Below are 135,000 nucleotides of genomic sequence, written 5' to 3'. Positions count from 1 at the left end.
AGAATGGGCATTTGTGGAACTTCATTTCCTGGTAAATGTAGGTTAATACTAACACTTGGCGACGGAAGAGGAAATGTAAATATCTCTTACGACCTCTCTCTGCCTGTGCTGGCTTTCTGTGGGTTTAGACTTGAGTAACTATTTATTGCTTTGTGACAAATGTTTTTGATTAAAAAAAAAATGTATTTGTGCCATACAAATAAAATGTGATGATGGTCAGTGGAGGCTGATGGAGGTAGAAACACGTGTTTGATACCATTCCTGATTCTGTTCCATACATTTCAATGAGCCTGTCCTCCGATTTCTACCTCCACCAGCCTTCCCTGTTGATGATGTACTGTAGATGTAGGAGCCACACACACATACAGAGGTCCTTGTATGAGAGCTTTATTCCTTTCTGGAGCATGTTTACATCCTCAATACACACAGTTCAACTGAACCTTTCAGCAGTGACTGAGACACATGCAAGACTTGACTTGGCCCGAACCAGGGATGCACTTAACAAAAAGGAACACAAGAGGGCGAAGGAGAGCTCTGTGCTGGCCTGGAACAGATTAATTCTCTCCCCATTCTTCTTCACCGGGATCTCTACACACATATGTGTGTAGTCCCCCAGGAATGTCCCCAAAGGTTTACTTTATGGTTTATCAGCTGCACATTCAAGCTTTATTCATTCAACAAAAAAACCCAATAACAACCAATAGTAACAACACCTAAACATTCACTCAGGGGGGGGGTGGGCAGTGCAAAGACAGGTTGATCATGGGGGGGGGGGGGGGGCACATTCACAGTTTACAGGCAACAGAGCGAGAGCAGAGTTTGGGGGGGTGTGTAGGTGGAGAGGAGGTGGGGCGGGCCGTTTAGAAGCATTTGCGGTGGACAATGGACGGACCGGCCTCGTCGTACTCCTGCTTGCTGATCCACATCTGCTGGAAGGTGGAGAGGGAGGCCAGGATGGAGCCGCCGATCCAGACGGAGTACTTCCTCTCTGGTGGGGCGATGATCTGGCAACGACGTGAGATTTCATTTTAATAAACCATTTTAGCCGTTACACCATACAGTACAGTGAATTGATTGATTCTGGATACTGATTTTCTATTGATTTTATCTGACACTTAATCAATGTCAAATGATAGCCATTGCGTGAGCCTGACAAATGTGATGTTTTTTTCGAATCCTTCAGTAAAACCTTTCAAGCCTCTGACAAAGATTTTTCTATTCATAGGAACGAGGCCAAGAGGAAGGGATGAGTGTTCCAAAACGGGCCAGTTTCATGAGACTACTATTAAAATAGTACATGACGTTTCAGTAGGCTCACCTCACTATGTTGAACAAGTTCAGATCACACAGAACTTTACAGTAAACACACTAGTGAACACATAACACACACATACTGTATCTACAGGGCATGTGTAGGTGGTGAGAAAGTATGTAAAGAGTCGACAGTATGGACCAGTGGAGGTTGGTGGAGGTAGAAGGAACGGTGTCAAACAATCAACTCATTCCATTCCATGCATTACAATGAGCCCGTCCTCCGATTTCTACCTCCACGAGCCTCCCCTGGTGTAGGCCGTTAGTATCGCTAGTACACACCTTGATCTTCATGGTGCTGGGGGCCAGGGCTGTGATCTCCTTCTGCATCCTGTCGGCGATGCCGGGGTACATGGTGGTACCACCTGACAGGACGTTGTTGGCATACAGGTCCTTACGGATGTCAATGTCGCACTTCATGATGCTGTTGTAAGTGGTTTCATGGATACCAGCGGACTCCATGCCTGGGGAGACACCAAGAGGTTAACCATGCAACTGATATAGAAACAGTTTACAACCACAGAGAGAGAGAAGGAAAAGATGTGCAGGGGGGGAGAAAAGAGAGTGAGAGGTGTGTGTGTGTGTGTGGGAGGGGGGGGGGGTGATGGGAAAGAGGGAGTGGGAAAGGCAAATTGAGAGAGGTAGAGGGAGAAATTGAGAGAGGTAGAGAGAGAGATTGAGAGAGAGAGATTGAGAGAGGTAGAGAGAGAGATTGAGAGAGGTAGAGGGAGAGAGATTGAGAGAGGTAGAGAGAGAGATTGAGAGAGGTAGAGGGAGAGATTGAGAGAGGTAGAGAGAGAGAGATTGAGAGAGGTAGAGAGAGAGATTGAGAGAGGTAGAGAGAGAGATTGAGAGAGGTAGAGATTGAGAGAGAGAGATTGAGAGCGGTTGAGAGAGAGAGATTGAGAGTGTTAGAGAGATTGAGAGAGAGAGAGAGATTGAGAGCGGTAGAGATTGAGAGAGAGAGAGAGATTGAGAGCGGTAGAGAGAGTTTACCGATGAAGGAAGGCTGGAAGAGGGTCTCTGGGCAGCGGAACCTCTCATTGCCGATGGTGATGACCTGTCCATCAGGCAGCTCGTAGCTCTTCTCCAGGGAGGAGGAGGTGGCGGCTGTGCTCATCTCATTCTCGAAGTCCAGCGCCACGTAGCACAGCTTCTCCTTGATGTCACGCACAATTTCTCTCTCAGCTACGGACAGGATGTGAAGAGGGTGAGATCAGAACAAGGACTGAAGAGTTAGCACAACAATGATGTTCAGGCATGGTGGTTTACTGTACTAACAGATTGTTCAAGAGAACGTACACTACAGTAGGAATGTAAGTCACATTGTGTTTTGCATTCAGAAGTCTATAGAAGTCTCTTTTTTTGCATGGCATCCTGTAGGGGAACTTTACCAGTCCCATAGTTCTCATTCACCAGACCCATATGGAGCATACACAAACACACATACACACACACACACACACACACACACACACACACACACATATGTAAATAACACTTTGTCACCCCGACCATTCACCAGGGGTGATGAATGCGTGGCCCCTCTCATGACCGCGCAAGCACGCACAGAAACACACACATGCACACACACACACACACACACTGTATATGTATGTAAATGGCATATCTTGAGCCCTCCCACTCACCAGTGGTGACGAATGAGTAGCCCCTCTCAGTCAGGATCTTCATGAGGTAGTCAGTGAGATCGCGGCCAGCCAGGTCCAGACGCATGATGGCGTGGGGCAGGGCATAGCCCTCGTAGATGGGCACGTTGTGGGTGACACCATCACCAGAGTCCAGCACGATACCTGGTAGAGGTGGGGGACCAGGGTTAGAGGTGTGTGTGGCGTCCTGTTTGGTCGGTTTAGAATGAGGCTGATTTGGATTGGTTGTGACAAGCTAACCTGTTGTGCGGCCTGAGGCGTAGAGGGACAGTACTGCTTGGATAGCGACGTACATGGCTGGAACGTTGAAGGTCTCAAACATAATCTAGAACACAGACATTTGGTTCGTGAATACTGATGTTTTTAAATCATTGTTTGGACAGCATGGATGGTGTTTCATAGTCAGACAATGAACAAGTAATAATTAAGTATTCACACACTTTTATCATGCGCTTGCTCTCTACTTGTCAAGTTCATAACACTGACTTGCTTGCTAAGCTTATGAAGTATACTGTACATTACATCATGTCATAACATGAGTGTATGAAGGTTTAGGCCCGACACTCTTAAAAAAAAAAAAAAGGTTGAGTTCGTACCACAAAAAGGGTTCTTCATTTGTCTCTGTAGGGGAACCCTTTTTGGGTTCCATGTTGAACCCTTTCAATAAGGGTTCTTCAAGAGGCGCCCCTACAGGGACAAATAAAGAACCCCTACAAGTGTACTGGTCCTATACCTGGGTCATCTTCTCCCTGTTGGCTTTGGGGTTCAGGGGGGCCTCTGTCAGCAGGGTGGGGTGTTCCTCGGGGGCCACACGCAGCTCATTGTAGAAGGAATGATGCCAGATCTGCCAATCAAATCACACCACAGACCCCACCACCAATCAAAACAAGCTTTAATAAAGCTACCTAAACAATGGGACTCCATTAGTGGCCTTGGAATCAAACAACAACAACATTGAGGTCGATGTGCTGTAGAGAGAGATGCTGATGGAGTTATTATACTGTAGCTAAGTGAATAATGATGCCATCTGCTGCCTGCATCTGTTCAGGGATGACAGCGTGTGTCCTGATCTAATTGCCTAACATGATATGTTTGTCTCTTAGTCACCAGAGATGAGTCATATAGTAGGGTACAGTAGCAGGGGAGGAGTAATGCATGGAATGGAATGAGGAATGGTATCAAACACACATGTTTGATACCATTCCTCATTCCGTTCCTTGCATGACAATGTGCCCGTCCTCCGATTTCTACCTCCACCAGCCTCCACTGGGTGAGTCATATAGGACGGTACGCTACAGTACATGACCAGGACATTGTGTAGGAGGAGGAGGAGGAGGAGGAGGAGGAGGAGGAGGAGGTGGAGTAGGTCCTTAGTGAACCTATCTAAACATGCCAGGCCCGGGGGCCTCCATGTTTATCTAACAAAATAATTTGTTATCATGTTGAAGGTCTCTGATGAGAATAGCTCCAAATGCTATTGGATTTCTCCAAGGGTCACAGAGGGAGCTGTGCTATGTTCGCTTGGAGCTATTTTCGGTGTCGTGATGGAAAAAACATGCATTTGTTTGATCCCATTTGTTTGATGTTTGATCCCATTCAGTGAGATCAGATTCCTTGTTATAGTGTGTCATTTTCCAGAGGAAGCATTTATCTGAGTCACTCATGTTTATGACTGTCTTAGGTATGTGGTTCCTATGTCGGGTTGTTTTTTGGGCTTACTTTTTCCATGTCATCCCAGTTTGTGATGATGCCGTGTTCGATGGGGTATTTCAGGGTCAGGATACCCCTTTTGCTCTGAGCCTCATCGCCCACATAACTGTCCTTCTGGCCCATGCCCACCATCACACCCTGGGGAGAGGAGAGGAGAAGGCTGCCGGTGAGACACACTCAAACATCCAGTGTTCAGGATTGCGGATGCCACTGAGACTCAACACATACTGTACAGAAATGGAATAGCAAACTTCAAACAAATACATATAAAGAGCTGTTTAGTTGTGTATACACCTTAGTGAATACAGTGTTATGATACAGTGATACAAGTGTAAAAGGTTTTGAAATCAAGGACCAGGAAAGAGTAGGGTCAAAAAAAGGCCAACATTGCCATCGACCAATCAGAATGCAGTTGCATCAGGCTTCCCTTGTCAAGGACGAATGGGGTCTGACCTGGTGTCTGGGACGGCCCACGATGGAGGGGAACACGGCTCTGGGGGCGTCGTCCCCGGCGAAGCCTGCCTTGCACAGACCCGAGCCGTTGTCGCACACAAGGGCGGTGCTCTCTTCATCGTCACACATGGTCAATACGCTCTGCCTTCCTCACTCCAACTGGAGACAATCACTGCCAGGGCACAAACACATGGTGTTTACAGTTCAGTCCATTACTGAGCTGCAGATTGTTATCAACTTACTGTACACTGTAGAGGCTACCCTGTTGGGAATTGAGAGAACTTGTCAAAATGTTCCAGTGTGTGTGTGTGCGTGTGTGTGCGTGTGTGTGTGTGTGTGTGTGTGTGTGTGTGTGTGTGTGTGTGTGTGTGTGTGTCTGTGTCTGTGTGTGTGTCTGTGTCTGTGTCTTTGTCTGTGTGTGTGTCTGTGTGTGTGTGTCTGTCGGTGACCACACCCTTCTTAGGTGAATGAATAGCATTTGCTATTATACCGTAAACAAAAATGGAAATCTGGTGTCATAATTCATAGCCAATTCAATAATGCATTGCTCAGGTAAATCCAGCAAAATATAAAAAATGCAACAAAATATGTACTCCCACTGAAAGAATCTAAGTCTGTTTTGAAAAACTGACCTGTGCTGGAAATAGAACAAAACCCTACTATCGTTCTGAAACACGAATTCTGTTTCAATATGTTAGACTAATAGAAAAGCATGTAAGCAAAAGACAAAATGTCTTCATAAGAGTCACCCTGCAACCTTCCATCCGTCCTGAGTTTGTACTACAGTCCCTAATGAATGAATGCTGCACCCTGGGAAAACTTCCTAATTAGGAAATGATGGGGAGTCATGTCTGTCTTTGGACTGTGCAAATGCTCCCTCTCTCTCTCCCTCTCTCTCTCTCTCTCTCTCTCTCTCTCCCCCCCCCTCTCTCTCTCCCCTCTCTCTCTTTGGCCCTGCCCGTCTACAATCGTTTACAAAAAAAAGAGAAAGGAGAGAAAAAAGGGGATGGGAGGAGGAGGAGGGCAGAATCCAGGAGAACCATATTTAGTCATAAACCTTCGGAATAAACGTTTTCCAAAGCTTTCCAGCAGAGGGGTCCTTGAGCAGCTGTGATGTGGAGTTCAGTGCTGAGAGTTGGCCAGAGTTGGCCAGAGTTAACAAGATTCTCATCCACTGCATAACATAACAGAGGCCTTAGCACAAGCATCACTCTCCTCTCACAGAGAAAGACAACTATTGACAGTGATTTCCAAACAAGCAGGCATCAAATAGACCTTACAATCTGAGAAAGAATTTATGAAACCTAATGAGTTCCAAAGAGACCAATACCTGTGACAGCAAATAAATCAGGACTTGTTTACAAGAGTACTTTGCAAGATTGTATTTACAACTGTGTCACTCCACTCCATAATCCTCTTTCAAACAGGCTCAAGCATGAACAACAACACGACTGTTCTGTACTTCAACCACAAATCCAAGATGAGACACAACATGAGGCTTAAGATCTATATGCTAAGAGCTTTGTCAATGCATAAACAACACAACCAGCTCTGAGACTTAGCACTGAGAGTCCTAAACCCCTGTCTTGTATTAACAGGCACCTGCTGCAGTAGATTAGCTAAAGCTAATCATGGCTAATGAGTTAGTGTTACATTGAGCAGCAGCCTGTGTTGTAAGGTGCTGACCTCTGCAGTTGACTCAGACTGGCGGATTAGCAACAAGATGGATTAGCAACAAGATGGATTAGCAGGTGTGAAACAGTCAGGTAGGCGACAGGGAAGAAGGGAATGAGAGGAGAGGAGGTGGGAGAGTGGAGGTAAGGAGATATGGAGGATGGGAGAGGTAAGGAGAGGAGGTGGAGGGAGCGGAGGTAAGGAGAGATGGAGGATGGGAGAAGTAGGGAGAAGGAGAGGAGAGGAGAGATGGAGGAAGAGGAGGAGGAAAGGGGGTGTCCCACTTACCCTGACAGTGCTAGGCCGGGGTATGCCGCTCAGGGGATGGTGTGCCCCTTGCCGGCCCAGTGAGAGTTTATGTAGCTCCCAGCCCCCCCCCTGTCCTTCCCCCTCCCACATCCCAAACATGGAGCCGGGGCTGCTCTCTCCCTTTCTGCCTCACTCAGCCACAGCCTTATAGGGATGGCCGGGGAACGGCAGGCCAATCCAGGGGCTTCTGTCGAGGCCTCCAGTCCCATCATTCAGGGCATTCCAGGATTCTTTTTTCTGTGAAAGGCAAGAGATCTCACCCTCCTGGAGCATAAACACACAGCAGCACAGAGCTAGCTAACAGCGCTAGCAGCTGCAACAGAGCTGGCCTCAGTGACAAGCATGGGTGCCGCAATCACACATGAACGCGCAAACACACACACACATACCCACACACGCACACACACACACACACACACACACACACACACGCACAACACACACTCACACTCACACAGAGTGGCAGTAGCATCCACATGCAACAATGTGTGCTCTGAAATGAAATGACATGGTCTAAATGACCTAAAACCCCATTCAAAGCAACAAGAAAAGTGTTGTGTGTCGGTGGGTGGCGACTCAGTGGTTGGTGAGTGCAGAAACAGTGGTGGAGAAAAGTCAAGTTGAGGCTTTACTGAAGGTGCTGAGCGAACCTTTCATCGACTGCCCATTGTCACACTGTTGAGATCTGAGAGTCGCTGCTTGCACAGTAACAACCAGTGATTTATTTTCTTTTGGGTTCATTCTAACAAGCACCAATGGGTAGCTCTTTGCACTTTGTATCTTGTTGTTACCAATTGTGTGGAATTCTAAGATGTATAGTGTACAACAGAGGAGGCTGGTGGAGGTAGAAATCAGAGGACGGGCTCATTGTAATGAATGGAATGGAATGAAGAATGGTATCAAACACACATGTTTACAGTTAGAATTTGAAAATACCCATTGTTGCTACTGTACTATAGCGACATCATTACTTAGAAACAATGTACAGTAAAGTGAAATAAAGCTGCTACCCATTTCATGCTCCAGTGACGTCCCATTTGAACTTTAATAAGTGCAGCTGGCCCTACGGTGACATAGGGACGGGGCTGTGATCTACTCCTCTGGGGCTGGTGGGGATCACTTTCACGTAAACCCATGAGCTCATCTCCCGGCTCGTCTCTGGGTGTTGTCTCAGGTCTCAGGATCTCTGGTGAGGTATGCTACGCTAGGACACTACGAGGCACTGGCAACGCCATATCAGGATGAGAGAAAAGAGACAGAGAGAGAGAGGAGGGGGGAGAGAGAGGAGGGGGAGAGAGAGAGAGAGAGAGAGGAGGGGGAGAGAGAGAGAGGAGGGGGGAGAGAGAGGAGGGGGAGAGAGAGAGAGAGAGGAGGGGGAGAGAGAGAGAGAGAGAGAGAGGAGGGGGGAGAGAGAGAGGGGGAGAGAGAGAGAGAGAGAGAGGAAGGGGAGAGAGAGAGAGAGAGAGAGAGAGGAGGGGGGAGAGAGAGAGAGGAGGGGGGAGAGAGAGAGAGAGAGAGAAGGAAGTGAGATGTAATATTGGTAACGTGACCAGGCTAGATGTTCAGGGACTATTAAGGTGAGACAACTGGATTATGTTAAATTGAAGTTGAAATCATAATGATATAAACTTCTGGTATTGTCAAAAGATATGAATGATCGTCAGATGCGTTGTACACATCTGTAATCAGTTGAAGAATTTTAAAATCATCAGAATGTGCGCAAGAATGTTAACCAACATAGCTGTGGTTGATTTATGATGATTAACAGCTTTTCCAGCCTCAGAAAAAACTGAAGCCGAGTCATTTTGCTCTGTTATTTTCCTTTTCTGACATAAATGATGAAACACAATGTGTCATTCCCATCCATGTCCTGCAAAGTCACAGGGACTTATTGACTGTTTAGTCTGGAGGGAATCTCAGTAATATAGTAGTAGTTGTATCAAATCAAGTGTTTTGCCATGTCCAGTTACACAGGGGAGGCTGGTGGAGGTAGAAATCGGAGGACGGCTCATTGTAATGCATGGAATAAAAGGAAAAATGGTATCAAATGAGCCCATCCTCCGATTTCTACCTCCATCAGCCTCCACTGCCAGCTACACAGAAAACTGTTTCTTGGAAACAATGCTTGGAATGTAGATCTGCTATCAAGGAATAAATGTACCCTGTTGTTGCCTAGACTACGGCCTAGACTGATGCTAGGCTAACTGATTGCCTTTGATCTCTTTCTCAAGGCACAGGACAAACCACACAGATCTAAGCACTAGAAGATGATTTCATGTTATTTTACTTTTCATTCATTGTAACACGCAATCTCAACAGTTCACCAACACACAGGTCTCCCTCCACCAGTTGTCTAACTAGCTGGACACTACAGCACAGCACATAAGCCATGGTGAGAGCCGTCCAACAGTTTAATCACCTTGAAAACACATGCATGGCTTCTGTTTATCGCAGCCTTTTTAGAGTGAAATCACTCAAAGTGGAGGTCAGCTTTACACATTCAAGGGAAGTCAGCAGCGAACTTCCTAACTCCCTCCCTCCCTCCCTCCCTCCCTCCCTCCCACCCGGCTGGCTGGCTGGCTGGCTGGCTGGCCGCAGCAGCAACAGCGTGCAGAGACTTTAATGCAGCACCAAAAAAGGAGCTGTTCGGTAAATAAGGAGAGACTTGGCAGGGCGCTCTCCCCAAAGGCATGTAAGGGAAGAAATAATCCCGCCGAAGGTGTGGTCTGGGAAAATGTGTGTGTGTGTGTGTGTGTGTGTGTGTGTGTGTGTGTGTGTGTGTGTGTGTGTGTGTGTGTGTGTGCGTGTGCGTGTGCATGCGCACCTCCACGTTTGTATGACTGCCAGTAAAAATGCATCCTGCATACTCAACTGACAATACACACCCAGTTTGCACACCCAGTCAGACAATCAGTGTTTCAATCTGCCATGTCCATGTTTAGTTGCACTGTGTGCTTCCTCCCCTGCAGTGACGTCTCTAGCATTTAGAGGCCTCCTCTCATGGGTGGATGTGAATTACAGTCATAACCGTAACTAATACAATCTGCCTTGTAAGAGGACCGTGGCAGCACATTATTGTGTTTGTAAATGGCTTGTGCAATAAAACTTCCTCTTTAGGGATCAATGAAGATCTCCTCCTCCTCCTCTCCTCTCCTCTCCTCTCCTCTCCTCTCCTCTCCTCTCCTCTCCTCTCCTCTCCTCTCCTCTCCTCTCCTCTCCTCTCTTCTCTTCTCTTCTCCTCTCTTCTCTTCTCTTCTCCTCTCTTCTCTTCTCTTCTCTTCTCTTCTCTTCCTTTCTCTTCTCTTCTATATTCTATCTCCTCTCGGCTTATTAACGATTGGTAGGTCCACGTTACTCACGATTGCTAGGTCCATGTTACGATTGCTAGGTCCACGTTAATCGAGTTAACCAGATTAACATAAAGAACTGACAAAGATGCCACAGTAATTCAGATTTGGGTTAGCATCCCAAACACCCGGGGAACAGGTATAAAACTAAATGTCTTTTATGCTTTTTTATTTTAATCTATTTTAAAGCATGTAAAGCACTTTGAATTGCTTCTGTGTATGAAATGTGCTATATAAATAAACTTGCCTTGCCTTGCCTTCTCTTCTTCTCTCCTCTCCTTAGAACTTTGGAAACATAGCCAGATAGGATTATATCACACAACAATACATTTAGATTCAGTCAATAATCTGATTATCACAATCAACCCTGAAAAATCTCCTTCTGTAGCACTCAATAATCATGTCAGTAGCCCCATACCCTCCACCCATACCAGACTTTTACATTGATGACAGGCTCTGCAACATGTCTGTTCCAGATCAGTACTTCTCCCCTCTCAATACAACTCCTTCGGCTTCTGCTTCACCAGGGGAGGCTAGTGGAGGTAGAAATCGGAGGACAGTCCTCCGGTATCTACCTTCACCAGCCTCCCCTGTGCTGCACCTATCAGCAATAAGACAATGCTAATGCTGTTATGCGAACATTATATGAAACCCTATCTGACATCAGTCTGTCTTAAACATGAACAGGCCTGTACAGTGGAGTGCTGTGGTGCAGTAGAGCGTTAGACAGACAGAGTACTCCTCTATTGGCATGTGCCTTTGACCGAAAATGGCAAAGCAGCTATGTTCTTAAAGGGACGCTCCCTGCTGCCGTCCCATTGGACGTCTAGCATCAACAGGCATCTGCACACAACCAGCTCTGGAATGTCATATGGCGACTCCTCCGATGCGATGCCTGTGTGTGTGTGTGTGTGTGTGTGTGTGTGTGTGTGTGTGTGTGTGTGTGTGTGTGTGTGTGTGTGTGTGTGTGTGTGATTGAGAAAGGGGGGGGGGGAAGGAATGAGAGGGTCTACTCTAGTAAGCTACTGCATTTAAGCCTTACCCTTTTGACTAATGTTAATGTAATTTACTGTTTTCATAACTTCTGTCACCATTCAGTGATTATCATGAGGGAATGACATATGAACAGGTAGTTTACCGTGTAAGAAAGTACATTGAACATTGACTCATAGTGAAATGCATCAACCAACTCACCCTCCACAGGAAGTCGCAGACACATTCTGTGTCCCAATACTCTCATCTGTCTCATACTCTCACGCTTCATGTCTTGTTTTACCTCACTTTTCTCCATTTGTTTCCTCCCCGTTTACTGTTCTATGTGGCCTCAGCTCACCTCCGACCTACTGACCTGTCTATCAGTGGTGTGAAAGCACTGGTGCTCACTGAGCTGTGCCTTCCCCTCTCTCGCCCTCTAGTGGTACTGTCCACCCATAGCACTAGGACAAATTGATAGTGAATGATCTTAAAACGTATTTTTGTATTTCATCCCATTAGAATCTGTATAAGTTATTGTTTTCTAGCAAAATACAACATTTTGGTATGGGTTTTCATGGTTAGAATAAGCCTGAGGAAAATGTTCAAGCTTTAAGTGCTTCAATAAATTCAATATGTATCATGAATAAAGACAACTAGTATCACACCACTGACCATCATTCAGAGCATAAAGAAACTACAAAAAAAAAAGAAAGAAAGAAACATCTACCGAAAAAAATAATTATCATAACACAGATATTTTATGGTATTGTTTATGTTATCAGACAGTATTATCAGACAGTGGAGTAGGTGGAGTGGATGAAGGCGCGAAGGTTTCTAAAGTTAACAATGTGGGAAGAGTTGTTGGTAAACCGACACACCATTATCTGAATCCACAATGAGAGAGTTGGTCGCATGATCGATGACTCATGTCTGTGCAATGAGAGCTGCAGGGTTATTGGTGTTGTTCAAAGGGCCTGTGAGAACAGCAGGTGGCGCTGTTCACCATTTTTGTTTCCATTTCTTCTCTTCAACTGAGGAATGTGCTAGAGTAAGGAAAGAAAACATGTTGGGTTGTGCTAGGATTTTGCCCTATTGCCCAATATACTCTAATGCTTCTTCTTACCATTCTACTTCAATTCTTTATTAGTCACCGTCTCATGGATGATCAAATTACATTTCCAGTCATGTTACTGATTACTCATTTGGCACTTTCTCAGGGCACAGCTGGAGAGATACAATTTAATGAAATATTATCATATGCTGGCAGTTGAGTAAAGTCTATTGCTCCATTAACCTGGTGTTGATAGAGAATGAAAGCATCGTCGGCCATGACTGATGGGGTCGTACAGTATCTCTAACCCTAACCCTAACCCTAACCCTTGGTTTGATAAGAATCTGTTAAAGGAACCTCTGCAAAGGTCACACTGACAGATGGGCGAGGAATGTCTATACAGCAATTTCTCCCAAAATTCTCCCATGTCACCCCCCTCCTTTGCACCCTTCACTAACTCCCAGTAGCAGCTCGCATCAGATTCAAGACCCTGGTGGCTCGCCTACCGGGCGGCAAAGGGAACAGCCCCTCCCTACTTGCAAGCAATGGTCAGCCCCCAAACCCCTGCCCGATCCCTCCGCTCTTCCACCTCAGCTGTCCGCCTGGCACCGCCGCCTCTACGTGGATGCAGCAGCCGCGCTACTCGGTCATGGCTTTTCACTGTCCTGGTGCCCAGCTGGTGGAACGAGCTTCCCACTGCTGTCAGGACTGCAGAGTCACTACCTATCTTCTACCGTAGATTGAAGATCCATCTCTTCAGGCTACATCTTAACTGTCCCTCCTAAAGACCTCTTCGTCCCCACTACCCTCCTAACCCAAATAAAATTTGGGTTAGAGTCCCAAATAAAGATTTGGGTGAGAGTCCCAAACACCCGGGGAACAGGTAAAGAAAACTAAATTGCTGCTAATAATTGCACTCTGACCCTAAAATGCACTGTGACTTTTATGCTTTTTTTATGCTTAAAAAAAAAAAAAAAAAAAAAGTATGCTATTTTATGTAAAACACTTTGACTCTGTGTATAAAATGTGCTACATAAATAAAATTGCCTTGCCTTGTACAGTTGCTCTACTGTAAATAAAAAATGTAAAAAAGGAATTCTTCCTTCTTCTAGCATTGTGACTGCCAATAGCCCTTGGTCCTAGCATAGATTATTTTTTCTTATGATGACAACAAATGTATTTGTTGTAAGTTGTGTTGGATAAAGGCGTCTGCTAAATGCCATAAATGTAAATGTAAATGTAACAGCAGCCTACCGTGTGACACATATCATTGTAAGGGGCTTTTAAAGTAGTGAAGCTTATCCTCATTTCATCATCAAATATTTCTATATGATCCATGAATCAGATAGTAGTAAAACATTTGATTGAAGCATGCTGGCTTCAGGTCTTAATCTTCAAGCGTGACTGACTCAAAGAGTGCGTCACACACAATGACTCTCCCTTTTCCTGTAACGATAAGCTGAGAAAATGCTAGTCTTGACTGGCCCCAGTATACACAGCCCCATCTCATTCTTGGAATTTCCCGGAACTTTCCCTATGACACAATAGTTGACACAATAACCCTGCTAATCCATGCAATAAGTTTCCATACAGTACAGCTGTGACAGAAACTGTGGGCTCATTTGGATCGGTGCGACACCCGGTCCATCATATGCTGTCACCTTCTACTCTACACATTCTTTAGGCAAACAGCTGTTTACATCAGACATTTACAGATGTGACAGTAGAGGCTGGTGGAGGTAGAAATCGGAGGATGGACTCATTGTAATGCATGTTACAAACACGTGTTTGATTCCATATTCTGTTCCATGCATTACAATGAGCCCGTCCTCTGATTTCTGCCTCCACCAGCCTCCCCTGATAGGTATTGATCTGATGTATGAAGACATGAATGATGACTGATATGATCTTCTTCCTTCATGCCCACTCACATCTTCACTGATGTGTAAGGAGGAGAGACTTTAACCTTTTATCATTTTGTATGTTAAAGGTACCCCACAACTGAGACTCAAGGTACCCCACAACTGAGACTCAAGGTACCCCACAACTGAGACTCAAGGTACCCCACAACTGAGACTCAAGGTACCCCACAACTGAGACTCAAGGTACCCCACAACTGAGACTCAAGGTACCCCACAACTGAGACTCAAGGTACCTCACAACTGAGACTCAAGGTACCCCACAACTGAGACTCAAGGTACCCCACAACTGAGACTCAAGGTCCCACAACTGACTATTCTAACTGCCTGACCAAAGTTATGTGGAGCCAGACTCATATAGAACAGGAACTGAAATACTGAGAAAATGCTATGACAAGCTGGGGTTTTTGGAAGTGGACTGTAAACACAGACTCAAGGTACCCCACAACTGAGACTCAAGGTACCCCACAACTGAGACTCAAGGTACCTCACAACTGAGACTCAAGGTACCCCACAACTGAGACTCAAGGTACCCCACAACTGAGACTCAAGGTCCCACAACTGACTATTCTAACTGCCTGACCAAAGTTATGTGGAGCCAGACTCATATAGAACAGGAACTGAAATACTGAGAAAATGCTATGACAAGCTGGGGTTTTTGGAAGTGGACTGTAAACATTCCAATATGTTGTAATGGTCAGCTTCATACCATTTCACAATGTTTGCAGAAGAACTTGTCAAGAACTGGTGTCTCAGATCTCTTCAACATTTTTCCAGCCATAATCAAACATGCCTCACACAGTCTATCCTCTCTTAGAATTCAGAAGACTTAGACTTAGTAAAGAGTTTTATTCCATCAGAAAATTCCTTGTGGGGGTCTGTCGGGGCATGTCTTGCTGGATGCTTATGAAATACTGACAGAGAGCGAGAGAGAGAAGAGAGAGAAGAGAGAGAGAGAGAGAGAGAGAGAGACAGAGAGACAGAGAGACAGAGAGGTACAGTATTATTGTGCAATGTCAAAGTGGTCATGCAATTCTGCATCTCTTTGCTGGGTTTTGCACAGGAGATGGGTCGAGGCAAGCTTATCAGTATGGCCTCTGATGTGCCTCAGGGTGAATAATGTTCCTGTGAGAAAGAAATGGGTGAAAAGTCTTTGAAGTGGAATTGGCAGCAAGGACTGTCTAATTTTCAGTTTGCACATGCATAATTGCACTGTTTACATTTGCACTATTTTATTATTATTATTGTTGCTTTTTTATTATCACATGCTGCCTTAAATGTTGTTATCTTGTACATTTTGTTTAGTATATATTGTATATTTTTTAGTATTGTACATTTTACATTGGTTGGCATTCTGCGGACAGCAAAGCAAGAATTTCATTGTACAGGGAAACATGTTTTCTACTGTGCATATGATAATAAACACTTTGAATCTTTGAATCTTGAAGGATATACAGTAGTTTAATGGTGATTCGTGAAAGGCAAAGGCAAAGGAACATGGTGGTCCTATTGCACATCACCATGAAATGTGAATGTGAAACCACAGTTTTATTTATTTTTAAATGAACCACAGCACATCACACCTATCAAGAGAGAGTATATACATTTTTTAAGTGAAAATAGGAAAAGTCATTATAATACAATATGACGGGTATTATGTGACAAACATGTTTAGCCTTTTTCCGTGACAGTCAGAGTCCATGTTGTCACTGTGGTAATTCCCACTGATCTAGATACTAGATCATTGGTGAGTAGATTGCACATTGCCACCTACAACGACCTCTTGACCTCTGAGGGTCAATATCTCTTCTCATTACCAGCTTCCAGAAGGAATGACATCGCTTTTGGTGCCCTAAAATACGGGGAATATGTCTAAAATATTGAAATGTCTGAATGTGAAACCAATACAGTATGTACACAAATACCATCAAAGAAAAGCTGAAAACCTCTAATTTAATCTCATAGTAATTGTTTGATTTCAAATCCAAACTTTTGGAGCGTAGAGCCAAAAGAAGAAAAAATGCTTTACTTACGCAGGACACTGTATTTGCCTTTAACTATGATGTTTCTGTATCACAATGACGATAATAAATGATGATGAAAAGATATGCAATATTGCTGACAGAGCCTGTCTATCACTGCTTCTGTTTGTATTGTCCAGGGGTTCATTTCTGCAATTAAACTATAATAGATTTCATCATTATCTTCACTAAGAAATTGGTATCTTCAGTGTTTGTGTTTGGAAGAATCAGCAGAAGCGGTGTATTTGATTTCAAAGACATTACTTACAAAGTGTACAATAACAGTGTAGAAAACATTATGAAAAAAACGAATCCCTATTCAGTTTGATAATTGCAATGTTGGCTAAAAAGTGTATTTGCATAGTAGTTTCATGGATATTATTAGCAACATACTGTGGCGCCCGCCCCGTGCCTAAGCCCATGCGCGAGTGTGGGACGGTGGTAAGTGGAGTGTATATCTCGCCTCGCTTTGTCTCTGCTGTTTCTGCTGTCCCTCTCTTGCCCCGTGTTGTCTTTGGCAGGACCATGTATGGAGTTCCTGCGCCCCAAGGGGCCACAGCTGCAACCCGTGGAGATAATCACCATATGCCCATACATGGAGTTCCTGCCCATCAAGGCACAGGTGAAGGGCATCAGCAGGAGCAGCAGAGACCCAATCAGCAAAAATGGTTGTGACCTGTACTGTAAGCTGGGTATTTAATGAGTTTACTGTTCTCTCAGGACACAGTGTTCCCAGAAATTCAAGAGATGTTGCATAACTCAACGACAGTAGCATCAGTTTCAAGTTATAACAATACCAGTGCAGGCTGATGGAGGTACAAACTGCAAGGCTTATTGTAATGCATGAAATGGAATACTATGATACCATTCCTCATTCCATTCCATGCATTACAGTGAGCTGTCCTCCGATTTCTACCTCCACTAGCCTCCCCTGAACAACACCCAATGGCTGTAGATGTGCTCTGCCAAATTAACATATGTCTGTTTTCAAGGGATATAATATAATATATAAATACAATGAGCAAAGGCTAACACTAACCTTTTATTCCCTGTTATTACACTGTTAAGACTGCTATAACATAGTTATTCTCCCCAATGAGAGAAATCATACTGTTTGTTGCAACTAACTACAGTACAGTATGTATCACTGAGTTGATATACAAATCAAATGAACTATACCTTACTCTCAAAATCAAATATCATTTTTAGAATGGGTTTAAATGTGGACAACACTGCGGACACAGTGGATCATGTCACAACTAATGATTTACTTTGGCGAATATAGCCACCATCTGTTTCTCATCTGAGTGTTTGGATGGAGTATATCCGCTCAATAGGGAAAGACACATTTTTATTCTAAATTTCTTGAGCTTAAGGAAATAAGATGAATCCTTGAACCCTTGAACCATATGAACCCTTTAAAGAACCCAAACCCATTTTGATGCCATGTAGAACCTTTTGCGTTTCATGTAGAACCTTTTTGGGTTTCTATAGAAAGGGTTCTACATGGAATCCAAAAGGGATGTTCAGCGAGCTAAGCTACAGCTTCATGACCCATGAATTCATGACTAAGATACCACTAAGATACCATGACCATGACAGCCTCTTGGTGGAATGTCACTCAGTTCCAGCTAAACTGGTTTCTGGACAAAGTACTGAGCCTGGGACCTATCTACAACACAGTAAAGAACTGTAGAGTGCTGGTTTCTGGACAAAGTACTGAGCCTGGGACCTATCTACAACACAGTAAAGCGCTAGACTCTGACATATCCTAATAGTAAAGCACTGCACTATGGTCCAATAGTGGTAGACAACAGCAGTGTTCTATTCAGAAGAGTGGTGCCAATGAAGTGGTTCATTTTCTATTGGCCAATAGTTCCTTTATATTATACCAACTGAACTTGTTGCCAGTCAACCGGTTGATAGTCCAATAAAAAATCTACATTTGTAACGTTTTGGTATAATAAGCAGACCCAGGTGCGGTGCATATTAAGGGAGGCAGACAAATAGGTAGCGATATCAAACAAAAGGTTCTTTACTTGAAGTAGAGTAGGCAAAACAGGATACAAACACAGACTTCATCTGGAAAACAAAAGGGAGAACATAGTCTCCAAAAACAGTACTTGTGTATTCAAAGGCTTATGTATGTCAAGCGACCAACAAGCGGTGAACACACTGTGAAGACTAAGCGGGGAGTGAAGGGAAGTGAGGGTACATAAAGCATCAGTGACAATTAAACACAGGTGCAGGTGATACGTCCATGAGTGAGGCGGCACAGTGGGCGGCCAGAGGGAGACACTTAGAGTGCGCCCCCATCCATAACAATATTAAGTTAATCAGGAAGTTTAACCAGGGAGCTACGTATATGGAAATATGGCTGGCCTATCCTTCATCCTTTGATTGCTGCTTTTATGATATGGTTACATATAGTATATTTGTTTTGCTTCTTTTTTTTTCATGTTTCTATTTTATCTTTTATTTTATGCACTTTGAGATCATTATTTTTAATTAAAAGCGCTTCATAAATACACTAAATTATTATTAGTATTATTATCATTATTATTTTCATTATTATTATTATTATTATTATTATTATTATTATTATTATTATTATTAACTTTTTGAAGCTACTTAGCAGCTACCATAAGTGTTAGGGTTAGGGTTAGGCTGGGGAGGCTGGTGGAGGTAGAAATATAGATGATTCACTTACTTAGACAAATGTACTTGTTGTAAGTTGCTTTGGATAAAGGTGTCTGCTAAATGTCTGAAATGTAAATGTAAACATGATAACTGATATTGTAGACGGATTTTGGTGGCGCCAGCCTTGATTTAATTGTGTATTCCTATTAACAGTTGAATGAGCATGCTTGGCAGGCATCCTGAAGAAATTGCAGCCACGCCTTTTGTCAATTCCTTTGCAATTGTAATGTGTCTCACACCTTGTGCTCTGTTGGGAATGATACTGAGAGAGAGGGACAGAAATATCTCCTTTGAGTTACCCGGGTTAGGCCCATAGCCACCAGTCTCCTGTGTTGTCCTTGACACATGTTAACGTATGGTTAAAACTTACAGTCATATGTTGCTTTGAAACTGTTAAATTGGTTATTTTCTTGATACTCTATTCTCATCCTTCCTATGTGCATTAATGTGAGGTTGTGCGCTAGATAAAGGTTCTGTTAATACAGCACGATATAATCGTGACCAGGTTCTCCCATTTAATGTCTAATGTTCACATGCATCGTTAATGAGAGAGTCATCAGCTTCAGCTATTGGCCTGAGCATAAAATCCTCGCAAGCCGATTTATCTTAACTTGAGGGCATGGTAAAATAGCATTTTGGGTATTCTTAATTATGTTCGATTGTCTGTCACACAGGGATGAGCAAAGCATTGTCAATCATTATTAACCATGAAATATCTTTTGGAGTCAGATATAACATAATGTTAACTTGTGTTAGTTGGTCATGTTCATAACCGTTAGAAGTAATTATTGGGAATAAATGTCTGTCTCATTTTTGACCCATCCTCCATTCTTCAGTGTTTTATTTCACATTCTTCAATATAATCGTCTGCCCTCATAATGGAGGCAAATAAACACCGGATCAGAGGTGTCATATGCTCTCAATTTTAGTTTATGAAAGAATCACTTATGTACTCTGTCAAATGGAGCCATTACTGTCAATCATAATGTCTAAATTGCTCCCCACTTCTGACCTTTTCTGTGATTTATCAAATCCATTCTTCCAGACCTGCCTTCTGGGGAAATGCTACAATATCTAAATGCTACAATATTTTCTACAGGGAGATCTGTATTTATATTAAATCATAACATCCTCTACAGTGAGGAACCTGTGGTCAGGTCATCAGTAGATTAGTCTGGGTGAGTTTCCCCAAATGCTTTGTAGCTAAACCAGCAAAGTTATCAATTTTACAAATGTTAGTTCATGCACAAATAACTGACCTGCAACAATGCTTTAACAATTGTTACTCTCTTGCATATTATACTATGCTATGGCTGTGTTAGTGGGAGAAGTCCAAGTACGACTTACTGTAAGCTACAGAGCTTTCGGAAAACTGACAACTGTTTTGTCTCTAGAGTGGTCTGCTCCTGTTCGGGAATTCTCCAACACCTTCTGGGAAACTCTCCATTGTCAATCTCAGGATGTGTCCCTTTCCCTTTTTAGACAAGGTTTTGGCAAGGTCATAATTGCTTTGATGTTTAGAGCGAGTGAGTGAACTTCATGGTCAGGAAATGTCTGTTTCCTGGCTGCCATACTGTAGGCCAGAATTGCTTTCTGGAAAAAACCTTGGTTCAATGTCTTGCTTCCACTGAGAGTATCAACCTATTTTTGCCACAATGATATTACACCTGTTTACGAGTAAGAATGGAGCTGCAGGGCCAGGGTCCCTTGGGAGTGGGACTTTCTAATCCACCTACAGAGGGGAAGACCAGGGGAGGTACAGAAAAGTCCCTTTCTTTCACACTAAATTATTCCCCAGTCTCAGAAAAATTAGGGCTGATGAAAAATTGACCTCTAGAAACCTGCTCCTATCTCAACTTCACTGGTTGAGTTGACACTGACTCGTGGATTTGCTCTGTGGTGTACACAAATCAACGTGTTGATGTCATATCATATCATCTACTGTAGTACCTCTATTGATTAGAAGCGCTGTTGTAAATGATACTAGGAACATGATTAATGAATTAAATCTGCTTAATAGCTGTTCTACATACAACGTTGCCGTTAAATAGCCCTGAGAAGAGGGATATCAAATAACTTGTCATCTCTATCCATCCACAACATATGCTACCTGATACCTCATGACAACATAAAGACGTAAAATGTAAATGTAAGACGTGATGCACAGAATACAGTAGGATTATGAAAGCCACAAACACAAAGATTTTGGACATATCCATTTTATTATTTCTCGTTATGTGAAAACATGTAATCTTTTTAATACTGCATACAGCTTGGAAGAGCTGAACATTCTCTGTGAGACTCACAGTGGCACTGAGAAGTCAAATACTTCTCTTTTAACTCATGTGAGCACAAGCATACACATTCACATACTGCAGCATTCATATTCAGTCATTCTAAAAAATCTCAGTCAAATTCATTCTGGTAGTTCAGTAAACTGGCCTAATTGTTCTAAACTCAATACTCGAGTATTCTTTATCGTTCAGAAGCAATGCCCTTCAAATATCCACATCAATGTCATCTTTGAAAAAAATACTTCATCCATTCTTAAAAGGTGCAAGTCATTTCCAACAAGAAACATATTCAAGATTCCAGTAATAAATAATAAATAATATATAATATATAAAAAAATGTAGCACGTTTAATAAAGTGCCTGCACTTTGTCTTCCAGACTTTTAATAAAAAAGATAATGTTCATAATGTTCATTTGTACTTTCCTCCATGTGTACAATACAGAGTTCAGTCAGAATGCTTGTGCAAGGTCCCAAAGAGTCTATCCCAGTGTGTGAAGTACGGAGCATAGTTTGACTTGAATTTCAGGTGGTGCAGGTCATGGTGCGGAGCTCCACCGTAGAGCCCAAAGGGCACAAGTCTATGTGTTGACCAGGGCAGGTCATATCCACAATGGTCCTCCACAGAGAGCCACATATTCAGCACATGGAAGAGCATTTCCGTCAGAGGGTGGCAGCCCAGCATCAGGGGGTTCACTGCAGCGAAAAAGCCCAGAGACAGAGTCTCCCAGGCCCCTGAGTGCTCTGTGGTCAGGGCGAAGGTGCTGGTGTGCTTGTGATGCACCTTGTGGAAGGTCCGGTACAGCCAGGGCACCTTGTGGTGCAGCAGGTGCCAGATGAAGTACTGGAAGTCGAAGAGCAGGAAACAGGCTAAGATGTCCCAGAGGAGACGTAGCATCCCAGGGGCCTCCGGTTGGAAACTGACTGGCCTCCAGTACCACTGGAACACACTCAGAGGCAAGATGAACAACACATGGTTGTAGAGGGCTTGAGCCAAGCAGCTCCACATCATATCCCAGGATACATGAGTCTTCTGTTGGATCTTATACTTCCTAACCCAGGCCAGCTTGGGAGAGAGGAGGTCCAGCACCACAAAAGGCAGACAGAAGCTAAGGTAGACACAGAGAGAAAAGAGCACAGGGAAGAAGGGCGATCTGAGCAAAGCATCATGTCCCAGTATAAAGTCCCATAAGCTCTGTAAAATCATTGTGCTCTGGCTTGTGTGTGAGCTCGACATGCTTGTCTCAATAACCACGTGCAGCAGCTTTTATACGTGCTCTGTGTTCTGGTATTCCTACATGTCCTTATAAAGACTAGACTTCCTGTGGGCGGAGACTTCCTGTGTAGTACCCATAGAGTGCCTGCTATGTGCTATGAAAGTAACCACTGAACAAATCAATTCATGGCTAGAAATATGAGATTTTCTAGTTATTGCCAATGAGCATTAGGGAAATTAAATCACTTTCTAACAACCTTACATAATAATGTAACTTGACATAAGTATAGTGTCTTTCTACTAGGTTTGACTGGACATTTGCCAAAGAAGACTAACAGTGCCTTTGGAAAGTATTCGGACCCCTTCAATTTTTCCACATTTTGTTGTGTTATAGACTCAATTTAAAATGGATTAAAGTTGATTCCTATGCAAATCAGAAACCCTATAAAAAGAAAGATATTAATTCCAAAATTACATGAACTATTATCGTTGCATTAAGATGAACTCAATTCAACTTATTGAGTGATTTGTTGATGATATTTTTGCATTTTAGCTAATTTTAAGAGTGTCATAGCAAAGGCTCTGAATACTTATGTACATGAGGTATTTCTGTATTTCAATTTTAATAAATGTACTGTCATTTTACTGTCAAATTTGTCATTCTGGGGTATTGTGTGTGGATTGATGGCAAATTATTTTTTATTTAATCAATTTTCTAGTCTATAACACAGCAAAATGTGGAAAAATTAGGAAAAAGTGAAGAGGTCTGAATACTTTCCGAAGGCACTGTAAGTGGACTAGTAGCACTGGTTTCTACCACTGCTTTTAGAACGTTATCTTCTATAGGGCGCCACCAAGTGGTTAACCCATTTCATTTAAAACATTCACAAAATTCTACAATTCCATTTTCGATTCAATCTACAGTAGGCCTATAATTTGTGGGACTTTTACATTATTGATATAGCCATTGATTCTTGAAGAATGTAACTTATAAATGCATCATGAGCTTAGTTTAACTGTTTTACCCTATCAGAACCCAAAGTATACGATTGTTTTACTCCATTGTTTGTAAACAATGTCATTGTAAAGAAACACTGTGTAGTTTCAAAACATGGTTAAAACTATCCTTTTGATATCATGGATAGTCAGTCTATGTATTTGAGAGGGGTTACATTTCTCCAGCCCCATTGCTCAGCTGTTTACCAAATAAAGTGGCGGGGAGAAGGGTTTGTTTGTATTGTTTGAATCCCAGATTGGAAATCCCCCTTTATGGAAAGAATAGAAAGTGACTTTTTTCGTGATATGTTTCGTTTTCGTTTCTCCTGCAAAAAACTGTTAGGACTGATTTGTAGCTATAAATAGCCCCACTGCGTGCAACTTGCGATTGGTACTTCATGGGTTTGGCGGACGCAACAATTGAATAGAAAAATAAGGTAAGTGAACTTCATGTCAACGGCATAGAATTATATTAAGAAGACACTAGTTGCTTATAAATTATTTCTAATGGTCTATCGACACATGCTACATCATTATTGTTTTTTTATTGATTCATTATTGGTTGATGTGAAACACTGTTAATAACAACATGATGGTGATGATAATGATGATGATGTAGTACTTATTCAGGATAGGGATGTTAAAAAATTTAAACTGTTTAAATGAATTCAAGTATTATGCTACAAGTATTATGAATTCTGAACATCAGGTTGAAATAAGTAAATAAAAAGTCCCCCCAAAAAATAAATTGATCCAGATAAGCCAGTGACACTGATGCCAACAACATTGATAAATGTTAAGCCTAATGATCGTATTTGTCCTTTATTCCACAGTGCCTCTGTCAAAACAAATATGGAAGCCAAGCTGAAAGCACTTGAGTGTCATTTCACATGGGGTATAGACAAGGCTGACATTAAAGACCTGGACAGCATCCCTGAAAAACTCCTGGATCGAATAATGAATTGCGACTCTCCCGAATACCATACCACTTACTACAACTTATTAGCGTTTGTGACCTACCTAGAGGGAAACAATAAACATTCTCTTGACTATCTCCACAAGGCTGAGAGTGCCCCGAAGGAGAGGCGAGATGGGACAGAGTTGCTGGTGACCTATGGTAACTTTGCATGGGTTCACTATCACTCAGGGAACATGGATGATGTGAATGCCTACCTTGGCAAAGTGACAAACATAAGTAAGGGTATTCCGAAGTCCTGCAGCTTACCTGCTGTACATGGTGAGAAGGCTTGGAGCTTATTGAGCCTTGGAGCCACATTTTATGAGAGGGCAAAAGAGAGCTTTCAGAAATCTCTGGATAGAGAGCCGGACACCACATCTTTCAATGTGGGCTACGCTATAGTCCTATACAGGCTGGAGGGGATGGTAAGGTGTAGGGGAGTCAGAGCAGAGGAAGCAGTCACTCAGCTTAGGAAGGCCCTGTCCTTAGAGCCAGATAATGCAGAGGTTATGGTTCTCCTTGCCCTAAAGCTTCAAAAAGAAAGAAAGGATGAGTCCAAGAATCTCATCAAAAAGGCTCTCACATTGGCTCCTGATGTCCCTCATGTCAACCGCTACGTGGCCATGTATTTCAGGCACGAGGGCTCCATCGATGAGTCCTTGGAGATTCTGGGCAGGGCGGTGGAGCAGTCTCCAAAGTGCTCGTTCCTGCACCACCAGATCGGCCTGTGCCACAGACAGCTACTCTTCCAGATGAAGAAAGGAGAATGGCCCCCGGTGTCCCAACTTAAGGCAAAGACAGCCGAATGCATCCAACACTTCTCCAAAGCCGTGGAACTAAAGCCCTGCAACATACACGCCAAGGTGAGTCTGGCTGAGGCCTATGGGGACAACCGTCAGCTGGAAGAAGCGACGAAGATCTTCACTGCTCTGGTAAAGGACAAGTCCCTCAGAGACTCAAACAGGCAGCACTGCCTCACCTCATACGGCCTCTTCTTGCTTTATAAAAGGAAGGTGGAGGACAGTGCCGTGACACAGTTGAAAGCAGCTTATCAGATTCCGATTCAGAGCCAGGATAGGAAACAGGCTGGCAACAAGTTAAGGCAAATAGCAGAGGGGCGCCTCACGAACAAGCAGAAGGCTGGAGAAGGCAAAGAGATTCTAGAGTTCCTCTCCACTGAGGACAAAAAGCAGAGGCAGGCTGAGAATGCCACCAGGAAGGCCATGATGGATGTGGCCAGTACAGATGAATTAACAGGTGCCTTGGCATATGATTGAAACTCAAATAATGAGACACTTCTGCTTACATTGTAAATATGTGTAAATGTTCTTGATTGAAGGTGATTTCATGACATTTTTCATCAGATACAGTACATAACACACTTTGTTAGCCTTGCTTTTACTTAGGAGGTTCTCTCCAGAGTGATATTTGGGGTTTTCTTTTTATTCTTGTGAAGCGCATTTGCATGAAACATTTTTTAGAAATGTGTTATAAATAATTGAGATACTGTATCTAACACAACTGCTCACACGGTCAATGCATGTTGATGCTCTTCATGAAAGGTGTATTGGTTTATTAGATATTTTCAATAACTCCTCAACTGTTGTTGCTGATTAAACATACTTTTATGTCATGAATCATAAATAAAACAAACAACAAGAAACTCAACTGTATTTGCATTACTATATGTGTATTATCAAACAGACGTTTGTTATGGAACATTCATAAAACATCCACTTCCATCCACACATCTCCATCTGACCGGACATTTGCGAAAGAAGCCTCAAGTGGACCAGTAGCCGACTTTGGGATCTGCTTTTAGACCTTTATCTTGTATAGGGCGCCCTCAAGTGGTTGATCTCATGGATGGTAAGTCTTTGCAAAGATCCCTTTTTGAATAGTATTTAAGAGTGGTTACATTTCTCCAGGCTTATCCCTCAGCTGTTTACCAAATAAAGTGGCAGGGAGAACGCTTTGTTATTTGAATCCCAGATTGACCCTTTATCACATGATTGATTATGGTTGGCACATATAATGGCTTTTCGGAATAATAGAAACTGATAGGTTAGGTTTCGTTTTCGTTCTCCTGCAAACAGACAACTGTATAAATAGCCCTACTGGGTGCCAACTGCGACAGTCGCAAATTGGTACGTAACGAGTTTGGTGGTTGCAACACTTAAACCAACAACTGGATAGAAAAATGAGGTAAGCGATCTTCATTTCAACGAGATAGAACAATATAAGACTATTGCACATAAGCCTACATTATTTGTGATGGCCTATTGACAGATCAGTATTATTACTAAGTTATATTTAAGTTATATTTACTATAACTGCATGCATTATTGTTTTATTTATTGATTCAGTCGTTGATTGATCTATAAGACTGTAACAACAATATGATAATGATGATGATGATGATGATGATGTAGCCCTGGAATCAGGAAAACGATGTTACAAATGTTTAATGTGGCAATTTCAACTGTGTAAACGTTTTAATTAATTAGAGTTATGAGTTATGAACGTTGTGAATAAGAGAAATAATAGAATATTTGATATACTGAAGTGTGTTGAGGCCGAGTTGCGACACGTACGCTTCAGGTGATCAGCCTACACCCTCTCAAATGAGAAGACTAATCATTGAACCAGCTCAAACTGTCAGCCAGTTATGGCAAAGTTTGCATTTCACCTTCTCAGATATGCCACAAAAACTGTATGGTACAGTAGCCTTCTCGTCCTGATTTAGTGCTAATGATGATGATTATAATTATAATTATTTACCAAATTTGTATTGCTTTTTTAATATCTAGGCCAGAGCAAATACAGGGCAATATATAATGAATAGGATTCACAATTAACGGATTCCATGATGATAAAACATAAATGAACAACATTGATCAATATAAGGCATAATGATAGTATTGTTATTTATTCCACAGTGCCTCTGTCAAATCAGATATGGAAGCCAAGCTGAAAGCACTTGAGTGTCATTTCACATGGGGTATAGACAAGGCTGACATTAAAGACCTCGACAACATCCCTGAAAAACTCCTGGATCGAATAATAAAGTGCGGCCCTCCCAAATACCATACCACTTACTACAACTTATTAGCATTTGTGACCCACCTGGAGGGAAACAACAAACGTTCTCTTGAATATCTCCACAAGGCTGAGAGTGCTCCGAAGGAGAGGCAAGATGGGACAGAGTTGCTGGTGACCTATGGTAACTTTGCATGGGTTCACTATCACTCAGGGAACATGGATGATGTGAATGCCTATCTTGGCAAAGTGACAAACATATGTAAGGGTATTCCGAAGACCTGCAGCTTACCTGCTGTACATGGTGAGAAGGCTTGGAGCTGTCTTAGGCTTGGGGGCACATTTTATGAGCGGGCAAAAGAGAGCTTTCAGAAAGCTCTGGAGGCGGAGCCAGAGAGCGCATCCTTCAATGTGGGCTATGCTGTGGCCCTTTACAGGCTGGAGGGAATGGTAAGGGGTAAGAAAGTGAAAGTAGAGGAAGCAGTCACTCAGCTTAGGAAGGCCCTGTCCTTAGAGCCAGATAATGCAGAGGTTATGGTTCTCCTTGCCCTAAAGCTTCAAAAAGAAAGAAAGGATGAGTCCAAGAATCTCATCAAAAAGGCTCTCACATTGGCTCCTGATGTCCCTCATGTCACCCGCTACGTGGCCAAGTATTTCAGGCACGAGGGCTCCATCGATGAGTCCTTGGAGATTCTGGGCAGGGCGGTGGAGCAGTCTCCAAAGTCCTCGTTCCTGCACCACCAGATCGGCCTGTGCCACAGACAGCAACTCATCCAGATGAAGAAAGGAGAATGGCCCCCGGTGTCCCAACTTAAGGCAAAGACAGCCGAATGCATCCAACACTTCTCCAAAGCCGTGGAACTAAAGCCCTCCAACATACACGCCAAGGTGAATCTGGCTGAGGCCTATGGGGACAACCGTCAGCTGGAAGAAGCGATGAAGATCTTCACTGCTCTGGTAAAGGACAAGTCCCTCAGAGACTCAGACAGGCAGCACTGCCTCACCTCATACGGCCTCTTCTTGCTTTATAAAAGGAAGGTGGAGGACAGTGCCGTGACACAGTTGAAAGCAGCTTATCAGATTCCTATTCAGAGCTCAGATAAGATGCAGGCTGGCATGAAGCTGAGGCAAATAGCAGAGAGGAGCCTCACCAATAGGCAGAAGGCCGGCAAAGGCAAAGAGATTCTGGAGTTCCTCTCTGCTGAGGACAGAAAGCAGAGGCTGGCTGAGAAGGCCATTACAAGTGCCAAGATGGATGCTGACAGTACAGATGAACTAACAAGTGCCTTTGGCAAAGGAATGAAACTCAAATGATGAGACACAACTGCTCAGATTGTAAATACTTGTTAATGTTCTCTAATAAAGGGGCGATTTCATGAAACTCAAATGATACAGTACGTAACACATCATTTTAGCCTTGCTTTTACCTAGGGTGTTCCCTCCAGTGTGATATTTGGGGTTTTCTTTTCTTTCTTTTCTCTTGTGAAGTGCATTTGCATTAATTTTATTGTAAAAATGTGCTATAAATAAGGTTTGATTGATTGATTGATTGATTGATTGATTGATTGATTGAAATAGTGTATCTAACACAACTCTTCACATGGTCAATGCACGTTGATGCTCTTTAGGTTAATTGGTTTATTTCATAGTTTCATGAACGCCTCAACTGTTGTTGCATATTAAACAGACTTTTATGTCATGAATCATTAATAAAAACAACCAACAAAAAACAGTTTTCAGGGTCTTCTTGGTTCCCAAAACTACCATTGCTATAGTGAATAACAATACATGTTCTTGATGAAATAGTCAATGATTTTTTAAATATTTAAATATTGTCTTATTCAACAGATGTGTATGTTATGGACGTCCACTTGCATCCACACCTCCATATTTGACTGGATATTTGCGAAAGAAGCCTCAAGTAGAATGCTTTAGTTTTTACTAGGGCTGTCGAGTTGGTCCGTGACCCGGTTCAGGAGGGTGCCTAATTTATTTTCTCTTGTGAAGTGCATTTGCATTAATTTTATTGTAAAAATGTGCTATAAATAAGGTTTGATTGATTGATTGATTGAAATACTGTATCTAACACAACTGCTCACATGGTCAATGCATGTTGATGCTCTTTAGGTTAATTGGTTTATTTGATAGTTTCATGAACTCCTCAACTGTTGTTGTGCCAATTCCTGCTCTATAGGAGGAAATATGCGGCCGGAGCTGAGACAGTTTAAAGCAGCTTTTCAGATTCCGATTCAGAGCCAGGAGAGGAAACAGGCTGGCAGCAAGTTAAGGCAAATATCAGAGGTGTGCCTCACGAACAAGCAGAAGGCTGGAGAAGGCAAAGAGATTCTAGAGTTCCTCTCCACTGAGGACAAAAAGCAGAGGCAGGCTGAGAATGCCACCAGGAAGGCCATGATGGATGTGGCCAGTACAGATGAATTAACAGGTGCCTTGGCATATGATTGAAACTCAAATAATGAGACACTTCTGCTTACATTGTAAATATGTGTAAATGTTCTTGATTGAAGGTGATTTCATGACATTTCTCATCAGATACAGTACATAACACACTTTGTTAGCCTTGCTTTTACTTAGGAGGTTCTCTCCAGAGTGATATTTGGGGTTTTCTTTTTATTCTTGTGAAGCGCATTTGCATGAAACATTTTTTAGAAATGTGTTATAAATAATTGAGATACTGTATCTAACACAACTGCTCACACGGTCAATGCATGTTGATGCTCTTCATGAAAGGTGTATTGGTTTATTAGATATTTTCAATAACTCCTCAACTGCTGCCGACTTTGGGACATCTGCTTTTCGACCTCTATCTTGTATAGAGCGCCCCCAAGTGGTTGATCTCATGGATGGTCAGTCTTTGCAAAGCTCCCTTTTTGAATAGTATTTCAGAGTGGTAACATTTCTCCAGGCTTATCCCTCAGCTGTTTAACAAATAAAGTGGCAGGGAGAACGCTTTGTTATTTGAATCCCAGATTGCCCCTTTATCACATGATTGATTATGGTTGGCATATTTACACAACGAATGGCTTTTCGGAAGAATAGAAACTGATAGATTAGGTTTCGTTTTCGTTCTCTTGTAAACAGACAACTGTACAAATAGTCGCAGCTTGCGACTGTCGCAAGCTGCGACAGTCGCAAATTGGTACGCAACGAGTTTGGTGGTTGCCACCCTTACCCCAACAACTGGATAGAAAAATTAGGTAAGCGATCTTCATTTCAACGGGATAGAAATATAAAACTATTGCTCATAGGCCTACATTATTTGTGAGGGCTTATCGACAAATCAGTATTATTACTAAGTTATATTTACTATAACTGCATGCATTATTGTTTTATTTATTGATTCAGTCGTTGATTGATCTATAAGACTGTAACAACAATACGATGATGATGATGATGATGATGTAGCCCTGAATCAGGAAGAGGATGTTACAAATGTTTAGTGTGGCAATTTCAACTGTGTAAACGTTTTAATTAATTAGAGTTATGAGTTCTGAACGTTGTGCATAAGCGAAATAATAGAATATTTGATATACTGAAGCGTGTTGAGGCCGAGTTGCGACACGTACGCTTCAGGTGATCAGCCTACACCCTCTCAAATGAGAAGACTAATCATTGAACCAGCTCAAACTGTCAGCCAGTTATGGCAAAGTTTGCATTTCACCTTCCCAGATATGCCACAAAAAAACTGTATGGTACAGTAGCCTTCTCGTCCTGATTTAGAGCTAATGATAATGATTATTATTACTATTATTTACCAAATTTGTATTGCTTTTTAAATATCTAGGCCAGAGCAAATACAGGGCAATATATAATGAATAGGATTCACAATTAACGGATTCTATGATGATAAAACATAGATGAACAACATTGATCAATATAAGGCATAATGATAGTATTGTTATTTATTCCACAGTGTCTCTGTCAAATCAGATATGGAAGCCAAGCTGAAAGCACTTGAGTGTCATTTCACATGGGTTGTTTGTTACTCTCTAAGTTGTGTTACTCTACTTGCTAAACATAAAAAGAGTATATTACACCAAAGGATCTGAATGGTTATTCTAGCCCCTGTATTTAAATATCCCCTTCGGATGAATTGTCCTTATCGATAAATTAAATTCCTGCAACCACACCAACTGGCACTCATCCTATATCTCTCTCTCTCTCTCTCTCTCTCTCTCTCTCTCTCTCTCTTTAGAAATCTAATAGGTTAAGAGGATTTAACCCGTTAGACGGAGGGCTGGACCGGGACTCCTGTATAGGGTCTAATACTGGGAGACACACTTACCACTGGATAGAAAAATAAGGTAAGCGGAACTTCATTTTAACGGGATAGAAGAATATAAGACACTATTCTGCAAAGGCCTACATAATTTCAAAGGGCCTATCGACACATCACTATTACCGGCCTTTACTGCATGCATTATTGTTTATTATTGATTCAGTCAATGATTGGTCTATAACACTGTAACAACAATATGATGATGAAGAAGAAGAAGATGATGATGATGTATCCCTGAATCAGGATAAACATGTTAAAACATGTTGGTGGGGCAATTTTAACTGTTTAAACGTTTTAACTACTAAGAGTTATGAGTTGTGAACTTATACATGCAGTTGTGCATAAGTAACATAATACAATATTTGATCTAGTGAAGGCAGTGTTGAGCTACACGTTCGCGTCAGGTGATCAGCCTACGCCCTCTCATATGATAAGGCTAATCATTGAACCAACCAAAGAAGTTTGCATTTCCCCTTATCTCCCTTGTCAGATATGCTACAAAATGTCCTGATTCAGAACTAATGATGATGTGATGGGTTTTTTTACCAAATTATTTTTTGCTTTTAAAATATTTTCAATGTCAGAGCAAATATAGAGCAATCTTCAAGGATTCACAATTAACAAATTCCATGATGATGATGAAATTGAACTGATGCCAACAACACTGATCAAGATTTGCCCCAGTGATTTTTTTCTTTATTCCACAGTGTCTCTGTCAAAACAGATATGAAAGCCAAGTTGAAAGCACTTGAGTGTCATTTCACATGGGGTATAGACAAGGATGATATTAAATACCTGGACACCATCCCTGAAAAACATCTGGATCGAATAAGTACCAAATACCATACCACTTACTACAACTTATTAGCGTTTGTGACCTACCTAGAGGGAAACAACAAAGGTTCTCTTGACTATCTCCACAAGGCTGAGAGAGCTCCGAAGGAGAGGCGAGATGGGACAGAGTTGCTGGTGACCTATGGTAACTTTGCATGGGTTCACTATCACTCAGGGAACATGGATGATGTGAATGCCTACCTTGGCAAAGTGACAAACATAAGTAAGGGTATTCCGAAGACCTGCCGCTTACCTGCTGTACATGGTGAGAAGGCTTGGAGCTGTCTTAGGTTTGGGCGCACATTTTATGAGAGGGCAAAAGTGAGCTTTCAGAAAGCTCTGTATAGAGAGCCAGATAATGCATCCTTCAATGTGGGCTATGCTGTGGTCCTGGACAGGCTGGAGGGAATGATGAGGGATAAGAATGTGAAAGTAGAGGAAGCAGTCACTCAGCTTAGGAAGGCCCTGTCCTTAGAGCCAGATAATGCAGAGGTTATGGTTCTCCTTGCCCTAAAGCTTCAAAAAGAAAGAAAGGATGAGTCCAAGAATCTCATCAAAAAGGCTCTCACATTGGCTCCTGATGTCCCTCATGTCATCCGCTACGTGGCCAAGTATTTCAGGCACGAGGGCTCCATCGATGAGTCCTTGGAGATTCTGGGCAGGGCGGTGGAGCAGTCTCCAAAGTGCTCGTTCCTGCACCACCAGATCGGCCTGTGCCACAGACAGCTACTCTTCCAGATGAAGAGAGGAGAATGGCCCCCGGTGTCCCAACTTAAGGCAAAGACAGCCGAATGCATCCAACACTTCTCCAAAGCCGTGGAACTAAAGCCCTCCAACATACGCGCCAAGGCTAGTCTGGCCGAGGCCTATGGGCACAACCGTCAGCTGGAAGAAGCGACGAAGATCTTCACTGCTCTGATAAAGGACAAGTCCCTCAGAGACTCAGACAGGCAGCACTGCCTCAATTCATATGGCCACTTCCTGCTTTATAAAAGGAAGTTGGAGGATGATGCCGTAACACAGTTCAAAGCAGCTTATCAGATTCTGCACCACAGTGCAGAGAAAATGCAGGCTGGCAAGATGCTGATGCAAATAGCTGAGAGGCACCTGACCAATAAGGCTGGAGAAGGCAAAGAGATTCTGGAGTTCCTCTCCGCTGAGGACAAAAAGCAGAGGCAGGCTAGGAAGACCACCTGGGATGTCACCAGGAAGGCCACCAGTAAGCCCACCACGAAGGCCACCAAGAAGGCGACCAAGAAGGCCACCAGGGAGGACACCAGGGGGGACACCTGGGAGGACACCTGGGAGGACACCCGGGGGGCCACCTGGAAGGCCACCTGGAAGGCCACCAAGAAGGCCACCAAGAAGGCCACCAAGAAGGCCACCAGGGAGGACACCAGGGGGGACACCTGGGAGGCCACCAGGGAGGACACCAGGGGGGACACCTGGGAGGCCGCCTGGGAGGACACCTGGGAGGCCGCCCGGGAGGCCACCTGGGAGGCCAACAGTAAGCCCACCACGAAGGCCACCAAGAAGGCCACCAAGAAGGCCACCAAGAAGGCCACCAGGGAGGACACCAGGGGGGACGCCTGGGAGGACACCTGGGAGGCCGCCCGGGAGGCCAACAGTAAGCCCACCACGAAGGCCACCAAGAAGGCCACCAAGAAGGCCACCAGGGGGGACACCAGGGGGGACACCTGGGAGGCCACCTGGGAGGCCACCAAGGAGGCCAACAGTAAGCCCACCACGAAGGCCACCAAGAAGGCCACCAAGAAGGCCACCAGGGGGGACACCTGGGAGGACATCTGGGAGGCCACCTGGGAAGCCACCTGGGAGGCCACCAAGAAGGCCAACAGTAAGCCCACCACGAAGACCACCAAAAAGGCCACCAAGAAGGCCACCAAGAAGGCCACCAGAGAGGCCACCTGGGAGGCCAACAGGGAGGACACCTGGGAGGACACCTGGGAGGCCAACAGGGAGGCCGCCAGGAAGGCCATCAAGGAAGCAAACACGAAGGCCACCAATAAGCCCACCACGAAGGCCACCAGGAAGGCCATCTGGGAGGCCACCTGGAATGCCATCAGGGTGGCCAACAGGGAGGCCACCTGGGAGGACACCTGGGAGGTCACCAGGGTGGCCAAAAAGCAGGCCACCAGGAAGTCAACCAGGAAGGCCATCAAGGAGGCAACCAGTAAGCCCACCAAGAAGGCTGCCAGGGAGGTCATCCAGGAGGCCATCAGGGAGGCCATCAAATATCAATTCCCTCCGCCAATAAATGAGGAATATTAAATTATTATAACATACTACACTAGACAGTGGACTAGACAGCATATTTGACCAAACCTCTTTGCATAATTCTTATTTGGCATCTTGTAGATAATCTTTACGCTCATGTCAATAAAGATAACAGGTACCTTTGGAAATGGAATTTCCCAAAAATCTAATTATGAGACACAACTGCTTACACTGTAAATACATGTTAGTGTTCTTTAATGAAGGGGTGATTTCATGAAAATGAAATGATCAGATACTGTATATCTCATAAATATATGGGGACAAACATAGCAAGTTTGTGTTGGAAGCTCCATATGAGACTTGTAAATATTTTACATTTGCATTTTAGACATTTAGCAGATGCCTTTATCCAAAGCAACTTATAACAAGTAAATTTGTCTAAAGTATGTGAATCATCTATACATCAGTCATCATAAGAATAACAAATCTATTTCTTGGACGAGGGGCCATTGGCAGCCACAATGCTAGAAATATATTTTTGCATATATTTTAGAAATAACTTTTGGAATGTGATAAAATATTTGTATATGCGTAAGTAACGTGGTGCTAATATAGCTGAACATCTATTTTTGAAAATAAATCTTGAAAATAAACCTGGGCAGTTTTTCACACTGTGTCCCACTTTTGCTTTGGATGATGACTGCCCTCTCATGTTGGTACAAAGTACTGTACGCCTACGTACTACAAATCAACTACAGTACACACTACCATGCCTGTGTGTGAGAGAGAGAGAGAGAAAGAGAGAGAGAAAGAGAGAGAGAGAGAGAAAGCAGTGACCCAGCGTAGGAAGGCCCTGACCTAAGAGCTAGATAATGCTGAGGTTACGGTTCTCTTATCCCTGAAGTTTCAAAACAAAAAAAGGCATGAGTCCAATAAACTTATTAAAAACGATTTCACAGTGACTGCTGATTGAGATGCCCATTTGTTGTGGCTTGGAGGCTCAGTGCTACTTAAGCTATGAAGCTTTTGGGAAACTGACCCACATTAGACAACCATGAGACCATTAGACATCTACTACTCATCATGAGCCAGCACTTTGTTCCTCTCTGTTTCCTATCAAGTGCCAGGGCGGAATGCTCTGACAGTGTAGTGTATATGGTAGGACATCGGGATATCATGATCAGAGGATAGGCGAGTGGTCCAGTAGTGTGCTGCCGGTGTGGCTATAAAATGACTGAAATTAGGTAAGTTTGACAACTTCTCTTTATTTTATACTACAATTGTATAGTGAACCAAATAAGATTCCAATTAATACATTAAAATGTTTCTTAGATCTTTCTTAATAACTGTTGGCTTTGTATAATTACCTCTCTGTCAATAGAAAATAATTTTCACACTGCTAATGATGTATTTTTTCAGCTCCAGTCAGGAAGGTGCTCTGAAAACCAATTTACTTCAGCTGGAATGTCGCTTCACCTGGGGTTTGAGAAAAGATGACATAAAAATTAACAATCTACAGATCACGCTCAAGAACGACATTGAGTTAAATTCAAATAATGTTGCACGGTTGTACAGCTTTCTGGCCTATATAAAACACCTTCAAGGTTATCCAGGGGAGGCAATGGAGAATTTACAAACGGCTGAGGAACTTACAAGAGAGCACCATGGTGAGGATAGTGAGAAGCTGCTCATTGTCATCTATGGAGACGTGGCCTGGTTGTATTACCACGTAGGCGATTACTGAAGCTGCAGAAGGACACAACTGAAGGGAAGACATGTGCTGAGAAACTGAAGAAGATCGCAGAGAACCGTGTCTCCCAAGATCCCAGGGATGCAGAGGCCTTGGGGATCCTGGGGTTCGTCCATAAGATGCAGGGGGAGAAACAACAGGCTATAGAGTGGTATGAGAAGGCTCTGCTGTATGACATTGAGAATGATGAATACCTCTGTGCACTCTGTGACCTTCGCCTCTAACTACAGTAATATAGTAATATATCAGAGTAACTACTGTCAGGTTCACTGGGTATGCTTGTGTCAGTATTACTGTACAGCTTCGTTTTATCTTGTGTTAATGATATTTACCAATATAATTACCAATAATTGTATTGTACTGCATGTGATGCATGTATTAATGCTACAGTACTTAATTTCCTTTAACACTGTTTCCTTTCAACACACTGTAATCCAAACAAGTAATAAATATTTAACTGAGTGACAAAAACAGCCTTTTATTCCAAGAAAAAAAATTATATGGATTTTTTACTCAAAGAAAAATTACAAGGAAAAATCTATATCAGAATTCTTCCAAGTGTTAGTCGGACTGCTTAAAGTATAATATTTTGTAACAGTCTTCAAAATATTGCAGCGAGGTGAAAGTTCAATTGAGGAACATTTAAGACAGTGAATGAGATGGGTGGCAATTTACCTCTCATGCAGTTATGCGCAGAACGCCAAAACACCTTAGCCTGGCACCCAAACTATTGCCCACACGCTAGTGATGACTTTGGTGTTTGGTGAGGTTGGCCCTAGACCCTAGTTTTGAGTCACTTTTGCATTTTCTTTTGCAGTGCTGATGATTCAGATTCATTTTTGTGTAGGGTAAAACTGATCCATGATCCATACCTAGGAACAATGACTTCAGAACGTAGTATAGCTCTTAGCTATTCGAATGTACCACGTAGTATGGCACCTCCTCTTTCAAGAACACCTCCTCTTTCATTTAAATCCATTGATGAAAAGCTCAGAAAGCTCCAACAAAGGTTGTTCTAATATAGAACAAGAACATAGTCCCTGCACCCTGGTTTAACTACATAGTAACATGTCAAGTGGCCAGTGAGAATCGAGGCCTACTAACTATATCTTTACAAAACTATTAATTGGGTGCACACATAGCCAGCAGAACAAATGATCCATTGTACATTCTGTATAGAATTCCACTAATTAATTACACTGTGTGAAATTGAAATGTAAGTTCTTGTTGTGACATCTACCTTGTTGTCTGACAGATCATAGAGTTGCACAACGGAGAGTGCAACATTACTTTGGATCATGACTGCCCTCTCCTATCAGTAGACAGTCATACAAAACAACCCATATCTTCAGGAATTAACTTAACACAAGTATCCATTACAGACAGGTGCTACAAGCCTGTCTGTTTCTCCATTGACTATTCAAGAGTAAGACTATTCAAAAATACATGATTATGATTGACAGATGGCAACCCTGAAGGAGAAATCCATATGACAATGAACAATAACACGTCACACTTATGACAGACAGATGACATCAAGGATAGTCAATATTTTGGCTGAAGCTGCTGCAGGCAGAATTATTCACATTCTGTTTCACGGCCAGTTTAAAGGCACTTTCTAAATAAAGTGGTTCCCAATCCTGAAATGATCCATAACATTAGATTACGAGTACAATAATTGATCTACAATCAGAGATGTTCTTTTGTCACAATCTTTAACACACTTTGGTATTACAAAGACTAAACGCAATAACAGCCAATGCTAAGAAGTGACCGTATTGACTGGAGGCGAGGCCTCTTTATTTGAGTCTATTCTGTAGTCTGCTTGGCTGCCTGGCCAGGGCTCCTGTTTGGGGTCTGTGGCAGCAGCATTGCTGTGTTTCCACGTCCTGCGGCACTGGCGAATCCCTGTCACTGTGCAAAGGACCAGGGAGCTGGAGATGAGGGCGAAGCCACTGAGGAAGAAGGTGGCCGTGTAGGTGCCTGTTGTGTCCACCAGCCAGCCTGAGGAAGAGGAAGAATGTTAATTCCACAGTTGGGCTTTCAAATGTATAGTATCTCTCATGAAATAAAACCATCACAGTGATTTAATAAATGTTTTGTTTGTCAGATCCACTTTACTGATGTTAATACATAGAGGGTTAGGATTCTCTAAATCTGTATGTTGTTTTAGTTACGATACTTCCCAGCCATGGTAGATCACCTGAGATTTTGCCTGAGATATAATTTCTTGCCATGGAAACCGCACTGAATCCACGCTCCGTTTCTCTTATTGTTCATTAACAGAATAGTTAAACGGAGTGGAGATTCAGTGTGGATTCCTGGCAACAGCTATTCCTGTACTTAATACAACATTTGTGCACTCTTGACATAAAGTATGGTTAACATTTGCACTGTTGGTCATTAATTTACCCATGAGAGATCCATGCTGTTCTATCCATGTCTTAAATTTCTTTAATAATTCAACATAGATGTACCATCACCAATCCGATTTTCTGTTATGCATTATGACCAGTGGAGGCTGGTGGAGGTAGAAATCAGAGGACAGGCTCATTGTACTGTAAGGCATGGAATGGAATGAGGAATGTTATCAAACCACATTCCTCATTCCATTCCATGCCTTACAATGAGCCTGTCTGCCTCTGCTTGTCTGCCTCTGCCTCCACCAGCCTCCTCTGATTATGACAGAAAAACAGCATTCTTGGAGGGTGAACAAGTGCACACCTCAGGAAGGGGGAAACCAATCACAGTTCAGCGCAACTCACCTCCTATTGGTGGGCTGACCAGGTACGGAATGGCATGCAGGAAATAAACGATCCCCAGAGCAGAGGACAGGTTCGCCGTGCCCACAACATCTGATGTCACCACGGGTATGAGCGCCACATAGGCACCATCGAAGTACCCATAAAGCACGGAGAAGGGTACCAAGAGGGCAAACGTCCTGAGGAGGGGGATGAAGAGACAGCATAGGCCCTCCAACCCCACCGCCACCATGTAGCACACGTGGCGATGCTTTTTCAACCACCTGAGGCAGGAAATGGGAGGGGGGGGGGGGGGGGGGGGCACCAGTCAGTCCAACGCATTGTTTTCATATTGACTATGTTATTATATTATTATATTTACTTCTGTGATACCACTGCACTGTTGAGAGGACTTGCAAAGTCATAATTTCATTGTACAGTTTACTACCTGTGTCCTGTGCATATGACTAATGGACTTTGACTTGACTTGACTTGACTTGACTTGACTTGACTATCTGTATGCTTTTTAAACAAACCACACAATCCTATAATGGAGTTACCATAGAGTGACCTTTCCTTAACACTTGACTCTAGGTCAATCACTTAGGTTTATCGGCCACTCAACTGACCTGTCAGGGTAAGAGTTTTTAAACCCTTTCAAAGATACAGTTGGGTAACAGTCCATTTCTTAAGGGTTCAAACAGGGTGATGTAGTTCACTCAATGGTGATACATTGATGAAAAAATAAAAAGAACACTGGATTAGACAAGACTGTATCTAAACTGTCAAAACATTGTGGTTCTGCTCTTCAAACTAATTCATATATACATTATGTAAGAGGGGACTAGAAGGGACCAGACAGCAAAAATGTTGGAATGGAGTAAAAAAAAAAAGAAAAAAAAAAAGTTATTAAGGTTTCATAACCTTTATGGCATTATAATGTAACAGGTCTCGCCTGGGCCTGGATTCGATACCATGTCAAACAACCACAACATACTCATGAAGCAGTGTCATAACCATTACCATCATTGGTTGGTATGATCAACTCACACCCTACTCTAAGGTGGATGGTGACATCACTGCGATCCGGTACCCACGCTACACTAACAGCAAGGCCAGGTGTACTGTACCTCCTGTCAGTGAGCCAGCCGAAGGTGATGTTGCCCACGATGTCGATGACCCCCAGGATGGACATGAGGAAGGCGGCCTGGTGGTGGCTTACGCCCACGTCCAGTGCGTAGGGCACCAGGTAGACAAAGGGCAGGCTGCAGCCGCTGGCCAGGAACAGGTAGGAAACCGCCAGCATAAGGAAGTCTGGCATCAACAGGAAGTTGTACTCCTGCATGGACTGGAAGGAGAAGCAGCAGTGGCGTTTGTTGTTGTTGTTGTTGTTGTTGTTGTTGTTGTTGTTGTTGTTGTTGTTGGGGTTGGTGTTGGGGTTGGGGTTGGTGTTGGGGTTGGTGTTGGGGTTGGGGTTGTTGATGATGTTGTTCATTGGAGGTGGATCCTCCAGTGTGCTCACTAGAGCAGCTTTAACTCTGTATCCACATTCAGTGTCCAATGGGACTGGACCATGAGCCTCTTCTTCTTCTTTTAGCGTTATGGGGCGTAGTAAGGCCCCGCAGACACACAGGTTGGAAACAAATCCCCCCAGGATGAGGAGGGCGCCGCGCCATGAGTAGTGCTCTATGAGAATCTGTACCACGGGGGCAAGGATGAACGTCCCGATGCCACTGCCTGACATGGCGATGCCGTACGCCAGGGCTTTCCTCTCACAGAAGTAGGAGCCCACCATGGCTATGGCTGGGGTGTAGCAGAGGGCAAAGCCAACTCCTGCAAAGGTAGTAAAGGCTGTTGTTATAATACTGTTGTAATACTGTACATTGGTCCTTACATTTACTTCATATTGCACCCACTTTCCTTGAGTTGGTTTTACTATTAAAAGGGAAAAAGGGTTATTTTGAAAAGGGAGAAGTGAAAGGGGTCTTTCAGCAGCAGCATTGGGTTACTTTCAGAGCAGCATTAGTAGTGTGGCGTAGCACACTGAGGCACATACCATATCATCGCAAGGTCCCTGGTTTGATTCCGGCCATCGACATATCCTGCATGTCATCCCTCCTCTCTCTCACCCATCCTTCCTGTCAATCTCTACTATCTCTATCCCAATAAAGCAAAAATGCCTTAAAAAAAAAATATATATATATATATATTAAAAAAAAAAAGAGCAGCACCCCCAATACTTGAATTGGACTTTCAGTTCACTTCCTGTATTGACAGAATTCAAATGAAATCGACCAAAAGGCTGCTACTGATATAGGTGCCCTGATATAGGTGCCTGAACAGGTGAAGGACCCCCACCTGTGAAGACCCCTAGGGTGAGGTACAGGTACTCCAGACTGGTGGCGAAGGAGCTGAGGACCAGGCCCGTGGAGGAGAGGAAGCCTCCCAGGATCACAGCGACGCGGCATGACAGTCGGTTGCCTATGAAGCTGCCCAGAGGAGCTGCCAATGACAACACAATATATGTAGGCTTATGTTATTATGGGGTGGCTAGGCCCTTCAGTAGTATGTTAGTATCCTAGAAGGTGGATGTCAAGAGACATGCACACTATTTATTATTATTATTATTATTTACCTATATTGAACAACAACAACAACAACAACAAATGACATTTAACCTCCTGTATGTTAATGAGCGGAACACAGCGCTCTTCTGACCTGGCCTGAACTGCCTTGGCTACAAGCCTGAACATATTACTTAACTCTGCCTTGAGAAAGCCGGGCATGAATCAGCCTGAGGCTATATTTATAAGAGCCAAACTGGTTCTACCATAGTGTCGAATTTCATTGGGAGGGAGCAAAACAAGCAAACTCAGTGTCAGGTCATCGTGTGGTGACACTGTTTATGTCGTTCAAGATGTTCTCTGTGTGTTGCTGACTTTGTTCTCTGGAGGACTAAAGGAAGAGGGAAAGCTGCAACCAGGGGCTATGAATAAGGCTCTCTCTATTCTAATTTCTACTAGTTCAGTCAGATTATGTGGTCTTCAGTACGTTATTCTGAAAAAATCAACTGTGTGTGTGTGTGTGTGTGTCAAAAATACAAATGTATACTATTAGAAAGGGGATTTGAAGGATCGTGTTCAACTAATCCACAGAAACCAGTAGCATGAGTTAGACATATAACTCAAAGATCACTCATAACTCACACTAAAATGTATAGATGGAGCTATGGATGCAATGACTAACCATCCATGAGATCAAAAATATTGATTTAACCATTTATAAGTTATGTTTTTCTGGAATTAAATGCTATATATAATTTATTCAAAAGTCCAAATGTACCAATCCAAGATTGCCCCTTTAAAGTGGAACTATCAACAATGACTAGTATCTCCTCCAAAATCCCACATGTCAGAGAGGGTAAGAGCAAGTTCAGCCAGACAGCCAGAACAGTCCCAAACCATGATGTCATCATCAGGGAGATCACAGGAAATGATGGCCTTGTGGGTCTGGGTTGGATCCACAGACTAAAGCAACACTACTTTCCCATATGAGCATCAAACAGGGCCAATAAACCCCCCGTCTAAGGCTGAGGGAGGAGAGAGGAGAGAGGAGCAGTGCATCTGAGTAAGCTAAGGGCACGGCTCCAACTGCTGAGCTATGGCTTGGCTGGGCTACAAGGACATGCTTGCTCCTCAGTGATTATTACTGACCTGAGCATCACTTGTCCTATTTGAAGCCATTTGAAGGTCAAAATGGGACAAATACTGAGCCTAGCTGTTTTATATAATCAAAGTGAGGTAGATAACTTTCTATTATGTCCTATGAACCACATCCATGTTATGACTACCCAGGGCATTGACAAACAATTGCAACCTCGTGCCATGTTAAAGCCAGATCCTGTGGAGATGTGAGTGAGGGCCTTCACACTTACCACACAGCATCGTGGTGCAGTCCACCAGGCTGTGGATCCAGGCGGTTCCTGAGTAGTCCCCTCCAAAGTGCATCTGAAACTCCACAAAGAATATGGAGATGCACCTGGAACAATAACAAAAGATGAAGGGCAAACGTGAGAATAATTTCTAATTTAAATACAATGGCCTAGGAACCGTCTCATGATATATTACATCTAACACTACATCAAGATTGAACAACAGGTGTATTAATGTGGATTGTGTTGTTATTTTCATTTTTACTCCCTTGATATTTCTCTGCACTGTTACGAGGTAGCTCCTAAGTAAGCATTTCATTGCACCGTTTACAACCTGTACCCTGCGCATATGATAAATACACCTTTTGATTTTGATTGGATATCTGTGGCGGAGCATTGAATTCTCACCCGACACTGGTTAGACCATGACACACACAGATATATACTATATAACGCACTTTCTTTAGATCCCAGTGTGGTCTCTCAAATTATGTAATGGCTCATCCTCAGCTAGATATTGAGATACTGAGTGGCCTGAGTGGGTGATGCAACCATGGTGTATTGTGCAAGTGTGGTGGAGGGGAGGTGTTAACAGCCTGGGCTGAGTAAGGAAACGGCTGGTTGGGGGGCAATGAGCTGCAAGCTCCTCCGAGGCTGAGACCGAGGCTGCACCTGTACAAACACAGGACTAGCACCAGGCAAACGATAAGGGCCAGATCACTCAGTGTGAATGTGAGGGCCACATGATCCTCAAGTGCTCCAGGACTGGACGGAGAACACACACAGGCACACACACTTTGACTATCTGTCAGAATAACATTACACAAGAGAGGTTAGAATTTATCTGGATGAATGATATCAGTTTACGACAAACAATCTTATTTTATTGTTTTCACATTCTACACAAAAGGATTGGCTGACAGAAATACAAGACTCGGAATCTGTAGTGTAGGGGAGGCTGGTGGAGGTGGAATATACAATGAGCTCTCCTGTCTAATCCTTTTCCCTAAAGAAGACATTCACTGTAGACTAGCTGGATCATTAAAGATAATTACCTCATTTAAACAGAAGAGTTGTGAAACTGGAAATGACAATGACATTGCCAAAAATAAACAAGAACAAGAAGAATACATGCCAGACATTAAGGGTAGGATGTTGGGAGCTTGGCCGCACGCCTACAGTATGTTGAAGGCCTGTATGCTGTTTACTAGTCTCGCCACTCCCTGTAACCAGAACTGGAGAGTGTGATGACAGAAACACAAGCTTGGCTACCCCCCCCCCCCCCCCCCCCCCCCCCCTGTTGTAAGTGACACTCAGTTCGACAAACTATACATAGAGCTTGGCTTTGACCTATATTATATTTTCATAACACATGTGTTGCTTTGAAAGGAATATTGGGATGCATGTACATATACAGCTACAAAATTGTCTGTTTAAGATGAGAATAAGTGTTGATATCATCAATATGAATACTTCGCAAGTAATTTTATCTTCACACGTGAACTCATTGGGACACTAAATAAAGCAATAGATTTGATTGAGACGGGCATTGAGTTTTATTTGAAATCATAATCAATAATCTAAGATTTATTGTATCAACCATCTTACTAAAACATTTTAAAAACATTTCAAACATTTTTTTTAACACTTCCCATGACGTACCTCTTCATAGTGCATTGAGCTATGCATAACGTATATAATACAATAATACTGAAGAGGAACATCATTGGAAGTTTTTATCTCAAACTTTTCACATTGTTAACAGATTGTTAACAGATTCCCATATGGTAACCACACCTTCCCGTATTGCCTTCCCATATTGCTAAACAGACAGGGAGGATCACCTCCCAACACCAGCCTTACCTGGTTACAGCACGTGTACAGACAGTGACCACGAAGCAGCCGGCCACGATCATCCACCCCCAGCCTCCGTCCGGAGGGGGGACCGCTGGTCTCTTCTTCCCGTGGGCCATAGCTGCTGCGTGCACCATGACCACTTTCTTTCTCTGGCTCCCCTTCTGGTTCTCTCTGGTCCCTCCTCAACTGACAGCCCCAGGCAGACACACCTCACAGGCAGCCTTGCACGGTCACACCCAGCATGAGGTTACAGACCTCAGTGTTGATGATACTGTTCAGTTCTACTGATGTTAGACACAAGATAAACAAAACACTCCAGCTAAGACTTGTCATGTAGAACTCTGGGTCCCAATTCTTCATGCACTTCAAATCGATTTAAAAGCATAGTATTAGTGTAACAGCCCATGCTTACACCAATCATATGCTTTAAATCTGTTTAGGGGAGTGGACAAGGTGGGAAAAAGGACAAGGATAAAGAATGGGGAATTGGGGAAGTCACAAGACGGTCCGAAATCATTAACCGGCATTGATTGTGATGCATTAACCAAATACAAAAAACACCTCTTACATTCTCTATGGAGCCTGAAAGGTGTCCAGCTCAGCGATTATTAAACAGGGTAAAATCTGACAATCTCAATCAGACCAGGCCTTGCTGATTTGCATGTTGAAGTCCTTCACACCTCCTAGATGAATGAGGCAAAAGGTTTTTTTATGACGCAAGACTCCATGAGAGGAGGTGTTTACTGGCAGGGTGTCCTGGCTAATGCTGGAGGTACAGTATTAACTTCAGACCCTGCTGTCTGCTGGCCTGACCTCAGTGACCCTGTTGAAAAGCTGTGGTATGTGCCGCCCCTGAAACACTTTCTATGGAAAACGTCTCTGCAAAGTTTAGTTCCCCTGATGGCCACTTGAATCACTGTGGCCTCCACTGGTTTGAAACAAGCTTTCCTGAAATTTGCTCAAGCGTCGGGCAACAAACTGGAATCATGTTTTTGATTGATGAATAACCAGGACCAGTCACTAAGTAATATCAAACTACTTATCATCTTGGTCAAACTTTTCTTGAAGTTGCTCTATATGTCTGTGCAGTAACGCAGTTGGCTCCAGTATTAAAATGTTGTTACATTTCATGGTTGCCGTTGGACAGTTTTTATCATCGCACCAGCAAGAATAGGAACAGTCCCTATTTCACTTGTGTCATAGCAAACACAGACAAACTCCATTTGCATTATAATATGGTAATGACAATATTACATGCTCTCCCTACCATACAAGAACTCTTTCCCATTGATATGCGTACTAAACAGTAAAAACCTTTCAAACCTGTCTGAGACTCCAAAGAGGGAAAAAGAGGGAAATAGCATAGTTTCATTGCTCCAGCTGCTCAACCCATGGCAACCACATGCCTAGTGCAACAAGTCCATGGCTAAATTGTTCCACAGCAGGGAAGACTAGGGGAACAATCTGCAGAATATCCTTCATGGAGTTCATGGGGTCCAGATTATAATTACATACTAGTAGTTTAGAGAGGTCTGAAATTCAGCAGCTTTATTAATAAACAAAGAGAATTTCAAGGCATGTGTGTTTGACATGTATTTAATAAAAGTTTAAAGTTTTAACTAGGATCTAAAGTATTATTTCGCACAGTTTTCACCATATGCCGGTATATTCCATATGGGAATTCATAAGATTGTGTCTGCGGATAATATAAGACCATGCGCATTTGATTCACTAATCCTTTCTGAATTGATACATCAATGCCGATAGCATGCTTGGTCACGCGGCTAAGCTGTGGTCTGACCATTCATAATATAGTCTGACTGAACAATATCAAATGTTGAGCATCATTGATTTTAAACGAGTCATGACTTATTTGCAAATCTTAAATATCAGGTAGATTTTAAAACGTGATGAAAGTGAGGGATATGTTGACTGCTTTTTCTTTGGCAGAAGTTCAAAAACGTGCAGCGGTTAAAGTTAAACATGTGTACACTAGGGCCAAGGTTTTTCTGCTGAGCTTGTTTTTCTCTTCGGTTATTTTTTGTATGTGTAGCATTCAAATAATTCGGCAAACGCAACGTGAGAATAAGTAAACGATAATTTGCATACTTTGTAGACTGTTTAACACTTTACTGGGAAAACCAGCTTTCTCAGCATTGTCCAAACATGAGGGCATAACGACACAGGTTTTTTTTTCTATGGAAATTAATTAACTAAGTAAAAATGGATATGACCAAACATACATTAAAAACTGTTACCGACTTACTAAACTAGAGAATCTTACCTGGTCAGACTCACACAGACAGCTGTTGTTCACGTGCATAGCTCAGCCAAGTCCGTTTCAGCGCGATCAATCAAAACACTTCTGCACTATCTGTTTTAAGTGACATAGAATGACCTCTATTTCCCACTATAGAACATTTGATCCAACATTACTTCTCACATCATAACATGTTAGGGATGGCTCAAGTTCACGCTGATGAGAGGACATAGGGTTGCTTGGAAGAATGGTTGATTCGATGGAACTTACTAACGACCCCTGGCTGCCGTTCTCCCCTCTCCCTCCCTCCCTCTCTCCCTCCCTCTCTCCCTCCCTCTCTCTCTCCCTCTCCCTCTCTCTCTCTCTCTCTCTCTCTCTCTCTCTCTCTCTCTCTCTCTCTCTCTCTCTCTCTCTCTCTCTCTCTCTCTCTCTCTCTCTCTCTCTCTCTCTCTCTCTCTCTCTCTCTCTCTCTGTCCACTCCTCCCGACACGTGAAAATAAATTATGCAATTATACACGTCTAAACCAAACACCATGAACAAACACACACACACACACACACACACACACTAATAACTTTTAACAACGATTTTTTAAAGAAATCAGTAAGCATTCAATCTTTAAAATCATTTTATTTGCTATATATCCTATAGAGCGCCTACTTTATTTCTGAACATGCATCGCACACACTTTATAAGGCCTGTAAGTTAAGCAATCACATTATGTACAAGCAACATGTATCATTTTATCCTTCTGATATGTCTTTAAGAACATTAAAAAGCTTTACAATTGTTAAGATTTCACCTACTAAATCGTACACTTTGTAGTCTATACACAATCTTGTGGAACAAAAAAGTATCCTCAAGTAAGACAACATACAGGGCTCATATTGGTTGATATTTTGCATAATTCTGACATTAACAATCCTTACAGACGGTTGTTTCATCAACTGTCATATGAAGACACATTTGTCTTTTCACATGATCTGCACACTTGCATTTGTTATTATGAAGATCTCAGTACTTTTGACATACATGTTTCTAAATGTATGATCAAATACTTCAGACAGTGATGAATCCTTTAAAGCAAATTGTAGATCTGAAAAATATGGAAATATGGAAATGTATTTTAAAGTGTAGCCTGATAGTAATGTTACTGTAGATGCTGCTCAAATAGATTGAGACTTGACAAAGCAATGCATAATAAAGCATTTTTCTTACTCCCCACATTTTGAGGGGAGTATACTGTTTTGACATTATGCACACAATTAAAATATTTCACAATGAGTGTGTAAATGTTGAACAAAAAAGTGGAAATACACAAAATCAACAGAAACACAGACACTCAAATGAACATGTCTAAATCTTCATGTACAAATTCAAATCAAATTAAGATTTTCATTATGGTGGCAGATGATGACTATCATTTTGCTATGGTAATGATATTCCTAATGATCATAAAGGGTTCATTTGTATCAGTTCAAAACAGTTATTCAGAAGAAAGAAACATTACTGCACCCATGTACAGAAAGTGATACTATCTTTCTGTAAGTTAGTGGTTAAACTAGTATACCTCCAGCAGTTTCACCGACGGTAATGTTCTTTTATTAACAATAAAGTCTTAATTCTGCTCTATGAGATGCTTTGCTGTGCGGACAATGGTCACCATCTGTTCCTGGTTTATCAAAGTAACTAATCTATAGCCATAGCTTTCATCAATTGAGGCTGAGGACAACAGTGCATCCTGATTCATGGTCCAACAAATCTTTTGAAGATTGTTATCTGTACACTTGCGTAAAACAACATCACCATAACACTTCCATCATTTGCACACCCAGAAGAACCCTGGTCCACCCCACTGACGTTAGGTAATTTCAGAGCAATATGGAGACAACCAGAGGTTTCAGTGGTCACACGGTAATAGGGATTATGAAACAAGACTAAATCAAAAACAGCAGAACACACACACACACACACACACACACAGAGGTTTAGCCTGGTCTCTTATCATCAAAGGCACCCCAGAACATTTGGAAGTTTGACTGTAGTGGCTCAGGGTGGTACTGGAATGCCACAATCCCATGTGCAAGTCTCTGACAGAAGTGGCATCCAATACCAGCAGGCCAGGCTTATGGTGCGTTCATAACATGTCAGAACTAGGAAACTCAAGAAATTTCGCGACTTGGAAACTCGCTGTACAAAGACAATACCTGAGTTTTCCACTTGGAGAGTATCAGAATCAACCAATAGGAAGCTCTACACAAGTAAATAGCCCTACTTATCATGAACGCACCATTAGATACAAGAGGAAAAGGCAGAGAGGGCAAGTACACCAAAATAATAATAAACACAAAAAACTCAACATCTCATCAAGACAAATGCAGTTCGGAAAATAGTTTTAATCCTAACAATTAAGCAAGGCTGATTTGATAATAAGGCCCAAATCAAGCGATCCAGTTTAACCAGGTATAGATTTAAAAACCTTTAAAATAAAAAATGAAAGCTCATAAGACAACCAGTTCTAATTTGAATGTGAAACCTTCCAAGCGATATCCAATGTGAAACTGGAAACTGCTTTAGGATTTAATATGTATGATGGTCAGGTCAGTCGGTCTGGATCGTTGGTTTGGTTCAGTAGGATATAGGTCATGAACAGTGGAGGCTAGTGGAGGTAGAAATGTGTTTGATACCATTCCTCATTCTATCCCATGCATTACAATGAGCCCGTCCTCCAATTTCTACCTCCACCAGCCTCCCTTGGTCATGAACTCCTCTGACAGTAGACAGGAAGGCAGGAGGATGCAACATACAGAGAAATTCACAGGCCAGCAAGGCAGTTTCACTTGAAACCAAATACCATCATGAAATGTCATGAAATGTAACCAAGAGATACAGTAAAGAGAGTAAAATCTCTTCAACTAGTGTTCTCGATAAAGTACATCCTAAACTTATGTCAACTCGTGATGATAAAATACATACTGATAACAGGTAGGAAGGAAGGTGCGAACAGAGGAACCACACAAGTAATTCATGCTAGGGAATAATCACATCACACAGAAACAGATTAGGAATTTGAGAAGAATGGACACCTGCTCTGCTGCTCAAAGTATGGTATTGTGTAGTGGGAATTGTGAAGGTATTAATGAGTTGCTGTGAATAGCGTGAAGATGCCCCCTGACACTGTCAGTTACTCAGTTCTATGTTTTATCCCATTATACTGTAGATTTAGGGAAGGTAAACTGATCCTATGTCCATGACAGGGGCGACTTCACCCCCAGGTGAGCAGTAGTAAGTGTCTCAGAGTCTTGTCTGAGAGACATGTTCTCTGCTAGGATTAAAATTATAATTTGGTGCTGAAGGCTTGGTCCCAAACTAGACAGAATTATAAGGCATGGAACAGGGTAAGGATTATGGACAGAATACTGTGTCAAAGTGAATACACTGTAGAGAGAGGGATTTCTGACACTGTGACCATTCCAGGGTCACTGACAAGACATTTTATGTACATGTATTATGTATTTTATGTAAAAGAGGTATTGCTGCGTATTATGAAATAAATTCAAAGCATTTATCACTAAAATGTAGCTACTACTTAATGGTCAATATTTAGCAAATTGGCAAAGACATACAGTATACTGCATTGTTTGACAGAACGATTAGACAGAATATGCTTATGTGTAGGATAATACATTTGATAAAATCATACTGGAGGTTGTCGACATGATGATTAATTAGAAAAGTGCAAAGGCTTAGAGAAAGCAAATGCTGTGACGTTCAAGATACATTTACTTAAGTACAGTACATACTGTAAGTCCTTAATTTAAAAACTACAGAACAAAAACAAACCAATAAGTTATTAAAAAAAAAAAAAAAAAAAAAGATCTTAAGACCAAAACAAATAAACAAATACACACATTGGATCAGTAGCGTTTGGCTTAAGCACACATTCTATACACAGTTAGGGTTTAAAAACAGTACCAGGCAGAGAGAAAGGTTTGCTTTTCAGTCACAAAAAAAAATACCACCTCATCCGCAGACTCAAATTAAAAACTACTCTCTAGGACTTCAGGAGATGAGGAGGAGGAGGTGGAGGAGGTGGAGGAGGGGGGGGGGGGGTAATTAGTAACCTTTTATACAGTTCAATTATTCAAATGGCTTTTCCCCATTCTGGCCAGTGGCTTTTCCGAAACCATAGTAGGCTTAGAGCAGCGTATCATCGTGACAGTTAGGGTTTCGTCTCCGCTCAGAGGTCCTCTGTCATCCTCAGTAGCTCAAGGAAGGCACCCACAGCACCAAAGTAACCCTTGAGACACACACACATATTCACTGTTTCATTAAATCAGTTGTGATAGTGTTAGCTGGCACAATTGCATGCAAAGTCTCACTGCTTTGGAATGACTGACACTCCTTCCAGATCAATACATTCCATTAGACATATGACTATATTGCATACTGACCTCATGCTCTAAGAAGAGGGCCTTCAATTGTCCTTTTGACCAGAAGTCCATAGCATATGCAAGCAGCTTCGTTGACACAGTATTGATTCGCAGGAAATTCCCAACAAACACCACTCTCTCGATTTTCTGAAAGAAAATTCAACAATTGGTAAACCTGACATGTTTCATGAGTTCATCCACAGAGTGACTGTTGCAAAAAGCAAGATAGAGAACCATATCTCAAAGTAGCCAAGATAATCAAAAGAGGACTCATGAAAACCCTTTTAGCTCTCTTTGACCATAACATTGAAGAGAGGCTGCCCTCTAGGGCAGGGAACCTGTAGTTACAGCATCACAATGGGACTAAGGGCTCCAATTTGATTCAGCAAATAGAACTGAGCAAAGCAAAACAAACACCTTACAACTCAGAATACTGTGCAGCACGATTTTTATTGTAGCTTGATTTAAGCGGTTTTATGGTTTTGTGAAAATGTGGTTTTTAGTCTGCATTGCATATTATGGAAACCAAAATCTCATTGTGTCTAATAGAAATATGAAGGTAAAGATGGCCGACTTTGCCCCAATGTTAACAATTTTTGCCCATGCACATTGGGGCCTCAAGCTTCAGTGACTCAGCAAGGCAGGAAGAGGTTGAGCAATGGCAAATAATTGCTCAATTCCTGTGATTGTGAATGACATAGTTGTGGGGATACCAAAATAACAAAACCTCTCCTTCTAATAGAATCCCACCAAAGAACAACATGAATCCAGAATACCAGTTGATGCCATCGGGGAGGCGTTAGAGGCCTAACTGTCGACTGAACAGATTTTAACTAAAACATTTTTTAAATTTGTAATGATTTTTATTATTTCTGTTATGTGTATATTACTTGTTTGTGTGTTTTATTGATGTGTGAAGCTGCAGCACTTAAATGTCTAAGACAGATGTCCCTCCGGGGACAATAAAGTTTATCTTATCTTATTATCACATGAATAACATGATGCTGTGTACTTTGCGCACATGTTGTGTACTTTGAGGGTCACACTAACCATAGTATATGCCATAGGTTACTATAAGGCAAGTCAACATTTGTTTACCTGGTGCTCAAACTGAAAACATGACATTGCGGTAACTCAAGGGCAGATCATCTTCCGACATGGGATTTGTGTCAAAGGGCATCCTGTAGTTGTTCTGTGTGCTTTGATAGCCCTGTACAATGCTGCTTGATCTCCATGCCACAAGGCAACACTGTAAAGAAGCTGAAAGCACACAGAGTACACTTCTGATCGGCCACACTGGCCGACTCCAGTTTCACCCTTTTGTTTCATGGTGAGAGAATAACTGTGAGAAAGTGAACACCTTTGTGAAGAGTAGTTATAACCACAGTGGTTAGCAAGAGCCAGGGACTGGTTTTATGTCATTAGAGTGTTTTTATTTTAGTAGATTCAAATGGTTTGTTATGTGAAAAAAGCTATAAACACCTCACCTCATTCACAGCACACATACGAGCAATGGAGCCAATGTTGTTGGTGATGGTGACAAGCGTGGCTCTGGCTAAGTCCTCCTTACTGATGCTGTCCCGCTTCTCCTTGCTCATCATGTGACCAAAACTGGAATACACAATGAACTTTTGAAAATATTCCCAAGTTCAATGCCTCGTCGCATACTGGAGTTCGTAGTCTGTTATTACATGTGTTTTTACATGTTATTACAGCTAGAATTAGAGATCTCACCTGGATGCTACAGCAGACCCCTGGAGACCGAAGCGTTCATAGTCTCCTCCATAGATGTCCTTCACAAGTTTGTCCACGTTGCTGCTGTCCCCCTTCGCCGCCATTTCCAGGGCCTCCTCGAACGTCTCACAGCCAGTCAGCAAGCAGCACAGGCCTAGGAAGGTACCACCTCCCAAACTGTGGGGGACAAAGATAACTATGGGAGGTACTGTTCAGCACTTATTTTGTGGAGAACTAGGGGCGAAAAGAAGAGGACATGAAGATGAAGATGGGACTATGTATTTCAACTCTAAGATTAAAGTCATCATGTGATCTGTACACGGTGTACCTTTAAACAAGAACACACCTCATGGCATGTAAGGAATTTTTAAAGAAAACAGGGGTTATCAATGGCAGATCAAATAAACAAAGCTATCGTGGAGTGACGTGGGATTATCTTTGTTTGCCTACACTACATCCCTACGGCAGCAGAAGTGACGGCGGCAGCATGCGTCAGTTTACCTGGTGCCCGTGACCCGTTTGTAGTCGTCCTTGGAATAGACTGCCAGGATACTGACCCCCGAGCCAATGTTTACCAACAACATGGGGAAGGGGTTGTCAAGGCAACACGGCCTCTTGACACAGTTCTCTGGGTCAGAGGGGTTCTCGAAAAAGTAGCCCTCCGGATGGCCGTTGAACCCCACTGAGTCAACATAGAGCAGGCCCTGGATGAGGCAGTCCAGCTCGTCCAGCTTCTGCAGCTCCAAGTCTGCCACCTACAGTTCAAATGTAGAACACAATATCTCCATAAGATTTGACTATAAGTGTAGGAGGAAATACAGGTCTGCCCCCAACTCCTTTCAAGTCCTACCCTCTATGGCCTATCGAAACCAAATGGCACCACTAGGCTAGCTCTACATAAAAGAAATGAAGTGGATGTGATTTGGTGAATCCAAGCTAGAAAACGTGTAGTGTCTACAACACTCCTAGAACAGATGTAGGTAGACAAACCTTCAAATATCCCCCACATTTTAAAGTCCAAACAGTCACCCTACACAGTAACGTAACAGCCAAGTAATGTTTAACAGACTGCTTATAAAACAGGCATTCACATGGTCTTCCAGACCATCACTCTCCCTCCTCGACCACCCAGAAATGATCTAACCACTCACTCACCGTCCTGAAATCATCCTCAAACTTGTAGGCGCCTCCTCCGGTGGCGCAGAGCGTGGTGTGCAGGCTGGAGAAGTTCTTGTCTCGGCCCATCTGGATGAAGCCCAGCATGTCCTGGGTGGGGAAGCGAATGAAGTGCAGGTTGCCCTTGCGGCCACACATGGTCAGGTTCTTCAGCTCCAAGTGGACGTCGCGGATGCCCGTGTTGCCGTAGGCCACGTTTGAGGTCAGGTAGCGGCGGATGCTCTTCAGACTCTCCACCTCTTCCTGCTCTTCTTCCGCTGTGATATCCTTGGGCTCGAAGTAGACCAGCTTCACCAGGGTGCCACCGATGTCCATGCCAAACCAGGGGAAGGCTGAGAGACAAGAGGATGGATTTTATTATTATCCTCAAGAGGATTTTGACAGACTAGTCGGGTTTCAAGAATCATTTTAGAAAGGCACTGTTTAAAGTCAATGAAAACAATGACCAATGCCATTTTGCACACATTATTCTTCTTATTTGTCATTAGTAGATTATCCACTGACATTTCTCTCTCTTTTGGAGAGGGAGAAGGGGGGGAGGGAGAGAGGAGGAGGGGGAGGGGGGGTAGGGGGAAGTGAGACTCTCTCACAGCAGCCGGTTCTGCAACAAAAGCAGAGAGCTTTGTTGCCATGGAAACACCAGCATGGAGAGAAGATTGCCTGGAGATCCTGCCCAACCCTCAATTAACTCTTGAGTGTGCAGTACAATGCATACAGAGTCAACAACTGTAGGCTCTCTGGGTTCATACCTCCTGGCATTGCAATACATTTCACTCAAATATATACAACCACTGTCCATATACGCAGTTTCCTAAACAAAAATATTCAGTTTTCATAAAACTATAGAATGGTATGGTTGGTATTGAATGCCTACAGCCAGTTGTGCAGGTTCTGTTTAACCATGACTTCACAGCTGGTCATGAACTTTTCCATAGGTATCTGGGGCTAAATCGTCATTTGAAATCAACAAGCATAACTCAGAACTGATAACTCTAACTTTTGAACTGATACCCCCAAACTGATATGAGAAAATATCTTTTGTTTTGAATAATGTGTCTAGCATTTCCATGATATGCAATGCATATTCAGACTCTGATTGACGCATACTTGATAGTATACTGTGTTGTCATTATTATATTTTTATTTTATTCCTATCCTTAGATTCATTACATTGTTGAGAGTATAATAATGAATGAATGCTTGTTAGCAGTATCCTGTGCACATGATAAATAAACTTTGATTTGATTTGATTCAAGTCATGCATTGTTAAATAAAGGTTCAATCAAATTTAAAAACAATTAAAAAAGGATGTCTATGGGAGATTTGCCTGAAAATTCAAGTTGGATCCAAGTTATGATTCAGCCCATTATGACTAAGTCAGTGATGAAGTATAGGTCTACAAACAGAGGCCTGACACGTCAACAGGTCAACACAAGCTCAGAGAAGAAGGACAAGACGCTGTCGTTCATTCATCCTCCAGGCAGTTCAGGCTTGGACTGAGATTAGGATAATCTGACCCTCGATACTTTGTTGAGGACAACTTCTACCTCCATCTACATGCTCAGACCAGGGCCATCAGGTCCTTTCTCAACTGTTTTAAACTTCATTCCTAGCATCCTCTACTCCGCCGTCCGCATTGGAGGACAATATGTAAGAAGAGGAACCTAGATCTTCTCCCCTGATGCGTTTTGAGTAGGAAGCAAGTGGAGCATGGAGGAGAGGATGGGAGGAATCGAGTTTCTTACAATTGAGAAAGTTGTAATATGAAAATTGTATCCAGGAACACCTGGGCCCTTGAGAATGCGAGGAACCTCTGCTGTAACCTGGAAGGGCAGTCTGACTTACTGGGAGCATTTACTTTAGGTGAAAGGTCTGTTCAACCCTGTTTATTTTCAAACACGTGGGCCAGGGATCAAAGTACTCAGCACAGTCAGCAGTCATAGAGAGTGTAAATTTAGGGTGTGAGTTGAGCATTACAACACACACACACACACACACACACACACATACACATACACATACACACAGACACAGTCTAAAACTTGAAAAACACATACTAGCACACCAAATAGACAAACAGATGCTCATTGCACACACGCATGCACACACGCATGCACACATACACACACAGACACAGACACAGACACAGACACACACACACACACACACACACACACACACACACACACACACACACACACAAGACCAAAGATCAAGTCAGTGCAATGCTTTAAAATCAAAGCCATCAAAGTTCTCAGAGGCTCAATGTCCAAAGTAGAACTGTTCTATCTCTATGGTCCAAAGTCTGGCTCCATTTCCCAATCTGCCACTATGACTATCTTGAATTAACAAGCATCGGTGATGCTTATATGTGACCTGTGATGCTTAATCAAATTAGATTAATCTTGTCAATTGCATCTAAGCAACATTCAGCAATTGTCTGAGCCATTCCTTTTCAATTATTATGGCCATAATAGAAGTAGGCACGCCTGTTTGGACTGCAGACTTATTTGCAGAGTGCCCACAGGAATGCAGACAGGCCAGCGTATTGTTGTGTGGTGACCTCTTGGATAAATGGCTGGTCTGTATTCAGGACACAGATAATGTGCACAATGCACCATCATAATCTAGGCTATAGCATTAAAACAATGACTTTTAACATATCTCTTATTGTGGGTATGTTATCTGGTCCACTTAGCAGTAAAATAAACAAACATGTAAGGTAAATGTAACTACTGTAGAGTGACATGTCTTACCTGGCTTTTTTACAATCTTATGCTTCATTATGATCCTCAGGTTAAGGTGATAGTTGAATAAACTGAATCCAAGACATAAGTTGTGGTCACTCAGACCTACTGAGTTACTATGGCGTGATGTTGTCACGGCAATACATTAGGCTACACTTCACTGACATGGTGACATTAATTGGGTTTACAGTGGAAGTAGAGAGGAGAGAAAGATCATCTGCTGGAAATGGGTTGGCTCTGTCAGCTCCTTAGGCCCGCCTCGTAGGGAGGTACTGCCTTGGCCCTCATATCAGCTGCGATTTCAACACACCTCCTGACTTGGCTTCAACCAATGAAATGGTACGACCGACCACATCAAAGATCTCACAATAACAAAGGGGAGGAGAAGGAGAGAAAGAGAGCGAGGATACATCTCATGTACTGTAATTGGCGATAGTAACATTGTATCAAATATATATATATATATTATATATATATAATTATCATTCAATTAGCGTTTGTAATTACACGGGGCACCTTGATTGCTTATTGCTCATTTTCAATCACCAGTCAATTCACTTGAATTGATCAAGTCAGATCTGAGTGGATATCAATGAAAATCATACTTGATTTTAACCTGATATGATCTGTGGAATGCTATTAGAGGGTACAATAATAAAAATCGTGTTTTAAAATACATTCAGGCTTGTTGGAAAGAGGCACTGGTAATAATAAAGAACACGGTTGAATAGGTTTATTGACATTCTTGGCCAAGCTCCACACACAAAGCGAAATTCTCTCCTGCAACAAGACTAACTGGTTCATTGTATCATGCAAACACAACATATCAAATGGATTACCATCCACTTTCAATTTGAGTGAGCAGGCTACTTCCACCGAAACCTCAAAAACAATTACCATTGTTGCCATTTTACATTATGGATTTAAAGACAGCCTATTGGAGTTTCAATGTCGCCTAATTTGCATAGGCTACATGATGCCTTATAACGCAGTAATAAACACACCCCTCTTTGACAGCCGTCAAAATGTCAGCTGCAAGGTTGAAACACTGTTACACCAATCCAACAAAATACTTACGCGGTCTATTCTTTCTACCAGAATCCATTCTTCTCCTGAGCCTACACCGTTTAGCAGGCGACTCGTTATTCTGGACATCTTCCTGAAGATGGTGGAAATTTTCAATTCCATTATGGCTACCACTACTGCTACTACAGCCTCCCCCACCACCACCACTGCTACTGCTGGTGCTAGTTGAATTTAAGGCATTGCAGCTCCCACTGCCTGTTTGCGTCGGATGAAATCCATTTGTCAAACCATTCCCAATGCAAGCGCCTGTTCTTTTCTGGTCCGATGCTTTGCATTGATCCATTTTTTTTTTTTGGCGCAGAGAGCACAGTCACCACAGCACAACAGGCAGTCTCAGGAAATCAACCCGCTCACGATGTTCCTTCCAAAGGATGTAATATGTAGCAATGACTGCGACCGAAAATGTAAATGTTACGCCGATGTAACAGCTATGATTAGTGAAAACGATGTAACGACTGTTAGCACATTTGGCTGAGGTCACTGTCGGTCATCTTGGTTTTCATGCTTCTCTCTTGCGGCAGCTTCCGAGTTAACAGCCGGTAGCCTACGTCATTGTACAGTCTCTGGTTTCTAGTTTCGTTCATCCCCTTTTTGCTTAATGATTCCATTCTTAATCTCGCATTATCACATCCCTTAGCAATTATTAGGCCTAGTTATTTCTTTCTTACATTGTGACACATTAATAATAGCCTTTGACTGAAATTATTCAGAAAAAATGGGTGTAATAAGGAACTTATTATTATTATTATTATTATTATTATTGTAAGTATGTAAGTAGTACTATATAATAACAAGTATTGCAGTTCCAGCTGAATTGCTCATTGTTACACTGTTTAATTACACAGTAAAACTAAAATAATTTTGAATAAAATAACTTTGTATAAATAAAATAACGATGTTTCAAATTACATTTTATTGATTCAGCATTCAGCACTTTTAATTGTTACGCCTATAGTAGGCTAATGTAATGTACGTGCACGAATTAAACTGTTTAATATTACTGTCAGATTTTCAGACATCATCTAGTATTAATTCCAGTCTCTTTTGGACACGAAGCGTTGCTGCTCATTTGGACAAACCACATGATGGCGACACATGATTATATACGCTTATTGGAGATAGAGTATCCGAATTCTATGGGCTAATAAATAATTTGGTCTGGAGCGATTTGTTTGCCACATTTAACACACAGGCACTCACACACACTCACTCTCTCACACACACACACACACACACACACACACACACACACACACACACACACACTCTCTCACACACACACACACACACACTCTCTCACACACACACACACACACACACACACACACACACACACACACACACACACACTCACACACACTCACTCTCTCACACACACACACACACACAGAGAGAAAGAGAGAGAGAGAGACTCACACCCTATTACACGAATAATATCAATTTAGTTTAATAGATTAATCAATTAGATTATTGATGATCATATGGTTGATATGATCATATGGTTGATAGATCTAAGCTTGACCGACGTTTTAAGACAGCTACTGTATAACCCATTAAATCCGTAATGTGTTTGGGCACAGAGAGGACGCTTTCCCATTTTATTTTATTTTATTTCATGTTAATTTTACCAGGCAAATTGACTGAGAACATATTCCATACTGTGCGCTCTGACGTCATCCCGGTATACTTCTGTCTCGCGGAACCAACATTTCCTCAGTGACTTCTTGGCTGCTGTGGTCGTCACCGATGAAGCGCATTGCATCTTCCAAAGTATTACAATCCAATCTTGTTAACCGGAGTCTGTTTATCCTGTTAATCTACGCTCATATCCCTATTAACCTTAGGTCTATAATGCTGCTTTGGCTCCGGAGTGCAGGGAAGGAAAAAACGAATGAACTTGGGATAATAATAAAACGAATCAGCCTACAAATTGATGGATTACAATTGTTTCAATGATGGAACCAATAAAGTCTTATTAATCGTAATATGAGATCATCGATTACCAAAAACCTGATGAAGGAACTTGCCAGGACCAGCATGTCTACTGAGATGATGGATCTGAGTCTCCTTAGGGCTCAAGAAACGACGGCCGCAACTTTGCCAAGTCTGAGTCCTACTGAAAATGACACGACTTGCGGGGAGCAGACTTTTACGCACGGGAACGTGGAGAAAGTGCTTATCGGTGGAGTTCTTACTATGCTCACATTCCTCACTATTTGCGGGAATTTATTGGTGGTCATATCCGTGTGCGTTGTCAAGAAACTCAAGCAACCCTCCAATTATCTTATTGTGTCCTTGGCCTTGGCCGACCTGTCAGTAGCCGTGGCTGTGATGCCCTTCGTCAGCATCACCGACCTTATTGGAGGTCAGTGGATCTTCGGACAGGTGTTCTGCAACGTCTTCATTGCCATGGACGTGATGTGCTGCACGGCTTCTATCATGACATTGTGCGTTATCAGTATTGACAGGTGAGTCAAGCTGCACCTCAGTCCCGAAAGATTAGCCTTTTTTTAAATAGTTCAATCATTATTTGTACAAGTTGATTTAATTGATATATATACAAGTCAAAACATGCTAGATGAAATAACATGCAATAATGAAAAAAATCTGGACTTGGTTGTGATGCTTAAAACAGGACTATTTATATCCAATATTCACATTCATTATCCATTCAACCACATGTGAATGAGTATGAATTATCCATACTTCCCTGTGTGTTCAGTGAGTCAGTCACAGTCACTTTATGTCAGTCACATTCAGTCACTTCCCAGTCACTTTCCATTCTAACCTAATTCCTAATCTCTACCCCCTCTGATCTAACCTCTAACCAGGTACCTGGGCATCACTAAACCTCTAACTTATCCTGTGAGACAGAGTGGGAGATGCATGGCCAAAATAGTCCTGTTTGTATGGCTCCTGTCTGCCTCCATCACCCTGCCCCCGTTATTTGGCTGGGCGCAAAACGTCAACGATGACAAGGTGTGTCTGATCAGTCAGGACGTCGGCTACACCATCTACTCTACCGCCGTCGCCTTCTACATCCCCATGTCAGTGATGCTGATGATGTACCACCGCATATACCGCGCTGCCAAGGTGAGCGCCGCCAAGCACACCATCGCCGGCTTCCCCAGGGCCGAGGACGAGAGGACTGTGGACTGCGTGGCGGCGGCCCTCAAGCTTCAGAAAGAGGTGGAGGAGTGCGCCAGCTTCTCTCGCCTGCTGCGGAATGACAGGAAGAACATCTCCATCTTCAAGAGAGAACAGAAAGCTGCGGCCACTCTGGGGATCATTGTGGGGGCCTTCAGCGTGTGCTGGCTCCCCTTCTTCCTCTTGTCCACGGCCAGGCCCTTCATCTGCGGGGTGGAGTGCAGCTGCGTGCCTCTGTGGGTGGAGAGGATTCTGCTGTGGCTAGGCTATGCTAACTCACTCATTAACCCCTTCATCTACGCCTTCTTCAACAGGGACCTGAGGACCACCTATCGTAACATCCTGCTGTGTCGATACAGGAACATCAACCGCAAGCTCTCGGCAGCCAGCATGCATGAGGCTCTGAAACTGGCAGAGAGACCAGATCTCATGATCTAGACACTGAGGATTCTCAGTGAGTTCGCTGGGAGTAGTCTCACTGTGCCAAGACTCATGGGTTTTCCATGTAAGACACAGCGGCTGTGGAATGAGACTAACCAAGGAGAAACAGAATGAGACAGCATGAATGTGTAGAAAACCCCAGGAACCCTTTAGAAATCTGTCTTGTTGTCCTCAAATTGCTGGGTACACAAATCCATCGCTCTTATAAAAACACTCTCCTGTCTGGGTTGCAAAGACAGATTGCACATTCAGATAAACACAAAGAGGAACTGTTGACTGAATGTCTTTTCGACAGTGATATTTTACGTTGGTACTGCAAATGGGTATTCAATCACACTAAAATACCATTTTAAAATGACACTAAAATGCAGCATTTAAAATATCTAGCATTTGTAGATAGCACACTACTGTACAATATTTCACTCCCTGAAAGGACAACCAGTATAACTCGTTTAAGGTATGATTATATTGTCATGTTAGTTTTTGCAACATATCACTGGTTCTTTAAAATCATTGTTAATGGGTAAAGTTTGTTAAAAGATGTATATAAAAGTATGTAAAGGTCAAGCAATGTCTGCCACTGATGGTTGTGAGTCATGTGAACAGTTAGAATTGATCATAGAATTAGAATTCCATGGAATTTATACGGTATATTGAGGAATGAGGATATCAGGCATTCCTTTTATGGTTTGTGTTGTGATGCTCCTTCCAAACTATATGAGAAAGCATACTTCATTTGTGTGAGTGAGGTAATTCTGATGAAATGTCAGAAGGTCTGCAACACCATTATGTCAGTAACCTATTTTTATCCTGATCTCTGAATAGTTTGACAGTTGGCCATATGGACTTATTTGGTCAAATTTGCCATGCATTTCTGAGCATAAATAATTTAAATTAAAGCACTTCTTGTCACATGTTGTATGTATTACTGTGAATATTGTAAAGAGCTGAATCAACACAATATTTCAGTCATAATAATGTACAGATATTTGTGAACCTTTTTTGTATTCAAAGGTAAAAACTGGCATTCATTTAATGAAAAATATGTTCACATAGTCTTCCTTAAGTAATTATATGGTAAAAAATCGTCCCATCCCAACTGGAAACTAAACCAAATTAAGCCATGTTGTGCAGGTTATAATGAATATGAATGAAAGAAACACATATATAATAGGTTCTTATTGTTTAATTACCATATTACCATGTAATTACTAAGTAAATACTTGTTAATTTCTTTAATGTAAAATTCAGTGCAAAGAAGACACTTTTTTTTGATATTGGTAAAGGTATATGGATAATGATGAATAAACATTTTATGTGTGGAGCATTTTCCCTTTGCCTTTTCATATCTCCATTTGAGGATTTCAAGAACTCAGTATTTTCAGCAAAGCTGTAGGCTTAGATTTGCTTTATATTACCTAGTTACTGTTGAAACTGAACAGCAGTAGTTAACAAGAGAATAGTCTAATTTCCAGACATTTCTGCCCAAATGCCGAAAGGTCTGGTGGACCAACACGTCAAACTTGGCCTTCATTAAGCCAATAGAAAGACCATCACATAGCCATTGGCTTTACTTCTCATCAATCATCCCCCACAGCCCCTCCCCCCAGTGCTTGTTGTTTCTTATTCTGAGCTACACCTCGCAGCCATGTGATTAGCTGATATCAAATAATAACAAATACTTTTCTCAGTAAATTCACTCCCACTCAAGCCAGTTGTTATTCTAGGTTTATATGCGCTGTGCGCAATAGCCTGGGGAAGAGGATAACGAGAACAATGAATGCTCTTGGTTTGAATACAATTGCTAAAGCTGTGGTGCACTTACAGTGCCTTCGGAAAGTATTCAGACCCCTTCACTTTTTCCACATTTTGTTGTGTTATAGACTCAATTTAGAATGGATTAAAGTAAAATAATTTGCTATCAATCCACACACAATACCCCAGAATGACAAAGCGAAAACAGGTTTTTAGAAATTTCTGTAAATTTAATGCAAGGAAAAAAAAAGGAAATTTCAGTAAATAGTGTGTAATTGATTCCTATGCAAATCAGAGACCCTATAAAAACAAAGATATTAATTCCAAAATTACATGAACTATTATCCTTGCATTAAGATGGACTCAATTCAACTTATTGAGTGATTTGTTGATGACATTTTTGCATTTTAGCTAATTTTAAGAGTGTCATAGCAAAGGGTCTGAATACTTATGTACATGAGGTATTTCTGTATTTCAATTTTAATCAATTTAATTTGATGGCAAATTCTTTTAATTTAATCTATTTTAAATTGAGTCTATAACACAACAAAATGTGGAAAAAGTGAAGGGGTCTGAATACTTTCCGAAGGCACTGTAGGTAGGTATGTAGGTAGGTAGGTAGGTAGGTAGGTAGGTAGGTAGGTAGGTAGGTAGGTACTTTATTGATCCCTGAGGGGAAATTAAGGCGTTACAGCAGCTCACATCACAAACAACAACAACAAAATAAAGTGACAAAAGAATAGTGGAATAAAATAGACATCTGAAACATTACTTACAGTAAGAACAGTCCAGTATGATTTAACATCCCCCAGCCTGTCTCTGATCACCCCGATTGAGCCATCCAGGGGAGGAGTTGTACAGTCTTATTGCGGCAGGCAGAAAGAAAGAAAGTGCTATTTATTATTTATGTCTTTTTTTTCTGACAATACAGTGTTAGTTGGCAAGGCCATGGACATTCTGTATTGTATGGCCTTCTGATCTGTCCTGCTTTACATTGGTGATAAAAAGCAACTAAGTAGTCACTTGAAATTGGGCAATTTAACATCAATACACATTTAGTAGATCATAGCACGTTTATATTTATAGAAGAGAAACACTAATCTGCAAGTGCCCTGTTTGAAGCCAAAGCTTGGTCTATACAACATGTATATACTAGATAAGGCCTACATAAATATGCACAGCAGCAATGTTTAAGAATCAAAAAGAATATAAGATAGCATCATGGAGCTACCCCCATATGTCCTCAGCTTATTCCTCTAACTCCCGCCAAACAATCTGATGTCAGGAGTGATTAGTAGTTTTAATGTGGAAACGTGTTGTGCTTGTTTCACCAACGGAGCAGATTAGTAGTATTATTATTAGAATCAAGGCATTAATTGTCTTGTATGGAGGAAGGCAAGGAGAGGGTGCAGGGCACAGGGCGAAGCAGGTGCCTTTCTCTCCAGTCGTCAGGCACAGCCAACAGATGGTGAACAAATAGTAAATCAACAAGATGCCATCCCGCTGCCTGGAACACAGCAAGGAGCTGCCACTCTCACTGGGCAAGTCTGTAGACTACAGTAGATATTTGTACATACAGTACAGTAGAAATCATGTAAATATACATACATCTAGGATGTGCAATTTGGATACTGTGTACAATAGGTACATCACTGGAGTTCTACCTCCATCAGCCTCCACTGGTTTTCCTGACTTGTGACCTGACAAGAAGAAACTCTTGGCCCTTATTATAACAACATGATTGTGTAGGACTACACCAGGGGAGGCTGGTGGAGGTAGAAATCAGAGGATGGGCGCATTGTAATGCATGGGATGGAATGAGGAATTGTGTCCAGCTCATTGTAATGCATTGAATGGAATAAGGAATGGTACACATGTTTGATTTGACCATTCCTTATTCCATCCCATGCAATACAATGAGCCTGATACCATTCCATTTTTACAGGTTAAATCTTCTAAACCCCTCTCTTTGACACCCTGTGGTTCAGAAATAATCCAAAGTAATTTAGGATTTATAGATTGAAATCTATGTAAGGCTCCATTTTGGGCTCCAGTCTCCTATGCTAAAATGTGAGCAAATACACAATGTATGCTTAAAGTAGACCACAGGGAGTGTGAAAATGACAGACAATATGACAGACAATAATACCTCAACTTAAAAACCACTCTGGTGAATTAGTTGGGCTAATTACTAGGCATTAACATAAAGGCAGAGAGTGAAATACAGTGAGATTACATGAGAAAGAGCAATAACACAACAATAGTGCAGAATGAGAGAATGAATCTGTCTGGGACAGTAAACAGGTTTGTACTCTCTCTCTGTGGTGTTTTTATAGTGGAATCAGACATCTGGGAGGGTTGCCCTCAGAGTAAATGAAATGTATCCGCCAGGCACTGACAGTGGCAATGCCAGGCGAGTCGGGGGTAATGGAACACAAAGCATAAACAACAACCTTGACTTTCTCATTGTGTTCCTGGAAAAACACTCCGACAAATAAATCATAAATCATTTCTATGAATAATATTTTTTAAAGGCATGGATTTTCCTTTTAAATGACCCCAATGCCATCTTGACCTGTACACTAGAGTGAGTGAGTGAACTTTTTTTTTTAATTGTGCTTCTAATTCCCTGCAATTCAGGGAAATTACTCAACCTGGTGGGTCCTTGGTTTTCCAAACTCCTGCAAATAATTATCCCAATCATAAACACTTTTAACAACGTTTCACTCAGGGTGGTCTGCACACTCACGATCAATGAGCGTTGGTGATTTGCTAGAAAGTCGGTTATCAAGTTGCCTTATAAAAGTCATAAAAAGGGGAATACTGTGTAATTGTCAAACTAGTTTATAAATGTGCTGTTATTCCCCTAGTTCCATATCCACTCAGCTAATGTAGCATCGTTGATGTAGTGCAGACAACTGTCACTTTGTCAACCACATGTCACAGCAAGATCACTTCCTTGAAAGGTAGATTATATCTCGATTATACAAAACGAAATATGGCACAATTGTATGAATAGACACTCATGAAGGTGTGTATAGTATGAAGAGTGGAAGTAGACAAAAAGATTCAGGACAGCAGGTATGGTATGTGTCAGTGGAGGCTGGTGGAGGTAGAAATCGGAGGACAGGCTCATTGTAATTCCTTATGCATTGAATAAGGAATGGTATCAAATCCATGTGTTTGATACCATTCCTTATTGCATTCCATGCATTACAATGAGCCTATCCTCTGATTTCTGCCTCCCCCAGCCTCCCCTGGTGTGTATGAAGACCTTGTATTAAAATTTGAACTTCAATCAGGGCCATTTGTAATTTCAAGATAACTGTCCCTGCTATAAACTGTCTGCACTGAGGAAACAGAGCAGACGTAGGTTCAGTTCAGTTCAGTAAACCTTTATTGTCCCCAGCGGGCACATCGAGTGCAACATAAAAGACATATTTAAATACATTTTAAGACATTAATCCATTTAAAAACAACAAATATACATACGGTTGTTGTAGCCATATGAGCATTGTCATTCATAGAGCACACATGAACCAGACATAACCTTCCCTGAAGACCTTGTGAAGAGGAAATGGGTGTACTTGGCTCAGAGTGTCTGGGTGTTTGTCTCCAAATACTGATCTAGGCTTACTGTAAAACAGCCTTGCTTCACGCTCTGAATAATCCACTGAAGACAAATTACATCTTCATATTCAAAAGGCAAGCTGCTCAAACTGTAATGTTTACCATTCACTGAACATGGGGACGGTTTTCTTGTCACATTTAATTTACAGCTCCTCTCCTCCTATGGCTTCACCCTCCTGTGATCTGTGCAGGTGTGGAATCCCCAGCAGAACTGCACCTCTGAGGTCAAACTAAGATGAATGGGAAATTACATTTTAAAAAATGAAGAAATAATGAGGCTGTTAATAAAAACATCACTATTTTAATGTTAGAATACCCTCCACTCTTCTAATTCTACCTTTCTACTTAATAGTTCAGGTAGATGGTCCCTTGGTTGTCCAGGGGGCAGCTTCACTAAATGCTCCACTTTATGTGCTCCAACGTTCATTCTAATAGACCTCTTAATAAAGAAAACTTAATTATGATGAGGATTAAGAATTTGATTAAGACCTACCAAGTAATTGAGGGCAGTTGGGCTTAACTAGAGTAAAAATGGGAGTGTAGCCTAGTCAACCGTGAGGTTCCTCCAAAGGCCCCAGGGTCTTGGGGCTCCACTGTCTTGGAGCAGTGTCCAGCCAGTCCAGCATGTGAGTTAAACATGGCCAAGCCAGCGGTGCTTAGAGACAAAAGGAGTCTCAGGTCCAATAAATCATACAGTCCAGTAGAATATTCCCCCATGCACTGAGGAGGAGGAGGAGGAGGAGGTGGAGGAGGAGGAGGAGGAGGTGGAGGAGGAGGAGGAGGCGTTCGTATTAATAGAACCCACCGCCAGCACAGCTCTGACACACAAATTGGCCATGTGATCTTGCCCAAAGATTCTCATTTAGGTGGAGAAAGAGGAAGGTGACACTGTTCTCGAGGCGTTGTGATTGTCAGGCGGGCAGGCGTGCAGGCGCACATGCAATCTGTCATCGTCATCATTACCATGGCATGGGTGGTGGGACACACTAGGAGCACAGCCTCAGTGGACATATGCACCATGGGTGGCTGGTGGAGGTAGGAATCGGAAGACAGGCTCATTATAATGCATGGAACGGAATAAGGAATGGTATCAAATACACATGTTCTACCTCCACCAGCCTCCCCTGATATGCACAGTTGGGGGTTGTAGCCACTATATATGGCTATCATTTTGAGAATGTAGTGAATTGAATATACTTTATGGAGACTCAATAAAAGTGGGGAAATTGGGTTTGCCAACAGCAGCAGTAAACATCAGCAAAAACAGCACAGACACAAACATCAGGACACAGAGATAGCGCCAGAGGTACTGATGACGTTACAATTCTTCACCATTAAAAAGAAAAAAATCATTGACCTGGTAATAAAGTTGGGGCTTGTAGAGACAGCTTGTGGCTTCCAGCCCTCTACAATTCTTTGTCTCAGTCGTCTGCATCCACCTGGTTTAACCTTATGTCCTAAACTAACGAGACAGGATGAGACATGGCTGAAGCCTCCCAGGCACTCCCTGTGATTGGCCAGCTGTCCAGTGTCTGACAGAGCGACCTGTTGACATGCTGACCTATGGGGGGGGGGGGGGGGCACCTAAGGGAACTCACCAAACACCACAGTGTGATTAATGCCCCGTGGCAAGAGTCAGGGATAAACGGCAGACAGACATTTTCAAAAAAGAAAAGAGAGGAGAGAAGAGAGGAGAGAAAAGAGGGGAGAAAAGAGGGGAGAAGGACCTCTGTGATTCTCTGATTAACTTTTTGCATCTGCTCAAGATAATAAAGCACTCAGCTACCTTTAATTCCTCCTACTCAAGGATGACATTGAGTGAAATCTATTAACTTGCATAGCGTTTTCTCGGTAGAGGCAAACAAGATGACTCACTACAATACAGGACACAGGGGGCGGCTAGACTAGATTGAACAGTTGATTATTAGTCCAATATGACAAGTAATCCCATGCTATTCAAAGACTCAGGGGTAGTTTTGTGACATGCACTTTCCAAAATAATTAATTCATTTTTTTCCCAATAACTTTTCAAATACTGTAAATTGAATGTCAAACTTAGAATATTGATGGGGATTTGGTTTGTAATTCATTATGGCACTCTTGATCAACATGAATTATAGGTCCTTCAATGGCCTTCAATATCCTGATATGTGTGTAAGATATCAGGCAGTTAATTATCTCCTCATGATTTCTATCTTCCCTCCCCAGCAGGCTTCTGACAGTATATTACCACACCAGGGGAGGCTGGCGGAGGTCAAAATCGGAGGATGGGCTCATTGTAATGCATAGAATGCAATAAGGAATGGTATCAAACACTTGTGTAATCCAGTCTATGCCCCATGGTAAAAAAGCAAAAAATCCTTTCCCTCCTATCATAATAAAGACAGAATCAGGGGAGACTAGTGGAGGTAGACATCAGAGGACAGGCTCATTGTAATGCATGGATGGAATGAGGAGTCATATCAAACTGCATGGAATGGGATGAGGAATGGTATCAAAAACCTGTATTTGATATCATTCCTCATTCCATTCCATGCATTACAATGAGCCTGTCCTCTGATTTCTACCTCCACCAGCCTCCCCTGTACCACACTCCTCTTTTATAGGGTCTCTGTACAATGCCTTCAGCCGGCACACCAGAGGCTATGGAGACCAAATATAGATATTCAATTATGATCAAATATAGATCTACAATAATGAGGCCCTGTATTGACAATATGATCACCAGTAAGATTTTTAACAGGTATTTTTTGCCATAAACTCTGTAAATGAAAAGCGCTACAAATCAAAATAGTAAAATGTAAAATGTAACAGTTGAGCGCCTCATTACTGCCAGTGTAGGACTTTAATGAGGTCGTAGGAGACCAAACTGAGCAGAGGAGAGCTTTCTAACACTCTGTAGAATCCTTATCAAAATATCCGGGCTGTGGAGTGTGTAAGGGGTCCGCAGAGTCCAATTCCACCTAAGTTCAGATCAGTACTACACTTTTTTGCAAATAGTTCTCTAAAAATGGATTATAGCACACTCAAGTGACTCTTGTGAATGTAGACTTCAAAAAGGCATACAGTGTAGTCAGAGTTGGATTGGCATGTTTGTAACAGTGGAGGCTGGTGGAAGTAGATGAATTGGAGGACGGGCTCATTGTAATGCTACCTTCACCAGCCTCCCCCTGGTTTGTAAGGTGTTTTACTCAAGAAGGAATGGTGTAATACTAACAAGACAGAATATAGTATTTAAGTAAGGGAATACAGACATAAATGAAAGGTCTAGTCTTGGTGAATTCACAGCCAGGGTAAAAGTAAAATCATGTTAATTTTGAGTCGAATATCCCTTTAACTTCATGACCACAATCACTGACCTACTAGCACAGTTGCATTAAACAAAGTCATTCATCAGAGTGAATCAGTGTAGAGCTTTGTCTGACTTTGAAGCCCGTTTGGATATCAGGTGACTTAATTTGGGCACATAATGAATCATTGGGGAGACGTTTACAGGGCATGTTGTTAATGACACATGAGCAATTAAACTGCCTGCACTTAACTAGACCTGATTAACATCTGTGATATAGACTAAACAGTCGGTAAGTTCTTAAACTACAAACATTAAAAATAAAGTTTGAAAGCAAAAATAAATAGACACCAGGTAGCCTATTGTATATGGTGATTTAAACGTTTTTAAATGAAAGGTCTGTCTTACCCTACTTTGTAGACTTGTAACTAACCTGTTTTTGGAGCGTAGCGCTTGTTTACCTGTGCTGAGCCCCCCAAGGACTCCTCCCCAGACTGGCAAGGTGACAGGGTCTATGCCGAGGATTACTGCTGGCAGGTTTATAGTGTAAATTAGACACCTCCATAAAACGTTCTCCCTCTCTATCTGCCTTTCAATGAGGCAACAGGAGAACTGAATATTCTACCCACATCCAATTCAAATCTTTATTTTAGCATAAAATACACATTTTGTCAAAATTTCGATGTCTGTGGTGACAATTTACAATAGAGAAGTGTCAGAGCAGAGCAATCTATTACGGACTATAAGGGGAGATCCAGCTGTGTATTGCACACCAATACCTCTCTTCCAGACTAGCTCAACACCTTCTATGCTCAGTTTGAGGCCAGCAACACCGAGCCTGCTATGAGGGCTCCTGCAGCTCATGATGAATGTGTGCTTTCCATCTCCATGGTTTAATGGTTCAATAAGTATCTGTACTATGAAATGCTAGTAAGCGTTAATAATGTTAATAATACTACTCATTTAAGCATTGATCATGTAATGAATGTTTGTCTGTAACAACTGTGTGACCTTAGAGTCTTTGTTTATGACTTGAGTAGACTAATAGAATAGAGAAGTAGAAGTACATATATGGATGTGTTGTTGCCAAGGCATAAGGGAAAATGTACGTTTGGTCAAGTGGGCCTATAACTGTGCACAATGGGAAAGAAGATATGAATTATGTGAAGACCCGCCCTGGGGGGCTTAGAAAGTATATGTAATGTATGCTTGTAACTTTGTTTTGCACTCTCTGTTTGCTAGAAACAGACTGCCATGCTTGCAACCATTAAAATAAATTAAATAGAACATATATTGTGTACGTACAGCCGGAGCACCATCCAAACGAGTGGTAAGCCTCCGTTAATCAAGACTCCAGATGGCCCAGATTCAACAGGCTGGCAGGGGCAGGGGAGGCTTCAGAGGCCGAGGTAGAAGAGAGGGACCGGGCAGGAGAGGAGCGGACCTGAGGCAGGGAGGTGCGACCCTCATCTATTGGAGATGTGGGTCCGCGAATCATTTAGTTCGAAAGTGTCCTCTACCCGACACAGAGGAAGTGGCCGACGGCGGGATGTAGCACCGCCTCACAGAGTTTCTGTCGAAAACCCAAGAGGACACCAACATGGATGGAGACAATACTGACAACCAAAAGGGACAACGGGAGGCATCGAGGAGGGTGAGCTTGACAAAAACCATGACACACACACACTTACATTTCCTAAAATTGAAGTAATGGCAGATGATCTGCCGACAATTGATTTAGTGGTAGGGAATAGACACATCACCTTTCTGGTGGATTCAGGGGCAACCCACTCAGTAATTAATCCTGGGGAAGATTTGAAGCTAAAATGAGCGGTCGATACACGGACAGCATAGGCTATTACCATAACGGAGCGTTTTACTGCTCCAATGGCCATAAGAACCATAACACATCCCAGGGATACATGTGCAAATATTCATTTTTGCTTTGATGTTCAGTGCAGCGCCCCTCATGTGTCACTCAGAAAGGCACCAGGCCATGAGTGGAAGCAACTAGGGCCTTGGGTGAGAGAGTGTAACAAAATCAGAGATTGGCTCCCTGATGATAGGGAATTAGGGACGATGTGGTCACCGTCTACGGGCACACGCATGATTCCTTTTACCTGCACATTTGCAGGTCTACACATTTAGCATGCAGTAAACCGTCACCATCTAGGGCGGCCTGTTTTGCAAGTATAGCTCAATCTGACCCACGCTTAACAGGGGTCCCAAAAATCTTGTGAGCCAAGGACAAATATGATTAAATATCAATATAATTAAAAATACTGCCCCACTTGAAGTCACTCCCAAATCATCCTCCCTCCCGTGTGCACATCAGTACCCTTTAAGAGAAGAATCTAAGGAAGGAATTAGGCCTGTGTTTCAATCACTGTTGGAGGCAGGCATAACGCCTCAGGGGTTTTCTTCATCACCTGCGGTTTATGCTGCCGCATTAAGGGATAGTCTAAGTGGGTTTGCATTCCCACACAACAGTATATTGATAAAATATGTGGATGACCTATTGGTATGTTCCATTGACCAACAGTTGTGTGAGGAAGATACTGTGGCACTTCTCCAATTCCTAGCAACAGAAGGCCATAAGGCCAGCCTCTCCAAATTACAGTTTGCTCAGACAAGGTCAAATACATAGGACATGACATTTCACAGGCTGGTAGAACGTTAGCGACAGAGAGAATACGGGCAATCCTGGATATTCCAAAACCAGTCACTAAAAAACAAGTAATGTCCTTTTTAGGCATGACAGGCTACTGTAGACAGTGGATACCTGATTATGTACAGCATGCTCAGTCGTTACACAAACATGGCCACGGCCTAACCCCAAATGACAAAGTAATATGGACTGAAGAAGCTTTAAAAAGCTTTAAGGAACTGAAACAACAACTGACTGGGTTTCCTCACATCAACAGATAAATCCATTATGCATGCCCAACTTGTAACTGACTTGCTTGATGCTATCTTGTTCCCTAAACAAATTGCTATCTGCAAGTGTGCTGCTCATATACGCGGAAGCGATACTGTGTTGCTGGGGACCGCCAGAGCAGATGCAGCTGCCAAAGCCACTGCATTAATTAAGGTCACACCTTGTCTTATAGCTTGTAAAGCACACCGACTTAACACCCACAGCCTCAATTGAGGATCTAATCAAATGTCAACAGGATGCTTCTCCACAGAAAAAAGTAAGGTGGAACAAAGGAGGCACTTGTATGACCAGGGTCTGGTTTGGCCCCACAGGAAAACCATGCTTACCAATATCACTGTTTCTAGGCTATGCAAAGTTGTCACATGGGAAAGACCATGTGTCAAAAGGAGGGATGGTAGACCTTATAAACAGATATTGGGACACTTACTCAAATTACTCACAAACATTTTGTGAACAATGTCTAATCTGTGCGAGTCACAACATTGGCAGGGGACAACAGACAGCTCAATCCAGTCATCCGGTGCCAGCCGGCCTGTTTGACCACGTGATGATGGATTTCATTGAACTAACCCCTGTGAAAAGAAAAAGTACTGTCTGGTAATTGTTGACATAAAAGAAGTAAATAGAACATATATTGTGTACATGCCTATTTGTGCAGAGTCTCACCAAATACTAAGTGGTAACTCTAGATTTCCATGACAGTGGTCGATGTAAGTAAGACTTTTAAAAGGGTGAATACACACAAAGCAGTCGTCCCAGACGAAATTCAAGGTGCGTACTCAGAGCATGCGCTGACCAGCTGGCAGCCGTTTTTACAGCCATATTCAACCTTTCCCTATCCCAGTCTGTAGTCCCCGCCTGTTTTAAGGTGACCACCATTGTTCCTGTGCCCAATTAATCCAAGGTAACCTGCCTAAATGACTACAATTATCATAAGTGACTACTCTGCCCTGTAGCACTTACATCTGTCATCATCAAGTGCTTTGAGAGGCTGGTCAAGGCCCACATCAACTCCACATTACCTGACACACTGGACCCACTCCAATTTGCATATCCTTGCAACTGAATCCTGGACTTCCTGACAGGCAGACCCCAGATGGTGGGGATAGGCAGCAACACCTCCTCCACACTGACTCTCAACACGGAGGCCCCCCAGAGCTGTGTGCTCAGTCACCTCCTGAACTCCCTGTTCACCCACGACTGCTTGGCCACGCACAACTCTAATTCTATCATCAAGTTTGCTGACAACACCACTGTTGTATGCCTGGTCACAGATGAGCCTACAGGGAGGAGGTAAGAGCCCTGGCAGAGTGGTGCCAGGACAACAAGCTCTCCTCAACAAAGGAGATGATCATGGACTACAGGAAGAAGCAGATGGACACACCCCCATCCACAACAATGGGGCTGAAGTGGAGAGGGTCAGTAGCCAGGTTCCTCTGTGTACACATCACTGAGGACTTGACGTGATCTCATCACACCGGCACAGTGATCAAGACGGCACACCGGCGTCTGGTCTTCCTCAGGCGGCTGAGGAAATTTGGCATGGGCCCTCAGATCCTCATCAACCTCTACAGGTGCACCATCACTGCCTGGTATGGCAGCTGCACCACCCATGACCATAGGGCTCTACAGAGAGTGGTAAAAACATCATAGTACATCAAAGGGAGTGAGCTCCCAGTCGTACAGGACATCAACTCCAAGAGGTTTCCGAGGAAGGCCCGGAAGATAATCAAAGACTCCAGTTACCCCAGTCCAGTCTCGGACCAACAGGTTCCAAGGCAGTTTCTACTGCCAACTCTTAAACTGATACCCCCAGCTGCCCACTAGCACTACCTGCTGATAACATGCACTAGAGACTATTTGCACCCACCCTTGCACACACTCACACCCACATCCATCATTGCTGTTTATTCATATTCATACTATTTATCTGTATATATTTCACTAAGGCTACACTTATTGTCTCACTGTTGTACTGTTATGTATCTACTATTGATTGTATATTGTGTATTGTTTGTAATTACTATTATATTTTATTCCTATCCTTATATTTCACTACACTGTTGAGAGGTAGCTCATCAAAAGCATTGTACTGTTTACTGCTGTATCCTGTGCATATGATAAATCAACTTTGATTTGATTTGATTTGATTTGATTTGGGTTGACATTGCACTGTCCAGGGGATTATCGCAGTGAGTGAGAGAGATTCCAGTGACCGACATTAGTGGGCTGGCTCACGACTGTAGCCAAGCCCAGCTGCCCAAAATATGGACAGGGATGCAGAGTCTCCCCGAGGTTAGGCAGGCTAGATTTGGCAGGTTGATCCAATTGAAACTACTCCAACAAACTACGCACCAGTCTCCAAACTGAAACACATCCTCTCTATGAAAGTAACCATGTCCTCTCATCAGGGGAGACTGGTGGAGGTAAATTCGCAGGACGGGCTCATTGTAATGCATGGAATGGTATGAGGAATGGTATCAAACATGTGTGAAAGTTCCACCAAAAAAGGTTATCTTACAAAGTCAAGCTGAAGAATTATATTTGGTTCTACTAGGTACCTTTAATTTCTGAGAGTGTAACGACAGACTCCTTTGCTGTTTGTCATACCCAATATTTCATTTATAGAATTCACAAACAGGTTGTCTGTCAGTATTTGTCAGGCTCAAAGGAAGGCTCATGCAAATTGCTTACCTCATCTAAATACCATGAAAGCAACAACAAAGCAACCAAACAACAACTAAAAAGTGACCTGTCTTGTCAGGTACCTTTGAAGATGTAGGTATTTGTATTGATAGAACTTTTGATATTACTTTCTCAATTTCCATGTAGTTAAGACATATACAAACCCCAGCCTCCTGCACATCTTCAAGTGCAATTGAACTAACCTTTTACAAAGTGAGAATTTCCTATTTCCTATTTCATGGATTTCAGACCTAACATTTACTTAGACGTAGAATTGTAAAGTTAACTGACTTGACATATATTCTTAAAAAGCTATCACAGGGACCATGGAATGGGAATGAGTTGCTGAAGCTCCGCTGACGTCAGGTCATTCTGTCTTTGAGAGAGTCTCTCTTAAAGACATACCTCAGTCTCATGTAACCACCACGCTTCAACGTTTTAACTCATTACCATAAGAAATCTAAACGTCTCAATTCAGAAAACTATCAGACCTGCTCATAAATACATGAAAAAGGTTGTCCCTAATCAAAGCTTGTACTGTATGTACAGGCCCATTTCAAATACACAAGCACTGGCAAATAGATGAGCTAAGCTGTTTAAGTGTTGGGGGGGGGGGTTATTCTGTAATAGAATTGTGACAGATTTTCAATTTACAAAATTGAATGAGTCGGCAAATGAGACGAGCAGTTTCCTTATATAATGAAACTCAATCCCAGGAATCAGACTGAGGACATGACTCCTCAGCTGAAATTCTCTGCTCACTGTTGGAACTTGAGAGGCTAATTTAAAAACCTAATTTATTTCCTCGAAGACAGACAGAAGCTATATAGTTTACATTTGTAGCAATCCAATGTTCACAGGAAGTCTAGGTCCACAGCTGTTTGCCCAGAGTACGTTTTATTTGGAAAATGGGGATCTACTTCTATCCTACAATTAAACAAACCTCAACTTTATTAAAAGCTACTGTATGATTAAATATGAACCTTAAGAAATTGTTATAAAACATCTGTAGCACATTGCTCATCGTTAATGAGACATATCACAGCGGCTGTAATTAACCAAAACAGCTAGCGGTCTTTACCTGTTATTTATAACTGCAAATAAAAGTTATTCAATAACAAACCACACACCCTGCTGCTGAGGCTCCATGCTGACCATATCAATAACCTGTGTGTGTGTGTGTGTGTGTGTGTGTGTGTGTGTGTGTGTGTGTGTGTGTGTGTGTGCGTGTGTGAAACACAGGGTGCATTAATCACAAACCAAGCGGGAGCTCAAAATTATTCTGAGAGTGTATGTTCAACCGATTTGATATGAATATTGATTTAAACTGAGCTTCATACATCATGAACTAATGAGGAGTGGAACATCAGGAACAATCAGTATATTTGAACCATGTAATATCATAAGAACAAAAAAACATTTTTGTCACTTTTTGTGAAATACAAACGAACGATGGACAACACTGTGTATTATTTAATTATTTTTTTAAACATGAAATGTTTTCAACAGATCGTTGGGCGCTACTGCATTAGAGTGCTGAGTTGTTATTCCAAACCATGATGTGAACCCTTCACTCCACAGGAGAACAGGAAATTATGCTGTAGACAACAAACAGAGGAGAAAATCAAAGATGATGTGGAATAACTGATCTCAATAACTAAATGCCTCCATTAGTCAGAGTAGTCTGAGAGACATCAACTGCTACAGAGAGTTTAGTCCACCCACACACGCTGATAGAAACAAAGACAATGCGATTTGGGAGAAAGAAAGGCTTACACAAGCCAAAACCAGTCAATTAATTCAAAATAACATCTTTTTGATAATTTCGAATAATAATAATTTCAAAGCATTGCATCCCTCCCTAATTTTCCGCAAAAACAGTGTCGTTGTTTTGGTGTTTGTCATACTGTATTCAGATGTAGCTGAATCATTAGTGTGCCCCTTTAAACGTACAAATAATGTCCTACATTTCCTCCACTGCTCTCTCTGCAGAAACGGCATTAAACATTCATCTGGTTTAGCCTCAGGTATTTCACACTTGGTAGGCCAAACCAAAGTTGCTTGGAATCCATTAATTTAATCCCTGTAATTTAATCCCTGTAATTGGATGAAATTGGAGATAGTAAATTGATGCCTATCTTCTTTTAGCTTTCCAGTATCACCTTGATCAATTTTAGTAACACAACACACCAGAAACATTGGTACTTTGGATGTTTTTAATTAGTGGGTATTGAATTTTAAATGCATTTGAAAACAAACACACGCACAAACACACACACACAGCCATCCACACACCTACACACACACCAGGTGACTACACATGGATGACACGTCTTGAGATGCTCATCTCCATGGGAACAGCCAGGCCCGCAGGCTGGCTCCCATAAGTCATGCTGATAGACGTCTCACCGTTTCTAATGCACAGGAGAGCCGGAGGTAACTTCCAGAGGTAAACAAATGTGAGTGCACAACACATCACACGCAGTTCCTCTGGCCTGGGCCATTCTTAATTTGATTAAATTTAGATGCCTACAATGTCTGACACAACAAACCATGAACAAGACAGAAAATGTAAAAAGTATCCTAAAAAAACATGGAACCCGTAATTATAGAACATCAGATTCTTCCTGGCGTGGGTACATGGTGTGTAGTATCAGTGGTGTGTGTATGGCAGTGTCTAAGGTGGTCTCTCTACTGTGCTTCTGCCATTTGTCACTCAGAGGGGCATGATGAATGACTGCGTCAAATCAGAGCTGTCAATAAATCAATCAATCATTCTCTCTCTCTCTCTCTCACACACAGACTAATCCCTATCAATCTTTGCATCTGATTTCAAGGAAGACTGATAAAAGCACTGCTGTACTATTCAGGGGAGGCTGGTGGGAGGTAGAAATCAGAGAACAAGCTCATTTTAATACATGGAATGGAATGAGAAATGGTATCAATCATTGTAATGCATGGAATGAGGAACCTCACTCCATCCTATGCTTTACAATGAAACTGTCCTCCATTTTTCTGCCCCCACCAGCCTCCCCTGGTGCTATACCTCATGAATAATATTGGTAGTAATTGACCACGTAGCATAGACACACATTACAACAGTGCCGATGGTCGTAAACAAGATAAATCATTGGTCTCTCGGTACACAACAGCTTGTTCCCCATACGTTGTTAGACAGATGGTCATTTTGCCTTAATGTGGCCGCTTCAATTAATAGGTGACACAACCCGCAGCATACAAGAAAAAACCATCCTTTCTAGTTGCACTGTAGCTTCCCCTTTAACTCTCAACATCTATATCCCATTAAAATGCCATTTGAAAAGCCATGTAAAACTCAAGCTTAATTGATTACAAATCTAATCTATCCTAATAAAAACAAAAGGTGTATTGTCACTGTTGATTTAAACAGTGTACAGTAGAGAAACATTTGTATTTCAATGGTTTAAAAAAAAAAAAAAAAAAGAGAAAAAAAAAATCACAGATTGTACAGTAAAGAATAGCACAATCATCAGAGAGATGTTTCAAAGACAACGGCAATGACAGAGACAGACACTGGGGAATGTCACATTAATAGCCCACCTGAGACTCGCCTTAACCGGCTGTGACTGGGGCTTGTCAGAGACACCCGCGGAGAGATGGAGCACAGGGTGAGATGGAGAGGGAGGGCAGGGTGAGAGATGAAATGCATTACTTAGTCCCATTAAATGACAGCCACCACTAATTGCTGACAGGGAAAATAAATGACCATGACATTATACACTTGGCCCCCTTAGACAAACAGGACAAACAATAACTTTACTGTCTCTGGTTGTCTGTTTAGAACTGTTTCCTACATTTTGTACAATATTTCCAGGCACAACCATGTATTTTTCAAACTTTCAAGGACACTTTATTCGCAAACATGATGAAAGGAATGAATCACAATATTCACATATTTACATAGCTGATTTTCAAATCTAAAAAAAGTCGGTAGGTACAAAAATCAAAAAGCCTAAACATAGATTGGCATATCAGATACTATAACTGATCAACTGTGGCAGTGTACGTGGGACAAGGCATGTTGTGAGCCCTTTCCACTGCATTGCCTTAATCAAAAAAGTTATATTAGATCAGTGATTTCTTCAAGGAGGGAAGGATGTAATTTAAGAGTATTCAGATTCAATCCTGAACGGGGTCTCCAGTCGGACTTGAGTCTGGGGTCATTTCCTTGCTGTTCTTGACCTCAGCTGCCTCTTGATAATTAGATGGTCACTTTCTTTCTCATCTTGATCCGGTCTGATCATCTGTAACATTAGAATACAGTCAGATTGAGGTTGAATCAGTGTTTTATATTGTTCCAATAGGATGAGATTTGACACTGAATGGGGTGGTTTTCCCTGCCCCAGACTAAGCCAACAATCAATGGAGATTCTTAATTGAACAATTCAGGTGAAGATTTAATCTCGATCCAAGAAACCAGCCCGTATAAACTATCTTTGTGATCAATCTGATAACCAAACAATATTTGAACGTTTTTAATTCTATTGATATGTTCCCATGAAAGCTGAAAATGAGCCAGGTCCCCTCCAGTCCCTACTCACAGGATGAGAAGGGATGTCCATAGGGCAGGAGATGTCCGTCTTGTACAGCTTCCTCTTGGTCCTCTTTGCTTTGAGGATGGGCACAGTGACTTCCTCTCGTTCAGTAGATCTTCCACTGACCATCTCCATAATCGTCTTGGCTATATCAACAAGAAACAACAGACAAGAAAAAAACAAGACAAGACATTCAGTACTATGTCACAATGCTTTGGTTGAGGAAAGGTTGTGTGAAAACCAACAGTGAGGCGATGCTGACCTTTGCTCCCGAGCAGGATTGGAGAACTCTGGATGAAGTCTCCGATCTTCTGGAGAGTTCCGTCCCTTTTGCCTTTCAGGCTCGGCGGTGACCACGGTGGCTTCTCCTGGTCTGCGTTCACACCGAGCACTTTTTGGGACTGTTGAGGTGAGATACAAGGCAAGCTTTATCAGTGCCCTTTGATGTGATACAGATTCAGAAGGTGTGGGGCTTATATTACATTTCTATTAAAAAGGGGCAATCTGGGATTGGTACATAATTTTTGACTTTTAAATTAAATTATATATACACTCATTGATTCTTGAAGATGATATAACTTAAATGCCTCATGAACTCAACTGCCTAACCCTATCAGAACACAAAATATAGGCAACAATGTCAACAAACACTGTATAGCTTGGTTAAAACAATCATTTTGATGTCATGGATGGTCAGTCATTGCACACACTCCATCTAGGAATTTGAGTGGTTACATTTCACCAGCCACATCCTTCAACTGTTTACCAATACCAGTGGCGGGGAGACCGCTTTGTTGTTGTTTGAATCCAGATTGCACCTTTAAGGGGCTTATAACCTTTTTACCTGCATGTTCACTCTGGTGTTCCCTCTCATGTAGAAGTTCTTCTTGTTCTCGCTGTCTACTGGGTACTAAAATACAGAAAGACCAGCTCAGGATCAGAGGGGCGCACGCGCACACACACACACACACACACACACACACACACACACACACACACACACACACACACACACACCTTTTCCATCTCATTGCTCTTCCTCTTCCTAGCTGAGCGTGTGAGTTTGACAGTCACGCCCTCGTCCTCTCCCTGCCTCCTGATATTGAGCTTGTTGGGATGTAGAGGAGTGAACAGGATCTCCACCTCAGATTTAGGAAAACGGCACACTTTCACACCATCTGTGGACACCTCCGAGCAGTCCAGCACCTGGACAGACAAACATACCCACAATTAAACACACACTTCCCTGAAGGTATGGATCTATCACAAGAAGGTGATTAAAATCTATTCCCTAAATTGAAATGAAGGTACATTTTATGTTCCAATGTCACAACAAACATTCAATGTTGCTCTGCTCAACTCCAGAATACGAAGCACCTAAATGATTCTCTGCTCTCTACTGACCTCTTGTGTTTGAATAGTGGACTGTTCATGGAGCTCCGTGAGCTTTCGGTCCTTCTCTGCATTACTCTCCAGGAGTCTCTGCATCTCCAGTTTCAGGGCCTCAACCACAGAGTTCTTCCCCTCTGTGCTCTCTGGGAGATCCTCCACTGAGAGCTGCTTTGATGACAGGTCCTGGAAACAGACATGTTACAGTCAAACAATGGTTATTGTGAAGATATCTCTTGAAGTGAACCAATTGACTACACACGTTTCCCTGAAATTGCATATAATTAGCACACATGGGAAGGAGACGTGTTAAGCCATGGCTTAAAATGTTCTGGTAAAGATGACCCATCCACAGTAACCAACATAATTTGATATTAAATTAAATGGCTTGAGAATGTTGGTGTTCTTCAGATAAAGCAGATTTCATTTCAGTTTCCAATGTCACCTGTAACAAAATCCCATGATGCTAGTCCAATCGCCCTTGTGTGGAAAATCAAAGCAAATCTCCTCCATCCACTCACTACATCCGCACTCAAATTCCAGGAGTACCGCAGATTAATAACCACATTCTTAACTCCAGGAGAGGGAGAGAAAAGACTGGATAATCTCCATTACCATTCCATCTGCATTTGGACACGGTGTGGCTCATCTCTTCAATAGTCTCTTATCTCTCTCTACCCCGGCCCTACTTTACTTCGGGCCCCTTTCATCCTGATCGACCTCTCTCCCAGCCACTTCTGCCTCTCTGCCCCATGCCCCTCATTAGAAAGCTGAGACGTCAAAAGGACTTACTCTCTCACTACATGCTGTTAGCACACACCCTCCCATTTCAAACAGAAACCTAAATGGCTAGACTTGGATGGAAGGGGAGAGGGGACGTTGGGAGGAGAGTGTGTGTTGTCAACGTTTCTTACATCAAAGCTCTCTTTGGGGCTCTCACGTTCCTGCTCGTTACCAACATGAGAGGACTTGGCGTCACTCAGGTTTTTCTGCAGGCAGGTGTCCTTCAAATCTATGAGTTCTGAAATACAATATTGGGAGGTCATTGCCATTTCTATACAACAAAAAGATGCAAGCTTAATTCAGTCGGTATTCAATTGAACGAGATGACATGGTACTCACCTTGACGTAAAGTCTCAATCTCTTTCATCCTGTCCTCGAGAATCTGCTCTTGTTCCTCCTGTGTCTTCTCCTGCTCTGTCAGAGCCAGACGCATGTCCTCAATCTGCCTCTCTTTGGCTGAAAGACCTGGACAGAAAACAATCATATTGTGCCTTAAATGTTTAGATCAAAAAGCAAATTCTATGAAGTTCTTTGTGTGTACAAGGTATTGTTTGTGTTCTAGGGATGTGCATTCATTCTCTTACAATGGTTCACTCTGCTAGTTTCCTCCTCTCCCTTTTTGGCCATTTCTCTGCATCTCTCCTCCTCTGCATGGGCCAGTTTGCTTTGAGCCTCCTCTAACCTCTCCTGCAGAGCTCCACACTGGGCCTCTCTCTCAGCCAGCTGCCTCTCCAGCTCAACTGCCCTCTCGGTGCTCGCTTCAGAGGCCTTCACCTGCGCCTCTAGGTCCATGACACGCTCCTTCAGGAGGCCCATCTCTACTTGGAGGTCAGAGTTATTTCTCATGGCTTTGCCGGACATGGCCCTCTCAGTCTCGTAGCTCTGGAGGTGGTTCTTGGCCTCTGTCCGCTGTGTGTCCAGCTCCTGCCTCAGCTGCGCACAGAGCTCCTCTATTTCAGACAGCTGAGCTCTCACCTGGCTGACCTCCTGCTCTAACTCAGTGATCTGCTGACTCTTCTGAACTGACTTCGCCATCATGGTTTCACACTCTTTCTTCATAGCGTCTATGGTTTCATGGAAATGAGAGCCATGCTTTTGAGCCGACGATAACTTTACTTCCTCCACTTCCTGCGTCAAGGCTTCAATGCTTTGAGATTTTTGGTTGGATTGGTTCTCAAGCTCCTTTAGGAGTGCTTTGGTTGTTTCCATCTCCTTAGTGAGCTTTGCTGACCTTTCGGTGTGTTCGCCAAGTTCTGTTTGAAGGGTTTTCACCTCAGAAGCTGCCTTCTCTGATGTCTGCTGGAGTTGGAAGATCCCGTTGACCAGTGCTTTGTTGTCTTTTGAGAGTCTGGTCGTCTCTTTCCTCTCCTTCTCCAGCGAGGACATGACAGCCTCACAGTCATCCATCTGAAGCTCCAGATCTTCATTCAGCTTCTTGACGGTCTGTTCGAACGAGACCCTCTCACGTTTCAGCTCTTCAGCATCCATGTCCTTTTTTTCAATCTTTTCCAGGAAATCTCCTTTGACAGTCTCCAAGTTCTGAACCACTGCCTCATGGTCTTCTTTTAATTGTGAGATGGTGAGGTCCTTACGATCACACTCCGCCTGGAGTTTCTTCAACAACTCTTCGGCTAGAGTGAGACGCTCGCCTTCAAGAGTGCCTAAAGAGAAAAGGAGATAGTCAGATGAGCATATATTGAAGTGAATGACACTAAACCTGACCCAAACCCATTAGAACATGACGACTGTTAGGCCCTGTTACAAGATGCTGAACACCTTTGATATTTTTCTTCCCCCCACTCTACCTCTCTTCAGAGCCGGCTGTTCAAGGTCTTCTAGGACATCTGCATGACGTTTCCTGCCCTCTCCTCCAGCAGTCGGGCCATCATTGCTCATACACTTACAATTCTGTTTCATGTTCAGGATCTCTTCCTTGATGGAGTCCACCAAGGACCTCTGATGACAAGACAACAAAACGGAAGACAAATGCTCATAAATAAAATTATCATACATAGAAGACTAGGAGTGCTGTGATCATTCATGTTATACTGTGTAATGACATTCAAACTGACAGCGACCCATTAAAAACTTCCACTTGTGAAATTGATGGTGGGTTTTTTTTAATCAAGAAGTGGTTGACTTACATCCTTTGTTGCAGCCTCAGCATTCTGATCCATTACAGTCTGAAGCTTGGAGATCATGTCATCTTTCTCATGGCAGATTTCCATCAGTGCCTGAAACTTAAGTGCCTGGGATTCAAAATTCTGCACCAACAATATATGGATAAATGTTAACTCTTACCAACCATTGACTGCTCATATAACAAAACACATTAGAGATATCAAACACAGACATTCCAGTGGTCCAATAAATAATTTGCATCAGAGCAAGAGTGTGCAGCTCTCTTTCTATCTATCAAACAGACATACCTCCTTTGCTTCCTTTAGCTGTCCATGGGATTGTTGCTTTTCAACGCCCATCTCATCCATTTCTGTAAACACGTAGAAAACATACTCTCAACCTGGATTTAGCTTAAGTATCAAGCTCACATGAACTAAGTACAGTAGGTACGACATACCGTTGATTTTGAGGTTGAGTTGCTGTTGGCTTTTAAGGAGCTCCTCTGATAACTGTTCAACTTGCTTCCTTAGGCCGGAAACAGTGCCAGGAGACTCAGGTAAGTCTAGCAGACAGGTTTGTGCTGCCTCTGCATCCCTCCTGATTGTAATCAGGTCATTGCGCATGGCATCAATTATTCCCTCAAGAAGCGCTACTTTATCCTCCTGAGGAATAGAACAATATAAATCAAAGGAATACATTAAAACTATTTTTTCTATTCCAACTAGGACAAGTTAAGATGTTTGGTGGGTGAAAGTTTTATATGCTGTGATGCAAGAGTGCTAACTTGAGATCTACATGAGTAATTCTGACACATGCACATAAAAATGTAATGTCTATAATGGGAGATAAGCATACATTTAGAGTTGGCTCACAGATCTCAAGTGAGGATTTGTAAGTGAAGAGTTACCTTTGTTTTTTCCTCATCACAGCTCACACTTGCGCAGTCACTAACACTTTTGTTAACAAGATTCTTCAGAATCTCCAATCTCTTGTCCGCTCTGACCTCAACCATCTCCCTGTCTTTAACCAGACGCTCACTGGAAAACAAAAGCATTGTTCAGTCTTGGTCTGTAGTCAATGGCTAATAATGCAGTCTCTTTTGAGAAATGGCATCGACTTACTTGTAATCACTTTCCATTTTGGAGAAGAGCTCCACGAACTCATTGGTAACCTCGTCGCGGATGCGAGACTCCAAAGTCAATTTCTCTGCTTTCTCCTTCTGAAGCTTCTCTTTCAGCTCTTCCACCAGAGCAAGCTGGCTCTATAAGGACAAAGCAGTCAGGAAAAGAAGCACATTAACAACATACTGAATAGAGCATACAAACATCTTCTTTAAAAAAAAAATAAAAAAAAAAAGTACATGATTGAAGTCGTCCTCAAGCGCAGTATTGTCCTCTTCTCCTGCCTCCAGGATTGTCTCCTCTGCCATGCTCTCATCACAACTCCCCTCTTCTTCTTCTTCATCCTCCTCCTCCTCTTCATCATCGTCATCTTCTGGTACATCCTCTAAAGTGGTCTCCCAGGCCACGAGTGAGGTCCTCCTGCTCCACCGGTTCTTGTGGTCAGCGTTGTTTATGATGAGGGACACCTCCCTGGCCGACCGCTTGGGGACCACAGCGGGGACTGGTTTGGAGCTGACCACCACCACCTGAGGCGTCATAAATGGGTTACATTACATGGGTATGATAAATACAAACAGCATTTTGCAACCTGTAGTATTAAAATCTTCACATTAATTAACATTGTTACAACATTGCAACATGACAAAAATATATAGGCATAACAGTACAATAATGTACTCTTGTAATGGGTAATGATAATATAATGCTCAAAAATACAACTTACACTTACACCTCAGCTATTGTTTCAAAATGCTTGACTGACCTTTTGGGCAACAGCAGAGAACTTGAGGACATTGAGTGTCTCATCGTACATGGAGGCACACTGGTTGATGTTGACGATCATACAGGCTTTCCCCCGACCACAGAAGAAACCCTGGAGGTAGTGGGTTAGCTTGCTCTCTCTGAAGGGGACATGCTGTTGGAACCTGGAAGAAATTCACAAATTATATGTGTTATTTGAAATAAACATTGTGTAGTCATCGTGAAGAAGTATGTTTTTGTACACAAGTATTGCACTCACTTGGCTTGCTGGTTGAGTCTCAAAGAGTTGATGCATTTCCCCAGAGTGAGGAGTGAATTGTTGATGTTACCAGCCTCTTTAAGGCGGTCTCCTTTGTTCTGAGTCTTGGTGCATCTCTCAGATCCAGCCAGATCACACAAAGATAACCTTAAACAAAACACCACAATCACACATTAAAACAAGACAACTTTGACACAAGGAGAAAAAATACAAAGAATAAAAGGGCAACTCTTTTTTGTAATTTAAGAGACACTTACTCGCTAACAGTGTGTACTCTTGGTACAGCAGCATCTTCGATCCTCAGGATCCTGATGGAGAATATGCTATGGCTGAAAATAATATGCTTGCGTTAATACATGGTTGTTTTAGACGACTCAAACACAACATGCATAATATGCCTTTTTAAAATTGTTTTATCTGAAACTGCTGTTAACATACCTTCTGCTGGAGACGTTGTTGAGCTTGGTGCAGGAGAAACTCTGGTTTTTCTTCCCAATCTTCATGACTTTATACGCCTCTGCTGAATTGTTTACTTGAACCCACTTAAGATCTGCAAAACAAACAATTTCATTAAATAAACTTTATTCACCCCCCAAGGGAGAAATATTGATGAATGTGATTGTTCTCATCTCAAGTGAAATCTAAGAACATGTAGTACATTTCATCATCCAAGTGGTAGCCAACCTTTGACAAAGGTGTTGGCTTTGATATCTTGTGATAGCCGAAGGACAGTTCTTCTACGGGAGCCGTTTGAAATGGGTTCAAGTAGGTCATGGATGTTCTCATTGTAGATTTCACAGAAGGACACCCATACAGAGTATTTTGTGTGAGAGTCCACATCCAAAATGAAACTATCTGCCTCCCCCTGTCCATCACTGTCATTCAATGAGGATCCTGCCAATCAAACAACACAGAGTATTGTCAAGAAAGGTCACATGGCTTCAATACCCATACTCATGTTTACTAATGTCTGTTTCTGTTGTATGGATCAAATCAATTGAGAGAATCAACAAACACATTTTTTTCATTTCATCTTATTTTAAAAATAGTCTTTTACCCTCAAGTATGGTTGACCTGGAAGTGGAGCTCAGCATGCTGTTTGTGCTCCTCTGCAAATCACTCTAAAAGACAGAGAGGGGGATACTCATTTACATAACTGTGAGAATGCAAAGCAGGGTGAATTGTGTGAATGATGGTATTGTAAAACCTAACCTCCTTTAACAGTCTCATGAGATTTCTCTTGTTTGTAGTGTCTTCGTTCTGCTGGTCCTTCGTGAGCCTGGTGAAGTCTCTGCAACGATGCGGTTTGATGTTGTTTTGCATGTAGACACGGCCTTCGATGCTGTTGAAGATCACGTTCAAAGACCTTGGCAGAATTCCAACATCAGTCTCAGGACCTGACCATAATAAATAGAAGAGTTAAAGGTCATGAAGCTATGAGTGTCTTACAAGAATCTGTTGCACAATAGTTCGATTATGGTCTGATTCGATTATGATCTGATATGAGACAGGAGGGGTTGAAGGGCACATCTCAACCATAAAAGTGTGCATAAAACACAGGAGAAGACTTCTGACAGTTTGTGAGCAGAGAGCTTTTGTAACACTTTGTTTTACAGCACAGTATTAAACAGGTACTTAAAAAGTAAAAGCACCATTACGTGATAATTACGCTTGCTGGTTCTTTTAGATTCACAGACTCAAGTACAACTGTGTGCCATTTATTTACAAGTACTTACCAATGGTGCTGAATTGATTGAGGTAAGTACCAGAAATACATTTAACAGTTATCACCGTTTCTTAATAAATACTAGGTAGATACCAGCTGAAACAGGTCTGTAAAATAAAGGGCACCGAACTTTACCCAGTTATTTGCATCTATAATTGCTTATGAAAAATGGAAACATATGATTCTGACCGAGGAAAGTGAATGTCTTCCCAGCATTGGTAACTCCATACGTGAAGACAAGAGAATTGCGTCCTTCCAGAACATCTTTGACGAGACGTTTCACTGATCCTTCAAACATCTGCCTCTGCGTAGTGTCCGGGCCATACACCTACACACGTAAGGCAGCAGATAAAGAAGTGTACAGTACATTCAATTCATTCAATAACAGAAGCATGGGATCAAATGTGAAATCAAATGAAACTGTATTCTTAAAGCACATTTCATACACAGATACAATACAATGTGCTTCACTGGAAAATTAATAAAAAGAGAGAGAAAGTATGACACTTACCTGAGTGAACTGAAATTTTTGAGCTGTCTGAGTGACAGGTCTCTCACTGAGTCTGGCCGATAGAGATGTCCTGGGGGCCCTGAGCAAGACTGTGTCTGGAGTCTCCATGGAAACACATTCCTGCAATCAAAAGGACAGTAGGGGAGCATGTCAACCACTGCATCATTATCAGGGACTGGCCACTGACATTCTTCTTTATAGTGAGAGTGGGTTGATCATAAAAAAGTTTCCTTGTTAGCTTATTTTTTTTCTCTCTATGGTGGATATGCTAGCTCTTGTTCTAAATCATATAGAAGGCCTTCTACTGAAGACATAGTCCCTCCTGGAGGGTCCAGGGAGTGAGATAAGGAGGCAGGTAAATCATCATGGCTTTCTACAAAATGCGAGTCAAATGTGTCACCTTCTTTGCAATTCAATTATGTTACACAGGGATTGACAACATGATACAGAAACAAATAGTCACCTGAGATTCACCACTCTCATTCTCTGCAGAGCTAAACGGACGTATCCTGAGGAAGACCCGCAGATGCTCCTTCTCCAATAATACCGAGTCCTGAGAGTGTTATGAAAACATATTTTTACTTTGGAAACTATAACATGTTGCATGTTTTCATAGCAAAACAACATGACGTGCAGACAGACTGTAATCTGAGAGCAGAAAAATCGCTTACATGATGTAAACAGACAAGACATTATAATAAGTATTTCACAAATTCAGACCTGTTGAGCCGAGGAAATTGCAGAGAAGTCGGCAAACAAATCCTTCCGCAAATCGTCAATACCAATACGTCCCACTCTCGCAGGTTTCTCGTTTAAACACGAGTCCATCATCCTGGAAAGATAGACAGTAGATCAGACATATCATTTCTTATCATGGAAATGCTAGTTGGCTAGCTACAATAAGCTAACGCTAGCAGCAGCTCGCTAGCTAGATAAGTCAGCTGTGTTCATAACACAATTAACTCAATTGTATATATTACAAATGCTTCGCCTGCATTTGCCTTTGGAACATCAACATAAAAATGTTATATAAGGTATCACTTACCTTCCAACAATCTGTGTTGAATGATCCACAATTAAAAATAAACATTGACAAACATTCATACACGCCGCAGTCCTTTCCTCAACTACCGCGGTCTCATTTTTAAACTCAACCAATCAGAGCTTGAAGCTGAAGCACATAAAAAGCATAAGCGGACATGTCGTTTTATACACACTACATTTCCCATAAGGCACTTCGAAGGATGCGTTCACGTGGTCAAGTAAAACTGTACACATGGAAACATGGTAGTGTTCCTGGACTTAAACGTCAGATATACAGCTGACAAGAAAATACTTTAGGGTGTTAATGAAACACCAACTCGCCCTAAAATGATACATTTATCCATGCATATGTTTCTTTCAAACAACGCGCAAACTGTAGTTTCGTTTTTTACCTATTTACAGTTGAAAAATAGACTGAGTTTCTTCCCCCATGCCATCAGGATCATCAACGATGACCCCACCAGTGCCCCTCTCAAGTCACTCACACACCCTCTGACATCATAACACATATGCACACACATAATTATCCATTGCAGACTCATCCTCCACTGTAATTATCTGTACTGTCAACCTGTCATTGCCATTGTATATTGCCATTCCATTGCGTACATTGCTTCACCGCTGTTTATACTGCTTATACTGTTTATACTGTTCATACTGTTTATATTTTTTATTACTTCTATTTTATTTTATTTTATTCTATTTTAATACTTATTGTTGCACTACTCTGTGGCACTGTCACTTTTGCATTTCACTGTATACTTGTATGCACGTGACAAATCTTGAATCTTGACTGTTGGGATGGTATTTAAGGACAAGGACACCAAGATTTTCTTTGATTTTTGCGTTAGGCCTGTGAAGGGCACAATTCTCCTGTGTATCCTTGACACATGTAGCATTAGACTTATGGTTAAACTTCCATTAGTTTACTACAGATTGTTTATTTTATATGTTTCTTTGAAACTGTTAAATTGGTTAATTTGTTGATACTCTATTCTCATTCTTCCTATGTGTATTCATGTGATTTTGTGCTCTAGATAAAGGTTCTGTTAGAACAGCATGACATAATCATGACCATGTTATTAAATAGAGTTCACCATTAATGTCTAATGTTCACATGCATCGTTAGCAACACATAGACTTGAGTCATCACATCAGGTATTGGACCATGTGTAAACTCCTCACGATTTCTTTTAACTTGAGAGCATAGCGTAATAGCATATTGGGTACTCTTAATGGTATCTAGGATCCAATATGATCAAGTGTCTGTCACACAGGGATGTGAGATATAATGCAATGTTAACGTGTTAGTTGGTCATGTGACCACTTTTGTGTAGAGTCTTTATCATATAGCATACCACCTTGAAAACAATGGCAGCTAAGTGTCCTTGGAATGTGAACGTTATTCATTGTAATGAAATTGAAGTACATGTATACTCTACTGCACAGTCTCAAAGCAATATTTATGACACAAGAAGAGTCATTTATGTTCTCTATTCTCATGATAGAAACACAAAAGACTGGTGCTTCAGGTTTATACACACAAAGAAGAAACAGCAGCCATCGACTGAAAGAGTGGAGGAGTAAGAGGAGGTCCCAGCATCAAAGAGAGCTACAATTGAGACTGCTTAATGTGATATTGTATTGATTTTGTGTGTGTGTGAATGCCTTTGAATGGATATTCTCTTTATTTTTTCCCTTTGTCACTGATAACTGGTCAGGTCCGGTCAGGTCATTGACCGGATTGTGGATGTGAATTCCAACAAATATTCACAAAGCAACAAAATTGGTGTTTATTTCATAGTTAAAAAGAAAAATATCAAACAAAATGTACAGATAATGTAGAAAGAATTTACTTTTGTGGCTAGCTGTGTTGAATGATCCACAATAAAAATTAAAATGTGTCCACGCCGCGGTCTCATTTTCAAACTGGACCAATCAGAGCCTGAAGCACACAAAACGTCTTATTATACAAACTACATTTCCCATAAGGCACTTCGAAGCATGCGTTCACGTGGTCAAGTAAAATTGTACACATGGAAACATGGCTGTGTTCATGGACTTGAACATTAGCTTTACAGCTGACAAGAAAAGGCTTCAGAGTATTATTGAAACAGCAGCTCACCGTAACTATACATTTATCTATGCATCTTTTTTTATCAGATTAGCAAGCTGTAGTTTAGCTACTTGGTGGAATTTATCATGCTCCTACTGTTGCAACATGTGTAGGCAGCTAGCCCCAGCTAGCTGTACTGCATGTCTTGATTGAACTACTGTAATATCTAATCCAGGGATGTTTTCATGTTTCAGTTGGATACTCCACAGTTGCCATCAATTATGTGGTGGATTTACAACAAAACAAGAAACAAGTAGGCTGCTGAATGTTCCCTTGCCACTTATGTTCAATCAGAGAATGTATATACAGGAGAAGGTCTGTGCTTCAGTTCATATTGACTGATTTGATGTATTGACGTATCTTTTCACCCTCTACTTGCTTTTGTTTAAAGGAAATTGCCAAACCAAAATGTGTCTCTGAGCTGTTTGACAAACTTCCTATAATACAGGTAGTATGTTGTAATAATCATGATGATGAGGATTTTATCACCACCTTGGGTACGGTATGTTCTGGAATGACTTTGTTCCTCTCCTTTTTCACAGGGTAAATCCAGACCAATCAAGGTGTTGAACCGGCTGACCGTGGTGGCGTCGGATCCATCCCACTTTGTGAGTCCATAGACGTTCAAACACTTGCTGACAATATTCATATTGCAATTGCTTTTGTATACAATGGTTATTTCTGTTTCCCCAGAGGCCAACTGCAGAGTACAAAGCCTATGACATTGTGGCTGTCTTCCCAAAAACAGAGAAGTTGTTTCATGTAAGTCCTAGTTACATGTCATGTAATTTAATGTTTTTGTGGCTTATGCTCATGTTGACCCTCCCCCACTTGTTTCAATAGGCAGCCTGCATGACGCTTGATGTTGACATCATCTGTGTAGCAGTGACAGAGAAACAGCCCTTCTTTTTCAAGAGATCTCCAGTCAACGGGGTGCGTTGGAAACCTCTCTGTATTTATTTATTTATTTGCATCATACATTTTAATCTGGATTCTTATCGTTGTGCTCTGTTCAATAATGGTCCGTGATTTGAATGTGACTATGACTGCGAAAGATGATGATGTCATATGTGTTTGTTTTAGGCAATTGAAAGACGTGTGTTCTTTGAGATAAGTTACACTCCAGCCATTAGAGATTCCACCATGAGAAGATACACCATTGCAACTGGCATCAGTCTCATGGAGATGTGCAAAGGAAAAGTAAGCCAGCTCATCGTATTTCAAATCAAATCAAATCCAAGTAAAATTTCACGTACATCGCATACAGCCGTAATTAACATAGTCTTGTTTTTTCTATTTCTGTTATTTCTACCTGCCATTTTCACACTTTTCATTTCACATGCATGTTTTATTTCAAACAGAATGTAATTGTATCCAGTGGAGCAGAGAAGGTAAGATAGAGAACAAGATATTATCTTAACCACTTATAGTATAGTCCAGTTATCCAGTGTATCCAGTGTATCAATGTGTATGATAACAGTTTCCTGCTAATGCAAGTGTGGCTTGTACTTCTTTCCTGGTGCATTCAGCCCCTTGAGTTGAGAGGACCCTATGACATCGCCAACTTGTATCCTTACCTGGTGCATTAGGCTACTATTTAATATGCTTGAGTTGTGTTCTAGTGTTGTGGAATATTATTAGGCTACCTATGTACAGTGGGAAAAAACGCAGTAATTACTAGTAACAACATTGTTCTTATTCCAGTCCCTAGTGTAATAACAAACCACCCAACTCCACTTTGCTATGCTATTACAATTTAATAACGATGTAACATGATGAGGGTAGCCTTACTACTCCACGATATGAGCAACTTTGTGTAAAGTGTTAACCACTGTTATCCTGAGTGAGGTCCAGAGGCCTGCTGTTTGGCCTTTCTGAAGGAGACGCCAAAGCTGCCATCTCTACCAACTGTCGATCTGTCCATCTACACGGAGGTAAATGACCTGCCTAGTGCCTACGTACTGTACTGCAGTGTTAAAAACATTAGATGGTCAATGTGTTGTGTTCAAGGTGGTATGCTACTTAAATTGACTTAAAACAGCAGCTAAGTACCCCTGGAATGTAAATGTTATTAATTGTAATGATTATAGAACAGTAATTTATGTAATGTATTGTCATGACAGAAACACGAAAGACTGCCTTGGGTATAATACACACTATGAAAAAAGAGCAGCCACCGACTGAAGGAGAGGAGGAGGAAGAGGATGTCCCAGCATCAAAGAGAGCTAAAATTGAGACGGCCTAATTTGATATGTACTGCAGAGAGTGATTTGTTTGATTTATATGTAGTTTAATAGATTGTGTTCTTTTTTTGTGTAAATTCCTTTTACCGGATATCCTCTTTATTTTCCCCTTTGTTTCTGATAACTCAGAGAGGTATAATGGCTTTGCAGCAAGTCATGAATTCCCTTTTTTAAAGCAAACATTCATAAAGCAACAATATTGCTGTTTATTTCATTAAACAATTAAAAAAAATCTCAAGCAAAATGTACAGAAACATGTTGTAGAAAAATTACAATTGAACTTCAAGGCATGCAAGTATGTTTCACAAACAGATGGCTCTCTTCACTAGCACAACCAGTTTGAAGACACCAATCAACAGTATCAGCTTTTGTGACTTTTTTTTTATGTCAAAGATAAATAAATATGCAATGTATTCAAATGCATGTTGTAGGTATTACTTAAAATTAAACTACAATTTAGTATTAAATGGATGAACTATATACTACAGCCATGTTAACATCTGTTTTAACATCACATTGTTCCATCTCAATTCTTCATACCCTCTGAAATCAACTTTCTGTTTCACCGTATTATTCATTAATTCATTTCAAGCTGCTTCAACCTGACTGTCAGACTTGACTTCCATTAAGCTGCTTATCAACACATCAAAACTCCATGAAGAGCAAATGCAATAACCTTTCAAACCTTCTCAGCCCTGAACACGGCTTCGCGTTTAAGAAAGCATGGTAGCTGAATATCCATAATCATCAGATGAGGACTTCACTGTAACCAACACCCTCCTCAGAGGAGCTGGGTTAGCCTTCCTGTTAATGTGTCATTCATTACACATCACATCACAATTTACATAAACTGACTCTTTGCCTCATCCTTGAAGCTGCTCAGCATGGATTTGGCCCCACTCTGCCACTCCAGAGCACTGTCCATTGGGGACTTCCCCTCCTGTGTCAGAGAAAAATATATATGTTTTTCATTATCTCAATAGTAAACTTTACACATGTTACTTCAATAGCTGTGTACAATCATGTGATTTGACTGTAGGTTTATTAGTCCTGCTTTCATAAAATCCACCACAAGGTGGCACTGTGTTCATGAAGGATAAATCCTGCCACCTGCCTGACACAAGTTTTCTGTATATATATATACACTCACCGAACACTTTATTAGGAACACCTGTATACCTTCGCAAGGTGGAGGTGGTGTAATGGTGTGGGGAATGTTTTGTTGGCACACGTTGGGCCCGTTAATGCCAATCAATCATCGCTTGAATGCCACAGCCTACTTGAGTATTGTTGTTGACCATGTGCATCCCTTCATGACCACAATTTGGGGTGTGGTAGAACGGGAAATTCACAGCTTGAAAGTGCACCTGAAAAATCTGCAGGAATTGCAGAATCTCAAAGGGGCGGCAGGTAACCTAGAGGTCCCCACTCCAGGAGGGAGCCGGATGTGAGCTGGTAACTGGAAGGTTACTGGCATCATATCTAAGGTGCCTACCACTGCTGTTGTGCCCTTGAACAAGGCACTTAACCCCTAACTGCTCCAGGGGTGCAGTTGTCTGACCCTGTGCCCAGAGCCCAGAGCTCTGTTCTCCCTTGGGTGTGCCTGTGTGTTGTCTCATAGGTGGTGTTTGTGTGTGTTGTCTCGGGAGGTGCACATATGACATTCCTACAATTGATGAGAACTGATTGCATGGCTAAATAAACTGTCTTCTTCAAAGGAATGTTTCCAACATCTTGTTTGTTGAATCAATGCCATGAAGAATTGAGGCTGTTTTGAGAGCAAAGGGAGGCCCTACCCAGTATTAGAATAGTGTTCCTAATAAAGTGTTCGGTGAGTGTGTATGTGTATATATATAAATATATACACAGACACACACACACACACACACACACACACACACACACACACACACACACACACACTGTATATATATTGGTTCTTTGAATATATAGTATGCATTAAACACAGCTGAAGTTGAATAATGAAATAGCCTATGAATACAGTTGTTTTTAAACAACATCACATAGGCCCACTGTCTATACTATCTCATAGATAGGGGTTATTGGTCATGTACGACAGGTACACTTACACAATTCTTCAGCTTCAGATTGGCTCCATGGAGCAGGAGTAGTTGGATGATTTTGAACCGGTTCAGTCTCACTGCATCATGCATGGGAGTGTCTCCATCCTGTGGCAACAAAAACAAAACCCTTAGTAGTGAACGACATATTGGTGTTTCATGAGTCTGAATGAATACTGTATACTGTAGTTCAATGCACAAAGGGCCTGTTTCCCAGACCCTGATTAAGCCTAGTCCTGGATGAAATTATATAACCAGTAGAAAATCTCCATTGAAGATACATTTTAGTCTAGGATAAGGCTTAAGCTGTGTCCGGGAAACCAGCCCTATACATTAAGAGCTAAGGTTTAGGTTAGAATACTGAATGTCATATAGTAGTTAAGGAGGACAGTGCACCCTGTCTTTGCAGTTGATGTCTGCCCCACAGTGGATAAGATTCTCTGCACACTCGAAGTGGCCAGTTCTCACGGCAACGTGAAGTGGAGTGCTGCGTAGCTAAGGAACAAAAGATAGAAGAAGAAAAAATAAATAAACATCACACAGGGAAAGAGTCACATTTTACCTCAGGCAGTCTTTCAGTCTGTCTGTCTGTTTGTCTGTTTATTGGAAGTTCATCTCGCAGAGCTAGATAGTGTGCTTCAGAATATTGCGTTACACTAAAGTCTGGGTCGAGATTCATTGGAAGTACTTTGAATCAAGTTAAACTGAGCATTGTATAGTCCCACAGAGGCCAAACAGGAGTACTCTGGCATTCAAGCAAGCTAGATACCTGGCACGCGAGGCTGAGCATTATAGACCTACCTTGTCTCTGGCAGAGATGTTGCCTTCATGCTTGAGCAGCAATTCTAACACAGGCAGGCTCCCACCACGACAAGCACAGTGGACAGCTGTGGCATCCAACTAGAAGGAACAGACAGGAGTCAACCAGTGTGTTAACCCATTTCAAAAAGGGAAACTGGGCATCTACTTATATGCTGTGCCCCCCCCCCCCGCCCCTTCCCCAGTAAAGGATCAAACATTGTGCTTACAAAGGTCATACATTTTACAAAGAGCTTGAACATCCCTCACAATAGGGCTTTTAGTTATTTATAGATTCTGTTTTGGTTACGATAAAAGTACCTTGTCTTTGTTCTCAATCAAAGCTCCAGCCTCCAGGAGCCTCTTCACAACCTCCACGTGGCCTTGTGTGCATGCTCTGTGCAGCGCTGTCCGTTGGAACTGGGAGGACAGGCAGTACATTACATACAGTACACAATAGACCTAGACTGATTGTTGTGTTACAGCATATCGCACTATCCGCTCTAGCATATTAGAAGGTATGGTCAATACTGGTATATTGGTTTTATGTGGTAAGGCTATGCTCGTGTGGATATTGGAACATAAACCTAGAATAAACCATCACAGACAATAAAGCAACCGAGAGATGCACTGGAAAACCTCAGGTGGGTATATATCAGGGGAGGCTGGTGGAGGTAGAAATCGGAGGACGGGCTCATTGTAATGCATGGAATGGAATGAGGAATGACATACCAGCCTCCCCTGGTATATACATTGTTGTAGATACACTCACATTGTCACAAGCGTTGGGGTCCCCTCCTTTAGTGAGGTACCTCTCAATCAACGGCATTTTGTTCTCTTCTGAGGCCTTCCAGAAATCATTCTCATCCACATAGTAAGGCTAGAAGAGAGAAGCGGTGATTAAAGGGACAGTTCTAATCCAATCTGCTCAACCTTACTCTGAAAGCTAGCTGAAACACAAGGGGGAGGGTTCTCTTACGACAGTCTCTGGCGGGGGTAGTGGCTTGCGAACAGCCGCTTTTCTCGCTCTCTTTTTCTTCCTCAGCTGCATGATATTTTGGAGGTCATCGATGGTCTCTAACTTCAGGCGTCCAGCTTTGTCTATCTGCAGAAACAAACAATGTATAAAGTAGAGATCCGACTTATTGAAAATGTTTGTTTTTTTATACAGCTCACAATCCGATCTAGTTACTGTCCAAATTGAGGATTTAATACCAGGTCCTAACAGGTCCTAACACTATGTTTTAGATTCCAGAGGACACCCATGTTAACAGATTTCAGCCCTTTTTTAGAAGGCAGTGTAATGGCTAGATTCACATCACTGAACTTCAGGAGAGGCTGGTAGAGTTAGAAATCGGAGGACAGGCTCATTGTAAGGCATGGAATGCATTGAACTTACATTTAAAGTAAGAGGGACCTCAGAGTTGGTCAGGTTGTCCTTATGAGATCTCAGGTCATCTTGTTTCTCATGGTTGACTGACGTCTCGTAATCCCCTTCTGAAAACTCCCTGTCTCCATGCTCCTTGCCCACGCATTTCTTGCTGGAAATCTTGAATGAGAAAGAGAAGATGAAAGTAGGCATATGTGAGCAACTGACACAATTCCGTGTCCTTCTTTGACCGGAGGGAATAGAGGACATCCATAGCAGCAGGTGTTAGAAGGCTCTCAATCCTCATTTGGCCCCAAATTCTTCCAGTGTAAACACGCCAAAGGAAAATCTAATTCATCTCAAATCAAAGTTTCTGTTACAGAGCCAAACCTCATGGAATCCATCAACATGCATCTGAAAACGTTCCAAGACTTGAAACCCACATTCCATTATACTATGGTAATTCTGTGGATGACAGAATTGAAATACAAAGGTACTACAATGAAAACCTCTAGACAAGCCTCTTAACAAGAGATAAAGACATGAAGACCTACCAGCTCTTCTACTCGCAGAAGCCCCATTTTCAAGTACCGGTATATGTGACAGCAGCAGCTCAACTCCCTAGTCAATGGTCAGTGTCAAATACATTCAATGGTGTCAGGTCTCAGTCCAACATCTTATATATGTGTTTGAAGCCAGCAAGGAATGACATCATGTTCTAACCTGGGCGTCCTGCCTGCCACCACCACCAGCTCCCACCCCTCCCACCCACCCCGCCTCACCCCGGCACTGGGAAAGGTTTCCTGTCACACCCGGCACGTGTGGGAGAGGACAGCTCAAAAAACTCTTGGAGTGAGATGCCTTTGATTGCCATCCCCACCTAGTAGCAGGAATGGAGCTGAAACCTGAGTGGCACTGACTCCACTCCACCACACTGCCAAGACTCCAACAATGTAATGACCCCCTACTCACCACACACATACACACACACGCATGAGCGCACATACATATTCACACACACACACACATACACACACACTCCCAAACCTTCCTACTCTTCTATACCAACAGCAGCTGGCGCAGGGTCCTGCCACTTGGAACACAACTCTACATCACTCATCTCTAAAACAGGCAGGACAGGCAAGGATGACCAGTAGAGGCCTTACAACATCCAAATAACTATTTATAGAAACCAATTCCTGGTTCTGATGTATTCTTCCTATGACTAACTATGTACCACTATCTATGAACGGTTGTTGTTTCCTAGGTGGGGTGGGGTACTGACTGGCTGACTGCATTTACTGGCTTGTTGACTTCATCTTGGGTTTCTGTGCCTGCATGACTTACATTAGTCAATAAAAAGATCACTACCTGAAACTATTTTTAATGGCGGCCGGAGAGGAATCACAGTGTGATGGATGGGATGCATCCACGGGCTTCATGTTGAACAAGTAAACACTGTGCAGTGAGCTGTGAAGCCCAATATGAAGAGCTAGAACGTATTAATATGTTTATGATAATCTGTTGCGGTTCACAGGTCTAATCCAGGCTAATCCAAATGTCATAATCATCTTGTTCTCATGCTCAACTGGAAAATCACATCATAAATGTTATCCTTAGCCATGATTGAGGATGTCTTCATTATCCAATGGATATGTCATTGACACAAGATATTAAGATGTAACCATTACACCTAAACTAGTATTTTGCCTCATGTTCTGACATTGAAGACAGAACTTTATTAGCACTTTGACGATGTCTGGAAAGGCCACACCAGAGGCGTGCATTCCTCTCACAGGCTATATTAGGTCGAAAGGTCAAACAACCTTCCAGAACATGCTCAGAAAAATACCAGCTCCCGACCTTTCCACACCATTCTTGATTGCATATTTGATTCAGATTGACTACTAATTGTGGCAGAGGCATACAGTCTATCATGTCGATGTGACACTGAGAACTGTATGTTGGTCCACAGAACAGTGGATGGGCATAGCTGCAACAGAGCTGCACTCTAATATATATGGTTTTTTAGGGCATTTGTGCTTTACTGGGATAGAGATAGTAGAGATTGACAGGAAGGATGGGTGAGAGAGAGGAGGGATGACATGCAGGATATGTCGATGGCCAGAGTCGAACCAGGGACCTTGTGATGATATGGTATGTGCCTCAGTGTGCTACGCCACTGAGCTACACTCTAGAGAGGGAATACACTGTATATAATGCAATTTTCAATAAAAGACCAATCTGATTGATTGATGGATAACTGACTCAATTTCATTCCACAAATGTCCAGAAATCAAAGATCATAACTAAACAGTTTTATTCTAGACACAAAACAAATGGAATATGATAAAAAGCAATATTATGTACATGTTTGCACTATTGCCCCAATGTGTGCTATCAACAAACACACTGAGTAACTAATCTGAAAAGTACTGAATAGCAAATACAAAATAAAAACAACCCATTGCAAAGATGTCATATCTCTTCCAGTGGTGCAAAGTGCACCCCTACCCAAGTGTGGTACCCTCCAACAATGTATATTCTCTATTTAATAAAGATATCCTGAAGTGAACATGTGCAGTGTGTATTAAGACTGTTTTTTCTACTGTTTTTTCATTGCAACATCAACATATGTTGCATATGTTCTGTTCCATATCACATGAGAAGGTACATACATACATACATACATACATACATACATACATAATTGCATAAAGCAAGTACATAAACACAGTATACTTACATTTTCTGCAGTGACAGGCTCCATGATGCCCCCTTTGTGGTCTCTATCTGATGTAGTCTCCCTGTCTTCAGCGTAGTGTCAGTGTTGGACAGGTGAGGGTTTGATCCCTAGTGCTGTCAGGTCAATATGGTAATCTTCCAGGGAGGTTAGTCCTCTTCAAAACACTGTTCGAACAACCTGTCTGCTGTCTCTACCCAATCACAAGCCTCCCTCATCATTTATCTCCATGGTTCTAACGACCATCAGATACTGTATGTCACGCCTGCTGACTCCTCAGTAATGTCCTACGATTTCTGCCTCCACCAGCCTCCACTGAATAACACCAATGCTTATAGCACCAATAATCCAGGTTTATACTTTATGTGTTTTCCCATGCAGTATTTATCCTAATTAGAGCTTTACAATTGTATTCACTTTATTGATAGCATATGAACTTAAAGACTTGATAGAACTTTTCCTGAAAGATTCTTATTCTCACCCATCTGAATACAGCTGAGGGCATAAATAGGACGAGAGTGAGTGATCAACATAAACCCAAGACGTCTCCATAAGGACTGAGATACAGTTTCAGGACAACATACAGTCCAAGTGAACAACATAGTTTCATGTTGTCAAGTTGTAAAATGTTGTAAGTCAAGAGCCATGGCATCAGGGGAAAAAGAGGCTGTTGAACGTAAACTAAATACCAGGCCTCTCATGAAGAAGAAGGAGGCAACGGTTGGTAAGTTTTTGCGGTTGCTATTATATGTATGTTATAACACTGCAATTACTCTTGTTACTTAATAATTGATTATTAATTGAACTTAATAATAATAACTTGTGTAATAACAAAATAAATCCATTGCTACTGTATGCAATTACAAATCAATTACTGTCTTAGTATAATGTTGTTACTATGTAATTACAGCATTACTACACAGGGATACGTGTTACCCAAACGTTGTACTCATTTTTCAAGGGGATTTTCAAGACAAAATCTTTTAAAACTTTTTTAAAAAGACAAGGTAATGAAATAAGTTGACACAAAAGTATAGGTTATATGTTTAACGTTTAAATGGCTTTGCGAAACAATTAGTAGGTCTTACAATTACGCTAATGCTTTTAGGATACGGTCCCATGTTTCTGACATAATTGAAATACATCAGCATCATAGCAGGAATGTGGCAGAGGATAATATAAACCATAAATACAGAGCTAGACATAACCTGTCAAAGGTCAGACACCAGCGCTACTGAATGATGCCTTGGTAGAGATCAAGTTCTCCCTCTGTGCATCTTTTCCCCCCCCCTCAGGCAATCACAAGTCTTGTAAAACTAAATCTGTAACTCTAAACGTTTGGAGGAGTCCTGTCTTTGCATAAACATCAATACCTATCATTCCTTGACCTTGGACTGGTTCACCACCTGCTCTATGCCTGTCAGGTACAGAAGAATGAATGCCTACCACCCACCTTGAACCAGGGGAGGCTGGTGGAGGTAGTTATCAGAGGACAGGCTCATTGTAATGCATGGAAGGACTGAGGTGCCATATCATACACATAGCCCGTCCTCTGATTTCTACCTCCACCAGCCTCCACTGCTTGAAAGTGTTTTTCCTATCTTGATAAAAATGTCGGTTTGATCAGTAAGATCAATTGTACATCTGAACACTTAATGGCTTGAATAAATCTTGAAGGCCCTACAGGATTGAGAATTGCTGGTGTGATCATATGCACAGATGCATTTATATGGCTCTTGGACCTCAGTGATGAATCCATGGAGTTGTGTTGCAGAAAGCATGTTGTGTGTATGAAATAGGAATGCATTGTGTCAGAGAGAGTGGGCGAGGAATCACGTGTGACCAGAACAGCAGCTGCTCTGCCCTGTGTGTGTGTGTGTGTGTGTGTGTGTGTGTGTGTGTGTGTGTGTGTGTGTGTGTGTGTGTGTGTGTTTGTGCATAATGTCAGCACACAGATCAAACATGCGGAACACGCTGTGAACATTCACAGATTTGTCTTTCTGTCATCAATGGCAAGCATCAAGGGTAATGCTCACAGATCTGCTGTGCTGAGTTTTATATGCGTGTGTGTGTGTGTGTGTGTGTGTGTGTGTGTGTGTTGGTAGGTGTGTGTGTGTGTGTGTGTGTGTGTGTGTGTGTGTGTGTGTGTGTGTGTGTGTGTGTGTGTGTGTGTGGGTCAGTCTGTCGGTGTGTGTGTGTGTGTGTGTGTGTGTGTGTGTGTGTGTGTGTGTGTGTGTGTGTGTGTGTGTGTGTGTGTATGTGTGTGTCTGTGTGTGTGGGGGGGGGGGTGTGCATGTAAAGAAAACAATTCTGTGTGTGTATGTGTGTGAGTGAGTGCGTGCATGTGTGTGTGCGTGCACAGACATGCACATGGATGACACCCATGCCATTGTCTGTAATAAGGAGACAGTATGAAAAAGAGACAGTAAAGTGAAGTATAATGGTGCTGAGAAGGTCATGCCACAATGTAGCCTATGACTGTAGCGACAGGTGGATATGTGTCTAACATTCCTGGGATGGACAGGCTATATTGAAAGCATCACATGAGGAGGGGTGAAGGGTAGGAGGGGACAGTAAAGTGAAGGGAGTGGTGCGGTCACAAGATGCATATGAGATTGTTTAAGAGGTGAGTTCACACATAACCAGCTATATTCAACCCATACAGTAGTAATACATAGACTACACTCTGAACATATAATATATACACTACACTAATATATACACTACACTCTACACTCTAAACACTAAACAAGGTGCTAGTTAGTACCAAAAAAGGCTTGTACATTCGTCCCTGTAGGGGAACCCTTTTTGGTGCCACGTAGAACCCTTTTGGGTTTACACAAAAGACGATTTAGAGACCAAGCTAACATAATACATCTACAATATATATATATATATATATATATATATATATATATATATATATATATATGATTCAATGTCAATGTCCTTTATGATTCAATGTCAGCTATGCATATCCTCATAGTCATTTCAGGAGTACATCCATCAGATTCATTGCCACATGATTTCATTAATAAATATCCTAAGGAGAGAAATGAAAAAGACTTCCTACCATAAAAAAGCTCATCTCCTCTTCCTCCTCCTCTTCTTCATTGGAGTGGAAGTCCCAGAGAGTAGGAACTTCAATCACAGCCATGTCAGACCTGGGGCAATGGAACACACAATCAGAGCTCATCGAAGTTACCATTATCATTGATTACTGTTTGGGAAGGAGACATTTGCTCTCATAGCCGGTGAGAAATGCAAGGAAGAAAACATTTATTGTGGCAGTTCACTAGAATTCAATCACCCTGCAAGAAAGTGATGTCACATAACAGTCTGAAAACATAGTTGTTGTTTTTTGTTTTTTGTTTTGCCTAGTAGCAGCATCATATATTGCCTAATGGTCATGAAAAAAATGTCCCCAAGACAACCCATTAGTCAGGCTTTCATAATGACCTCTGACAGAATAAATAAGTTTCTGCACATGAGACTATGCATACAGTTTGAAATAGAGGTGTTTCTGTGTTAGTCCTCTACCTGACAGTGGTCATTCTATTTCCATAAATGATCCAGAGGAGTATGAAATAGAGATGTTTCTGTACACATATATGTATATGTACAGTATATGTAAATGCAATAAAGATCTCTGCTGTATGTCTCGCCAACTGACAGTGGTAATCTCCACAAACGGACCATAGGTGCAGAGCACAGTACTGGATGTGATAAAGACTTCAAAGTCTGTCAATGTAGAGATGTGTCTGTAGGACAGAATCAGGAATGGTATGTTTGATGTGCCTCCACTAGCCTCCCCTGATATACCTGTACATACAATCTATATCATACAGACACATCTTATAACAAGTACTGTAATAGAGAGATGTTTCAATGTCTCTCCTACCTGACAGTGGTAATTATATTTCCATAAGCTAAGCAGAACAGGAGTGCAGAGGGTGCAGTGGGAAAGGGACAAGAATGTGTGGCATGCGTCTTAATGAGCTCTCTGCCAAAAGTGCTGGGAAAGGCTCCACTCCTCACAGAATGAGGTAAATAACCCTGACTCGAAAGCATCCGGCAACGTATAAGGGATAGCAACAGATATTCATAAAGGCGTCTCAAGTCTCCCTATGAATTATTCAAATAATGTCATGTTTTTTTATGAGGACGAAGATGTCACCTGAATTACTGATACAGTATGTTATAGTGCTAGACGTTATGAGCAAATAGCCCAACATAATAGTAGCTTACTTTAGTACTGATTACTTAGTGAACCCAGTATGTTTGTCACTGCGACACCCTCCTCTGATGGCTTGATCATGACCTGACTAACCTCCCTAATGGAAATGAAAGCTGTACAAAAATGTTTTAATAAACCTTACATTTCAATCAAGTAAAACAAAAAAAAAAGATAATCATAGTAATTATCTATTATAACACCAAATAGATGTAACCTCTTTCATCCATATCTCACCTTTGCATCTCCATCATGGCTATTCTTCCCAGGCAGGTTCGTAGTCAGCTCCTTGGATAGCGTTTGTTGAATGTTCTTCTGAATGGTCAAGTGCCTCACTAAACTGCCGTAGCCCAGAGTGGACAACCCTATGACATCTTCAGGGTTCAAAAGTCGTATAAGTGTCAGATTCACTCCCACCCACGCTCCCTAAGGGCCAGGACCTTTTTCTGTCCTTGACATGAGCTCCATCTGTGTGACATGAACTTGCCGCAGCCACTATCAGTCTTTACAACTGTCAATACCAAGTGACTCTGAGTCTAGTGATCACCGAGCTGCATTCCCTTCTGTCTCTATCAAGCTATCTATCAATACAGCAACAAGTATATAATGCAAATAATGTGCGTATAAATATTGTATATAAGTATTGCATGTCATTTCAATCACTGGCATAATACAATTGTGCAGTAAGGGAACTATTTGACAACATCTTTACACAGTTCCAATGTTACCTATCCTACCCCTTATTCTTAGTGTGGAGTGAAGGGGAGGTCATCAGTAAAGTCATTAGAGATAGTATGCAAGTTAGTATGTTGGGTTTCCAAATGTGACAACATTGCATCTAATCGCCTTGGCTTTTCAACTCAAACAGAATGGGGATATGGGATCAAAGAGCTAAAGTACAGTACATCAATACAGACAAATGTAAGTTCTAGGATATCAAACATGCCCTATCACAGCTGCTGGGGTGTAATAATATCTCTGTTTCAGCTGCTTTCGGAAGTACTTTTGGAATTGCTATGAATGCCTGATTCACCAATAATTGACACACCCTGGACAGAATGGAGTCCATGTCCTGTCTTAGACCATAGGAAGAGGGGATGTTTAAGAAGAAGACCTTGTCCAGAAATGTAATCAAACTTTACAGCACTGAAGCATAACATGACTGTCAGAGATTTGATAAAATGGTTTTCATTATTGAGCATCTCAGCAGAATTGTATCCTGTGTGTGTTCAATAACTGGGCCTATCCAGGGTTTTGTGTGTGTGTGTGTGTGTGTGTGTGTGTGTGTGTGTGTGTGTGTGTGTGTGTGCGCGCGCGTGTGTGTGTGTGTGTGTGTGTGTGTGGCCACTGTTCTATGAGGGAATGTTTAAGCATCAAAACTGAATGTGGATGTTTCAATGAGAATTGTCAAGATACATGTTTCAGGCATTGATATATGTAACACTATCATAGAAGCTGTGAATGAGTGTGTACACAGGTGAATACAATTTCTATTGAGGACATGAGCACTTTTAACAGTAATATCTGGTAATATCTATAATAACTATAATAATATCTGTAATAACTATAATAAAGAAGACAACTTTCTGATCTCTCATGGTTCACCAGTATACAATCAAACAGCCTCATATTGCAAATATACCATAATCAAACCGTTTGTGTCATCTGCTCAGTTGATGAACAGGTTTCTCGGAGCCCTGTGTTTATCATAAAGGCTACAGTTACTGGACTACAGTAGTTGGTAATTGAAGGCTGCGCCCTAGTTTGTGTCCAATCAGAGTGTATCTGCCGTAGAGTGAATAAAGCAGCAATGCGTAAACAAGCGCCGCTGGAACCTCCTCCGCCCCTCTCTCCTATCATCTTTGCTGAAAGCAGTTCCGTCTTCGGCGCAACTCGAATGTAACGTCGGCTCGCAATCATCATACAGCGTCGATTAATATAGAATTTTTGGATTAGATCACACCATCACGACCATGGACCCGTGATAACTGGAAGGTAAGATATTATAACACTCGGAACTGAGTAGCCGCTGAAACGATGCCACTGCGTATCATTTTCCATGGGTACCGTGATAGTAAAGTTTGGGGTGGGTTGGGAATGGGATCATGTGTCATATAGGGTATCAAGTTATGGACATGTGCGTTATGGCCCTAGTCGAGTCAGTGTGGCACTGCCGTGGCGCTAGTTTATTCCCCTGAACTAGTGATCGGAGCATGTGCACGGTGCCCACAGTTGCCCACATGACTTCCATGGTAGCAACTTTCAGTTTTTACGACTGGGTCTGTGTATGTTCTAAACTCGCCATCTCTGATGTTATTCGCGCAATAGATCACCGTCGGTGACGCATAGAATGACGCGTACGATTTCCTGGACATGATGAGGTACACAAGCCACAGTTTTGTCACTATAATGGGGACATAGGCTATACAGGATTTATATCTTTGCTGCGTATTAGAATTTTCTAGATGTCATCATGTGACATTTGGTCATCTCTCAATGTTCTACTCGTCATAGCTATCTGCGACCCAGTCTCAATGACTGTCATTTACAAATGGCAAATCCGACTTTGCCTATAATGAATATCATTCAGTCTCGCTGCATATCAACAAATAGGCTAATTGTTACAGTGTAGCGAGATATGTTGCGTAAGTTTTGTTTGATAATATGTGTCAAAAGATACGTTGGGAAAGATATTTCTGTATCACAGTCTGCGAAAGGGAACTAAAGTTGCTTTCGATTCTGAAAACACAGAATGAGGGGGCGGGGCATAAAGGTGAAATGTTCCATGCACCTGTACAGTATAGGACCAGGTCTATGACTGAGGGTTGTTAGCCCTGTCTACTCTGTTTAGGCTATTCACAGATCATTAAAAAGTTCTTATTTTTTCTATTTTTCTGCTCTTCATGTGTCTTGTCAATTGTTTACAATTTATAACATTCGAATATGTTTTTTTTATGTAGATGAGTATGGACTCATCATTTACAAGTTTTACAACTGTGCCTAATTTGCATTTGAGGGATGAATATGATTTTCATGTTATAACCATGTAATAATGCATTTTATTTGTATAGCTTTTTTTTGTATTTTATGTGTATGTAGTGTAGAAAACAGTGAATGAACCTTTATTCTTATTCTTATTCATATTATTTTTATTTTATTTTCCAGACACCCACAGCACACAGATGAACATGCAGCACACATGATGTCTCGTCAGAGGGGAAGCCTGGATTGAGATGAGGCGACTGAAGGGGAAACCCCAGCAGTGTGGAGCATTGCACAAAGTCCTGTGAACTTTGACCTTCAGCACGCATCCTCCATCACTCCTCCCCCTTACCCCTCCCTCCCCCCCCCCCAAACCTCCCATCATCTCCCCTGCTCTGGTCCATGATGACCTCGCCAAGGAAGCACCTGGTCAAGGATTTCAACCACTTTATCACATGTTACGTGTGTAAAGGCTACCTGATCAAGCCCACCACAGTGACGGAGTGCCTACACACCTGTAAGTGCCTCACTATCGCAGGTAGTCAGGTCATAATACACACCTGATGTATAGGGACTGACTGAGACTAGAACCTACCATCCTACCTTGTGTAGCCCCTCGGTCAAATTTGTTTTATTTCTGATTGTTTTGAATATACATTGTATCCAAGAATGGATTTGGGATGATTTACTATAAATTATATTTAGACACTGGATTTTTAAAGGCCTATTTTCATGTTTAGGTGAAATATCGTCTTACCCTGAGTTGTCCTCATAGGCCAGTGGTGAAAGCTTCTCCGGTTCTCTGTTCTCCACTTTGCTAACGCAGCAACAGTTAGCAGCGCCCTCTCCAATAGACAGGATTCCAATGACACTTAGTTTAGCATTGTCTATATTACAAGCCAAAATCTCCTCAGAGAAACTTCAAACATCCCTTTGCATAAGGCCAGTTACTTTGTAATTGTATAATAATGATTAATGAAGTTGAGGGTTTTTCATTATTACCGGTACATAAGTAGTACAGTGAGTTAGGGACTATTTCCACTTGTGTAATACCAACCAATTAGTAGTAGTAGTAGTAGGAAGTCTGGCCTGTAATAGAATATGCAAATCAGCTGGACATGACAGCCAGGAGATCAACATAGAGCACTCTGGGAAATTCACAGCTCTATTCAAAAGTATATATTATAATAAGTACTATAATAAGTAATTGCTTTGTAAATGTATATGAACTACTACTATACATTTACAAAGCAATTACTTATTATAGTGTAATAACAATGTTGTTACTTGAGGAATAAGAGTGTAACTATACAACTTCAGGTATTTGGGATAAAGAGCTCATAGAATCACATGGCTGAATCATTTGCTGTTTATACCACACCTTTGAATAGAGCTGTGAATTTCCCAGAGTGCTCTATGTTGATCTCCTGGCTGTCATGTCCAGCGTGATTTGCATATTCTATTACAGACCAGACTTCCTTCTCTGCCCTCTTTATCGGAACAGACTGCTTATTGGAAGAGAACGGCAGATGCAAAATCTCCCTCAGGAGTGACACATCTCTAGTGATCAGGGTGAAACGCAGTCAGCTGCGGGTTCAGTCACCATGACAACGAATATTCTCCTTTCAGGATAAGCCGTTTGTGTCCAATTTGTTTTTGTTTGTTTGAGGGCAAAGTCTCTTCGCCTCAGTCACAGCGGTCACATTGACCCTGGTCTTGATCTCAATGGTGAGAAATATTGGTAGCCTGCTACAGTAGCACTGCATACTAATAATACATTTGAATAATAATACATTTTATTTGTTCAATACTCAAAGACACTACACATAAAATACTGACTACTAGTAGTTTGTGTGCTAGCACAGTAGACGATGTCACTACATTTCGAGATGACATGCGCTCTCTCCAGTTAAAGGCGTCTTGACATAAGGTACATGTTTACCATACAGTAGTATAAGAAATGCACTTTGCACGCTGACACAGAAACAGCCTTGTTAAGTGTCTATCCATGTTTTGAAAGGCATAATGTATGTGAAATATCTCACTGGAATAACTGTTCCTATATCCCCTATATCATGAGCGGTCTGCACGGTCTGTCTCTTATGGTGGTAGTCAGAAGAGATGGCCCTCTGACTTGTTATTGTCCATGACATTCACGGCTGATTGAGCCTGAGAGCAGCTTATTATTGTATCTAATTGTGTAGGCTTGTAGGCCTGTACTGTACACATCATTCTATATAGTTGTACAAAGCTGCTATATGGTTGCCATGGAAATGACTAGAGGGGGTACTATGCCCTATATTTATCCCCCTTGTGGCAGATCATCATGCATATTATTGACCTGATTGTTTCTGACGGCTTTGTGATCATGTGTCATGTTCTACTGTAGGATGTGGGCCTTGAATGCATGAAAAGAAAGAAATGCATTAAAAGGAAGACCCAAGGTGGCCCATATAGCCCACCACAGATGGTGTGAGTGTGTGAGCGTGAGTGTGTGTGTGAGTCCGTGTCCGTGTGTCCGTGTGTGTCCATGTCTGTGTGTATGTGTTCTGTAGTATTGGCTGCAGCTGTGGTTGGCCAGAGTGTGATACATCCACTTAGCCCTGGGCAGGGCTATACCCTCTACTTCCTTATCTCACTGCCAGTCCACTGTTTCAATTTCAGCTGCAGGACTGAGCTTTTAGTCATGCTTCAAGGCATGGCAGATACTCAAATATTTCCCCAGATGAAACTGCAGAAAATTGAGTCATTAGAATTCCAGAATATATACAAGTTATTAAAAAAGGTCTGTATTTTTGAGAGTGCAGTTGTTCCCTTCAAGAATAGGAAACCTAACTTTGTCCCTCACTCTTTTTTCCCCCAAACAGTTTGTAAAAGCTGCATCGTCCAACACTTTGAGGACAGCAACGACTGCCCAAAATGTGGCAACCAAGTCCATGAAACCAACCCTCTAGAGATGTTGAGGTAAAACACCTGATTATTTTGTCTAATGTCTGTCAGAAATTGATATCATTTATTGCATTAATATGAGTTAATTAATTTAAGAATCACCAAATCATAATTTATAGACTAAGATGTAAATCACCAAGATATAAACATGCTGGCCATTGCACCATTGAACTGGTCTAAGCCGGATTTTGGCAGCTCTCGGTTTACAACTTCAACCACTTCTCTGCTAGACTAGTGGAATTGGGGTGTTGTGCTGGTGCGGTGTTGGGGATGATGTGAACTTGAGCTTGGCACTGGCGAGTTCCAGGCAACAGCTTGACTCTATTCTGGAGCCAAGGTCTCAGCTGAAGACCCCACCCGGTGCCCCCTCCCAGCCACTTGCCCACAGCTGCAAAGTCTGGGAATGATTTGTCATACATTGCGCGTGCGTGTGCATATGGTGTGTGTATGCGGGACTACCGGTCTTTACCTGTTATTTATAACCGCAAATAAAAGTAATTCTATAACAAACCACACACCCTGCTGCTGAGGCTCCATACTGACCATATCAATAGCCTGTGTGTGTGTTATGCATGTGTATGCTTACATGGGTGCTTTGACTAACTACAGTGTTTACTTCCTCCCTCTGTCTCTAGGTTAGACAACACCTTAGAGGAAATCATATTCAAACTCGTACCAGGGCTAAGAGAAAGTGAGTGATGAAGTCATTTGAGTATTTTCCAACATAAATAGATGTGTACATCTCTCCTTTGATAGTGGGCCTAATTGTTACACAAGCTGTTTTCCATTCTTCCTGAATGATGTAACTCCTTATGTCCAGTATTACCTTGCATATTCATATCATCCTTGTTTATGTTTCTGGACCAGAGGAACAACAACAGGAGATTGACTTTTGGAGGAGGAACAAGTCGAAAGAAAACGGAGAAGGTAAAGTGTGTGTGTGTGTGTGTGTGTGTGTGTGTGTGTGTGTGTGTGTGTGTGTGTGTGTGTGTGTGTGTGTGTGTGTGTGTGTGTGTGTGTACACTCACCAAGCACTTTATTAGGGATACTATACTAATACTCCCTTTGCTCTCAAAACAGCCTCAATTCTTCGTGGCACTGATTCCACAAGATGTTGGAAACATTCCTTTGAGATTCTGGTCCATGATGACATGATCACGCAATTCCTGCAGATTTTTCAGGTGCACTTTCAAGCTGTGAATCTCCCGTTCTACCACATCTCAAAGGTGTTCTATTGGATTGTGATCCGGTGACTGGGAAGGCCACTGAAGAACACTGAACTCATTGTCATGTTTATGAAACCAGTTTGAGACGACTTTTGCTTTGTGACATGGTGCATTTATCATGCTGGAAGTAGCCATTAGAAGATGGGTAAATCGTGGACATGAAGGGATGCACATGGTCAGCAACAATACGCAAATAGGCTGTGGCATTCAAGCGATGATTGAATGGTATTAACCGGCCCAAAGTGTGCCAAGAAAACATTCCCCACACCATTGCACCACCTCCACCATGAGAAGGTGTCTAGGTGTTCCTAATAAAGTGGTCGGTGAGTGTATGTGTCTGTGTGTATGTGTCTGTCATGAAGACCCCGTCACAATGAGAAGAACGTACTGAAGATGATGAATATACAGGACAGTGGAAGTGGGCTGTGAGTGTTATTGAGGTGAGGGATAAAGACGCTTCTGCGTGGGAGAGAGATCAGTGAGGAGGAGACAAAAGATCAAAGACAAAAGGAGAGTTATGACTCAGGTCTCATTGTTTCAGCGGAGTAGGACTACTGTGGGTGGCTGTGAGTCATACGAGGCTGACAGTGTGTGTGTGTGTGTGTGTGTGTGTGTGTGTGTGTGTGTGTGTGTGTGTGTCACTGGGGTGTTTGACTGTAAACTTTACGAGATATTGACGAGAGCCCTCTAAATATGGCCAGTGTTATGACGGACAGATTGTCCCAGAGGCCCCCTATGGTGTTGCATCTCTAGAGTAAATCGAGAGGCACGAGTATTCATCATGTGGTAATGTGATCCTCCATATTTTCTCTAGATTCTTTAATCTCTCGTTGTTTCTCTCTCCTCGTCCGCCAACCTCACTCAGCCATTTATTATGTCTTATTCTCATCACTGGCTCCAATAACCGCGGGTAAAACCAGCGGCATTGGGGTTACTTGCTAGCCTTCCTAACCTCAAGGTGTGTGTGTGTGTCTGTGTGTGTGTGTGTGTGTGTGTCTGTGTGTGTCTGTGTCTGTGTGTCTGTCTTGAGGGGCTGTGTGGAAAGCAAACACTTATAAGCTACAAATGAGATATCTAATGTGTGTTCACTAAAATAAAGTGTTCCTTTATCTTCGCATCCCTCTTAAACACTGAGTACTAGCATCCTGCACTTGTGCATTTGTGCTCTTCCCTAGAAGATGGCCCCAGGTCTAAGCGAGCCAGGCTGGACGACGAGGACGAGGACGACAGGGATGGAGATTACCACCGGAGTGACCCCCAGATAGCCATCTGCCTGGACTGTCTCCGTAACAACGGACAGGTGGGAGAGAACATCGTTAAGGTATGTTGTCCTCTTATCTCTTCACCACTCTTGCCCGTCTCATCTTTCTATTCATCCCCCCCCCCCACTCTCCCCCACATCCCCACCCCCAACTTCTCCCTTCCCTCCCTCAGTCCTCCACCTTCTCATTCTGTTATGCTCCCCCAACACCTCAGCCTGTGAGTTAAAACGGAGAATACATGATTCAGTGGTTTTTCTTTGTCCCTTGGCTGTCGTTGAAAACTGGTTATTCAGGCAGACGTTAGTTCCTGTCTGCAGCTGCTAACCCACCCCTTCACTAATGACTTAGTTATTTTCATTAATGGGGTGGTCCTCGTTAGAGCTGTGGTGTTGTTGTAAAGTACATACAGTAATTAGGAGGAGGCACACTGTGGAAAGGGTGCTCATAATGGTTTTAAATGGATGCATAATGTAGATATATAGACTTGCGTGTGCATGTATGCGTGGCATGCGTGCATGCGCGCGCGTGTTTTGATGCTCCTCTGTAACAAAAGGTGTCTCTTAAATACACTATCTGTACTCTGCATTCGTTTGAAAACCAGACAATGACCCGTATGGAAATGTGGATTTGCTTGCTCCTCGCATTATTATGAAGAAATGGGCTGATGTGTAAAATGCTGCAAGGATCATTAAAGTCCTCTTTTGTACCCCCTGCAGGGCTTAATGAAGAAGTTTATACGCTGCTCGACACGGGTGACAGTCGGAACAATCAAGAAGTTCCTCAGCCTGAAGTTAAAGCTTCCAAGTTCTTATGAGGTAACAAATGAAAGCTTGTCCTTTCATACAATTCACGCTGTATCCATGACGGATTTTTAGCTCTGTGCTTGTTATGCTAATGAGTATTTGTCACAGGTTGCGTTTGTTAGTTTGTGTGGCACACAGCTCTGCCTGTGTAGCCACTACCTCCTTATGTGTGTTTGTGTGGTGGGAGATAGGACTAGGGGTGGGACAATGTTCCATATTATCAAGCATATTGTGATATTTGCAACATATTGTGATAGTGTTCTCTTACAGAAAATAGTCTGTAAAAGTGCTTAAAACTCAAGTGCTGTGCACGGCTACAAGTGCAGTATCCCGCTTTTTTTGCAAGGCAAAGCACTTCCAACGGTGAAAACATTTGTCTTTGTTTTACCAGACTTTTTACAACACCAGCCATATACTTATGCGCTGGATGCAGTCACACAGTCATGTGTTTGATACCATTCCTAATTCCATTACATACATTACAATGAGCCTGTCCTCTGATTTTTCTACCTCCATCAGCCTCCCCAGTCTCACATAGTCCCACTGTCAACCCGCCATAAAATATGGAACCAACCGGGTCATCCTGTCTGCTGTTCAGTGTCTGTCCCATTCTCTCCATGTTTAGATATGTGTGTCCTTGTTGGCTTTGTTTCTGTTTGTTTAAGTGGTTCTGTGTGAGAAAGGGAGTCTAGTCCATAGAAATAGAATGAGTAGAACAGACATGCCCATTCAAATCAACAGTCCATGGTGGGTGGCCTGGCGGCCATCTTTATTTATTCTACACATGCAGCAATAATGTCAGTGATGTACGACAATTCCATGTCCAGCCATCTTTTGGTGTACTAGCCAAATTGCCATGGTCTGAGGGACCTTGTCTGTTCTACTCAATCTATTTCTATGGCCTAGTCGTCCTCTCAGTCACCAGCCTCTGTGTTCTCCTCACAGCTAGACGTCCTATGCAACGGAGAGATCATGGGAAAGGACCACACCATGGAGTTCATCTACATGACACGGTGGAGACTTCGCGGCGAAAACGTAAGCTCCTCCAATGATACCCATGCTCCCCCCCTAGCTACTCGCCTCCTCTTTAAAGATACCTTTTTCCCACGAGGGGATATGCTCCTAGGGCTGAATGACGATGCTGGAGTCTTACTAAATGAAAGTCACTGTTTGGCGCTAAGCCGATTAGCTGGTTAGTGCCCGTCTGAAATGCCACTGCCACTCGTGTGCCCTACCACTGGGTAATCTGGCACAGTGAGGAGGAAGTGCCACTGACATAGTTAATGGAGCTTAATTCTCTTGGCCAGCTGGAAGACTGGAACAGTGGCACAGGGTCACACATCAAAGCATTCATCAAAGCATTTCTGGATGTCTTGTTCAATAGACGGAAAGGGCATTAAGCATGATAATTGCAGCTGATTCACAGTATGAAGTAATTGTGATCGTGGATGATAGCCTGCTATTATACAGACATCTGCAATGACTTGGGAAGCACAAGAAGAGAGCCCTTGTTTCTCTAGTTTTCCTCCTCTGTATCTCAAGATCTTAAACTCAGCTGTCAGAATGACACTTCAGTGGAGTTAGGCAATGAGCAGCAGCCTAGAGACCGTTTTTCATCAGTGGTGAAACTGTATATTTCACTAATGTGCAGGTCATGGCTAAAGTCAGTGAGGGAGTTACTCTGGGCCTCAAGGCATCCGAAACGATAAAAAGTAAACCCACTTTCCTATTTTTCACCTCACCAAAAATAGGCTGACACGTCGTGGTTGCTATATCCGGAGCTGAACCTCACTCAAGTCCCCCACAAATTAACAAACCGCTCAGTCCCTCTCCAAAGTGTGCTAGCTAGCTAGCTAGGTTACACACTTCAGCTTGACCTCAAAACAGCTTTTCCTGGCGGGGCACCGCCTCGTTGCTAATTCCATTGCGATGATAGTCAGTTTTAGATGAGGCTGTCGTGGCTCTCTACAGCAGGGGGTCAGAGAGCAGGTCATGAAATGCTGTATTGGTCCAGGGGAGACAGGTGAGGAAATTAGTGAGGGCTCCTGACAGCTGCCCCAGCAGGGTGCCTGTTCCCTGGGCTTGTCGCCTGACAGTCTCCCCTTCCACAGCCATAGCTCATCAGCACCAGGCTCCAACAGGGGGGTGGGGATGGGGATCTTGTCTTCATGATGGCTGCCTGTTAGCAGCAAAGACCATTTCTATCCTGGTTTGCCCTGGTTTAATTACAAAGCACCCTTAGGCCAAGTAAACTGTACAGGACTAATACATTCAATTGGTTCCCCCAAGCTCTCAAATAGTACTGAGTTACATTGGGCTACAGTACAGGTTTGGCAGGCGTATGCAGATATCCTTGTCCTGAGTCCTTGTATAGAACGTTCTGATGCCAAGAACACGTTATAAGTCGGGAGACAGTGTTTTAGCTACTAGCTTAGAACCATTTAGAATCAACATGGAAGCATAAAGAGGGTTGATATTTGTGGTGCTGTCTCATCACATGACCAAATTTGGCCTGGCTGGAAGAATGCCACGCTTTGATTGGCCCACAGAGCCAAGATATAAAGTCTCATCTCAAGCCTTCTCTTAAGTGTCTATGTTCCAAATAGGTGAGAGTTCTGGGAAGTTGAGAGTAAATACACCTCTCTCCTGTACAAAATGGGGGGAAAAACTGGGTCATCGTGGGCCGACTTCTCTTTGGGATTGTACATGAGTGTCCTGCCGCCGCCACTGCTGCTGCTGTCTAAAAATAGGCATCAGCCAGGGGTGTGTGTGTGGTGTGTGTGTGGTGTGTGTGGTGTGTGTGGTGTGTGTGGTGTGTGTGTGTGTGTGTGTGTGTGTGTGTGTGTGTGTGTGTGTGTGTGTGTGTGTGTGTGTGTGTGTGTGTGTGTGTGTGTGTGTGTCTGTCTGTGTGTGTGTGTGTGTGTCTCTCTCTCTCTCTCTCTCTCACCTGTGTCGACTTCAGACTCTTCTCATTACTCTCTCACGGTACTCACCTGCACTAGCGCTCTCACTGCAGCATATTTCTGTCTGGAACCTGTGTATAATAGATGAAGGACAAGATCAGATATGGTAACATTTTAGTGCTGCTGAAATGCCCTTCCTTGGAAGAGAGAGCATAATAATGTTGATATACATTTTTGTTGTTGTCTATGATTGTTTTATCTCACCCTTTCATTGTAACAGATTGACTGTAAGTAACAAATGTCTTCCTTTTTTAGGCCTACCCAATGGTACTAGAATATCGCCCACGGATAGACTTTGGTTGACTCACTAACAGCCCATTGACAGACTACACAATGAATGGATGTGCCTGGCCCAAGACACAAGGACAACAAGTGTTATCATCTGCATGCAGAAATGCATTATTGGCTATGTTTCTGCTTCTGTTTGAGTTTCTCTTTTATCTGGATGTTTATCTTTGTTTCATTTTCCCAAAAATGGAGCAAGGGTGTCAGTCACAACATGTCCGCTTCTAGTCACATGATGTTCTGAAATCCCCCCCCCCCCCCCCCCCCCAAAAAAAAAACCCACACCAAAATGTCATTGACTGAAGATACAGTACGACCTAGGACAACTGCACTTGGATACGTTTCATGACAATACAAGGTGAAACTGTAGTCCACTCTTATGCAAGACAACGGAAGATATGAAGATGGAGACTCACACATTGGCAGATGGTTCATTACTGTATATTAGACCTTATCTATGCTGGATTCAGTGTCTTACATTAGTCCCTACCTTAATCCTGTTTTTTAATCGTTAACTATGGTAGTGCCTTTCCCAGATGCTTTTCTTTCAGTGCAGTGTCAGTGTTCCGGACTGCTCTTTATATACCTTAGTATTCCTTAGTAAAGAGTTACATGATCAGTCATCATTGTACACTATGGATACCTACCATGTCTATTATCTAAATAAGCTATATTCTTCCATTCCATGCCGTAATGAAATAATAAACATATTGTTAAAAACCATCAAACAGAATGCAATATGACAAGATTAGCTGGAGGATGGTTGGATAAAAAGCAGTTTCGCCAACACGGTCTGAAATGTGTGTGACTGTCTGTTTTGCACTATAAACTAACTGGGCATTATGGTTGATTTGTACATAGTGGAGATTTGTATAAAATGTTTGATACTATATGTCCTACTTGATGGCTTACCATTAATTTATTGCCTTTGCCCTTATACAGATTGCTCCCGGACTGACGCCACAGGGTCCCATAACTAGTGGCAGTTATCTCCTAAAGTGTTTCAGTACACAAATGCTTTAATTGCTATAAACCTTGTACTTCTTGGGAAGGTTTTCCCAAAATGATGTACTATTTCTCTTTTTTTTTTCTCACTCTCCTCAAAACACCAAAGAATAAGGTACAGACAGCGTAGGTTTTTATTTTCTTTCTTTAAGCTTGACAGAGACATGATCATCCTGACCTAGAGGTGCCCATGAGATACTACTGTTTAGAACAGGGTTGTATTTATACAGTACAATACATGGGAGGCTGGTGGAGGTAGGAATCGGAGGACAGGCTCATTGTAATGCATGGAATGGATTGAGGAATGGTATCGAACATACATTCCTCATTCCATTCCATGTATTACAATGAGCCTGTCCTCCGATTCCTACCTGCACCAGCCTGTCCTGGTTTAGAAGTGCTCATGAGATAGTACTGGATGAAAACAAAATGATGGTGTGTAATCATGCCTGTCAATATACAGTACTGTACATTAGCAAGAATGTGGATGTTCATTTGCAGTAATTGGGGTCAACCACATGGGCACACATTTTTGGAAGGGCCTCACAATGCAAGTCTTTGGTCTTTACAAATCTCCACCAGTAAAACTTGTAGTTGAAGCCTACAGCCTACTTAGCTTTTTTTTAATTTATTTTTTTTACTTTTTCTTTCACACATGTGCTTTTCCCTGTTTCCATGTATTTGCAAAACAAAGCAACATGACTCCCTTATAACCAAGCTCTAGTGGTTTGAGTAAATGTTTAGACCAGATAGTCCTTGAAACGTCCCTGTGCTGCAACGAACAATATGTATTTTTGTAACAAGAAGCACTTGTAGATATTTTATCTTTAAAAAAGGAATTGTATGTTGTATATTTAACAAACTTAAGATGCTGCTTAGAGTAATCTATTCTATATTTTTCAATGTCAATGTGCCTGATATGCATTCCTAGAGAGATTTGAGACTGTACATATGCAAGAGCTGTTCTATATGTGACATGATTATAAAAAAAAATGAAATACAGAAGTTGTTGAAGTAACCTGGAGTCAGTGCATCATTTGTGGGAAATCAACTCTCACACATACTTTTGTAATAGTTTAAAATACCCCAAAACTAACTACACAAACAAAACAGTCAACCTTCTTTCAAACTGTCTTTGAATGTCTCTATACTTGTCAGAAAATGTAGAAGTTTCCATTTTCTTTATAAAGGCATGTACAGTCCAGGAGTCGTTCTTCCTAATACACATCAACAACCACAGTCCTTCCAATGTAATCTTCTAACCTTACAGTGAAGGACCACAACCCTTTCCTCCCTTGGACAAATATGACTAATCTAGCCTGAGAAGAGGCCCTCAGACAGGGATCTCATATTTTCACCATGATTTCATCAGTGCTTTATCTGCCAAGGATAGGGTTTCTTCTATATTAAAACCAATGGACGTTTTGAATACGTCTGCCTTGGCTTTTGGCAGGAGAAAAGGCAACAAGAATGTGCTGAAGCTTAAGTGCCAGAGCTGTTTTGGAGGGTGTGTGTGTGTGTGTGTGTGTGTGTGTGTGTGTTTGGGGGGCGGCACACACTCTCTCTCACACACACACACACACACACAATACAAAAGCTGTGGGTGCTAGACAGGAGCAGACTAAGTTTTGGGGTCTGTCGTGCCTTTTCTCCTGAAACGACCATCGTACTGGTGGCCGGCACTGTCTGAATCCTGATCCCCTCCGAAAAACTCGGTTGTTTTCCTTGGATTGGCCCAAAATATTGTCTCTGGATTTCTTTTCAGCCCCACAGCCAAACTGTCAAATTTTCCACAGGCCTCCTTTCTTCTCTCTGTCTGGAGACTTCAATTACTAAATGGCTGTGATTGTGGGGGCTGAAAAAAAAGTTGGCTGACCTGAACTAAGTTTATCCTCCTTGTGGACAATAGGGAGCTGCTGTAACCCGGCTTAAGTTCTGCAAGCTGTGGCATTCTTATCTGTGCTGAGCGGAGCAGTAGCAGTAGCTGTAGAAGCGATGCACCAGCTGGGTTTAAATTAAGCACCATGCTTTTAGGCTCCATTTTGACACTTTTGTTCCCCTGTGCAAGCAACAGCTCCTACAATGGGTCATTCTAATTGGATAACTATTTACTCAGCTGCAGACATTTACATGTCTATGCTGGTCCCCAAACGGTTCCTCAGATCATATAGGTTATGTTTACAACTGGTGTTGGGCGTTCACTATTGGGAGTTTAGCCTCCTCACCCCTCTTCCACACACACGCATACACACACACACACACACACACACACACACACACACACACACACACACACATACACATGCACACACACAAACACACAGACACACACACTGTTTGAATTAATGTTTTGACAGCGTGAGTATTGTGGGAAGAAGGACTTTTGACTGTGGGATAGCATACAGCCTGAGAGCTCACCACCAATGATGACATCATCACCCGATCACATTGCCATAGAAACATTGCTATAGGAACTGTCCAAACCGTCAGAATAGTTTCAAACAGGATTATTTGTCAGAGCAATCACAGTAATCAACAATTTTATACAGGAAAGATATAAATTATGAATTATCTCATTCTCATTCTTTGATTCACACTCAGAGGCACAAGAACACTACACTTGTCAGTGAGCATGGTGGTAGTTTTACTGTAAGCAAGATGCCTTGTTGTAAATAACATATACGGGGGTTATCAGGCTAGCCAGCGAAAGGATATTTTGAAATAGAAGAGGAGACCTTAGCGTAACAGACATCATATTTCATACCCAGAGGTATGATGGAGCACTAGGCACACGCTCTGTCTGAAATATGAGATAAGACTGCTTGCTTTCTTTGCTCCATTTGTCCATCTCTATCTCATGCTGACTGGATGGGTTGTCATGGATAGACACTCATAGCATGTCTCTCTGTCATCAATAGATATTTCATCTTTGGATGCAGTGAGTCCAGGGCCCCAAAGGTTATAAATCAACTGTTCATACAGTAACGCCCATGGCCACTGTAGCTGTATCTGCCAATCAAACTTGTTTGGTTGTTGAATCAACCATATTTAAAGGGGCAATATGTAACATTTAAGCTTTTTAATGGTTGTAATGACTAAGTTTCATCGGTAGAGATCAGGAAATGATTCATCTAATTAATTTATCAACACTGTTTGGTCCCGAAATTTGTTTTATGGATTATTTGCTTTTCAGTCTCTAGTGGCTGCCTTTTCGAAACACAACAGCTAATGTCCAACACTGCAAGTCCATTTCTGGTGGTTGTATTATTATTAGGGAGGATGTTGTTGTTTGGAACTAAAAACTGAATTTGATTTGTACCCTGCTCTTGTTCCTGTGTTATAATGCTGTAATTACTCTAGTAACACCACATTATTGTGTTGTTTTTTAGTTATTTCTTTGTGCTTTTATACAAGCATAGTATGGATATCTCTTAACATGGTAAATATGTTCTAAAATAAGGACACTGCACTATTATCTTGACAATAATAACAGTGGATATTCCATTTCCCACTCTCAGAGAGTCCCACTCTGGTTATGCCATGACCTGAATACATGTGTAATCTTGTAAAGCCAGTCTGTTTATCTCAGCCCACACAGAGAGCAACAGAGACCAGAGGGAGGCCAAGAAGTAGTGGATATATGCCTCTGACCCCTTCTCAATTGATAGAAACAAATGATTCCTTGCATCTTCTCCTCCATCCTCCACTTGCTTTCCTACTCAAAGCGCATTTGTGGAGAAGACATAGGTTCCTCGTCTTAGATATTCTCCTCCAATGCTTTTTGAGAAGAAGCGAGTGGAGGACAGAGGAGAGGACACAAGGAATCGAGTTTCTAACAATTGAGAAAGGGCCCTTGTGTATGCCAAGGTGGCCATATTGTTTTATAATCATCTTCATCTCATTAACTCACAGTGTTGTCAGAGAGTCGATACTGCCAAGGCCCCACGATACAGCTGTCCCTCCTCCTCAGTGGGGCAATTAAGAATCCCACATATGAACTGCAGGGTTGTGTGGGAGTGGGGAATTTGAGAAGAGGTTATGGTTCTGGAAACACACACACACACACACACACACACACACACACACACACACACACACACACACACACACACACACACACAACCAGAGTGTGATGAATAAAGGATTCAATGTTTTTAACAGAATGCAGACTTGAGACAGGTGTCTGCAGGTTGTTAGAACAGGCTGTACAGTATTGTTTAGTTGATACAATTTACTCTTTTTTGTTCTACCCCAACCCTGAGGACATGAAAAGAAAATAATACTATTTACTGTATAGATATTTATCATTCTAGGTGCATACTGTATAATACTTACCCACATACACAGACATACATAAATATAATAATATCCCTGACATATTACAGTTGATAGAACTGGCAACTACAGTACTGTCTCTATAAAGGTTCTCAAGTGATCCTGTTATTGTCCGTTTCTTGGCTCTTATGACATATAACAACATTGAGACATCTTCCTGTCTGTAACATCTTAGTCCCATGAGAGCATCTTTGAGAAATTTGTGAACCCTGTTCAAATGCTAACTAGGCTTTTGCTCTATGATGCTGAAACACAGTCAAATAGATGTATTCATTGCATCAGTTGATGAGAACATTTTGTTCTGTCCTACCAGGGTTTATTTTGGATTAGATTTTTTTTTGCCTGTTTGGCAGTTGAGTCCTCGCCTCTCCATCAACGATTTACTGCAATGGCGCGTTCCAGCAGCAACTCAAGAAGCACACAAGAGTATTTAGTTCAACCTCCCTCTGAAGTTAAGAGATATTTTTTATAATATTCAGCTGTAACGTGGAGTGTGCTAGCTAGCAAGCTCAATCACACTTATGGAGTCCTGTAGACAGATTTTGAGTCTTGCAGAAAGACGTCCTCTGTCACTTCATGGGGAACAGACTGATATCATGGCCATTCAAGTGTATCTACCTCTTTGAGACTGAGAGGTGAAGTCTTGAGTACATGTTGTATGTAGCTCACCTTGTATGTAGCTCACCTTGTCCAGCTTTGATTGACCGATGGTGCTATATCCCACTAATCCTGTCCACACGTATCTCTTTTTCAAATAGGTTACCTAAGTTAATATTTCTCTCAAATAATGAAGAAGTCAAATGTGCATTGAATGTGCTGAGCTTTACTATTGGTGAAAAGTCCAGGTAAAATCCATTATGTAATGAAAAGGTGTATTTGCCCTTTCACTTTTCCTACCATTGTCCTATAACAGGATTGAGGCCAGTCTGTGAAACTTTGTCTCAATTGTCCTTTGTTCAGGAACAAGGCAGAAAAACGGAAAGGGCATAAATGAAGCCGTTGGGCTCGGGCCATACCACTGGTCAAAGAGTCCCGTTCTGCCTCCCTTTCAGCTGCTCTCAGCAGTGTGAGAGCTAGCCAAGGAAAAGAAAAGCTTTGTGCCAGGGCCTTCGCCACACTCACACACATGCACACACATGCATACACACACACACACGCAGTACAAACACACACACACACACACACACACACACACAAAGACACACCAGCACCCACACACACACACACACACACACACACACACACACACACACACACACACACACACACACACACACAATTCTGGCGATGACCGAGCTGACTGAGGAAGTCCTTCAAAGGACTCTTTATATTGCAACAAAGATAAACAAACATTCTGTCAAAAGTGAAATGCTGAGAGCCCATTTTTTGGCTGTTCTCAAATATTTAATAAGGGCTTAAAAACGTTATACCGTTATACTAATGCTAATTTGACTTATTAGTCTTATTTCAAATGTACCATCTTCACTCAGACACATTTAAATCCACCACATGTACTTAAGTGTGCAGTCAGCAATCCACGGTTGGAGTCATTGATTACGTACAATCTGTGTTTGGGCAGAGAGCTGATTTTCTGACAGGCTTGTAATGTAGATAAGGTTGCAGACTGCCACCATCCCCCTTCTCGTTTTGAGTTGTGCCTTAGAAAACATTAGGCTAGGAATTTCGGTGCTAATGCAGTACTGGCAGTCTTACCTTACTACCTCAACTGTAAATCAGCAATACTTAGAGACCATTTTGACGAATAGATCTCATTACCCAAACATGATGGTACCCCGGCCCGACAGGACTAAAATTAGGATTCGGCATCGCTCAGTCACAGAATGTCATTTCTCACAGAGATGTCCATGCTCAGCGATGACATCACCAACACCAACTGTTTGGGATTAGCTCACCATGGCTGCATTTAACTCCAGAAAGTGTGTCCCCCTCCTATCTGCCCCTTATCCACTCCTCCTTCACAGATCTGATATGACTGGATAGGTGTAAGCAGCATTGGAGAGCTTCATCTTCCACACGCCCAGTCCTGTCAGATCTGTGAGGTGGAGGGAATGAGAGAACAACAAATGTAGCCTAAATGTACTGAGGAGAACAATCTGTACTGGGATTGGTTGAGTCACTGTTGGGCTGGGCACGGCAAAGCATTCCGAAGTTATGACAACCAGCGGGGTGTCTGGTGTCTGGCATGGTCTGACATGGTGACAACATACCCATGGGCCTCAAGTGACGCTGTGGGTCCGGTCGTTAAGTGGACAGGGTCCTTCTGGTCATTCACACTGCACAGTGGCGCACAAGTGACACTGTGACTGTTATGAATGACATTTGCGACTATTATGAGTGACATTTGTGAATATTATGAGTGGCACTCTGACTATTACTGTATGAGTGACACTGTGACTATTGTGAGTGACATTGTGACTATTATGAGTGACATTGTGACTATTATGAGTGACTATTGTGTCATCTGTATGGTATGGGATGTGGGCCAAACAGGTGCATCATGCTGGACAAGGTGATCTGGGTCAGTGTGCCCCATACACAGGTACATTAGATGAAGGTACTATAACAGTACATACTGTATTCATATCAAGGCCTGCTGTTAAAAGGAACAGGAATTTAGACACCAACTAGAGGCTGACTGGCCAGGTATTGGTGAAATAGACCATAGATCAGAACTAGAGGAAAGAAATCATGCTTTATACCATTTTACCACAACTACTATTACTATTACAACTAATTCTACTAGTACTACTACTATAGAACTACTACTACTACTAGTACTACTACTACAACTACTAATACTTCTACTGCCAGGTACTACGATACTACTATAAAACCAAACAGCCTATGACATGAAATGTTAGTAGCCTACATTACTTAGAGGGGGAGAAATAGTGAATATACTACAGTGTTCCTGAAACAGGGGAGCTATACAAGGGAAAAATATGCCAAAGAACAGAGGCGCCAAACGCAGGTGGAGATTTAGCACACACCTCTTGGAGGCGAAGACTATGATTCATCTATCATGCGGTGTTCTACTGTTGCTAAGCATCAAGGATGTGAGGACAGGAGACAGAGCACAAGAGTTATCATTATCAAACCAGCAGAAGCACTGACATTACTATGCAGTATTATTTCTAGTATATAGACCTTTGAGCCCTATTGTGTTTTACTAAAGTCACATGGTCAGGAAAAACCTCTTGGCCCAAGTAATGGACTTTCTAAGTCTGTTGTGCCTTCAAGACTTTCATACAATATTCAAACCACAGCTTCATGAACACATGACATTTGAAGCAACTATAAACACAGTTCCTGTTGCTAAGAAACCACAACTTTTGCTCTTCTTCTTCATTTCGGGCCTGATTAGTAATTTATGAGCTACGGTATGGTGTTGGTGCTGCAGAAGTGAAATGGGACGCTTGAAAATTTGGAATGTGAGGATGGAACAAATGTTGAGATACATGCCTGAAGGGGGACTCCTCTGGCTCAAGTATTGATGCTATTTTCTTTGTCCTGGAATTTTGTTTTTACTTTTGTGCAGCGATAGCACATTCCTTTTCCCATGTAGATTTCAGGCCAGCCTCAGGCCCACTGTCTGGGCAGAAGAACTGTGAAAACTGATAATACCAATACTGTGGTATGTAATAAGTATGTAAACATCAGAGCAGTGTGTGTGTGCGCATGTGGGGGCAGCATGTGAGTGTGTTTGTAGACGGTGTGTGTCTGTGCGCGTGCGTGCGTCGGTGCGTGCGTCGGTGTGTGTGTCGGTGCGTGCGTGTGTTGTAGGGCTGAGTGAACTGGGCTTGATATAACCAGTCTCAGTCAGGCTTGTGAGACGCAGGCGTCTTTCCCACATCGACTCTGAATAGTCAAACTCTCACAAAAGCTGTCCTCGTCAAAGCTAGGACTTCATTAGAATTCCTGCCCTGCCAAGAACATTGAGGCCTCAGTCTGCCTTGTAAAAGAGCAGGACATGCTGACTTAGTCCATAGTCAATGATGGCAAGTGCATTTAACCCCATTAAAAACAGGCCCTAAACAAAAGTATGTTCCCAAACATGGCCCTGGAGTCCCCCAGCCTCTCAGGTGTCTTCATGGAAAAGCTAATAAAGTCTGTCTTGTTAATTAAAATGTAATGATCCAGTTTTAGGGTTTGGCTGCCTTTAAGAGCAGCATTTTAAAATGTGGTAATCTGAAGCCATAAACATATCAAACTGTAAAGTAGTGGGTTATCTGTTAGCGTCTACAGTTAGGTGTAGAGTCATCGTGACAGTGACGATCATTTCTTAGGGATCTGTATCCACTGCTCAAAGATGCCAGTGTCATCTGAGCCATGTTCTCCAGGCCAATACACACACACACACACACACACACACACACACACACACACACACACACACACACACACACACACACACACACACACACACACACACTCTGTCAAGTTACAGTTGGAAGTGTCTGTTTTACTGACTGATACCAAGTCAGTCAGCTGGAGTGTAATGGTCAGAGTGGATAGGGGGTAGGTGAACATGGTATGGCGTTTACAATGCTGCTGAACATCATGTAGGTATGCCCATCAGCTGAAGCAAGTGGAAGATCATGTGTGATTCCCATCTTTACGAGGAACATGCAGTGATACTGACAACACCTCTTTATTCATGACTGGTGGGTGACTCCTCTGTCTGCAAGCTTACAAGAGAGAGCATTTGCTTTAAGAAAGAAGGTGCCATTCAGCTTAAAATATTTAGGTGTTGCTGGTAATGATTCTGATTATAATATGTAACTATTTGAAGCATATTATGTTGTTACAGTATTACCCACACAAATGATGGCATTTGAATGATGCACAATGAATGTTCTACCTTGTACATAGTATACAATCTGTTACTCTGATCATAATGACTAACATTACAAATTCTTACAAATCTGGTCTTTAGGTAGTTAATTATGTGTAATGGGGAAACAACCAAGCTATCCATTTTGGATTTCAGGAGGGATGTAAACTGAGAGAGAATGATCAATCTGTTGTTGGATAATGATGATGATTGTATTTCCTTGCCTGTGGAGAGCCAATGAGATGGCACATCTGGAAGAGTACATTTGGGAATTCAAATCAATGAAACGAAATACAGTGAAAAGCCAAACAAGATGTGACAGTTTTGCTGATCTTGTCTTCCTTAGAAAACAACTGCTCAATGAATATAATGAGGTAATGCAACACAAAAATTGCCTCTAGCTGTGGTCCAAAATACAGTGGGCATGACACCATTTCAAAACAGATCACTTCCACCACCTAGTGGCTGAGTTAGGTACTCACACTATAGCATGTGGCCCTATTACAATGCTATTATTCATTTGCATTTATTCTATAAATGTAACTGCTCACCAGGGGAGGCTGGTGGAGGTAGAAATCTGAGGCTTTTTGTAAGCTCATTGTAATGCATGGAAGCTCATTGTAATGGAATGAGGAATGGTATCAAACACACGTGCACACACTGCTGTACACATGTACCAACACTGAGTGGAGACTGGTCACAACTTGATGGTGGGAGGAAATACTCCATAATAAACTCTAACATGTGGATGAAAAAAAAAACATATCAGCTATTAGTCTCTGACTAATCTTGGGACCCAGAATCTCATCTGAGAGTTTGACTGGTGACTAGAGTGAGACTAGTCTCTGACTGCGCCTGGTGGTCAGGCTGTGAGGAGTCTATACTCATGAGTCTCAAACTTGAGACTGCAATCGCAGCACTTTCCTCGCATCAGCAGCATATTGTACTGTAGAGTGCGGAGGAGGCTCTACTAAAACTGTACTCATCTGCCCGATGATTTAGGGCTTTGAGGGAGCTTGTGAATTGGCTGTCGTTCATCTGGGGTTTGTGTTGGCACTAATGAGAGAGCTGTGGTGAAGGGTGGAGGAGGCTCCTCTGCTCTGGTCATTATGTCACCAGTACATTACAGTTTCCCACTGAGCGACGTAGACTAGAGCATAGAGATAGAACAGTGTTCTACAGCTGTGTAGAGCAGTGGAGGGCTGGTGGAGGTAGAAATCGGAGGACGGGTTTATTGTAATGCATGGAATGGAATGAGGAATGGTGTCAAACACGTGTGATGCATTACAATGAGCCGGTCCTTTGATTTCTGCCTCCACCAGCCTCCCCTGATATATGGTGTGGAGTCCCTCTGTCTTCTTCACCAACAGCTGTTCTACAGTCAGAAAAGACAGAATCACAGAACTTCAAAAGCCAAATCATCATGAATAACAACACAGTTATTGTAACAATGTGCATTTATTAAAAAAAAATAGCAAGGAGTACAAAACTAAATCCTGCTGCAGTCTTTTTATTGGGTGTTTGATGCATAGCCTTATCATTTGATCTAGGTTCTGTCTTTTTCAGATGAGTAATTCTCATCAATATTGGCACTAGAGAAAAATATATGTAGCCAAAATGTTGTAGGCTTACTGTAGCCTATGCAATACACAGAGTTGGTTACCTGATGATAAATGTCAAATATCTGTACAGATGTCCTCAGTCTAAACAGAACCCGGGTGAGGTGGGGCTGACTACTCACTCGACACGGCGCACAGCAACCAGTGCTTACGTAAGGACAACCACGGTATCCAAGCTCGTAACTATGTACCTCCTCTTAAACAACATGGCGCATATGTACAGCTGCGCTGCAGATCTAGACGATAAGTCCAGTTACGTGGAAAATAAGTAATTTATTCTCATCTAGAACCTTATAACAAGACTTTTGCGATATTATCTATTGGATGCGGGCGCTCGCGACTGTTTAGATTGACCACGGCGGGACTACAGCATCATTCTCCGCGCGCTTTGACAACTTTTGCGCGAGCGTACTCACCTGCTTACCATGACGACTTGGACCACCTCAGGTTCTCAACCGTTACTTTTTATAACACATACCGAATGTTGAATGTTTGATGAGATATATGCGGGTATTATGTGCTGTTGTAATACTTTTTTTGTAAACGAAAATACGATGTAACTGCGACATACACTAACGTTTTCAACGGATGAAGAAATGCTTCTCAATATGAGAGACAACAACACGACACTTTCTACACTTTCTCATGGGGGAAAGGAGAAAGAAAGGCTTCCTCCTATTTCCAACCATTCATCTGTGAGTATAATAGCCTATATGTTCCCTTTGTAACCACTCTTATTCCAACAATGTTCAAGAAAATATGTTGTAATTAGGCCAATGTTTTATTTTCGTTGAACAAACAATTATGCACATTTTACAATGTGTTTTTCATGTTGTAATGCAATAGAAATAAGTAATACAATATTGATGTAGAAGCGTTTTTTTCTCCTTATAAGTACACTTTTACCCAGCTTGCTTTTTTAAAAAAATTTGTTACATTTTTAAATAAAAGGTTGTGAAATTGCAATTGCAAACTGCAATTGCGCAATATGCGTTAATCATATGAATAATGGATTCATGCATGTCTAACTGTCACTGTTTAAAGTAACATAACTAACATTAACATACAGTACAGTTGATGAGAAATATTGCGGAGGGGATTGGATTCAGAACTGAATATCTAATTTTGGCCATTCAAGATCCCACTTCTGTAATATTGATTCTCTTTTTATGATAGGGCCTTGATCGGGGATCAAAGCTGCCATATCCGTCCCTCAACAGTTTCATGTCTACTGCTAACCACAAGAGAGAGACTAGTGGTCATAGCTTCTCTTCTCCCTTCATCCTCCCGGGTATAAGGCATGGTAAGTCTCTCCATAGTAGTGACATTGAACCCATAAGGGTTCTTCAAAGGGTTCTCCCACAGGGACACCTGAAGAACCCTTTTGGAACCCTTTTTTCTAAAAGGAGACCTGACTGCATCAAAGATCCAGCTTGAACGCTGAAGCAACAGACTGAAGTAACTCTGATTCTGAATCTTATTGTGAACCAAATGAATCAAAGTTATATTCAAGAGGTACTGCCATGACACATTTAATATCACTACCTTCAAGTAGACCTACAGTGTGTTTTACAATGCTCATTTAATTAACAGATATTGTCTGTGGTATCAATACCCTCTGGTTGATGTGGACAGACCGAGCTCTTGTTGAGAACTGTATAAACACATTGCTCAGAAGGAACACATAGACCTTATAACAATATGACTGAGGATTTCCAAGTAAATCTTTTTCACAACGCTCACAAAAGGACTCTTTGAATATCAAAGTGACCCGTTCGGCTGCTTTGAATTAATGAATGATCCTCTCCAAACAGATGTGTTAGTCGCGGTTTCTTCTTCTCTGAGATCAAAGATGTTGGAGGAGACTTGAGGATCAATGCCTCACACATATGAGCTAGGCGGAGGGCCATTCATGGCAGCCTCTTCCTTCAGATGGGGAAGTTGCTCTGGATGTGATGAGAGGCTGAAGTAACTGAAGTGTTTTCAAAATGCAAGCTGTTAAATGTTGTCACTTAGACACACAGCAAATATGGTGTGTTCAAACAGAGGCCCCTTGCACTTGTTGGAGGAGATCATTCCTACTGGTTTGCACCCATAGCAAATGTATTCACATTATTTCTGTATATTAAAGTCAATTTGAACTAGTGAAATAAGAATATTCTGCATTATAACATCCATACTTACTGTGTATAACAGGGGAGGCTGGTGGAGGTAGAAATCAGAGGACGGGCTCATTGTAATGCATGGAATGGATTGAGGAATGGTATCAAACACATCCATTCCATGCATTACAATGAGCCTGTCCTCCGATTTCCACCTCCACTAGCCTCTCATGATGTATACCTGTATTGTACCAGTATTATACTTATATATTTACCTGTGTTTCCTGGGCTAGATAACAAGGCCTTTCCCTTGAATGTAATGTTTGCGTGGGTGTGTGGATGTTTGTTTACAGTATTGAGTTGTTTATGTGTGTACATGTGCTCTCCCTTCTGCAGGTAGAGAACTTCCCCCCATCTGTCCTGACGTCAGACAGAAACATCGCATCACCATTGATATACTGCCCCCTGAGGTCAGGGCTCGCTTTACCTCCGACCCCGTCATCCCTATCCGCACCAAAACTGCCAAAGAGTTTCAGTAAGTTCACACTGAACACACACACACACACACACACACACACACACACACACACACACACACACACACACACCCTTTCCTCACCAACATACCCAAACACAAACATCTAACAGTATTTGTCTCCTGTGTTTCTAGGGAGGATGTTGAAAGAGCAACAGTCTCAGGAGGTTGGAAACATGTCCATGATTTCTACTTGACTACCTTTAGTTCCTTTTTGGAACTGAATGCTGCCTTTAAGGTGGGTACGATTAGAAACAAGTGTTTCATTTGTCTTGAGACAATTATCCAATATAAGATTTATTCGGACTTATTACACTATGTTGTACCAATTCATTTGGTACAGTCTATGCATAAGTGTGGCTGTAAAATTGCTAAACGAAACATTATCAACTCTGAAATATTACTAATGAATGTGCGAAATAAAAGGTGACTATTGTTTGGGTGTTTTAAGTTAGTGAATAGACTCTTTCTAAGAGGCAGGAAAAGGGGAATTTGGAGAGTTGTTTTTAAGTCTGTAAATGAATGAATGAAGTCATTCAGAAGGTCGTAAAAAAGAGCACCTGTGAGTAGTTTCCATGGCGACTGTTATTCATGGGAGCTGAACCTATGCGGTCCTGTGTATGATCATTTATTGCAAGGAGCAGTTGCGAAATGTATAGCACATGTGACTATCAGGGGAGGCTGGTGGAGGTAGAAATCGGAGGACGGGCTCACTGTAATGCATGGAACGGAATATTTGATACCATTCCTTATTCCGTTCCATGCATTACAATGAGCCCGTCCTCCGATTTCTACCTCTACCAGCCTCCAATGGTGACTATCCACAAGGCCTCCTTGAGATGGTGGAGCTTGTTACGACCAAGAGGCTGCAGAGCAGAGAGATGTCATAACACAGTCTGTTATAGAGTGTGCCTTCCCCCCCCAAACTGAACCAGACTTGAACTGAACGAGACAGCAGTAAAAGTAGCCTAAGCTAGCACATGTGTTGGCCTAAATGTGTTGCTCATTCCTCCTTTTTTAGAAAGAAGCAAACGCTCCATTCAACACGATCGAAGACTCAGGAATCAACACCAAATTTGTCAATGCTGTCTACGATGCCTTAACTCTCACGGTATGAACAGTAGAGTGATTAAGCATTTCTGACTGTGATAATGATGAAATGAAACCCTGTCGTAAACGCTGATTCCACACAGCCTCCTGATACTCAGAGAGCTGTGCTGAAGGGGATCATTAACAGCCTGTTACGTGAGTGGAAGGGGTGAGTGCTCTCTCATTGACATGTGCTATACTCTATTTTACATTTTGTCAACAATCAAACAGTACATGCCTCTAATGGAAAACTCTTAAACACTTAAACTTTGGCTTTAATTATTGTTTTTTTTTTTATTTGTACAGTACGTTGACTAAGCACTGAGAATGTTGTCTGCTTTGTTTTCAGTCGTAGGACGAAAGATGACCTGAGAGCATATTTCATTCTTGTTCAGGTAACTTCAGACAACTACTACATTTAAGGGTGGTCTTTTGACTGCTAATAGTTACACCCACCACAGTATACATAGCATAGCAAACTCCTTTCATTATGTAACTCAAGAACATAGTGT

The 135,000-nt window shown here is 42.1% G+C and overlaps 13 protein-coding genes across 18 annotated transcripts in view; 7 read left to right on the top strand and 6 right to left on the bottom strand.

Annotated features, from left to right (window-relative positions):
* Window positions 1-370: 370 nt before the first annotated feature.
* LOC310816748 (actin, aortic smooth muscle) lies at window positions 371-7,179 on the bottom strand. The gene is made up of 9 exons (XM_083687048.1): window positions 7,104-7,179; window positions 5,142-5,313; window positions 4,698-4,826; window positions 3,712-3,822; window positions 3,219-3,303; window positions 2,961-3,122; window positions 2,308-2,499; window positions 1,594-1,775; window positions 371-1,004 (listed from the first exon to the last, which is right to left on the bottom strand). The coding sequence occupies exons 2-9, from the start codon at window positions 5,268-5,270 to the stop codon at window positions 861-863; spliced, it is 1,134 nt and encodes a 377-aa protein (XP_083543174.1). The 5' UTR covers window positions 5,271-5,313; window positions 7,104-7,179; the 3' UTR covers window positions 371-860.
* A 14,167-nt stretch (window positions 7,180-21,346) lies between these two features.
* Window positions 21,347-22,672, bottom strand: ch25h (cholesterol 25-hydroxylase). Its single transcript, XM_083688088.1, has one exon. It carries the CDS (start codon window positions 22,663-22,665, stop codon window positions 21,877-21,879), a length of 789 nt encoding a protein of 262 aa, XP_083544214.1. The 5' UTR covers window positions 22,666-22,672; the 3' UTR covers window positions 21,347-21,876.
* A 1,820-nt stretch (window positions 22,673-24,492) lies between these two features.
* Window positions 24,493-25,875, top strand: LOC310817208 (interferon-induced protein with tetratricopeptide repeats 5-like; the record flags this gene model as incomplete). Its single annotated transcript, XM_083687646.1, has 1 exon — window positions 24,493-25,875. The coding sequence occupies one exon, from the start codon at window positions 24,493-24,495 to the stop codon at window positions 25,873-25,875; it is 1,383 nt and encodes a 460-aa protein (XP_083543772.1).
* Window positions 25,876-26,677: 802 nt separating this feature from the next.
* On the top strand, window positions 26,678-29,360 carry LOC310817441 (interferon-induced protein with tetratricopeptide repeats 5-like). Its single transcript, XM_083688044.1, has 2 exons — window positions 26,678-26,803; window positions 27,538-29,360. Exons 1-2 carry the CDS (start codon window positions 26,799-26,801, stop codon window positions 28,949-28,951), a joined length of 1,419 nt encoding a protein of 472 aa, XP_083544170.1. The 5' UTR covers window positions 26,678-26,798; the 3' UTR covers window positions 28,952-29,360.
* Window positions 29,361-30,774: 1,414 nt separating this feature from the next.
* Window positions 30,775-36,832, top strand: LOC310817086 (interferon-induced protein with tetratricopeptide repeats 1-like). 3 transcript variants are annotated; one of them, XR_014554675.1, is made up of 4 exons: window positions 30,775-30,852; window positions 31,851-31,959; window positions 32,642-36,247; window positions 36,423-36,832. XR_014554675.1 is itself a non-coding variant. In XM_083687513.1 (3 exons), the coding sequence occupies exon 3, from the start codon at window positions 32,661-32,663 to the stop codon at window positions 35,055-35,057; it is 2,397 nt and encodes a 798-aa protein (XP_083543639.1). In that variant the 5' UTR covers window positions 30,775-30,852; window positions 31,851-31,959; window positions 32,642-32,660; the 3' UTR covers window positions 35,058-36,832. The 3 variants fall into 3 exon arrangements, 2 of the variants coding, with proteins under 2 accessions (XP_083543639.1, XP_083543640.1); XM_083687513.1 differs by having other exon boundaries at window positions 32,642-36,832; XM_083687514.1 differs by lacking the exon at window positions 31,851-31,959 and having other exon boundaries at window positions 30,807-30,852; window positions 32,642-36,832.
* Window positions 36,833-37,221: 389 nt separating this feature from the next.
* slc16a12b (solute carrier family 16 member 12b) lies at window positions 37,222-45,458 on the bottom strand. Its single transcript, XM_083687519.1, has 6 exons — window positions 45,289-45,458; window positions 43,429-43,532; window positions 41,853-41,996; window positions 40,625-41,327; window positions 39,519-39,778; window positions 37,222-38,757 (listed from the first exon to the last, which is right to left on the bottom strand). Exons 1-6 carry the CDS (start codon window positions 45,414-45,416, stop codon window positions 38,516-38,518), a joined length of 1,581 nt encoding a protein of 526 aa, XP_083543645.1. The 5' UTR covers window positions 45,417-45,458; the 3' UTR covers window positions 37,222-38,515.
* Window positions 45,459-48,153: 2,695 nt separating this feature from the next.
* On the bottom strand, window positions 48,154-59,230 carry pank1b (pantothenate kinase 1b). Of its 2 annotated transcripts, none has more exons than XM_083686927.1 (7): window positions 58,711-59,230; window positions 54,866-55,218; window positions 54,212-54,465; window positions 53,711-53,887; window positions 53,464-53,587; window positions 51,998-52,123; window positions 48,154-51,843 (listed from the first exon to the last, which is right to left on the bottom strand). In XM_083686927.1, exons 1-7 carry the CDS (start codon window positions 59,000-59,002, stop codon window positions 51,784-51,786), a joined length of 1,386 nt encoding a protein of 461 aa, XP_083543053.1. In that variant the 5' UTR covers window positions 59,003-59,230; the 3' UTR covers window positions 48,154-51,783. The 2 variants fall into 2 exon arrangements, with proteins under 2 accessions (XP_083543053.1, XP_083543054.1); XM_083686928.1 differs by lacking the exon at window positions 58,711-59,230 and adding an exon at window positions 57,643-57,772.
* A 1,475-nt stretch (window positions 59,231-60,705) lies between these two features.
* htr7 (5-hydroxytryptamine receptor 7) lies at window positions 60,706-62,304 on the top strand (the record flags this gene model as incomplete). Its single annotated transcript, XM_083688150.1, has 2 exons — window positions 60,706-61,187; window positions 61,551-62,304. 2 exons carry the CDS (start codon window positions 60,706-60,708, stop codon window positions 62,302-62,304), a joined length of 1,236 nt encoding a protein of 411 aa, XP_083544276.1.
* An 18,199-nt stretch (window positions 62,305-80,503) lies between these two features.
* kif20bb (kinesin family member 20Bb) lies at window positions 80,504-90,979 on the bottom strand. Of its 2 annotated transcripts, none has more exons than XM_083687066.1 (28): window positions 90,896-90,979; window positions 90,571-90,682; window positions 90,314-90,403; window positions 89,851-89,970; window positions 89,529-89,667; window positions 88,826-89,010; window positions 88,671-88,734; window positions 88,298-88,507; window positions 88,052-88,163; window positions 87,871-87,942; window positions 87,614-87,760; window positions 87,356-87,518; window positions 86,832-87,119; window positions 86,593-86,732; window positions 86,379-86,508; window positions 85,929-86,133; window positions 85,780-85,841; window positions 85,495-85,614; window positions 85,156-85,306; window positions 83,935-85,011; window positions 83,690-83,815; window positions 83,482-83,588; window positions 82,583-82,753; window positions 82,196-82,384; window positions 82,023-82,088; window positions 81,441-81,579; window positions 81,185-81,324; window positions 80,504-80,887 (listed from the first exon to the last, which is right to left on the bottom strand). In XM_083687066.1, the coding sequence occupies exons 1-28, from the start codon at window positions 90,952-90,954 to the stop codon at window positions 80,804-80,806; spliced, it is 4,668 nt and encodes a 1,555-aa protein (XP_083543192.1). In that variant the 5' UTR covers window positions 90,955-90,979; the 3' UTR covers window positions 80,504-80,803. The 2 variants fall into 2 exon arrangements, with proteins under 2 accessions (XP_083543192.1, XP_083543193.1); XM_083687067.1 differs by having other exon boundaries at window positions 85,495-85,590.
* Window positions 90,980-92,922: 1,943 nt separating this feature from the next.
* Window positions 92,923-95,691, top strand: rpp30 (ribonuclease P/MRP 30 subunit). Its single transcript, XM_083687423.1, has 11 exons — window positions 92,923-93,020; window positions 93,205-93,263; window positions 93,402-93,458; window positions 93,553-93,618; window positions 93,704-93,772; window positions 93,854-93,943; window positions 94,094-94,210; window positions 94,372-94,401; window positions 94,540-94,577; window positions 94,865-94,944; window positions 95,134-95,691. The coding sequence occupies exons 1-11, from the start codon at window positions 92,939-92,941 to the stop codon at window positions 95,253-95,255; spliced, it is 810 nt and encodes a 269-aa protein (XP_083543549.1). The 5' UTR covers window positions 92,923-92,938; the 3' UTR covers window positions 95,256-95,691.
* Window positions 95,692-96,094: 403 nt separating this feature from the next.
* Window positions 96,095-100,621, bottom strand: LOC310817207 (uncharacterized protein; the record flags this gene model as incomplete). Its single annotated transcript, XM_083687645.1, has 10 exons — window positions 96,095-96,193; window positions 97,344-97,442; window positions 97,731-97,829; window positions 98,136-98,234; window positions 98,454-98,552; window positions 98,905-99,012; window positions 99,112-99,237; window positions 99,532-99,681; window positions 100,225-100,304; window positions 100,567-100,621. The coding sequence occupies 10 exons, from the start codon at window positions 100,619-100,621 to the stop codon at window positions 96,095-96,097; spliced, it is 1,014 nt and encodes a 337-aa protein (XP_083543771.1).
* Window positions 100,622-108,370: 7,749 nt separating this feature from the next.
* pcgf5b (polycomb group ring finger 5b) lies at window positions 108,371-119,204 on the top strand. 2 transcript variants are annotated; one of them, XM_083687526.1, is made up of 9 exons: window positions 108,371-108,473; window positions 109,644-109,977; window positions 112,328-112,424; window positions 113,045-113,100; window positions 113,277-113,336; window positions 114,814-114,956; window positions 115,614-115,712; window positions 116,646-116,735; window positions 118,919-119,204. In XM_083687526.1, exons 2-9 carry the CDS (start codon window positions 109,863-109,865, stop codon window positions 118,964-118,966), a joined length of 708 nt encoding a protein of 235 aa, XP_083543652.1. In that variant the 5' UTR covers window positions 108,371-108,473; window positions 109,644-109,862; the 3' UTR covers window positions 118,967-119,204. The 2 variants fall into 2 exon arrangements, with proteins under 2 accessions (XP_083543652.1, XP_083543651.1); XM_083687525.1 differs by having other exon boundaries at window positions 114,811-114,956.
* Window positions 119,205-131,358: 12,154 nt separating this feature from the next.
* hectd2 (HECT domain containing 2) overlaps window positions 131,359-135,000 on the top strand; it is a gene marked incomplete at its 5' end in the record, with an annotated part of 18,074 nt that continues 14,432 nt past the window's right edge. Inside the window, 7 exons of the mRNA XM_083688063.1 lie at window positions 131,359-131,457; window positions 131,939-132,065; window positions 133,261-133,399; window positions 133,535-133,637; window positions 134,421-134,510; window positions 134,593-134,657; window positions 134,838-134,883. Of these exons, the coding sequence (XP_083544189.1) occupies window positions 131,359-131,457; window positions 131,939-132,065; window positions 133,261-133,399; window positions 133,535-133,637; window positions 134,421-134,510; window positions 134,593-134,657; window positions 134,838-134,883 (669 nt within the window). The remainder of the gene's footprint in view (window positions 131,458-131,938; window positions 132,066-133,260; window positions 133,400-133,534; window positions 133,638-134,420; window positions 134,511-134,592; window positions 134,658-134,837; window positions 134,884-135,000) is intronic.

This window comes from Argentina silus (genome assembly GCF_951799395.1).
Source record: "Argentina silus genome assembly, chromosome: 16".
Taxonomy (NCBI): Eukaryota; Metazoa; Chordata; class Actinopteri; order Argentiniformes; family Argentinidae; genus Argentina; species Argentina silus.
The sequence above is the reverse complement of the archived record's forward strand: the minus strand, read 5'-3'. Positions and strand labels throughout refer to the sequence as shown.

Bases quoted from the DNA above. Each gene is read 5' to 3' on its own strand.
- LOC310816748 (XM_083687048.1), bottom strand. From the start codon at position 5,270: ATGTGTGACGATGAAGAGAGCACCGCCCTTGTGTGCGACAACGGCTCG. The intron at 3,123-3,218 runs GTTAGCTTGTCA...CACCTCTACCAG, and splicing joins CGCCTCAGGCCGCACAACAG to GTATCGTGCTGGACTCTGGT. The intron at 1,005-1,593 runs GTGTGTACTAGC...CGTCGTTGCCAG, and splicing joins CCAGCACCATGAAGATCAAG to ATCATCGCCCCACCAGAGAG.
- ch25h (XM_083688088.1), bottom strand. From the start codon at position 22,665: ATGTCGAGCTCACACACAAGCCAGAGCACAATGATTTTACAGAGCTTA.
- LOC310817086 (XM_083687513.1), top strand. From the start codon at position 32,661: ATGAAAGCCAAGTTGAAAGCACTTGAGTGTCATTTCACATGGGGTATA.
- slc16a12b (XM_083687519.1), bottom strand. From the start codon at position 45,416: ATGGTGCACGCAGCAGCTATGGCCCACGGGAAGAAGAGACCAGCGGTC. The intron at 43,533-45,288 runs GTAAGGCTGGTG...TTATTGTTCCAG, and splicing joins TGTACACGTGCTGTAACCAG to GTGCATCTCCATATTCTTTG. The intron at 41,328-41,852 runs GTGGGGGTCCTT...CTACCTTTGCAG, and splicing joins CACCCTAGGGGTCTTCACAG to GAGTTGGCTTTGCCCTCTGC.
- pank1b (XM_083686927.1), bottom strand. From the start codon at position 59,002: ATGGATCAATGCAAAGCATCGGACCAGAAAAGAACAGGCGCTTGCATT. The intron at 54,466-54,865 runs GTGAGTGAGTGG...TTTGAACTGTAG, and splicing joins TTGAGGATGATTTCAGGACG to GTGGCAGACTTGGAGCTGCA. The intron at 53,588-53,710 runs GTGAGATCTCTA...TGTGTATTCCAG, and splicing joins GGGTCTGCTGTAGCATCCAG to TTTTGGTCACATGATGAGCA.
- kif20bb (XM_083687066.1), bottom strand. From the start codon at position 90,954: ATGAATGTTTGTCAATGTTTATTTTTAATTGTGGATCATTCAACACAG. The intron at 89,971-90,313 runs GTGACTATTTGT...TTTTGATTGCAG, and splicing joins ATGAGAGTGGTGAATCTCAG to GAATGTGTTTCCATGGAGAC. The intron at 88,735-88,825 runs GTTAGGTTTTAC...TCTGTCTTTTAG, and splicing joins TCATGAGACTGTTAAAGGAG to AGTGATTTGCAGAGGAGCAC.
- rpp30 (XM_083687423.1), top strand. From the start codon at position 92,939: ATGGCTGTGTTCATGGACTTGAACATTAGCTTTACAGCTGACAAGAAA. The intron at 93,773-93,853 runs GTAAGTCCTAGT...TTGTTTCAATAG, and splicing joins AAACAGAGAAGTTGTTTCAT to GCAGCCTGCATGACGCTTGA. The intron at 93,944-94,093 runs GTGCGTTGGAAA...TGTTTGTTTTAG, and splicing joins AGAGATCTCCAGTCAACGGG to GCAATTGAAAGACGTGTGTT.
- pcgf5b (XM_083687525.1), top strand. From the start codon at position 109,863: ATGATGACCTCGCCAAGGAAGCACCTGGTCAAGGATTTCAACCACTTT. The intron at 113,337-114,810 runs GTAAAGTGTGTG...GCTCTTCCCTAG, and splicing joins GTCGAAAGAAAACGGAGAAG to AAGATGGCCCCAGGTCTAAG. The intron at 116,736-118,918 runs GTAAGCTCCTCC...TTCCTTTTTTAG, and splicing joins GGAGACTTCGCGGCGAAAAC to GCCTACCCAATGGTACTAGA.